We start from the raw sequence: 144,179 nt of genomic DNA, 5'->3' as shown, positions 1-144,179 counted from the left end.
GCCCTTTAGCAATGCTACTAGCTTTACATAGACTGTAATGCAACCGTGCTAGATTTAGCTAGCTCAGCTTGTGCTAAGCTTTGTTTACACACAGTTGAATATGGCGCTGGCAGACTGCGCATGCGCACTTAAAGGTTACCCGGGAAAGGTTTCTTAGGGCTTCCGGGTTACAGCTGTCACTGTCGTGGTGACCGTGACGCACAACAAAGAATACCTTGTTCTATACTCTTTGCACACAGATAACGAACATACAAAATCACATTAATCATTGAACTGACGGCGCAGTTCTCAATGACAATGAACCATTCAGCTTCTCATGTTTCCGAGCTGAACAACCCCCACACGTTAGAGTGAGGCACATTAATCCACAGATTTTTCTGCAATTAATAATAGTAACATTACTGAGATCTCGGCGATCTGAATCGTTCGTGTCAGTTTCTGGACACGCAACAACATGCAGGATTTACTGCAACAATACTTGATCAAGAATTTTCAAAATAATCCCATTCAAATCAAACTCAGACACGTATAGTGTTTAGAGTATTAATATCTCATCTCACGAATGAGCGGATATAGGCGGCACATTAGGTAGCTACTCTCTAATGTGACCATGCAGGGATTTTAGCTTAGTTGAAATAACATTGGAACACGCAATATTATCCACTATAGCTAAGGCCTTAAAGGAACCAAAAGCAAGGAACACGCTTACTCTGTCCTGGTGCGCTCTCAGGCGACTTTCCTTTTGTCTTGGCAGACAATCTTAGATTCATTTACTGCAGTTTTAACAACAACAACAACAACAAAACGTACAGACAAACAACTCGAGTTCAGATTTCATTCATCCACAGCGCCTTATGTGCAATCATTGTTATGACAATCAAAAAGCCTCGTTTCTGTTTCTAATCTATCTTCCGGATCAAGAAAAGATACAATCACACAAGTTACTTGTTTTGTGTACAAATTAGATTAAACTGCCCGAATTTTTCTCCACCATTATGTAAGGACTTAGCCTATTTATTAGCTCAATTTAATTGTTACAGGGAATAAGAATTGAATCAACTGTAAATGATTCACTGTAAATGATTCAGAATTAATATTTAACACTTCATCAATTATTCGTCCAGCGAAAATTGAGGTTAGAGTATTTTACCAATTCTGGATAAAATATTATTCTGCGGCCAACAGTAACAATATTTTATTATGATTATTGTTATTATTGTAATTATTATATTATAAGCAAGAGGTAACTTGATCTTTGAGTTTAAGACAGTAATTTGATACACAGCACAAGAAACTCGTATATGTGAAAATCAAAACAAGATTTATTGACTACTTCTAATGATTACAGGAAACTAAGGCTAAACACACACACACACACACACACACACATACATGCACACACATTTGCGGAGTTGATGAGTTATGAAAAGTCCCAAGTTCAGTGCTAACTTAACTCATAACCTGAGGAAAATCACAAAAGCAGAGCTTTGGCTTGATTCTTTAGGTTTAAAGGAGTTTCACCAGTTTCCAGCAAGAGAGAGAGAAGTTTGCTTGTACCTGCGTTTGCTGTGACAGCTGAGGTAATCGGGTTGTTCCGTGACTCGTGTACAGCGGAATCCCGTTCTGGATTGGCTGTCTTTCAGGTGACGTCTTCTCGGGAAAGCCCTGTGGGTTGCGCGGAAGCTTTGAAGGATGCTGCTGGCTGAGCGTCTGGCTTGAGCGGCTCTCTTCTTGGGAGACTTTGGTCAGATATTTCACGAAGTGTTGTGGAGTCTGGATGTGACGGCTGTCGAATGATCAGCGGCGCAGCTCGTGGTTGAATTCGGGTGTTCGATGGAAAATCAGCCCCGGTCAATCAGTTATCAATGACCCATGCGACTTTTCCGCCGTGGTCAAAGTAGCGGTGTTTCGGCTACCGGCTTCTGACCGATTTCGAGCGATTTCTGACCGACTTCTGGCTTTTTCTGACTTCCAGCTTCTGACATTAGCTTGTTCGGACAGCATAGTTTTAAGGGAGCGATCCTCCAATGAGACGTTGCTACGGAGATTAGACACGCCTCGTCTATTGTCTATTGATCACATCGCGTGATATCTGCAGAACATTCTCCTGTTTTATTAACAACTTTATAAAGTTTCTTAATATTTTCCTGATACTGAATTTCAATGTTTCATTCACACAGAATTACACAGAATTATAAATTCTGCATTTAGAACTCAAACATGACACACTTCTTACACACATATTACTAGACTGACCTAATTAAAACAATGATTACAATAATGCATTTGAAGAAAACCCACATATTGAATACATTGAATAGACATGTTAGTAATTACATCATGGCATGTATTATTCTGTATATAGTTAATACTTTAAGTAATCGACAATTATCCCTTTTGAGATTCAAGATTGAGTCCTTAAGCATAGTTTAAACTTTGACCGGAGTCACGAGTGACCGGGTCACGATGGACGGTCAACACAAGGGAGGTATTGATAGGACAGATTCGTCTTTAAATCCGTTGATGGGTATTTTCCTGTTCCGTCCGATAATACAAGAGGGTTTTGTGAGAGAATCAATAGATTTAATGTGATCAAATCCACGTGATGGGTTCTGATTAGTTTATTGCTGATGAGCTAAGAAGTCCTTTAGACAGAGTCCTTTGTTAAAAGAAGTCACGTCCTCACTTTTGTTAAGGCTAGGCGTTTCCTGTCAGGAAATGGATCTTTTGGACCAAATGAAGCTTTGTTCAATCATGTTGTTCATTGATAAAGTCATTGGTAAGTTCTGTCGAGCAATGCCCTACAGGTGGCAGGACACCGTTATACTGTATATGTACCTGCAACTCGACCTGTCACATATACGTCTACCTAGAAATATTTTATTGTTAAATTCATCATCCTAATGACATCCTGTCATAGTTGTGCCTGTCTGACAATCCATCTCTGTTATATTCACCTTTAATACGCCTGGCACAGCGAAACGCAACTATCACTATGCAGTGGCCTCACAACGTCATGCTTATGTGTGCCTAGCTTGTCTATATATGTTATATTGCTGTTAGATTTTTTTTTTTTTTTTTGTATATACATATGCTTGCTTGTTTCCTCTTCAATTAATGTATTTTGCACAAGAGAATATTAGTAAGCCTACCAATATATTTGCTTGTGAATTACAGTTAAAGTAAGATATGCCATTGCAATTGTTTAGATCATTGTATATTGCTAAATATTGTATATTGTATATTAAATTGTATTACATTGTATATTAAATGTAAACTATCTGCATATTTTGTCATGTATTGTTTTCCTATAAAAAGATTTGTAGCTTTTGTCTTCCATGTAGAGTATGTCATTGACAAGGGTGTTGGTTTTATGAATTGTATCGCATTTTAGCACTGAGATTTAAAATGATAAAGTTAAGCAATAGCCTATCACACAAACAAGAGTGTTTTCCCCAATATTAGAGCGATTGCAAATGTTTATTGAGCTGTTGTATAAATCGATAAAACAATAGCCTAAGTTAATTCTGAGTGTGTTTTTGCACTATTTTGACAAAAAGATTATTAAGCAAAGCCACGGCAGAATCGCATCGCTCGTCTCTGAGCAACACAGTGTTTCATTATTGAATTCCCAATTTGAACGAGACGTTTGAATGAATGACTCTAGAATGACTAAAGACAGTAACTTGCCGCCACCTACTGGCCTTTAACTTCTTATTTATATAACTTGGATGTCGATCCTGGAGTGCAGAGTTTAGCTTCAACCCTAACCAAACACACCTGAACCAGATAATCAGTGTCTTCAGGATTATTAATACTACAAACAGGTGATTTTTTTTTTCTTTTTTTTTTTTCAGGGTTGGAGCTAAACTCGGTAGGACAGCAGCACTCCAGGACTGATTTTGCCTATCTTTGATCTATAATTTCGTTTTTAAATAAGTTTCATGTTGCTGTATTTAAAATTGAAGCTATATTTAAAACATGAATCTTATAGTATTATGCAATTATGTAGCTATGTAAATAAACACAATATGTAAATAAATCAATATATCAAATCCACCTGGTTTCTGTAACTATCTCCTCTGTAGCTATCATTTTCATTAATCTGTTGTGAAATCTGGTGTAGTCAATGCAGAAATGTTACATTCAGTCTTAGAATTAATTTATCAGGTTACCTATGATGTTTTAATGACAACAATTCAGAAGCACATTAGCTACAGTAGCCTTAGCATGTTAGCATCATGAGCCAAGTAATATTTTAACACCAAACATACTCTATGAACATAAAGATTAACAATCACAACAAGAGTGCACATTAAAAAGAGTATCTCATGTATCTCAAAAAGAGGAATTTAATTATTTGTATATGTCCATAGTTCAGATAACTTTACAGCTTGAAAGTCCTTGTAAAGTTTCAAATTAAACTGTTATCTTCTGTTATGAGTCACATTGAAGTGATGTCATCTCCCTTTCTTCGATTGATTGGCAAGCGGAGGAGCTGTCAATCTAGAACTAGTGGACCAATGGTGACGCTTAAGCCCGCCCTAATTTACATGAAACTCGAACTGCAACATTTGGAAAAGCAAGCGCAAAACGTGGAAAGAAGAGCAAAGAGAAAAGCAGCACGAGTAGAAAAGAGTCAAATATGAGCAGAAAATGTGAGAGAGCGCAAAGTAAAGTGTAATAAAAGCAAGGAAAACAAAATTTAAGAACACAAACAAGTTTAAGATTTGTGCAATATAATTTTTTATGTATTTAAAGTTTTGATTCATGCTTTTTAAATGTGTTTTTAATTTTTCGAATCACGCTTATTATATTTTGATATGTGACCACAGGTAATCAGTATACTGGACTATCTGTCAAAATTTGATGGATGACCTTTGACATGTGACATTTGACCTTTATGACATATGATATTAACCCTCATTAATCCCCCATGGTTGACCTTTGACATTGGTTATGAATATGTCCATTGATTCCCGGCATTTTTAAAATACCTATGGTGTTGACCTGTGGGTCATTTGTGGGATGGAACAAATGGATAATTTTTGAACTTTGACCATGCAAATTGTAAGTCCAACCCGGGTTCTTTAGGTGGTAAAAAATAAAATAATAAAAAAAGGAGACCTTTCCCCATACGCAGTATTCGTTCCGTATCTCAGGGAACCGAGGTTACGTTCGTAACCGAGTACGTTAAATCTCTATGGTTGTAAATAGTGAGGTTGAGCACACAGCTGAATGTCTACAGTGAGGGGAGCATAATCAGAAATAACAATAGCATAATATTTAACTGATGTAACATTCGGGATAAAACTACTATCGATAAAAAATAATCAATACGAGAGTATGTCTGATGAATGGGGGGAAAAAATGAAAAGACTTTGGCCTGAGCATTATGAAACCTCCATTGATCTATACAACCATTACATGCCATAAATTCTGAAACTGCTTTAGACATGGAAGATGGAGTCAACACACGAGGATTTGATCGATCCAATGCAGGATCAATTACACAATTAAGATCAGTGGTGAAAATTAACTTATAAGTGTTCAAAGAGGCAAGAATTTCAAACAACCTATTTATAAAGTTGGGGTCATCAAAGTTGGGTGCGTAAACGTTAACTAGGAGAACCGGATTCTGATATAGCATGCCAATTATAATTAAATATCTGCCATTGTTATCTGCTATGACCTTAGTAAGAGAAAAAATAACTCTTTTATTAAATAACACTGCAACCCCTTTGGATTTAGTATTGAAATTTGAATGAAAATATTCACCGACCCATGAACACCTAAGTTTAATGTGGTCTTCATTTCTCAAATGAGCTTCTTGCAAAAAAACAACGTCACTATTAAGGAATTTCAGGTGAGAAAATATCTTAGATCTCTTGACTGGATTTGTCATGGAAACACCAGGCTCCACCGTCACCCAATCACAACGCACCATCACCAGAGTTCTAATCACGCACACCTGCATGCCATCAGCACTCGTATCACCAGCAGTATAAAGGACTCTCTCACACACACACTCATTGTCTGGTCTCGTTAGCTTCTTACCTGCATGCTTACTTCAAAGACTCCATTGGATTACTTATCTGTCTCCAGTCTGTCTCCTGTTCTTCTCCTGTGTGCTCCTTTGTCGTGTGTGAAGTCCAACGTCTCCGTTACGCCTGGAAACCTGCATTCTGCCATCCTCCGTCACCTTCAATACAAAGGACAGTATTACCATTCTATTCAATACCATTAATCTGAAGATTTGCCATTCTCTCATCTGTTTAAGTGTTGTTCATCTGGTTGTGAAAATAAACACCTTAGTTATCTACATTCAGTGTCTCTGCCCTTCTGTGATTTGTAGTAGGATTACAGATACCCTTAGCATTACAATACACAAAAAAGAAACAAACTCCAAACCACCCAGTTTACCCAGACATTAGAAAAACAAGCAATAAAAATTGCTGGAGAAGAAAAGAGAATTATAATATGAAAAAGTGTTCATATATCATTATAAATAATAATAATAATAATAATAATAAAATTATATATATAATGAATAAAAGAAACAACAAAGAATGTCTGGTAAACAATAAACCAGCCTCATGACATTTTATAACTAACTATCACTAATGAAAAAGCATATGTAAATAAATAAACGTACAGGAAATATCTAAAAGGAAAAACATAAAATAAGAATATGACTAGTATATGTAGGCTACAATATATACTGAAGCAAGTTCGTAAACCCCAAAGCCAACAGGCCTGCCTAACTCACCTAATGAGTGTCCATATGAAAGAGACCGTTAACTAAATCTATAGGCCGTCGTCTATTTCAAGAGTCTGGTCCTTCAACCCGCGACAGTAGGGACTTGACATATGCTTCTGCTTCATCTGGACGAATGAACTGCTTCTCCAAGCCATTGTATGTGACGCGCAGGCGGGCTGGATGCAGAAATCCAAACTTGATTCCGGAGATTCCCCGTAGCTGCCGACGCACATCCCCAAATGCTGCTCGAGTGCGAGCTACCTTAGAAGTGAGGTCAGGGAAGAAAGATATTGACATGTCCCCAATTTTGAAATGCCTCGACTCCCTAGCTTGACGCAGAATGTCAACACACTCCGAGTGATAATGAAGCTTGGGGATGATGGCGCCAAAAAAATAAATAAAATAAAAATAAATAATAATAATCTCTCAATCTCTCAACAGAAATTACATAGCATCATCTAAAAATTATTTCATCATTCTCAGATTTGAAATACATAGTGAGACTTGTGTCTTTATCTACAATGAGTTTCTAGACTCTAAAGTTTCCTTCTGACAAATGTGCCAAAATGTGTGCACTTCAGCAAGTTCTGTTGTTAAGCAAAATTAGAGCTAAACCGATTGTTGGTGAGTGTGTTGGCATTGGCTTTATGGCGTGTTTGAAACATAGATCAATCAGTGTGATCTATATGTGTCAACTTCACGTTCAACCAATGGTAGGACATTTGGGCAGGCCAGTGGGGGTCAAGGTTTAGCCTCAGCAATTACAGTGTTTTTATGTCATATCAGAGAGGGTGTATTTATGAGATAAACTCATAATTATGAGTTTTGGTAACTATGAATTTTCTTAGGAGTTTCTGAGTTAGTTGCATGACAGAAGAAATTGATGTAGAATCTGCCCTAGTGAAAAAAAAACTACCAAAAATGTATATAAAATAGGCCTACATTCATTTCATACTAACTACAAACCCAATAATATATATATATATATATATATATATATATATATATATATATATATATATATATATATATATATATATATATATATATATATATACTGACATAAATATTAAATTGTGTTAAATATCACTATTAGTAAGGATTATATGATCACTGTATAATTTGAATGCAAGATATTTAAAGTGTACCCAAAGTATACTTGCAGTAGTTCCACTTTAGCACAATAAAAAAAGTATATCTTTAGTTGGACCTCAACACAAAAATACTTGTTCCAATTTAGCAGACATTAAGTATAACAATTTAGTATACTAAAAGTACAATTGCAGGGTATTTATATTAAGTACATAAATATGTAAATGCATTTGTAGTATACTTAGCATAAAGTAAATATATTTTGAATACATTTTAGCATATTTATTTTGCACTAGGGTAAGGCAGACTGAAAGTCTTTTACATTTATGCTTTTGGCAGATGCCATAACTTGCCATAACACGCCAGGCTCCACAGTCACCCAAATCACGACACACTCCCTCACCAGAATACTAATCACCCACACCTGACATTCATCAGCACCATCATCACAGGCACTCCTTAAGACACAGCAGCACACTCGGTCACTGTCTGGTCTTGTTAACGCATACCTACCTGCTATGCTTACCTCAAGGACTCCTCTGACGATTACTTACCTGTCTCCAGCGTTCTCCTCGTCTTCCGTGAGTGTCTCTGTGCCTGGTCTGCTCCCCATCTGCCTGCCATCCACGATCCCTGGGAAAAACAAGACAAGTATCAGTTCTACGATCACACCTGCCACGAATTATACCTGCCATCACTCACCTGCACTCTGCCCGCTGTTTCTGGTTGTTCAATAAACTCTGTTTATATTCTAACTGTGTCTCCGTCCCCTTCTGTTTGTAACAATAACTTATTTCCAAACATTATAAAAGTATGTGTTTCCCTCATCATTGAACCCATGACCATTGTCATTTGGGAGCTTGACAGCCCCAGTCCCCATTGACTTTCATTATATAGATAGAAGTGATCTGGATATTATTCATGTTACGTAACTGCTCCGAGTCGCGAATAGTTGAGCATTCAAATGCAATTATTGACAAGGGTAATCCACAATCGTAGTTAAAAGGCCAGGCAGGCAGTCCAAACAAACAAACAAACCAGGCAAGGAACAAGACAAACAGGTAATGCAAAGACAGGCAGAGAGTCCAGAAACCAAGATAAAAGAAACCAGGGAAACACTCAGAAATGCTGTGTTACACAAGCAGTTCAGGAATGAACTGTTGAATGTGGTCATGTAGAGACAAACAGAAAGTTCAGGAACGACCTCTATGGTCGCATCAAGGCAGACAGGAAGTTTGTGGGCTGGAAACTACACAGGACTGGACTCTAGGGCAGAAACAGGCTTTGGAGTGGACTCACGGGCTGGTGCGCAGTATGCGCCCCAAACAAACACAATGGCTGATGCCATTACAGAGTGTACAGAGGACAGGGGAACAACCTCTGGTACAAACAGTGCAGATTCTGGTGGGCTAGAGAGTGCTGAGTCCAATGGGTTAGATGACACTGGTCTAGGGATGCCGTCTGCTCACACTGAAATCAGCTGTGTGTTTTTCAAACTGCAAGCCAATCTCCAAAGCCTAGGAATCACCTTGGTAGCTTCAAATGCAACGTTCATGATGGACAGCAACACTGATGTGGTCTCCATGACTGCTGAAGACTCTGGTGTGGTGTCCCCAAAGGCTGAAGACTCTGGCATGGCGTTGCGCACAAAAAGTATTCTCGTCGCTCCATAATATTAAGGTTGAACCACTGCAGTCACATTGATGGATTTAAAGCTGCTGTCCACAAGTTTTCCTCTTTGTCGCCATCTCTGTTTGAAAGATGCGATTGCAGTCATATGCGGAACAGTTATCTGTACGTGCGTTGTGCATCGGCACGGATGAATCTAATGTTTGCTGTCAGTCACCGCACCGGTGTGGATACTGAACTTCAGAATCACAGATTCTACGTCTTGAAAGTATGACCAATATAAGATTTTCACTGGAAAAAATCATCTGAACAAGTAAGTAACATGTTTGCCACTTTTGTTCTGACCAACTGAGAAAAAAGGCATTAGGCCTACAATAAATCGTGCTGCAATGATGATTAAATCTAACGATCGTTTAGCTCGGATCATGCCAAACCGTGCAAATTATTATTACTGTTATATTGTTCTCAAATTGTTATTGTTAACAACATCAGCACTGCGTGACTATGTGTATTTAGTGTGTATTAGTGTTACCTGTAGATTTCAATGTCTGTAGTCACTCCACAGTCCAAGTCTTTTGCTTTTTGACTACAGCTGAATCTCCAGCTGTCACTGATGATTGTCATTTGGATCTTTCTGGATTACAATCCGCCATCAAAATGATAAGTTTAATTATTTCAGCTGCTGTGAGAACAGGCTATAAATGTGCCGCTACCGGCAGCGTCCTCACATGATAAACGATTAGCCTGAACTCCTTCCTTTGTTTACGGACGTGATGTAATGACGCACAGAGGAACTGCTGCATGCTCAAATTTCCCGTGGAAATCCGCCATGTCGCTCTTATTATAAAACATTATTACAAGCTTACTGTTGTGAATCGAGACAAGATAATTAGATAGTTTTGAACACTGGCTGGTTATGTACTTGCTCAAAAGTTGATTTTGGATAATTTTTAACCAAAAAAAGTTGCGGACTGCAGCTTTAACGATGTATTTAGTACCTTTCTGGACCTCAAAGGGTGTTGTTGCTGCATACGTATGGATCAGATACCCTCGGATTTCGTCAAAAATATCTTAAATTGTGTTCCAAAGACAAACGAAGGTCTAACAGGTTTTGGACGACATGAGGAGTACTTAATGACATAACCCTTTAATGAAGTCAACTGTCTCCAATTTTTGACTGGTAGTGACTTCCTGATTTCTTAGGGCATCATATTGTCATTGTATGTTTTTTTTTTTTTTTTTTTTTTGTTTATTTGTTTATATTTTTGCAAACTACTGACTCAGCTGCAGGATTGTGGGATTTCATAGGCAACAAAGGATTTATTAATGCTGCCTTCAAAACAGAATGTTGCATAAATACTGGATTCAGACATGCCTTAATGTCCTCCTACTTCAGCATTTTACAGGTTTTGGACAGAGCCAAGGACAGAACTTCAAAATAAAAGCTAACAAAGGACAATCTAACAAACCCAACATTGTTCAAGCAGACTCAACAGCATGGAGCAAGATAGCCCAGGATTGTTTACACAGGATTTCTGTGCTCTCTAATCTGTTATCAATTTTGCAGGCCATACAGAATAACATAACTAGATAAAAGGCATGTTAGAGCAAAAAAAAAAAAAAAAAAATCAAAAATATTCTATACATTCTATACTTCCTACTCTAAAGTGGTTGCTGCAAATTTGGTCAGAGAAGAAGTTTTTCTGAACAAGTGCTAAAATTAATGTATCCAGTTTGACTTAAGTGTTGGGTTTCTTTTTGACTTAGAGCCAGATAAGTGAACCTCTGTAATGTGAGTGAGAGCACAATTTCCCCTCTATCCTGTGAAAACAGATGTCTCCCAGAGAGCTGTGTGTTTCTGGATGCTTTCCACTTTCAGAGATTAGTTACACGATGATCCATGACATGTTCTTTGCATCTATAAAGCAAAGGGGCAAAGAAAAGAACCCCTAAAGGCATTATGACATTACTCAAACATAGTAAAAACTATCTTCATACAGTCATATTAATAAGCAGAAAGTTCATGAACGCAACCACTGAATGCTAAAACATTCCATCAAGGCTCATCAGCCTTATGTCCTGCATTGCCCCAGCATGCCAAGACAGCACACATGTCTGTCTGAACGTTCAGGAGGTTCAGAAGTATCGGAAAAAAGTAGAATTTGTCCCTCAGTCACCTGTGATTGTGTCTCCACAGCACTGATCATGATCTCCACTGTCACATTTTAGAATTGAAAACATCTGCACAAATAATATTGAAGTATGTTCGCTCAAAAAGGCAAGAAAAAAATTTGTGGAAGAGGTCCAAAGATTCTGCCTGGGCCTGCTGTTGAGTAAAAGCATTTATTAGATCACTTTATTACACAAGAGGGATGTAAGACTGAGCTTTGGTTACTAGCCCAGTACATTTCCTGGAGAGTTTACTTTTGCCTTTTGCAAATTAAAAATCATATTATAAACGCAGTAGCATTGCACATATAATGAAACATAAGGAGGTGTTGGATGTTTGAGATAATCTATTGACAAGTGAAAGGATGGGAGGATAGATATTCCAAGGAAAGCAAAGACAGATTATTTACAAAAGGTTTGCTTTTTGGAACCCTCATTAAAGCCAAAGAGGGATAGTCTGATCTTGTTTAGTACAAAAAGATAGGGTGAGGGGTGAACAAAATGTTCCATAGTTACAGGGTGGGCAAGCAACTACTTGTCAGCTTAGAGAAAATTCTCTTTTTCATAGTCAGGAGTGTAGGAGTCAGAAGGAGTATAGACCGAGACTGCTCAAGAACTCTGTCTCCTCTCGGCACACATATACCAACTTATGAACAACAAAAAGATGTTAGTCATTATGGCATTTTTAATTGTTCTCCTGTTATCAGGAAACACCAAAGGTAAGACACAGTCTTAGATTTTCTTTCAATAATACATTTCAGACATTTAGTTCTTTATAAATTAATTTACGACTTCCCTTGCAAAATGTATTATTGTTCACGAATTTACTTTAAAGAAGTGCACTTATTTTGATGTGTTGATCACATGTAATGTACTTGATTATAATTTTAACTGCAGTGTGTTGTTTAATATTACATTTCAAATTGCAACTACATCATTACAAACATTTAATTACAAATATATTTCAATACACAACTTACAAGTTTCAATAGAAAGTGCATTAAAGTATGTTTTAGTTTATCATAAATGCATGTCAGTACATTAAGCAGTACACTTAAACCATATTTCAAAGACAATAGAAAAAATGATGAAATCACATTTAAAGATGTACTTAAGTCCCACATAAAAGGGTCAAAAAAGCACTCTAAAGTTCAACTAATTGTATTAAATATAAATTTAAACTGTAATACATTTTCACTTAATTACAATTAATATTCAATTAAGTGTTCATTCAGTTTGCACTTAAGTATTTTTATGGTGCAGGCAAGGGAAGAGGAGCAACTGATCTTATAGGGGGTGTTTACACACTGTTTTCAACTGAAAACTGGAAACTTTTTATGTTTTGGCCGTTCATTTACGTGACAACAGTGTTTTGGTGGCCTAAAAACACAAACTTGAAAACAAGTGCATGTTTTTGAAAATGATAGCATTAGAGCTTGACATTAACTTGTTTGCTCACTAGCCACTTGTCACACCCTCACACCGCATGAACGTTCAGTTTGTTCGTTTTCATCTGTCACATGTGCTCCTTTGTTCTAGTTTCCCACCACAATCTGTCACCATGGACACTTAAATCATTTCTCACAGCTGTTAGTCATTTTAGTTAATCGTCTGTCTGTATATAAGTTTGGTTCTGTTGGTATAAATGACCGTGATTTAACAGTAAAAGACTGTAAAAATGCTGCTGTGAAAAACTGTTAATTGGTTTACAGAAAGTTCCCGTATTATATACGGTGAATAACTGTAATAGATCTAACGGTACATTTAATGTAATTTTACGGTAAAATACCCTTAAATTCACAGTTTTTGGAAGTGAAAATAACAATTCATTGTAAAATTTACAGTGAAAAACCGTAAATTGACATTCCCACAATTCCCTGCGTGACACTTCACATTTGATATATTTTCTTCTTGGTTTTTCTCATTTTTTTCTAATCAGTTATATACATTAGGGTTTTATGTTATACCTAAATTAATGTTTATTGCATTTTTAAAATGTCATGTGTGTTACCATGATGGTGTTTAGTGTGTGTGTGAATGACACTGTGTGCACCTTCTATATATTAGTGTTGTCCTTCTCAACTTGTGGAAAAGCTGCTTGTGATGAACTTTGTTTAATCATGTGACTCTCATGACCACTGTATTTGGTGATTGTCAGTGTATTATAAAGGTGCAAAACAGATATTAGTACTTCATTAGGTTGGTAAATTAACATTAATATCAGTTAATGAAATATGTTATTTTACCGTAAATGTAACAGATTTTTTTTTACGTTGCTACCGTATTTTTTACGGTAAAATTCTGGCAACCACAGCTGCCGTTTTTTTACCGTAAATTTTACTGGGATTTTTTTTTACAGTGTGTCTTTGTCGGGTCTCGTATGTTCTAGTGTTGTGTTGTGTTCCCGCCTGGATTCTGTATTCTCCCATTGGATTATCAAGTAAAGACTTATTTGAGTATTATCTTCTTCGTTGTGTGTTTATATGCAACCAGCACGTTACACCACTGTGGCTTGTGGTTTTCCAAAGTTATAGCCACCCAGCATTTTCACTGGCCACAATTTTGACATCAATACCATAAAGGAAAACAGCCATATAGATAATTTTAAAATGATCTAATAATTTGGCAGCAGGTTTATTAGCCTGCTGTCACTTTAAGACCTGACGCATGGATCCATTATACTGTTACACGTGTGTTTTATTTCTAAAAACTGTTTACATTCACTTGAAACATAACTGACGGTATTTACTCGCTAAGAGTGGCATTTTGACATTATTTTGTGTGTAATTGACCATTTAAGTGCAATGAGCAGCAAAAACATAATTTAGTACTTTGCACTTTGGGTGTGAGTACAAAATTAAAGTACAATTATGCACAATATGCACAATCCCATGCCAAAATTCAAGCCCTGTAACACCAACAATATTCATCCGGAGAAACGAGTGAGTGAGGGGAGGCGGGTTTGTGTGTCAACTCACTGTCAGAGAGATGAGAGAGTGAGAAAGCGCAGCTGGTATCGTGTATCTATTCTGCAGAAAATGAGTATTGGAAGCATTTCAGATATTTCAGTAACGATATGTATGGACAAATCAATATTTTTGACAACACTGCACTTAGTTTAGTATTCAGGTACCTTTTTACAAGACTACAATTTTAAAAAAAGCGTATGTAAAATTGTCAGTATGCATTAAAATGTTTGAGCAAATGCTAACATTGCTTTATGATACATGCAGGTGAAAAGGTGCTGCATGCTTTGCAAAACCAGATAATGAATTGCAATGAGAAGACTGTCTTACAGTGCAACATCAGCTCATCAATGCAGTTGAACATTGTTGACATATACTGGACAAAACATGAAGAAAAAGGTTTTAAATGTGATCCAAGATCGAGCGACAACACTCCAGGATTTGAGTGCAACTACACAAGGGAAGCATTAACATTAACTATTTTACATCCTACACCAGTAAACATGGGCACGTATTTTTGTAGTATAAGGATGGACTCTGGACATGGAAAAGATCAAATCAACATGTCTTTAGGTCAGTTCATTGACCCATTTTACTTTATTTTGAAAAATAAAAACATGTTCTTCATAGAAGAGGGCTTATTCAAGTCAAAAACTGGGCATCACATCATTAACCATGGTACCTTGTGTTTGTAAATGTATTCACGCAGGAGAGTGCAGAGGCGAATTCTCCCAACAGATGGCTGGGCCCAAACAAAAGGAATGTAGCTTCAATAGTGTGTATCCAGATGGAATAATAAACTGGTTTCATTATGACAAGAACTTGACTTCCAACTCTACAGTAACAAGCCTGAAGAACTCTGATGGAACGTTCAACATCTCAAGTATCCTAAACATCCAAGACAATAATGAGAGATATAACTGCTCTCTGTGGTCACTCAAAAATGGACAATACTTTAAATATCAAGAGTTTGAAGTGGAAGTGGAGGTTGATGCTGGTTCCAGTCGAATTAGCAGCACAGGCAACACAAGCACACAGCATTGTTTATCATGCACTCATCTCCTTCTTGCCCTGATGTTTTCATTGAGAAAATATTTGTCATTATAATGTTTCTAAGTCAACTCAACGCTTACCCAAGACAGATAAACACAAGACCAGATAAAATAACCAAATGTCTGGTGGGTTTTAATAAATGAATTTTGCAAGATAGATTGATCATCTAATCAATATTTGCAGTGGAAGAATTGTCTGCTATGCAAATTATCTGGGTCTGAGGAAATTTAAGGCTAGGGAATGGTAACACTTTATTTTGATAGTCTGCTTTAGACATTCTACTAACTATAACTTTGCAACTACATGTCAACTATGTCTCATTATTAGTAGACTGCATGGGCGTAGATTTGGTCTCAGCGTTGGTGGGGACACCCCCCCGGAATTCTTTTGTTGTAAGATACCAGTGATTTAATGGTGATTTCCTTTTTTATTTCAGACTGTTGGCAATACAGAATATCACAATACAGAAGTGAATCTACTTCATCTCATTATATTGTATCCTGAGTCAGGATTCCTGACCCCGATATACCATCCTGTATACTGTCCCTAAAGAGCTAGTATAACTGTATAATCTCAAAAATGCACTCTCAAAAAATAAAAATAAAAACCTGAGACTGTGTAATGCTGCACAACCAAACGTTTTATTAACAGAAATTATTACGTACATTAGTATTTACACTAACAAAAAATACTCTGCCACAAGGAACTATTGTTGAACTATTAACTCTTGTTGAACTATATAACATTGATTAGTATAACAAAAATAAAAAATAATGCATTAGATTAAACTGGGAAGGGTCATAACACTTGCATATTGTTGTCCTAGATTTACTGCTTCTATTGTTTTCAATTCTAAGTCGCTTTGAATAAAAGTGTCTGCTAAATGAATAAATGTAATTGTAAATCTGTTGTGGTTTGATGCTGTCTTTCCTGCATACAAAATGGTTAATTCATTTTGTAGTCTATCCTATGGTTAGCAAGTTTAACCCTCCTACCAGATAGTGTTATTGGATATTATCAATTAAATAATGATTCATTATTTGAATAACCAACAGGGTTAACTTTTGCCTTTTTAACATTGCCAACACGTTTTTCCAGCACGTCTAGCAATGTCAGTTCTTCATTAAACTGTGGGTGGTTTCCCTTTTATTTCTCTGCATGTAGGGTAGGCTACACTCACAAATACATTACATCAGGGGTTCTCAACCTTTTGCAAGCTGGGCCCCCCCAAAGCTGGTTCATTGCATTTGGGGCCCCAGTGCGTGCGAGCATTTCACAAAAACTAAAGGAAAGCTTTAACTGTAGTCTATATTCTGACTAGTTTATTCGTTTATATATATATACAGGGTGCGATTTGTGAAAAAAACCAGAGGGGAGGATGTTTTGAATTTTTTTTTTTTTTTAATTTGTTAAAAACCACAGTGCTATATACTATTTTTTGGCAGCTGTTACAGAAACATTTTTTTTTAAATCTTCTGATTTAACCTTGAGATTTGAAGTATTACATATTTGCACCACTAAAATGACATTAATAATTCTTAATTTCTGATAGAAATGCAAAATCAATCGGTAATTATTAATAGAATAACGAGACACAAACCTTTACATTCAATCGCGTTTGGCCCCATTTATTTTTGCATACATGTTTACCTCAGATTTTATTATATAGAATTGAAGCTGGGCCGTACGCAGGGTTTCATAATTCCCAAGGTCAGAAAATGTAGTTTGCTAGGGGGGTTCGGGGGCATGCTCCCCCGAGAAAATTTAGATTTCCCTGGTGTACATATGTGCATTTTAAGACGTTTCAAGGCCAACAAATTGGATAACAATAGCTTTAAAACCATGTCAACATATATCGATGCATGCACAGTTTTGAGGCAGCTTTAATCGCATGTTTGGCAATTTCATGACTTCACTTACAACAGAACAACGACAATCATTGCTCGTAGTTTCTTCTGCGCTTTATTTAAGCTATAATAAAGTCATTATGCAGCGCGCGCCGGCGCATTTGCGCATGCAATTCTTGAGTGCGCTCCACGACCACAGTATAACGGCTGATTGGACAGTCGTGTTCATTTTTCTGAGTTTTACAGACATAGCATGACAAAATCTCATCTAACCACAATTCACTGTTGTTCAACTGAAGCTCCCTCCCTCGATTGACTTGAGCCTGGCAATGAGAAAAAGTCGGAATGCGCGTCTGAAAAGTGTCCAGTTTGTTGTGGTGGTAAAGAGACAGTTCTATATAAACGCAGCGTTTTACTTGGCGATGTTTGAAAAAAAGATTTTTATTTTTGGTATTTTATATGCTCTGTTGGTGGTTTGTGGTGTAAAATGACCGCAAATAGGCAATTACTGCAGATGAACACTTCTTTTATTAACCACCAGCAACGCATCCTCCAGCCAACCCCATGACCCCGAACATTCTCTCCCAAGACACACCCCCAGGTGCTCCCCTTCACCCAGATTTAAAGCAACAGTGTTGAATCAATACACCATCACATCACATGACATCTCCCCCCTTTTCAAAAAATAAAGTCTGCTATTCTCCTCTCCCCCCTTTGTTTTTATGACTGAACAAACTTTGACAGTAAACCTTATCATGCAAAACAAAACAGCATGTAATCAATGTATAAACATCCTGAATTTGAGCAATGTAACTCTACTGTTGTAATGAACAGAACAAACGGTTAGAATTTTCAGAAAACTGCACCCAATTACCCCCAACCCCCCCCCCCCCCACCCCCCCCCCCCCCCAGCACAACTGAGCATAAAGCTTCCTGAATCTTTACAGGTCAAGCTTGACAACAGGTTTACTGACTCTTCCGGACCTAGTAAGTATCAGTCCTGGCTTAGGAGTAGGAAATGTGTCCCTGCATGTTTGGGTTGGTACAGTCTCTGATGTATCAGTATGTATAGGCTGAATGTCAACAGTCCCTTTTGTTTGTGGTGAATGTGTGTGTACAGTCTGTTTTGTTGTCTGTGTTGGTGTTGGTACTGCTTGCAGATGACGTCTGTTACGTCTCAGTACCGCTCCTTGTTCCGTCTCAATGACATAGGAACGAGGTGTTACACTTTCTCGCCTGATCACTGCCGGTGACGCCCAGACCTTCTCATGGTCCAGCTTGGTAAGAACAGTGTCACCTGGTCTCAGCATTGACAGATTTTTAGCTCCATTACGACGATTGTAGTAGAAAGCTTGTCTGTCTTTCTCCATTTTGTCTTTCAGCATGACAGACTTCCTGTTTGGCCACCTCGGTTGAAGATTCTTCTCTAGGGTTGGAAGTGTCGTTCTGATTTTCCGTCCCATAAGAAGCTCTGCTGGACTAACTCCTGTAGTGGCACAGGGGGTCGATCGGTAGCACATGAGAGCTAGCAGAGGATCTGTCTGCTTCAGGATTCTTTTTGCAATCTGCACAGCCCTTTCAATGTGACCATTACCCTGAGGATGGTGAGGACTTGATGTAATGTGTTTAAAATCCAGTCGCTTGGCTAGTTCCTGAAACTCAGCACTGGAGAACTGAGGACCGTTGTCACTCACCACCTCGTTCGGAATCCCGAATCTGGCAAAGACAGCCTTCAACTTTTGCGTGACATGAGATGTTGTTGTGGAAGGTAAGTGCAATATCTCCAGAAATCTGGAATAGTAATCAGACACGATTAGATAATTCTGTCCATGATGTTCACAAAGATCAGCTGCAATCCTTTTCCAGGGTCGTTCTGGGAGTGGTGTGGAGATCAGGGGCTCTTTCTGCTGTGTATTTCTCAACTCACGGCATATCTGACATGACAGCACTGTGTTCTTTATGTCCGCTGAAATCCCTGGCCACCACACTGACTCCTGTGCTCTCTCCCTAGACTTTGTAAGGCCCTGGTGACCTTCGTGAATCTTTTCCAGAATCTCCTGTCTCATCGCCCTTGGCACAACGATTCTCCTTCCCTTGATCACTAAACCCTCATGCTCTGAGAGCTCCGCTTTTGCAACCGCGTACTCTCTGGCTGATACCGGAACTTGGTTCCTGTGTTGTGGCCATCCAGCTCTGATTAGCTTGATTACGGCTTGCAACTCACCATCCGTTGTAGTAGCATTTCTGATACAGTCAATTTTATGGGGCGTTGCAGGTATACCTTGTATTACTGCATTCACATAGCATTCTACATCAGTATGTGTTTCTATGTCTTTAGTAATAGCAGTTTGTGGGCTCCTGAACAGTGTATCTGCAACGACAAGCGTCTTGCCTGGCGCATACTCTGCTCTGGGCTTAAACCGCATTAAACGCATCAGAAGTCTCTGGCATCGTACTGGAACGTTGTCAAGACTCCTGTTGTTGATAAGAGGAACAAGAGGCTTATGATCTGTCACCAGCTTAAACTCGTCCAAGCCGCACAGATATTTTTCAAACCTCTCACACGCCCACACGCCAGCCAGACATTCCTTCTCAATCTGTGCATATCGGGTTTCTGCATCAGTGAGACATCTGGAGCAGTATGCTACCGGCTTCCATCCTTCTTTGTGTAGCTGCAAAAGCACCCCCCCAAGTCCATAACTGCTCGCATCGGCCGAGACGGCAGTGGAGAGGTTGAGAGGTTGGGAATGAACCTCCCCAAATAATTCACCATGCCAAGCACCCTTTGTCTGTACGTACATTTATCAGGATTCAGTTTTAACCCCGTAGACTCCACTCTCTGCAGCACTTGTTCCAAACGAGAGTCGTGTTGTTCCAGGGAGGACCCATAGACCAGTATGTCGTCCATGAAGACCTCTACCCCCTCCAGCCCTTGAAGCGTCTCCTGCATTTTCCTCTGGAAGATCTCTGGAGCGCTCGAGATCCCGAAGGGAAGCCTCCTGAAACAATATCTCCCAAATGGTGTGATAAAGGTGGTAAGTCTGCAGCTATCAGGATGGAGAGGAATCTGCCAGAATCCGCTGGCTGCGTCTAAGGAGGAGAACACTTTAGCACTGCTCAGTTTAGCAATAATCTCATCTGCAGTAGGTAGCACGAAATGTTCTCGTTTTACTGCTTCATTTAGTCTTTTGAGATCCACGCAAATGCGTGCTTTGCCGTTTTTCTTCAGAACGGGAACCATCGGCGAACACCATTCAGTAGGTTGTGTCACCCGCTCTATGACGCCATTCTTCTCCATCCTCTGCAACTCCTCTTTCACCTTTTGCAGCATTGGTATTGGAACACGTCTCGCAGTGTGTACAGCACATGGCAGCGCTGAGTCTTTTAACTGAATTTTGACAGGGTCGGTTTTGAGTGTGCCGTGCTCACCAAATGCATCATAGTGCTCAGAGGCCACTCTGTTTGCCTCCTCCACTCTCCTTACAAGGTTCATGTCAGCTGATAGCGTCCGACTCAGCAGGTTATTAACATTGTGTCCACTGACCACATAAGCAGAAAATGGGTATGACTGCCCTTTGTACACTGCAGTGGCTCGGAACTGACCCAGGCAGGCTAGCTTTCCCCCAGGGCTATCCAGTGTAACATTGGCTGGCTCTAGCGCCTTTGCAGGAACTAGTTTGCTGAAAGTCTCTTCTGCCACAATGTTTACATCAGCCCCTGTATCTATTTTGAATTTTACAGGGGTCGCCCCAATCAGGAGCTGTACCATCCACTGCTCTTCTAGTTCATTTACATTGTAAACTGATCCCAGAAAGTATGAAGGTTGGTCAAAACATTCAGTGACTTCTCTCACTGACTTGCTACTGTGGCATACTCTGGCCCAATGTCCGATTTTGTGGCATTTGTGGCATTTACCTTTCTTTGCAGGGCAGCGCTCATCACTTGCATGCACAGCATTTCCACAATGTCCACATTTTCCATGACTGTCAGGTCGGATTTTGTCTTTAGGTCTGCGCTGTCCCCTCACAGGTTGCTTACTTGTGCTGACAACTGCTCTGACCATGCTCACCGTCTCGCCTTGCATGCTGACTTGTGTGGCCACCTCCTCCGATTGACGAACAGTCTGGATTGTTTGTGCCAGTGTGAGATCGGTGATCAACTGCAGCCTCCGAGAGAGATCTTTATCCAAGATGCCGACCACGATGCGGTCGCGTATTGTTTTGTCTCTCATGGCGCCGAACTCACAGTGCTCTGACAGCTCGTACAGCGCTCTGATGAACGCTTCTGCTCTTTCGCCGGGTTGTTGCACGCGCTGGTGAAAGCATGCGCGTTCGTGAATGACGTTTCTCCTCGGGAAAAAGTACTCGTTAAACTTTCCCAGGACAATTTCAAAGTCATTTCTCTGTGCTTCTTCTGCAAACACGAACGATTTATAAATGTTCTCTGCTTCACTCCCCATGGCGTAAATGAGACAACTCACTTGCACTTCTCCGTCCTCTTTGTCTAACTTTGTAGCCGTTCGGAAACGCTGAAATCTTTGTTTCCAATCCATCCACTCCGTCGGCTTATCGAAGGAAAAACTTGAGGGCGGATTAAACTTTGCCATTGTCGTCACTTCTGACACCATGTAAAATGACCGCAAATAGGCAATTACTGCAGATGAACACTTCTTTTATTAACCACCAGCAACGCATCCTCCAGCCAACCCCATGACCCCGAACATTCTCTCCCAAGACACACCCCCAGGTGCTCCCCTTCACCCAGATTTAAAGCAACAGTGTTGAATCAATACACCATCACATCACATGACAGTGGAGTAGCATTTCACCAATATTTCAATATTTCACCAGAGGGAGGGATACATAGACCAGAAGGGGGGAAATTCCCCCCATCCCCTCCTACAAATCGCACCCTGTATATATATATATATATATATATATATATATATATATATATATATATATATATATATATATATATATACACATACATATATATATATATATATATATATATATATATATATACTAAATACGACCTCACGTTTTATACGTTTGCAGCCTATACGTTTTATACGTTTGGTCCGATTTTCGGCATTTTTCGCATCCGTAGCAAATATTTTGAGGGGTTTTTGACAATTGATCCACAAAATGACGAATATGAAAAAACGAATACGACAGTTTCGGACTCAGTCAGGTGCAAGGACCTTTTGAGGCTTGCGCAGGAGAAATCAAACAAATGAGCGCCGTTTTCCAAGATCTGGATCCGCAGCACACACAAATAAACTAAACTGACATACTGCAGTTAAATTTCAAAATGTGGTGTTTTTATATTTATAACATTTGAATACAGTTCAGCAACATACATCACACGACCTGACGATCAAGAGAGCTGACAAATGACCATCACTTAATTTACCATCACCTCACGATTGAAAATGTGACACTGATATGACAGTTCAACAAACAAGTTAATATATTAAGTCACTTACATTTTAGACGAAATAATGACTGTTTTGGTCTATTTTAGCAGCGAAAATAGATCCGATGAATGAACGACTCAATGACTCGCTTAATAAAACCGCATATCACCTGCATTTGCGCTCACTATCGACAAACCAATCAAATTTGTTCAAAACTTTTTTTTTTTTAATCAGTCCAAACACATTTTAATTTTTATTCAGGAGTTATGTATATACAAAACTATAACTTTTTATGACAGTAGTTAAGTGATAAAAAAAATTTGCAAATTTTTTTTTCAGGTTTTTTTCCTCCCATCCAGTAGCCACTCGCGCCCCCCCCAGGAGAGTGTCCCCACCGGTTGAGAACCACTGCATTACATAAACAGAATGTAGGAAACGAAAAATGTCTCAGATCCACCGTTTATGTTGACTGCAAGATTTTAAGTTAAGGTACAGGCTAATTGACATTCAGTTACTTGCTAACGTAGCATTCTATCATCCTGGGTAACACATACTATCACCAGTTAATAATATTTTCCACAGTAGAATCTGCATTTGAAAGCCTGGTCAGTCACTACTGCTAGTTTATTTGTGTGGCTAGCTAGTTATTTTGCCTACTTACACTCTGACTCTGCTTTATGAAAAAGCTTCTTATGTCCCCTTTCTTCTTCTTGGGTGGCATCTACAAAGTACAAAAAGGGGCAAAAAAAACGGAATATTAAAATGTTTTTACTCTGGCCTTTGTATGTGGCAGAGAGACAGCCCTGGTAATTTACGTCGACGTCGTCAACATGCGCGCGCACACACACGCTGCTAGTGCAAGCACAAAAGTAGTCCCGGCCCGCGCGTGTAGCCTGTCAGATACCCCGCCGCCAATCAAATTACGGCGTTTCTTGTACTGTCGTCGTCCTGGGCTGCGTTTCCCAAAAGCATCGTAAGCCTAAGTTGATCGTAAAAACGATCGTACGAGTGATCTTAATATTAAAGTCTGTTTCCCAAAAGCATCGTAACTTAAGTAGCACTTGAAAATGATCGTAGATCTACGAGTGCTCTGGAGTAATCGTAAATCTCTAAGTGCATCGTAAGAAGATGGAGTTATGAGGTCACCTACAGGACAACCGGCAGATTACACCTTTATTAAAGTGGAATGTGTATAACATAGCTAAGGTTTTGACTGTATTCCTCTTAAATACTCTTTGTTGTTTAATATGAAAATAAAAGGGAAGAAAATACAAAAATAAAAATACACATGATGTCATAAATAGTGCTGATAAAACATGTCTGTCATAAAAATTTGTCTGTACAGCTGTAGAAATTGGCTAGATGAAGTAGATAATATGTGCTACTGTCACCCTTAATATATACCCTTTATATAGCCCTATTGATATCTAAACTTGCATGTTTATGTTTTAAAATTTAGTTTATGGTTGAAAAAAGTCAGTCACTTCAGAAACACTTTGAAGAACCCTTAAAAATTCCTGTAGTATTTCATAGGGCCTTAGGCCTTGGGTGGTTCAGCAAACACATGGACATCAAAAACACTGAATCACAGTTTGCTTGATTTCACACACACACACACACACACACACACACACACACACACACACACACACACACATATATATATGCAGGACACTATAGTCATTTATGTAAGTGAGAATGACAAAGTAAAGTAAACTGTGACATATTATACCCAAAAATTCTTCATACAGAGTAAAATTGATACACATTTGGAACCAAAAATTATTCAGACACTTTGACCTGACCATGTTTTGCTAAAGTGTTATTTGAGATCTTGTCATATCTTATTAGCCTACCATTAAAAAAAGACTATAGTGAATAATCTGTAATAATGAATGAAATGTTCAAGGTGTCTGAATAAATTGTGGTTTGACTGTGTGTGTAGATATATATATATATATATATATATATATATATATATATATATATATATATATATATATATATTTTTTTTTTTTTTTTTTTTTTTTTTTTTTTTTTGTTACAGCCAGCTCGTAACCGCAACAAAGATGGGATAGCCACACCACTGAATTAATAATAATAATTAATATTTATTACAAAATCTAGGGGTTTAGACAATACAAAATGCAGACAACGATCGATCCTGAAGCGAGGCAAACCGAGGCCAGCCGGAGATGATGTCAACTCTCCCTGCCCGTTCATTGCATGAAACCACGGCATATATCTCCACCTCCTAATGGGAATCAGGTGTCCTGCATCTCTGCGGCCTCCTACAACACAAGAAAGATAAACACACCCATACCCATAACAATATATATATATATATATATATATATATATAGCTTAAAGAAATCGTCAGAAAATCTTTGTTTAGCTCTACCTCCTCCTGAAAAACATTAATTTAATCTTTTTGAAAGGTATCTTTATTTATTTATTTATTTATTTATTTATTTATTCTAAACCACATCAGGTGACGATTATTAGGTTAAAAGTTAAAGGACATGATTCTATAAGGTAATATTCAGCACTTCAGAAATGGACAGCGACTCTTAAGTAGCACGTAGAGCGCGTTCTCGCGCGTTCATGTTAAGGGCATTTTTGGGAAACGCACGTGGAATTGCAGCGAGCGTTCGTAACCTTGCACGTAGAAAGCGCTCTTAAGAGCTAAGATACATCGTTATTGGGAAACCCAGCCCTGGCCTTTAGAATCGATCCAAAATAGCAGTGCAAAGATCCAAATAGCAGTTCAAAGGAGCTTGCTAAATATTGGTGGGGACAAATTTGTCATCTCAAAATATTGATAGGGACTAGTACCTAGCGTCCCCCCCTAAACCTACGCCCATGGTAGACTGTATGCTTAATATCTGCTAACATTTTATTTTGATGTTTCCCCAAACAGACATTTTGACTATAAGTGTCAAATTATTCTACTAACCCAAATCTACTAAGTCTACTAATATTCTAATGATAGCTGACATGCAGTTGCAAAGTTACTTATACAAAAATTAAAAAAGATAAGTTGATCTTACTTTTTTTTATGTCAACAGGTTCCACGTAACTGTTATGTTAATTACATATGGTTAATCCAATGCAATTTAGTTGAATCAGGTTCACATTCTTAATTTTGTCAAAAAACTATTAAGTTAAGTACGTTTATCCTAAAATTAATATCAAATAAAAATTTAAAACAACTAATCCAGTTTCATTGATAAGTTTATTCAGTGAATGCATTTAAAGGGTTAGTTCACCCAAAAATGAAAATCCTGTCATTTATTAGGCTACTTACCCTCATGCCATTCCATACCCATAAGACCTTCATTCATCTTCAGAACACAAATTAAGATATTTTTGTTGAAATCCGATGGCTCAGTGAGGCCTTCATAGGGAGCAATGACATTTCCTCTCTCAAGATCCATTAATGTACTAAAAACATATTTAAATCAGTTCATGTGAGTACAGTGGTTCAATATTAATATTATAAAGCGACAAGAATATTTTTGGTGTGCCAAAAAAAAAACAAAATAACGACTTATTTAGTGATGGCCGATTTCAAAACACTGATTCATGAAGCATCGGAGCGTTATGAATCAGTGTATCGAATCATGATTCAGATCGCGTGTCAAACTGTCAACGGCTGAAATCACATGACTTTGGCACTCCGAACAGCAGATTCGATACACTGATTCATAACGCTCCGAAGCTTCATGAAGCATTGTTTTGAAATAGGCCATCACTAAATAAGGCGCTATTTTGATTTGTTTTTTAGTGCACCAAAAAAATTCTTGTTGCTTTATAATATTAATATTGAACCACTGTACTCACATGAACTGATTTAAATATGTTTTTAGTACCTTTATGGATCTTGAGAGAGGAAGTGTCCATTGCTCCCTATGAAGGCCTCACAGAGCCATCGGATTTCAACTAAAATATCTTAATTCGTGTTCCGAAGATTAACGAAGGTCTTACGGGTGTGGAACGACATGAGGGTAAGTAATAAATGACAGAATTTTCATTTTTGGGTGAACTAACCCTTTAAGAACAACTTTTACAAATGTATCTAACAAGAACAACTTGTACAAAATATTTGATCTGTAAAGACTGCCTTTACTTTCCAAAATCAAAAAGATATTTCTACATATTGCAAGAAAAAAAGTAAAATATAAAGAATAAATAAAAATAAAAAAGTGAAAGAATGTATAAATTACTCACATGCACAAGTGTTCTGTAAGCTGTTCTGTTCTGTAAGCGCAACTTAAAATAAATAAAATAAACAGCTAACAATGTGTCAGTTATTCAAAAGCAGACCAATATTGAAAGGAAACTAACATGGTCATTACTAAAAAACAAATGTACTTTAATCATCATAGAGCTCACATTTGCCCCGTTGTCCATGTTTTTTTTGTTTTTTTTTCAAGTAACTGGGATGTCTTCAAAGGTGATGTAAGGGTCTGTTAATTCCTAGGGTGGCCTTGCAAATCGATGTAAGGGTATACAAAAAGAAACAATTAACAACAGATCAGGGGTGAAAGGGCAATTGGCTTTAGAGAAACATACAATAGATTTTTTTTTTTTTTTTTTTTTTTTTTTAACTAACCTTGTATCCTATACGAAGTTTGAGGAACCTTCTTTCAGGTAAATGGCAAGTGCTTTCAGGATGCATTTATGTGTTTCTTCAATGGTGGAAATCTGAACAATGTGACAAATAAGAAGTGTTAAGCAGACTTAACACAAGTTAGAATTTTGCTTTTTAAACTTACTCTTGTACCTCTAACACTTTAAAGGTGCCATCGAACGTTTTTTAACAAGATGTAATATAAGTCTAAGGTGTCCCCTGAATGTGTCTGTGAAGTTTCAGCTCAAAATACCCCATAGATTTTTTTTAATTCATTTTTTTAACTGCCTATTTTGGGGCATAATTAGAAATGCGGTGATTCATGTTGCGGCCCCTTTAAATCCTTGCGCTTCCCGCCCACGGAGCTCGCGCTTGCCTTAAACAGCATAAAGAAAGTTCACAAAACTAATATAACCCTCAAAATGGATCTTTATGAAGTGTTCGTCATGCATACTGCATGCATGCGTCGGGTTATGTGAGTATGGTATTTATTTGTGTAGCGAAAATTAACTCAAAGGGGAAATATTAATAATTATTCATAACTCATTATGATTATTAATTATGATTAATTATGAATATGCAAATCCGTTAATCAGATTAACTGGACGTAGCTACATTAAAATTAACATTACAATCAGTTAACCTGTTCGTCCAGTGAACGCTCAGTGTTGATTGTTTATTAATTCTAAGAAATGTCAATTTCCAAGTTATGGAAAAATAATATTTCTTATTGTACTGTACTACTCAGAGCACGTAGTCCGGATCTATCACTTAAGAGGCAATTCATTAGCAGACGGAGTCAGAACCAAACGTGTATTGTGCACAATCTTTATTAACTAACTCACAAACACATAACTAAACTAACAAACACATAACATAACATACATAAAGGGTCACACACACACACACACACACGCAAGTCAGAATGAGTAATGATAGAGTTGAACCGGAAGAGATGCTGTTACTAGAGCTACATGAAATGTCAAAGGCAATCTGGAAAGGAATCATCAGTTTCTTCAGCAATAGCAAGGTAAGTCTTACAAATTAATACTAACTCGCTGTTTAGTGTTAAAATGTACGATACTTGCAAGATGCCCTTAGGCTGAGGAGCATTGGCTCTGCCATCTGAGGAGAGATCTTGGGTGATTCAGTCCGAAGTTATTGCCAGTCTTTTCCATGTGGGATGAGGAGCACATGGCTCGTTTGTAGGCCGAGGCCTACAGGCCTTGCAGGCCTGGCCTAGGCCGGCCGCAAGGAGATCGATTCGGTCGTTCAGAAGCAAGGAGAAAAAGAGAAGAGAGGGAGTGTCACTGTTCGCTGGGTTTTAACCTCTGGTCAAAGTCACACCTCTCAGTTGTTGACCGGACCAATGAAGATGTTGTAATTCAGGGTGGCAACACCCCTCCTGTCAGGGCTTTTACAACCCAGAAAGATTAACAAGCTGAGTTCTTGAATCAGATCTATTAAAGATTCTTGTAATACTGATGTGTTGCACAGGTATGGACATACCGCATACACAAGCATTTAAATCTTCCTGCTACGAATGTATAGACACTAAACATGGCATGATTGAAGTTACCGTGCAGGTCATAACATTTAACAATCATCAAACATGTAAATACAATGAGTACAATACAACATCAGTAATAATGGATACCATTTCCTGAGAAGGATTCATATACATTAATGCCATAGAGTCTGTGTTCTGTGTGGAAAATGCAGGGAAGATGCAGATTTTCTGTGTCTCTACTCTGTTCTCCATGCGGCAACCACATTCCTCAGCGCAATAAACTTGTAACTGAAAACTTCCCGGGGGATGGGGACAGACTCCAGAGAGAGCTTAAAACTATTGGTTAACTAACCAATAATTGTGTCTGATTTGCCTCAGTCATTACATAATTCCCCCCCTTTCGCTCGTTGTTGTCTCTCTTATGACAACAGTGAGCGACGTTGAAGGTGCAGGAAGATCAGACACATCACTGGCACACAAGGCTGGAAGGCTGTGATGGGCCCTGGTTGTGTGTGTCTCCTGGAGTGGTGGTCGTTTCATGGCGGTTGATGCAGACAGTCTGCAAACTCAGGTCTCTGAGCTGGTGCTGCAGGAATCAAAGCATCCAGTGCCTTGACAGTGTGTCACCTGTCAGTTAGTGTTGGTACCGTTAATGCGGGCAAGATGTCTGCTGGTGGCAAGGTTCAGGTCTCTGAGCTTGCTCAGCAGGTGTTGAAGTAGCAGGTGCCTTGACAGTGTCACCTGTCGTCTGGACGCCTGTGAAGCAGGTGGTTGTAGGAGGAGGTTACAGGAGTTGTAGTGTGAAGAGGGTTTCAGACTCACCTAGGTCTGATGGCAGAGGAGCAACCGGTGATTGTAGCCTCTGCTCTCAGCCAGAAGCAGCCTGAAGTTTGCAGTGTCACTCTGCTCTTGTGGCGTGGCTGGCTTGAGCAAGTCTGAGTGGTCTTTTGTGAGTGGTCAGAAGCTTGTGCTTCTGAGTACTTCTCAAGTAAGTACTGTTCAAGGGGCTCCTTACTAGCATTAGAAGCTCCTGCAGGTTCGATGCAGGCATGTTCAGTCGCCCTTGTGCTACCTGACGTTGGAGATCATGCGGTGTCTGCAGGAAGAGGATGTTTCCATCCATGGCTTCTCCCTGTAGTAGGTCTGGTGCCTGGGTCTGTCTGAATTAATCCTTCTCCTCCTGTAGCTTTAGAGGATTTCAGGCAATTAGCTGATAAGGTGTCAAGCAGAAGGCTTTGGCTCCCCCCTCTGTACCTCTGTGCTTGGCTGGGGGAGGTTCTTCTGCTGCAGGCAAGAGAGTCTTAGTTCTCTTTGGGCCATGTCAAGTTCATCTTTGGTGTTGTCCAGCTGCTGGGTCAGAGCTTCAGTCCCAGATCTGGACACATCCAGAGGACGTTCACAGGTCCTGATTGTGTCATCTTTGACCTAGAGTTCAGAATTTGCTATTTTTAACAGTGACTATTTGTGAAAGAGTTCTTTTACCACGTCTTCTCTGGCTGCCTTTTCCAGCTGCTCTCGTTGCGGAGCAGCTGTCAGAGCCGTTTGCAGTTTGTGGCTTTTCTTCTGTGTCTCTATTCTGTCAGGGTCCTTGTGTCTGTCCCGAGCCTCCATCTCTAGCTGGTCTATGTGGCTTTTAGCATGCATCAGCTCCTTGTGAGTCTCTGTGATCTGGAGTTTGAGGTTGTTCACCTCCTGTTTCAAAACAGTTGAGGATGTGGGCCAGGAAGAAGTTGACTTCAGTCAGATCATTGTGACCATACCTCTGGTTTGAGTCATCTGCCTTTACTTCTCTTCCATCTTTGTCCAGTTGCTTTTGGCTCTGGTGCTATAATTGATCAGCAGCACTGGTTAGGAGGGTGTTCCTCACGACACCTAACCAGTCCTTTTGGTCTGCCATCTAAGCAGTTAGGCTAAGCATCTGCAACATTTAGGCACGCTTGTGGTGAGAGTAAGGGCAAGAGACTACTGCTAGATCAAACAGAATTTAGGGCTAAAGGCACAGTGAGCAGCCAGGTGTATAAAATACAGCTAGGTTTAACAAATGACTTAAGATGGTTCTTGTGGTCAAATTATTTCTTAGTATTTCTTACTGATGGCTCACGACAGGCTTGACCTCTGAACAAATAGGAAAGTAAAAGGGAGAGGACGAGGAGAGCTTTCCTATTAGATTCTGCTTATTAGTGGTGCTCAAAATTATGCCCTAGTAATTGTTCAGATTACTTTGTAGCCGGCTCATAAAATTGAAGCAACTGTTGAAAATAAACAAAATCAAGAAGGAGAGTATGTCTAGTTGCTTGTGGTTATATTGGGAAATTAAACCACACAAGAAAAAAGGAAGATGTAAGTAAATCACAAAGATGAAAGAAATAATACTAGTAAAAATTAATAGCTGACTGCTATTATAATTAAAATCAATAAAAAGATTTAAAGAAGTGACTAAAACAGCAGAATGGGTTTAGATCAGTTCACACTGCATACACACAAGCTGTAGTTAAAGGCTTCACATAAATGATGCTAACCGCTAACTGTAGAAGCTATTAGTTAGCTTAGCCTGAGCGGAAGGGTTGCTGGGTGGGGTTAGCTTAGCCACTTTCAGATTTTCAAAAACTTGATATTACATTCAGTAAAATGCAAATATGTTTTGGCATTTGCAAATTTTACTCATGTAAACTCTTCTCTCTACTTTAAACAACGTCTTGTACTTGTTTAAAGGGTAATTACACAGTTTGCTGTAAGTCAAAGCTTGTTTAAGCATATATAGTTAAGTCCGTCTTGTGCAGGTATACTGATATTCCTTTCAGCGAGTGGTAGCTATGCTTGTAGATGCAGCCAAAGTTTAGATGAATGACATCAATCTTAACTATAAAAGGGGAGCATTACCCAAATCTACATTTATATAACACTGTACTGAGATTCATTCATCAGAAACAGGTTAAGCAATACTGCAATTGGTATTTCTCCAACCAAAGCAGAATAATCAATTCTGGTACAGTTTACATGCCGCTGAGCTGAGATTCCTTCGTCAACACAGGCTTACGCTCTAATACTGAGATTAGGATTTCTTCGCTAAAATCAGATTAACTTTACACTGATACCATTTGAACATATGCTAAAATGTCTTAAGACTCTTTCTGTTACGGCAGAGGTGTCACTTCAAGCTATAGTTTTATCTGCATCTAACAAGCCAGCACCATCGATCTACATGCAAATCAAACGTTGTCAAACGTCATGTCAGAATTATCAATTATTAAACACACTTTTAGTTGGACGATGGTTTAAGCGAGTGGCGTTAGGCCATGCTGGCTTAACCGGCTCAATCTAGTGTCATATTTCAAAATAGCTCGTCGTGGATAGTCATGAGCATTTGAGATTTACACATTCACACAAGGTTTCCTTCCACTCCTACTGCAGACTCCTGCATTTCTGCGAACACACATTTTCATCTACTTTAAAAGCTTTATGCCCTATGCTGCCTAGGAACCTTTGTAGAAGCTATGGGTAAAGCACTGCGTTTGCAGTTCAAAGTCATTGGGGTCTTGAGAACCCCCTGCTGAGGGGCCTTGTGTGTTACAGGCCCTCTGTGTCAGGTCACATGAGTGGCACTGTGTGAGGGCAGGTTGTGCTGTCCAAAGGGGTGACTAGCTGTTGTAGGAGGCAAAGGTCCTGTTGGTGTCCTCCATTCATTCCAGGTTTGTCTGAGTTGGTGGCAGTAACCTTGGGACTTTCAGATCTGCCCTGCTTGGTGTCGGGGGCAGCACTCAATCTGCATTCAGGCTTCTGGGTCTGAGAAATCCTTTATGCAGACTGGCTTCAGCTGCTGATAGCCTAATTGGAGTTTTTCTGGCTGTTAAGTCAAAACTCATAGTGAATCTGGTGGGGTGTGATCCAGAACAGAGAGCCTGTCTTGGTGGATCACACCAGTCAGGGACTTTGGAACAAAAGGGAATGTCTATTATGTTGGCATTGGTGCTGTGGTCTCCTAAGCTGCAGGCTCTGGCCCCTCCCCCCTTTGTGAAGGGTTGGGGGAGCTCTCGCTGCTGCTGCGAAGTCCATCAGGTTGCAAGTTCCTTGTGTGGTCCATTTGTAGTTGTTCGGGCTGTTTCAGTTCTTTTCGGACCACAATGTGTTTGTCTCTCACGCTGCTGAATTGTGGAGTCAGTGTTTGATTTTCAGTTCTGCATGCGGGTGGCCTTCAAGGGCCTTAGCTTTAGTGTCTCTTTAAATTCAAACCTTACGTTCTTTAACTGGCAAAGTTCAACAGCTGTCAGAGCCTCCTGAAGACTGGTGACCTCCCTCAGTTGCTCTGCTCTGTCATGGTTCTTGCATCTGTCCTGTGCCTTCTCATGCTGAGTGGGTTGGTTCTCTGTGGAACTCAGTGACTTGCAGCGTTCGTTCAATTACCTCCTGTTGGAAGCCCGTATGAGCATGGGCTAAGGAGAAATTGAAGCTCCTTTTGGCTCAGGTCAGGTGTCAAGTGTCTGCTGGTGCTGCCGATCTCGCTGTCCCTTACTCTGCTGTTGCAGGTTGTTGACTGCTTTAGCTGAAGGGCAACCATCACATTGTTCCGCTGGGTCTCCAGGGGGTCCTGGATGGCAGGGCTGGATGTACTGGGCAGACAGGCACACTTATGGGGACATGAGAGAAAGAGATAGCACAGGCAAATGCAAGTTCGTACAGCTATGTGGGCCATATAGGAAGTGGCTAGCTGAAGTGGGGGATGCCAGCATGAGACTAAGGTGTTTAACTATCTTGGATGACAGCTGTAAGCTGTGTTGACTGATGACGGGGCTGGTACACGTCATTAAACTATTACTCAGAGTACAGATGATTCCTTTCCAGAAATTATCACCATAAGGTAAATGAATAGAACAAACTGGTAGAGAGAGAGAGAAAAAAAATGAAATAAGAAAAGGGAAAGGAAGGAAAGAGGTTTTTTACCCATTTAGTCTTGCTAGGAGATATGGTTAAGCAGGTGTCACTGGTTCAAGTGATGACCTAATCTCTAGACTAACAGAGAAAGACCAGATGCCTTGAGGTCGAAAGGAGAAGAAACAACGGGAAGAGTTTCTAGTCCTTTCCGGAGCCCCAAGTGCACTGGACGGTGGCCGTACTTCATGTACTCAGCACTAAGGAGTGAGGAGGGGGAGCTGAGAGATAGGTGTTAGCGTAGTAATAACCTATAACTCATTATGCCTCATTAAGGAAACAACAGTTTCTAGAACTACTGTAATCCTATAGAAAAAGGGAAGAGGGTGATAGTAGAATAACACAAAAAAAAAAAAATAATAAATTAAATAAAAACAGAAGGTCCCTTTAGACCTAGGGAATGTGAATACCCAGGTTGATTTAATTAAATGCTAAGTTTAATTAAATCCAACTTGGCCGAACAGAGATATAGAAAGAAAGTGAAGGAAATAAAATGACACGTAGAGGAGGAATGAAGTTGAACAAAATAAAATTAGAATTTCCTAGTAGATTTAGAAATCTAAAAGGAAAGTTAAACAGACAAAATTTATTTAATTAAATTTTCAAATTTAACCAAATTCAACTTGGCTGCATAGGGATAGTCAGGTGAACAAAGTATTAGCATGAAGTAGAGATAGGCAACTAAACAAATTGATTTAATTAAATTTTAAATTTAATTTAAATTCAACTTGACTGAATAGAGGTACTCAGACTTGACAACGTGAGTGATGCCACATACGAACACACACGCACACACATACAAACGGTTTAAACCAGAGATGGGTGCCTTTTGAGGCGTGCCTTGTGAAGCTTTGGAACTCAAATGAATCGTTTGTGTTGCATCAGTGATTCGGAGCGTGTGTCAAACTGCCACAGTCACGTGATTTCAGTAAACAAGGCTTTGTGATGCATCCTAGCAGTTTCAAAGTGTTTCAATAAGCGCTACAGTTTACTGAAATATCATGTCTTGACAGAAACCTCAGGTTTAAGGAGATTAGATGATTCATTGATCACATTTAATTGATAACATTTGTGAATGGTTTATTAAAGATGTCTCATATTCGCTATTCGTATTCATGTGTCTCTAGTATTCACTACGCTTACTGTTCTGACTCGCAAAGGGGCGCTTTGAGCGGTTCGAACAGTGAATCGTTTGTGACGCAATTGATTCATTTGATTCGGAGCTTCACAACGCATTGTGTTCCCATCAGCGGTTCAAATAAAAATCCCTCCTAAAGGGAATCCCAAAGTCTATAAAGTCTTTGGCTTGAATGCTTCACGCTTGCACATGTCTAGGTGCTAGCAGGGTGCTAGCAGCTTTTAGTCGAGGTAAAGGGTTTTAACTCGTAGGGTATACGCGTAGGGTTTCTATAGAGCTAGATTCGGCTACGCGTGATTCGTTGTTTGCACAACAGTCTGTGATGTGGGTGTGCTGCTATCAGACTTTCAGAGGTGTCTGCTCTACACGCTCTGTTGTCATGCGTTGCCAGGAGACCAATGCCAGCCCGCAACACAATCAGAATGGAGCAGAATTCTAACCGCGTTGCAAGCCCGCATTAAGAACTCCAGTGTGGTCACGCATAACTCACAAATCCCAACAGCACATCACTTCACAGATGGTGGTGGATTGCTAGTTAGCTACGCTAGAATTTACACCACAGGTTCGTTGTGTGTGTTTCATATGTGCGGTCCCGCGCATGAATATGAATACAGTGACGGAACGAACAGTAAAAAGGCCTTTAATCGGTGACTGGGGAGTCTCGCCCAGAACACCATTACAAACGCTGTAGTGAGATTTCTTCGTCACACAGGTACATTTTTGCTGCTTAATCTGGAATTCCGTCATCAGAAAAAGGCTTATGCATTTACAGCTGAAAGTGGGGATTTCTTCGCCCAGATTCAGGTTCGTTTATTTGTTCGTGCTGCTAATCTGAGATTCCATCGTCAGAAAGACTTATGCATTTAAAGCTGAAAGTGGGGGTTTCTACGCCCAAGTTCAGGTTAATTACTTTTGATACCCTTTTGTACGCGCTACTAATCTGCGATTCCGTCGTCAGAAAAGTTTTACGCTAATTTAGCAACTGAAATTATGATTTCTTCGATAATTTCAGGTTAGCTTCTTCATACAATTTAAACATGCATTATAGCATCGAGGAACGTTCTGCCGTTCAAGGGAATGCGCATTCAAAGCCCCAGTTTTGCTGATTTTATCAGAATTTTGTATGTGCATGTATAAGATGTCAATAAAGATTATCAAACACATAATTGATTACTGGTCCATCTGCAAACAATTGCTTAAAATGATGCCTCTCATTCTCCACCAAATATGTAGCGAAAATTAACTCAAAGGGGAAATATTAATAATTATTCATAACTCATTATGATTATTAATTATGATTAATTATGAATATGCAAATCCGTTAATCAGATTAACTGGACGTAGCTACATTAAAATTAACATTACAATCAGTTAACCTGTTCGTCCAGTGAACGCTCAGTGTTGATTGTTTATTAATTCTAAGAAATGTCAATTTCCAAGTTATGGAAAAATAATATTTCTTATTGTACTGTACTACTCAGAGCACGTAGTCCGGATCTATCACTTAAGAGGCAATTCATTAGCAGACGGAGTCAGAACCAAACGTGTATTGTGCACAATCTTTATTAACTAACTCACAAACACATAACTAAACTAACAAACACATAACATAACATACATAAAGGGTCACACACACACACACACACACGCAAGTCAGAATGAGTAATGATAGAGTTGAACCGGAAGAGATGCTGTTACTAGAGCTACATGAAATGTCAAAGGCAATCTGGAAAGGAATCATCAGTTTCTTCAGCAATAGCAAGGTAAGTCTTACAAATTAATACTAACTCGCTGTTTAGTGTTAAAATGTACGATACTTGCAAGATGCCCTTAGGCTGAGGAGCATTGGCTCTGCCATCTGAGGAGAGATCTTGGGTGATTCAGTCCGAAGTTATTGCCAGTCTTTTCCATGTGGGATGAGGAGCACATGGCTTGTTTGTAGGCCGAGGCCTACAGGCCTTGCAGGCCTGGCCTAGGCCGGCCGCAAGGAGATCGATTCGGTCGTTCAGAAGCAAGGAGAAAAAGAGAAGAGAGGGAGTGTCACTGTTCGCTGGGTTTTAACCTCTGGTCAAAGTCACACCTCTCAGTTGTTGACCGGACCAATGAAGATGTTGTAATTCCGGGTGGCAACACCCCTCCTGTCAGGGCTTTTACAACCCAGAAAGATTAACAAGCTGAGTTCTTGAATCAGATCTATTAAAGATTCTTGTAATACTGATGTGTTGCACAGGTATGGACATACCGCATACACAAGCATTTAAATCTTCCCGCTACGAACGTATAGACACTAAACATGGCATGATTGAAGTTACCGTGCAGGTCATAACATTTAACAATCATCAAACATGTAAATACAATGAGTACAATACAACATCAGTAATAATGGATACCATTTCCTGAGAAGGATTCATTTATAGCACAGTCTGTCTATACATTAATGCCATAGAGTCTGTGTTCTGTGTGGAAAATGCAGGGAAGATGCAGATTTTCTGTGTCTCTACTCTGTTCTCCATGCGGCAACCACATTCCTCAGCGCAATAAACTTGTAACTGAAAACTTCCCAGGGGATGGGGACAGACTCCAGAGTGAGCTTAAAACTATTGGTTAATTAACCAATAATTGTGTCTGATTTGCCTCAGTCATTACATTTGGATGTTTACATTTGATTCTGAATGAGTTTGATAGTGCTCCATGGCTAAAGCTAACATTACACACTGTTGGAGAGATTTATAAAGAATGAAGTTGTGTTTATGAATTATACAGACTGCAAGTGTTTAATAATGAAAATAACGACAGCTTTTGTCTCCGTGAATACAGTAAGAAACAATGGTAACTTTAACCACATTTAACAGTACATTAGCAACATGCTAACGAAACTTTTAGAAAGACAGTTTACAAATATCACTAAAAATATCATGTTATCATGGATCATGTCAGTTATTATCTTCTTGCTTGCTTACCTAGTCTGATGATTCAGCTGTGCACATCCAGACGTCCTGCCCTTGTCTAATGCTTTGAACATGAGCTGGCATATGCAAATATTGAGGGCGTACACCCCGACTGTTCTGTAACAGTTGGTGTTATGTTGAGATTCGCCTGTTCTTTGGAGGTCTTTTAAATAAACGAGATTTATATAAGAAGGAGGAAACACTGGAGTTTGAGACTCACTGTATATCATTTCCATGTACTGAACTCTTGTTATTTAACTATGCCAAGATAAATTAAATTTTTAATTCTAGGGCACCTTTAAGCTGCATTATACAGACACTGTGTTCTTGCTACAACCTCTTGTGGATGCATAAATCACAAATCTGATGGTGCTGAGAAATAAAGTAAAGCTACGAATAAGCCCTGACAATAAAACAGTTAGAATCATGTACTAACGCTTCAAATATATATATATAATTATTAAATCACAGTTAGAAAAAAATAATGACTTTATATTTTACATATATTTAAGGCTAAAATCATTTTCCAAAATTAATTTTGTACAAATTGACCTTCTTTTTTTTTTAGGATTTCGTCATTTATAACTGACAATGTCCGGTTAGGGTAAATAATTTTTGGCAAATTTGGCAATACTGCACACACATTCAAATGCATTTTCACTATCTGAAAAGTAGTGAAAAGGTCTCAGTGTTTCAAAAAACCTTAAAAAGGTTTATTAACATTCAATTTTAGCTTTTGCTACTATATTTCATTTGGAACACATGTGAAAATGTAAAAAACGTAAAACAAATTCCGATGCAACTTTACTGCCTGGAAAATGTCTTAGTGTTTCAATAACATATTTAAAAATAACTGTTAAATCTTTCAACAACTGCAATATTTAACATTGTTTTTTTCTTGGAATTCCAAGTCAATAATTGAAGCTTGAGTGAAAATCAACAAGACTTTTCTTTTTAAGTATAGCACTTTCCGCACTTAACTCGATCTTGACCTATTTAGTCATCATTTTTGGAGCATTTGCTTGTCAGTGAAGTGAGGCCAACAGACAGTGGCATCTTTTCTGACCTCTATTTCTAATATGGATTACATCTTGCATAAGATAATGTATCCAAATACCTGACTAACAACAATCTATGACTTATATTCTTCATCTCTGCCATCACTACCATTGCTTCCAGGGCCATCCCAAGCATAGGGTGGGGCCCAATGCCAGGGCCCCCCTGCAGTCCGTCCGCGATCAAGCATGGAACCCGGTGCAATCATACCAGTTTCACCACCATAAGAACGACCCTGACTGCTTCTATTCTCCTTGATCTTCAACTTTTTCCTTTCTTACTACGACCTTATTTTCTGAAGCACTGCCATCACTATCATCAGTTCTTTCTGGATAAATACTTTTCCTCTCTGTCTTCTATAAAACTTACTAACATAAACCTAAAAGATAGGCAAAAAGGCTATTATACTGCCTGCTAGTAATACAGTAAAACAGTAAAACAATAGTGCAGCTATACAGAAAAAAAAAAATCTATCCCCTAAAAGGACTTTGTCATTTATGCATAACACACATATTATTCTGGTATTTGAGTCATTGAATTTACAAAATGTGCATTAAAATGGCCAAAAACTTAAAAAAAAAAAAAAAAAAAAAACACATTTGCATTTACAATGAATTTTTATGTATTTCCTAGTCTAAAATGAACTCACAATGAAGCCTTGACAGCATGTGACTGAACATGTGCTCATGTCTCATTCAGGTCCTTGTTGCCAAAAATGTCAAGCAAATTTTGCCAGTTAGTCCTGTTCATCTCTGTCGATACAATGACAGTCAGTGGTGACTTCATCTCCTGAATCAATTCCATGTGACTTTTGAAGCTTCAGAACAGGAACTCACCATTGACTTTTATTGTATGTATAGAAACAAACCGGCCAAAACTCAACTTTTGCGTTCAAACAAACATAAGAGGTTCGAATGACATGATGCTGACTGAATTTTCTTATTCTGAATTTAATCTATAAATTATTGTCAGATTCAAAATGTTGATGAATTTAGCAGAACATACCAAGATCATAACTGGCAGGATGCTTGGGATCTTCTATGCTACTGTTTCTCTTTTATTTTTGAAAATTACAAAGAGCTGGGTTGAGAAAAGATCAAGCAGACCCATAAATTTGGATGCCAAAGGGACAGTTGTAACTCTGCAGATATCTAATAGGTTTGAAAAGAACAAACCAAGTTGGTTGCTGATAAATTTGTGACAGTCCTTACAATATTATCATACACCAACACTTACATTACCAGCACGTACAGATGACATACACAATTATTAAAAATGAACATAAACCTGAAGTACATCACAAAGACTTCATTTCATAATTTGGAATTACACAACAGCTATCCAAATAATTAATAACAGCTGACATTAAATCACAAAGACTCACATTTTGCTCAGTAAAGAGTAAAGGTTTGTCATACAACTCATCCTCATCAATCCTGTGCATTTGCAAGGTCTCTACAATAATTCTGTAAGCAAAAGAAACATAACTCAGTACATAATGCAGGTTCAAAAACAACTCATCGACAGTTGGGCCTAAGACATGGTAGTAGATTCTCCAGTTTTAATAGCAAGGAAGCAAATTGTTTATAGGTTTCCACTCACTTGTGTTCTGCATAAGTGGGACTGTAGTGCATTTTAGGTTTTAAAAGTTCTTAGGCAATAATAATTCTGAACATACATGTATATGCGTGTCTGCAGCCATTATGTACCAACCTGAAATGTCTTAAAAGCTTTGATATGAGAAGAGCCACAATCTCTGCAGCAACATGCGGGCTCCAAAACTCTGTGAGGGAGGAGACAACAGATGTGGGTCACCAAAGAATAACAATAATAATATATATAAAAAAATCAGAACTTTAATAAAATTATGTAGGATGGCCTAACCAACAAGCTTAGATCTTATTCAAGTTTCAAGTGTGTTAGGGTTGAGAGTTTTACATTTGACATTAAATGTAAATGTTCAACACCATTATTTAAGGCAGTTATTAAAACTGATGCTAAAACTTGATAAAACTGCTTTATTAAATGGATTAATGGATAAACTCTTCTTAACTTGCAATTTAATTTAACTAAAATTAAATATATTAAAATATTATCAAAGTTAAGCATCACATACTTTAAAAGCAAAATCACTTATGTCCCCTCCCAATAATCCCTCCCTTTCTTTCTTTCTTTCTTTCTTTCTTTCTTTCTTTCTTTCTTTCTTTCTTTCTTTCTTTCTTTCTTCCTCCCTCCCTACACAAACACACACACACAGAGAAAATTTGTGTGTGTGGTGTTTTTTTGTTTGTTTTGTTTTGTTTTTTTTACATTATAGTGTCTCCAGTGGCTTTGTCATGTTAATCATGTTGCCAGATGAGAAAAATATGCATCCTGTGTATCTCAACATCAGATATAGGCTAAAGACACATTGAAAAACTCATAAGGGATCCCCATAATTGATCTTGATAGAGCAACTCAGTCTCTGGGCGGTCTGAATATACTTTACAATGCATTGAGTTTAACGAAATCAGCAGCCGATTTAATTTGCCAATATCTGATACATCAATATAGAAGCTTGTTTCCACCACTGAATTAAAAGGTGAAAAAAAAAGGTAATTTTGACTTTTTATATCACAATTCTGATTTTTTCTTGAAATTCTAACGTTTTATCACAGAATTTTGAGTTGTAAAGTCAGAATTGTGTGATATAAAGTCGCAATTGCGTTATAAAGTCAGCAAGATTTAAATTTGCAATTCTGACTTTATAACATGCAATTGCTAGTTATAATGTCAGAATTGTGAGATATAAACTTGAAGTTGCAAGAAAAAAGTCAGAATGCACACCTTTATTCTCATTCTCTCTTGGTTTATCAATATGTCATGAATATACATAGATAGGAAATTATGTTTAATTATGTTTATTTTTGATAATTTTCTCACCCCCATGTCATCCAAGATGTCCATGTCTTTCTTTCTTCAGGTGAAAAGAAATTATGGTTTTTGAGGAAAACATTCCATGATTTTCTCTATATAGTGGACTTCAATGGGGTACAAAGGGTTGAAGGTCCAAAATTCAGATTCAGTGCAGCTTCAAAGAGATCTACACGATCCCAGCCGAGGAATAAGGGTCATGTTGGAAACTTAAAGGTAGGCGTGAGTTTCCATGGTTTAACCATATGGTTAGTTGCTCTAGTTCCTCAAAAGAGTATTGCCAGTCATAATAACTTACTATTTTAGGTTTTGCATTTGAATATATATTTAGACATTATCAAACACTAGATTTTTATAATATTATTATTTTAAAATGTTAAATTTAAAATGGTTAATTACTCACATCCTAATGTTATTTTATGATAGTCACATAAGCATAAACAAGAAGTGAAAATTACTGAATGCACTGCAGGCAGATACAGAATTTAACCCAAGAAAGAAAATTAAAACAAAAAAAAAAAAGCTGAACAATTGCATTCAATGAAATCCAGCGAGGGATAAGTTATTCCTTAAAACCTAACTGCAATTAGAGTCTAACTATCTGTTAAATAATGATTTATATTAACTGTAACGTGTTCAAAAATACCACTATGGCTAGATTCCTGAGGGGTCAACTAACGCATTAAAATGTCAAAACATGCAGAAAGCACTTGAGAAACACTGAAATGAATGGGGTTCAATGCTGGAACTGTTCATAGACATCAACAATCAGCATGTGAAACTCAACAATGGTGACATGCTGCAGTATATAATGGGTGCTATGAATACAAAACTCATTCATGGCTCCCAGCATGCATTGCGGCATGAATAAATTATGCCGTAGTGCATGGTAAATTACAACATAAAAGATGTTGTAAATAATAAAAGTCATAAAAATATACACTGTAAAATATGGCCGTGATTTTACCGGTAAAAGACTGTAAAAATGCTATGGTGAAAAACAGTTAATTGGTTACAGAAAGTTTCCGCACTATATAGTATGGTGAATACCTGCAATAGATCTAACGGTACATTTAATATAATTTTACAGTAAAATACCGTTAAATTTACAGTTTTTGGAAGGAAAAAATATCAAGTCATTGTATAATTTACAGTGAAAAAAAATTGACATTCTCACAATTCCCTGCATGACACATTTCACATCTGATTTATTTTCATTGAATAACTGTGTTTATTCTTAGTTTTCTTTGTTTCTTCTAATCAGTTATGTACATTAGGGTTTTATGTTACATCTAATGTTGCTTAAAATGTCATGTGTGTCACCATGATGGTGTTTAGTGTTTGTGTGAATGCACCGTCTATATATTAGTAATGTTCTTCTCAGCTGGTGGAAAAGTTACTTGAGATGAACTTTGATTCATCATGTGACTCTCATCACCACTGTGTTTGGTGGTTGTCAGTGTATTACAACATATATTAGTAATTCAATAGGTTGGTAAATTAGCATTATATCAGTTAATGAAATAAATTTTTTCAGTAAATTTAACAGATTTTTTTACAGTGTGTAAAATAAACAGTTATGAACCGTAATTATTACAATATAAACCTTTAAATTATATACGGTTTTGAACTGTAAAATAGACAGTAAACTAAGTGCTGTCCTGTAAAACCTACAATGTTGCTACCATATTTTTTAGGGTAAAGTTCTGGCAACCACAGCTCATGTTTTTTCACTGTAAATTGTTTTTTTGTTTGTTTGTTTGTTTGTTTGTTTTAAAGTGTAACGCATACTGTACATATAACCACTAAATGACTTTGCATGACTTGCACATACGGTTTAATGATGCCTTATTTCTGCTCTTTACAAGCCACCACAAATATTTCCATGTGAAATCAGATAAGTACACAAACACCCGGTTTAGGTGAAGCCCTGGCAAGCTCAAACCTAGACAAAGGGTGTGTGAAATCCTGTTATGACTAACAGCAACCAATGAAACAAAACAAACTGAAAAAAAAAAAAAGAAAAAAAAAGACTTAAACAATCTTTATATATGTGTACTAATTTAACCTGGCTCTTATAAGCTTAGTGTGATTTTTACTAATCCAGCTGTGCAAATATAAAACATTCTTACTCCTAGAAGTTTTGTGCAGTTTTACAAAACCCCACTAGGAGGCAGACTCACATTACACTAAATGTATCACTGGTGTTGTGGTTCTCAACTGGTTTTGCATGAGGATGCAGATTTTACATTGAAAATCAAGTGATATTCAAATGATTATGAACCACTCTCCACAGCAGGGAAAGTCAAGTTATGTCCATATATCAATAATAGTGCAAATGGGGCACTTTATGATGTGAGTGCTGATGAAAAGCTTACATCCCTGGTTGTGGCATTGTGTGAAACAGCACTGGGCTGAGCAATGGCTTGAGACTATAAAGTCTTGTTTGCTAAAAGAAGAAAAAAGGCTGGATTCTAGTATGGATGTGCGTTTAGCTAATCTAGGGTATGTTTACAAGAGATAGGAACCAGCCTAACTCAGAATATGTGTAATTTAGTTCAATAAACATCAATATCAAGTTAATATTGAGTAACTTACACTAATATATTGCCAGTTGTTCCGCCAACGAAAGTAGTTTGCCTCCAACCAACACAGTGGTGTGTCTTTTCTGAGTGACTCAATTTTGAAGGAATCATGAGGGTTGTCAAAACTGTACTTGAAAGTCAGATATTCAGAGTTCCCAATAGGAACTTTGAACTGGAATGCTCCCTCAAGTCAGAGTTCTGACTCAGCAAACTCAGAATTCAATATAGATGCTCAGCGCATCAACAGTAATGAAACGGTAGTAAAATATTGTTTATTAGCACTTCTGTTTGTCTGTCTCAATAAACTCAGTCATGCACAAAGTATTGTCCAACCTCTATCTGAGGACAGGATACATCAGTATTATCTGGGCAAAATACCACTTTTTTATATGTATTCCAAAAGAACAAGCACAACAAAGGTTTGCCTGGAGACATCCATCTTGGTTTTCCAACATGTGTAATGTAATGGGGTCATCTCAGGTCATTCCCTGCTCCGTCATCCAAGGTAAACAGAATACAATATCAGTATCTGTAATCTATGAAAGCTTGTTTTCGCCATGGAATAAAAGAATAAAAAAAGGTAATTGTGACTTTTTATCTCACATTTGTGACTTTTTTTTTTCCACAATTCTGAGTTTATAACTAGCCAATCTGACTTTATTTCTCACAACTGCGAGTTTAAATCAATTAGCAATTGTGAGATATAAATAGTTATTTTTCTATCCCCTCCTGGTACTACCAGAGAAATCCATGTGAACTCTTCTGAACAACTGAATTATACTATATTGACTTGTCTGGTTTTGTATGCTGATGATCCATGAACTTGATGAACTTGTGATGAACCTTTAAACACACAATGTAGTTCAACAGAGCAGAGAGAAACAGCAGCCATGGGATTCCACGTGAACCGTCTTCACTGTAGGAGGAAGGGACCATTTCATCTGGCCTGGAGCTCATGTCATGGATAGAATATTTATAAAAAAGAAGAGGACAGTCAGAGTAAGTCAGTACCTAGAGCTATACTTTAAATAGATATTTAAGGTTACACTCTACATACAGGAAGTATCAACTCATGCAAACATCACTTATTTTTGTGTATGGGAGACTCCAACACAACACATTATTACATTCATAAAATACATTGTGTAAAACTGTCCTTTTTCAACTTTTTATTGGCACTTTTGTTAACTGAATAATTATAGAGGGAGGTATCTGTGGAGTCTGTATCATTAATATGTATATTTTGACTATACATTTGCCGTTTTTTTTTTTAACTAAATTTGATTTGGTACTTACCTATTTTGCTATTTTATTCAGATGGCCAAGTCTGTTGTAATTGGTGATTGGTCTACACTAACCCTCTACCGCATAGTGTTGCCATATGGCAACATACACTTTGTGTTAATTTCCTTGCCACCGTCTCTTTAACAGAACATTCTCGTTTTTTTTGTTGGTAAGAGAAGACCTTAGTTTAGCCAATGATGTGCTTTGGTTAAGTCACATGACATGCAATTTTTTTCTGTGGCATGATTTTCTGACAGACTGCCGTCTCTTGAATGTAGTTGCTGAAAGCAAATTAAAACGTCAGTAACAAACAAAGACCCGTCCATGTCACATTCACAAAAAAAAATGTTAACATCATCTCAGGTAAGGTATGATGACATATTCACCACTCAAATAAAAAATATGAAATTAGTTTTTGGTAAATCGATAAAATGTCTGTGTTGCCATATGCCATATAGCTAGCAAAGGCCAGCTGCAGTCTGTTAAGCTATAACAATAACAACATTAATGCTAGTGATATAATGTTGATTAGTCGTATGTTAAGTACTGCCATGGCATTTGTATTATGGATTAAATCAACATCAGAGACCTGCCATCACAGCCAGTATACTGGCCCAGACCTACCACTGGCCTACCATTGTGTCTCAAAAAGGCAGGTGCAAGTGGATGTAAGTGTATTGTTAGGGTGAAGAGCACCAAATGTGATGTCTACATGTGTCTCACCTCTGAAAAAAAATGCTTTTTGAAGTTTCATACAGAAAAAAGGTGGTTTCAAGGATTTTGGGGGGTTCATGTTCATAATCTTCCTCTCATAAGATTGCGTAATGTTGAATTTTCATGAACTACAATATTTTTGGTTTTATGTCATTGTTTTATGATACATGATGAACAGTATTAGATTTGTTTTTAACTGTCTACATTTGCAATTTAAATAATATTCACGAAAAACGTAATGAAATTCAAAGAATATAAAGCATTATTCAGCAAAAGAGAATGGAATAAATAAAAGCACAAGATGTTGGAAAATAAGTATAAGGTGTTGTTTATATTACTGCTAAAGCTTATAATAGCACCAATTGATTCAATACAAACAACATTTCTGAGGAAAAATATCAACTATATACACTTACACTTATTTTAAGTTATTTCCACTATTGCGCATTGTTGCCATATGGCAACATATCATAAAGTACCTTAAAATAATTTTTTTTTTTTTTAAAAAACTTTTTTTTTTTTTACAGCACTTAAAGGTTAAGCCATTCTAAGAAAAGAAAAAGAGTCAAATATTTTTTTTTTATATATTTATCATAATGCGTGCGGTAGAGGGCTAATTGTCAAGCGCTCTTGAAACTGATTCAGGTGTGTTTTATCAGGGTTGGAGCTAAACTTTGCTGGTAAGTAGACCTCCAGGAACAGGGTTGGGCACCCCTAATCTACAGTGTGTTCTAAACGGGATAAATCACCTCCGAAGGGCACTTCAGAGAGAAAACAATCATGGCCGCCATATTGAAGGGTCGTTCCTAACTGAAGTGCTCAAAACTGGCCACTTTAAAGGGCCCTTCGGAATTAAGGATTTCGAAAGGAACAACTGATGGACACTTCAGGCCCCCATGATCCTTTGCACAGGGAAGTTGTTTGAGCTCGCAGAATAGCTACAGGAGGTTAGAGGTTCGATTTTACCTATAAATGTATGTATAGTATTTTTCTATACTACTGCAATATTTATACAAGTTAGATTTGGTACATTATTATGGTTAAAATTACATTGTGCTTCAACAAAAATACTATACAGCTCCCTTTATCACTCCATTCAAATGTTTCAAATACATAGACATAATATATTTAACGTATAAAGACCGGCAGTGGGTTACAATGTTATTACAGTAAATTAATGCATATTATCACAAAGATTACAGCGGGGGGGCGCCTCCTTGATTGTCTCATTAAGATGAAAATTGTTTTTGTTTGACCCCTACACCATTCATCCCTTCGAAGCTCTCACTCCGGAGGGTAAACCCTTTGAAGGGATTAGGGCATAGGGATGATACGCAGGGCTAGTCTGTTGTGACTGGATGACCACTTACAGCATGTGTTGAAAACCAAACGACCATTACTATATTTGGATTTCAGTTACGGATCTTCCTCAGCACAGTGATATGAACAGTAATGATAGCATCAGCTTTTCCTTATTAATTCAAGCTTTAGGTGTGCATGCAAAGTGGATTTGGTTTTGCAGTGCAGAAAACAGCGTCTTCTCCAGTCTCAGCTACAAAGATGCTTTTCGTGTGCAGCCAATGAAAACCATAGGCTGGCATTATGCAAATTTGTTGCAAATCAATGTAGGCTCAATGCAAGACTTTGCTTCTCATGTAAATGCATCTTCCTTTTGGAATGTTTTGATATTTTTTTCTGGACTTATTGATCTTAAGGCTATAACGGATTAAGCGAGATGGGTCAAATATATTCGTATTCATAAAACTAGTAAAAATGTCAATAATTTGTGAAAATAGGTATATAAAATCGACTATTGCCTCGTTTGTCAGTAGATTAGAGGTTTAGCCCCGCTGCAGTGAGATTCATTGATTGTGGCTCTCAAAGCTCAGTAACACACAGTCACACACCTGAGCTTCTGCCGCCAGAGCCAGTGTTGCCATGGTGAACGCAGGTTTACAATGCTTCTCACTCACAAGGAAACATTTCTGAATGCCTGCTACACCACAGCTGATTAGCTCCAGTTATTTTATTCTCTCCAAATGCACTCTAATTAGCCAAAGATGGTTTTGAAAAACAGCACAGAAATCTGCCATGCCTTGTCCACTGTGAAATATTATTTAACAAGAATAACCAATACAATTTCCTGACTATTTGTAAATATCTTACAATTGTGTATGTTTAGGGGTGGACCTTCATGGTGAAAGTTTATCTACAAATACAGATCATATGAATTCATATGAAATAGTCAATTATGTCTCTTCAGAATATTTTGTGTATTTTTTTTTTCCTGTCAGCAGAAGAAACCTGAAATTTAGCTGATAAGCTGCTCACTCCTATTCTTTAATAGCCTTCATTCCATCCAGATGACACATACAACTCGCACATATTTTTATATTAGTCCAGATGCGAAGCCTTCTAATAGCAGTCCACTTGTGTCATACACATGAGACAAGTTCCATCAACATAAACTGGATGATATTCTGTCAACATTGCATATAACGCAATGCATATAAGTGCCTTGGCAGGTAAAAGCAGAGAAAAATTAATTGCACCCAGTCTGCCGGAAGGCTCTTCATCTGTCATTCAATTCCAAGAAGCACAGAGTCTCTCTGCAATGCAGATAGTGTTTGATTAGTTGAAACGCTCAGAGCTTCATCCATAATGTCTTAGCAAAGATTTTTCTCATCACTTCTATTAACTATGCTAGGTACCGTTTATATTTGTTTATTCAAGCAAATCAGATTAATTTCAGTATAAGAAAATATGGCCATTAAAGCTTGTGAGCTACCATGATATCATTCCCCCATCCACTAAACCCATAAGCAGAACTACTCAAGGTAAAAGAAAAAAAAGACAACTCATACTATATTTAAATCAGCTTTACCTACAATGTGTTTGGTGAAATATTGGCTGCTGAGAGCAGGGAGGCCATCAAAATTCAAGAAAGATTCAAAATCTGAAATGATCAATGTTGTACTATTTAAGCTGCTTATATATTTATATATATATATATATATATATAAATACATTAAAACAGAAATATTGTAAAATATTATCACATTTCAAAATAACTGTTTTCTATTGTAATATATTTTAAAATGTAATTTACTCCTGTGATGAAGCTGAATTTTCAGCATCATTACTCCAGTCTTCAGTGTCACATGATCCTTCAGAAATCATTCTAATATGATGATTTGCTACTCAAGAAACATTTATGAGTATTATCAATGTTGAAAACAGTTGTCCTGCATGTGTTTGTGGAAACTGTTTTCAGGATTCTTTCAAAGGAACAGCTTTTATTTGAAATATATATATATATATATATATATATATATATATATATATATATATATATATATATATATATATATATATATATATATATATATATATATATATATATTTATAACACTATAAATGCCTATACTGTCAAGTTTAATCAATTTGATGATAGTATTACTTTATTAAAAAAAAAAAAAAAAACCGTACTGTCTCTTATTTGTCTGGATTATATTTAACCCACTATGGAGTTTTAAGGGTTAAATTCCCTATATTTACATTGAAATCCAAAGTGTGTAAATAGAAATCTGCACTGATGGCTATTATACTCTGTTTACCCAATTGCATAAGGTGGTAAAAGTCAACACGACTGCCATGTAAATACTCATTAAAGGGATAGAGTTCACCCAAAAATGAAAATAATGTAATTTATTACTCATCCTCTTGTCGTTCTACACCTATAACTTCTTCATTAATCATTTGGAATAAAAATTAAGATATTTTTGTTGAAATCCGATGGCTCAGCGAGGCCTGCATCGCCAGCAATGGTACTTCCTCTCTCAAGATCCATAAAGGTACTAAAAACATATTTAAATCAGTTCATGTGAGTTCAGTGGTTCAATATTAATATTATAAAGTGATGAGAATATTTTTGGAACAAAATTAGGGTGAGTAATTAATGACATTATTTTCATATTTGGCTGAACTAACCCTTTAACCCATATACGTAGGTATATATGATTATCTTTATTCAGACGAACACAATCGGAGATATATTTAAAAATATCCTTAGTTCTCCAAGGTTTGTAATGGTTGTGAATGGGGGGCACATTTAAAAAAAAAAAAAAAATGCATCCATCAATAATCAAAATAATCCATTCGGCTCCAGAGGGTTAATAAAGGCCTTTTGAAGTGAAGGGATGAGTTTTTGTTACATCCATATTTAAAACTTTATAAATTCAAATAACTAGCTTCCGGCGGACGGCCGTACGCATACTGCGCAAGTCGGCTTGTGCCAAATGAGTAACCCGTGACGAGATGTATGACGCAGGATGTAGGCGTATTGTAAGCTTAGATGCCTCCAGCGATTCAAACAAACAGGGCTGGCCAACAAACTCAAGCTCCTCTTCTCTTATATCGAAATCCTCCGACATTTCTCTTTAATTAAATTTGCTTTAAAATTGCTTTAAATTTCTCGTTTTAGACTTCTAATTTGTGACCGGTGTTTTGTTTTGCTCTCTCCTCTGCACCTCCGTGTTCCTTCATCATCAAAGGCCTTTATGAACCTTCTAGAGTCATATGGATTACTTTGATTATGGATGGATGCTTTTAAAAAAAAAAAAAAAAAAAAAAAAAAAAAATGTGGCCCCCAATTCACAACCATTATAAACCTTTTAGGAGCAAGGATATTTTTAAATATAACCGATTATGTTCGTCTGAAGAACATAGTCAAATATACCTAGAATGGCTTGACGGTGAGCAGTTCATGTGAATCATTTTTGGGTGAACTATCCTTTTAAAGGTCCCGTTTTTCGTGGTTTTTTGAAGCTTTGATTGTGTTTATAGTGTGCAATATAACATGTGTTCATGTTTTGCGTGTAAAAAAACACAGTATTTTTCACATAATTTACTTATCTGTATACCACTGTTTCCACTGTCATAAAAACGGGTTGATGACTTCCTTGTTCTATGAAGTCCCTCCTTCAGAAATACGTAATGAGTTCTGATTGTGCCAGCGGTTCCTGTGTTGTGATTCGACAGCAGCTTAGCGAACCTTGCCCGGAAAGGTCACGCCTCTTACAATAACGTGGAGATGCAGGCGCTCAGTGTTATTGTAAACATGTCTTTAATTTTACCCTATCAATTTGAGTCGGAATCAGACCCGGTGATTGGACTGCGGGATGAAAATAACAGCGTTTCGACGACATGGCGACAAACACACTCTACAAACGCAACTCTTGTGTATTCCTGTGGGTGGAGGTTAGTCAAAAAACTGTTTTAGTGACGTCATTAAAGAAGGAAGTAGAGGGATGTAGTCCAAACTGGCCGTTCGATGTAGGCGACTTCTGTTAAATAAAATATCTCGCTTGGCATTGAACTTTGAGCTTTAAAATTTTACAGATTTTATTTATACTCTAACAACAACATTACGCACTAACTAAAGTTTGAAACATGGGATCACGAAGAATGGGACCTTTAAGGATGGCAGTGAATATCCTTCTTTGACTGTCTGTCCTCTCGGTTTTAGGGGTTTAAATCATTACAACCACGGGTTGCATCGCTGATAATTCCCGAGGAAATAGCCCATCCGTCCTCTCTGTGAGAGCCCAGATGAATAGCGTCGTGAGAAGTTCAGTGGCCTGTATAATTCACAACACATTTAGTGGGAACAATGCAAGATGCACTGATTGAACATGCGTGAGACTGCGTGTTTGGGCTGGAGAAATTAAACAAAAGCCTGTCTATTATTCAATGGAGATGACAAGAATGGGTGTGTTCTCAGCATCTAATGGGCTTTTCTTGGTTTATATTTTAGCAATATTGCTCACATGAGCAGAGAAAGCTATTACATAAACATAAGCACTCAGTACAGAGAGCATTGCATTATTCTTTGATATAAGGATCTCTGTCCTAATCTAGGCAATGATCTTTCATGAAGAACACGAATCTTGCTTGAACCACTGGAATATAAAGCCCTGTAGAAAATCTTGCATCTATACTCCTAATAATTGTCAGCACACACATAAGAGGCTGATTTTCCCCTGTTCTTCTAAATTGCATTACTTAGTCACGATCCTGTAAAATTACACTCAGCAACTGAAGTCACGTTATAGCAGAACCTATAACAAAGCTCTTAGACCATAAAGCAGAGTTGGTGATTTTATCTTTTGGCGATTTTTGATTTAACCCTATGGGGTTGACGAATGCAATATTTAAAAATAAAATATTTACAAGACAAGATAATTAACAAGAGTTAATTAATACAGTATTACAGTATTAATAGTGTGATTAAGTTCTGTTCAAATGCCACAGTAACATGGAAGACAGTAAAAAACCAAGACCAGAAAAATGTGCCATAAATTTGAGAGTTCTACTAGTATAAATATTTGCAGGATGAGTTTTCCATCCAAGCTTCTACAGCAGCAAAAAAAAAAAAGATAAATTGTATCTGTGCTTTATGTACCAAACCCGTGGCCTGTGGAGGACATGCTGACCTGTAAATCAGTCACAATAATGTGCTTCTAAAAAAAATGCCTGTCTCTGCAGTCCTTTTTGATCCAGTTTTGTCCACTTTTCTTCCATTTATAGAAGTGTCAGCCATCACTACAAAACCTCCCAAATGCAATGCAGCAATTACCCTTGCGATGGATTGTGGGGGCTTAGGTAACCCTTTGTGATGGATATCACTGTATCATTCTGTTCAGGGAACATGGACACTCCATACAAATGATTTTAAACCTTTCAGCTGTGCCTGGTTTATTTGCACATTTATAGACATTCACATCCATGTTCTCCAGCATGATTTGAAAATGATGCAGATAGCATCTTGTGCTTCAACTGAAGGAAATCTTAATATAAAATCTTAATATTTAAATATCTTAACTGTTTCTCCATGATTTAGTTTTTCATTGTATTTTTAAAATCCTAAAATATATATTTATTTAGGTGAAAATGTTACACATGTTCGATGTGGTCTTTTGGTATCTATCTCGCACCCGGGCTCACCGCCACCCGGTGGCCTTAGGAAAACTTTAATCAGTGTGCGATATTTATTCAAGCGGATAAATCGAAGAGAATAATGGCAAAGTCATTTTAATGCACTAGACTTCCTGCTGCCAGCAGGTGGCGAAGTTTGGGGCAGAGCAGACATTGTATGCCCGAGTTACAACTTCCTGTTTCATGGTGAAACATCAAACTTTGTCAGGCCGCCACGGACACGCCCTTCAGTGGAAACTGTAGATATTCGCAATTTAATGTCGCAAAGGCCTTTAGATTAAACTGACCAAATATGATGTTAATCTGATTAAAGCTCTAGGAGGAGTTCGTTAAATAATGTCTGGAAAGGGCAAAAACTTCAAAATTTTGCACAGAACATTCAAAATATATTTTGTTTTTGGTTTTCAGATTTTGCACCCAGGGACTTTTTTGTAGGTATTGGGCTGTTACATATGTCTACTGAATTTCATACTTGTATGTGAAACATATCATGAAGGGCGCTTATTTGAAATTTTGTAGGTGCCGCTATTGAGTCATTTTGCCACACCTAATTCTGAAACCCATATCAGACATAAATGTTCACCAATTCTGATGCGTGTGCAAAGTTTAATGAGTTTTCTAGCATGTTTAGCCCCTCAAAAATGTGATTCATTTCGGAGAAGAAGAAGAATTGACCGAGCAATTACAATAGGGTCCTCACACCATCAGTGCTCTGGCCCTAATTATATATAATAAACCATTTCAACATACATTTTAAATATAAATTTTACTTTAGTTTGTCAGTTTTTTACACTAGATGACAAAAAGTTTCAGCATTTCCATTCACATTTAGCTACCTATGCATTTGAGCATAAATAATTACAAAGAAATGGCAAGTAACACATTGAATTATATGAGACATTTTGAAACAGAAAGACTGAAACTGAAAACGTTCTCCAATACAACATTTTATTTACAACTTTTTTTTTTTCTTTTTTTACAGTGATGATAATCTTAATATGCAGTCTAAGAGAAGGTAAAGTAGATCTACTTGTCCTAGAATGTCATTCTTTTATTTCAGAGTACTTCCCTATTTTACTGTTTGATCAAACGTTCGATGAGAACAAATGATTCTGGCCGCCTGAAATAGACCCGAGATCTAGATCTTGGCACTCTGTTATTAAATATTAATTCTTCTAGAACAAAGCTTTGTCATTGTTTGCTTCGCATATTTCCTCTTCATTCTATCAAGACGAGGCAGCAAATATTGCCTGTCTGGTGAACAGGTTTACTTTTCCCTCATTTATTGAACGGCACACATCTGATACACTTCAAGGCCACTCGCCACCTTACTACGTTCATTTAGTGCTTTCATGCGGATCTTAAACTTAGCCGTGTGACCCTCTCTCGGTTTAGTGGTTAACGTCATCGCTCGCATTGTAGGCCATTAATACGCCACATTAAACCAGCAAACACATCATGACCACATGGCCGCTCAAACCCAAACACAGAGTCAGTATGGTTGACTACGCTGTGTTGACAGTGGTGCAAATCTTAGACAGTCAGTCCTTCATGGGAAGGGTTTGTTATGATGCCATTAAATCACACTGTATGTTTGGTAGTGAGGGCATGTTATATGGAGGTTTATGGAGAGTAATGAAATCTTACTGACCTACAGTATTATGTATTTTTCAACAAGGACACTTACTATAAACTTTGACAGCAGTGAGTGAAGTCACTTAGCCGAGAGCCATAAGAACTGTTCTTTTGAAATATGCATTAAAAATCAAAATGTTATGTGCATTCATGCCCTAAATACTCCCTGGCCTCCCCTCCCAGCATTAAAATAAAATGGCAAGATGATAAGTCAGTGTTTTCATTCAAGCCAACATGAAACATTGTTTGAACCTCATTTTAGTTCTGTAATGTGAAAACAGGATATTTAATGACAAAAATAAATTTTCAGCTAGACTGTATCCATTGGAAATATCGATGGCATCACTTTCAGAACAATTTTTTTTTTTTCCAGCTGATGAACGATAAAAACAATTTAAGCCAGTCAGAATCCATCCTGCTTTAAGGAGCCTGAGCATTTAAAGCGGCAAACAACAAAACTAAATAAACAGAATATTATAATATACACTGAACAAAATTATAAATGCAACACTTTTGTTTTTGCCCCCATTTTTCATGAGCTGAACTCAAAGATCTAAGACTTTTTCTATATACACAAAAGGCCTATTTCTCTCAGATATTGTTCACAAATCTGTCTAAATCTGTGTTAGTGAGCACTTCTCCATCTACCTCACAGGTGTGGCATATCAAGATGCTGATTAGACAGCATGATTATTGCACAGGTGTGCCTTAGGCTTGGATTTGTGAACAATATTTGAGAGGCCTTTTGCGTACATAGAAAAAGTCTTAGATCTTTGAGTTCAGCTCATGAAAAATGGGGGCAAAAGTGTTGCGTTTATAATTTTGTTCAGTGTATATCATTATAGTTATTGTTATTGGTGTGGACATGCCTTAAAGCTAATGAATCTTGTCAGCTGAAAGCATGAAGCACTCAATTCTATTTTGTCGCCATGGGAACGGCAATCCACAAATCTGTTATCAAAAACAACATCTTGAAAACAACACCGATAAAAGAAGTTATATAGACAGAACTCAAAACGCAACAGAACATGGTGATATTTTTGATACATTTGGCTCATTAATGTGCATTGTATAACACAGATGAATAAAATATTAATTTGCATGTTCCCATCTACCAGTTGAATGGGTTATATAGAATAAGAAATGGTGGTCCTCTAGTGTATATGGCAGTTACAGCCCTGTGCTTTCGGTCTGAGGAGGAGAAATGTTTTCTTGAACAACCTGTGGTATTTTTTTCAAGTGAAATTATATAAAACATCACAATAATAATGAAAAATGTGCTGACTTTTTTTTTTTTCATAATGACTCTTGAATTCTATTCTGTTTTGTTGTTACTTATGTTTGCCTTAAGCTGTGATATATATATCCCACAGGGTCACAGAGAGGGAACTACACAAAGTCATTAAGACAGATAGAGGCCAAATGTGGCAATTCACTGGAACTGGATCATTGCACTCACCTCTAACCCAAATCAAAGAAAGCACAGAGCATAATTGGTAGGCCTGAGTTAGATAATACTATTCCTGTCAAAACAGTGTTTGCTTTTTGTGAAGAGTGAGAGGTAAACTAAGCCACAGTAAGTGTGCAATAGAGAAAGGAGACCTTTTTTAAAATCCATTATGGTTACAGTCAACATTAAAATCAAAATCCGCCCTGCTTTTTTCAATGCCCGTTGCTGATGTTATTGTGATTTATCAGTGCATGTTACACCAAATAAGTTTGTAATATTTTATTAAACTCTAATAACTTGCTCAACTTCTGAAACAAATTCCCTTTTTAGACATCTCCAGGTCCTCTTCTGGTAGCTGGTTTCTGCCACAGAATAAGAAATAAAAAAAGGTACTTGTGGCTTTTTATCTCAGAATTCCAAGTTTAAATCTCACAATTCAAAAAAAAAAAATAGTTAGAATTGTGAGATATAAATTCAAAATTGCAAGATATAAACTCAGAATTATGAGATATAAACTCATAATTAAGAGGGGGAAAAAAATCAGAATTCTGAGAAAAAAGTTGCACAATATAAATTCAGGGCTGTCAGGATTATGTTGAATGTTATTGTTTTCTTTCAAGTGTCTATTGCTGCACCCCATTTTGCCTATTTATACTTCGCCCTAAAAGTATGTACTCTTTTTGTGAAGAAAAAGTACATACTTTTGAGTATAGCAACAAAGTAGACCAGCTTTGGGACATACTATCAGTCTCTGTCTCATCCTGTCATCATAAACTGCTTTTTTTCATTAAAATCCTCCACATTTCATTTCATTTCCTACCGTATCGGAGAGAAATGCCGTAGCACGTTGATCTACAGCCGTGGGTCTTTCATGTGGAGAACTCTCCTCATATTAATGAATAATGATGCATTTAAAAGTTCATGGCCAAACAGATCTTTATAAAAGTCCACATTGTTATTGCAAATTAAATATACCACTGATAACATTAAACAATATTTTTATCAGGTAAAACTTTGATTATTAGTCACTCAAACCTTTATCAAAACCTCTCACCCTTGGCCGCACATGCATATTCGCCATGTTTTGTCATTTTTTTTTAACAATTTTTACTCGTGTTTGTAGTTTTGAACCAAATCCTCGTCCAATGCGCAATGGATTGTGGGCAATATTAGGCTTTATAGTGTTCATGGATCCACACTTCGAAAATCTACCGGAAGTAGTAGACCATACGGGGACTTCTGGCATACTCTATTCAACATACTATGCTTTGGGACACACTTGTAATCTCACATACTATTTAGGATAGATAGTATAGACATTGGGACGCAGGGTAAGTTTCCTGTGTTTCCTTTCAGTTTAGTTCCTGTCTCTTTAGTTACGGCTTCTTCTTGTTAGTTGCCTTGGTTACTGATTAGTTCCACCTGTGTCTTGTTTAGTTCACTCCCTGTTTTAGGTTCTCTGCTGATTATTTAAATGTATGAATTGTGCTCTTATGAAAATTCTGAATAGCAAGATGTAAACTCAGAATTGTGAGATAAAAACTAGGAATCACAAGAATTAGAGTCCAAATTGCAAGAAATAAACTTTTTTTTATTTTTATTTTGTTTATTCCGTGGCAGAATACATACTTTTGAGATCCTTCTCTCTAACTACTTAGCATCATTCTGGGAAGAAGAAAAAAAAAAGCTCCACCCTACATTTATTCTCACAGAATAACTGTTTTACTGAGAAATATGTCAGAATATAGCAGAAGGATGCAAATAGTGTTTCATGTAGACATTTGTTTGTATTATGGACATCTGAATGAATATACGCATAGTTAGCAGTAGATAATATACTGTAAATATAATTTTTTATTAACTGGAAAGTACTTTTTGTAATTTACTGTTTCAGAACAAGTATTTACTTATATAATCATATGCTTTATAGCCTGAAAATGACACATTTTTAGTCTTTGAAAAGTGATACTGTATGTACAGCTGATTCAACCAACCATGAAACACAATCTTCTAAAGTTGCATTACTTTTTTCATGATATTCTTCTACATAATCTTTACTAGATTATTCAGTACATTTGAGAAGGCATCTATTACTGTTTGACCTCCAGAGGCAAAGGTTGCTCTGAAAGATCCAGCATAAACAACATGGAGAAAGCTGCCTGTGAGGGGCAGGCTGTAAACTTCAAGATACAAAACCAACATTGCAGCCGGTATCTCTGTTGCCAAGGGGAGTGTGATAGCATCTCATGGATATTCATGTGGAGAAGAAGGAGATAACACTGGCAGATTTACAGTGCAGTCAGTGTTGAACACTCATTTGCGTTGAGAGCAAAATCCATCCACGGGGTTGGTTGCTATTCCTGTAGCATTCAGCTGTGTTAATCCATACATCTATAGGCTATGTACTCAAACCTTGCCATATCTGCAGTGCTAATAGCAGTCCTGCTGTCACTAAGCCTTTCATGATTACAGACAAGCTGACGAGTCCAGGTTTCTGATGATCCACAAAGGCTGATTCAAGCCCCACAACAAAATCACTATCTGCCATTTCAGAGTCAAACTCATGTTTGATTCATGAGCCAGACTCTCCCAGAATATCAAGTGACTGTGGCTACATCTTCACAAATCTGGAAAACAAATCTTTTACTCTAAGTTTTGGTCTTTAGTCCACACTGAGATGGCGTTTTTATCCAGGGCTTTTTAAAGAAGCTCTCCCAAATAGATAAATCTGAAAACAGCGTTTTGTCATTGTTTTGTGGACTGTGAAAACGTACGCATTTGAAAATGATGACGCATGTTTAGATGGTATTTTTGTCCTGCAAAAAAACTCTTTTTAAAAGACACTTTCCCAAGTGGATACATTGGTGGAAAAAAAAAAGAGTATATGTCTAGTGTCTTCAAATTATAATATTAAACATTGACAGCTTTATTTACATCCAGAATTTTTAGTATGATCTCAGACTTTTGAAGCCTGGTGTGTGTGTGTTGATCAAAGCGTTGCACATTGTGACTTACATGAAATCCGAAACGGATCAATAACAGGTTCAGTTCATAGAGTGTAAAGGGCCCTTAGGAGCTTGCTGTGCAGCACAATGTCATTCGACAATCTCAATGCTCTATGGTACACGTCTTCACATATCATCTGAAGGACGAATGGGCAGAAATGCAATAAGATTGCACAGACACATCTAATCATAGAGACGAAATCCAAGGCAGAATCTTATATTACTCTCAATATGGTGCTCAATATGTTGGAACTGAATATGAATCACACCCAAGTTCTCCCAAGAAAGTTTTACATTACAAATATCAGTTTCTAAAACTACATTGCACATTCAGCTATACAAATTATACACTGATGAACCAAAAACATGGCCATTCACAGGTGAAGCAAATATCATTGATCATATCCTAACAAGGCTACATATTAAGGTCTGGGTAGATTAGATGTTAAAGGGTTAGTTCACCCAAAAATGAAAATTCAGTCATTAATTACTCACCCTCATGTCATTCCACAACCGTAAGACCTTCGTTCATCTTCAGAGCACAAATTAAGATATTTTTTGATGAAAACTGATGGCTCAGTGAGGCCTGCATTGCCTCATAGCAACGAGAAGACTTTGTGCACCAAAAAATTGTTAAAAAAGTAACGACTTTATTCCACAATATCTAGTGATGGGCGATCTCAAAACACTGCTTTATGAAGCTTGGAAGCTTTACAAATCTTTTGTTTTGAATCAGTGGTTTGGAGCGTGTATCAAACTGACAAAGTCAAACCCCCCAGTGGTGAACCACCGACATTTCGAAACACTTAAGATGTAACAAAGTTTCGTTTACTGAAATCAAGTCACTTTGGCAGTTTGATACACGCTCCTAACCACTGATTCAAAACAAAAGATTTGTAAAGCTTCCAAGCTTCATGAAGTGCAGTGTTTTGAAACTGTCCATCACTAGACATTGTTGAATAAAGTAGTTATTTTTGTTTTTTTGGCACACAAAAAGTATTCTCATCGCTACATAACATTAAGGTTGAACCACTGTAGTCACATGAACTGTTTTAATGTCTTTAGTAGCTTTCTAGGCAACTGAAAGTGTTAATTATCTTTCTGTCATTGCAGGCCTCACTGAACCATCGGATTTTATCAAAAATATCTTAATTTGTGTTCTGAAGATGAACAAAGGACGACATGAGGTTGAGTAATTAATGACAGAATTTTCATTTTTGGGTGAACTAACCCTTTAAGCAGACAATCAGTTCTCGTAACCAACATGTTGTTTGCAGGAGAAATGGGCCAAGGCAAGGCAACTGGGTCAGAGTATCTCTGAAACGGCAAGGCTTGTGTGTCGCTCCCGGTCAGCAATGGTGAGAATTTACCAACAGTGTCAGAGGAGGAACAAACCACAAACCATCGATAAGGATGTTGGGCACAAGGTCTAGTGTGGCACAAGTCAGTCAAAATTTTAATGATGGTTATAGGAGGAATGTGTCACAACACACTGTGCATTGCACTCTGCTGCAAATAGGGCTACATAGTCGCAGAACAATCAGAGAGCCTATGATGACCCCTGTCCACCGTCAAAAGTGCCTACAATGGACACATAAGCATCGGAACTAGACCTTGGAGCAGTGAAAGAAGGTCACCTAGTCCTGGTGGTGTTCTCTGGTCGAAGTGACCTCTTTCAGCAGGATCATGCACCCTGCCACACTGCACACACTGTTCAGGAATAATTTGAGGAACATAATGAAGAGTTCAAGGTGTTGCCCTGGCCTCTAAATTCCCCAGATCTCAATCCAATCAAGCATCTGTGTACTGTGCTGAACGAACAAGTTCAATCCATGGCGGTTCCACCTCACAGCTTACAGTACTTGAAGGATCTGCTGCTAACATCTCCAGAAACCACAGGACACCTTCAGGGCTCTTGTAAAGTCCATGCCTCCAAGGCTCTGTTTTGTCAGCACGCGGAGGACTAACAGAATATTATGCAGGTGGTCATAATGTTTTGGCTGATCAGTATATAGTCACTACAGGGTCTTATGAAACATGGATGGCAGTAAAACATGTAGGTGAATCTTTTTTTTTTTTTTTTTTCTTATAAATTGCTCTTGAATGGCAAAACCTGTAATTATTTGATGAAAAAAAAGAAATACATTTGTTCACATTTTAATGACATCATCTGCTTGAGGCATAAATTAGTCCAGGCCTACAATAATATTGTCCAGGCCTACATATTTTTAAATTTAACAATTAGGCTACTTCTGTTTTGTCATTAAAACTCTTGGAGTGTTTGGAAATGGATATGACAATGTTGATATGTTTAGTCTTGACAGAAGAGATCTATACAGGTGTAGCGAGGGAAGGTCTCCACCTTCCCCATCTCCAGCTGTATAGATCTGCTACGGTTTCTGAAAGCGCGCTGCAACTGCTACAGCAAATGCTGACCAAGTATATGAAGGTTGAGCAGCGAGCTCACTGGCTACTGATACAGCAGGAACCAATCATCTGTGTCCTATATAGAATGAAATGATTGCAAGCAGACTGGGTTAAGGACCTATTATGTATATATCCAACTTAACTTTACAAACAGTTGTCATCTTATTTTTTGTCATTTCAAGTCATCTTGGGTCCTCCTAGCTGAATCACTGAAATAGAAGGATCTTCTTTAAAAATCCATGGAAAGGACATGATTTATTGAAATGAACTTAGCAACTCAAAAGCCATCTTTGATTCAGAAGATCAGCCACTATTAAAGGGTAAAACATAAAAAATGTAAAACTTTATTTTGCATTATATATATATATATATATATATATATATATATATATATAGTACAGTCCAAAAGTTTGGAACCACTAAGATTTTTAATGTTTTTAAAATAAGTTTCATCTGCTCACCAAGGCTACATTTATTTAATTAAAAATACAGTAAAAAACAGTAATATTGTAAAATATTATTACAATTTAAAATAACTGTGTACTATTTAAATATATTTGACAAAGTAATTTATTCCTGTGATGCAAAGCTGAATTTTCAGCATCATTACTCCAGTTTTCAGTGTCACATGATCCTTCAGAAATCATTCTAATATGCTGATTTGCTGCTCAAGAAACATTTATGATTATTTTCAATGTTGAAAACAGTTGTGTACTTTTTTTTTCAGGATTCCTTGATGAATAGAAAGTTCAAAAGAACAGCATTTATCTGAAATACAAAGCTTCTGTAGCATTATACACTACCGTTCAAAAGTTTGGGGTCAGTAAGAATTTTTATTTTTTTGAAAAGAAATTAAAGAAATGAATACTTTTATTCAGCAAGGATGCATTAAATCAATCAAAAGTGGCAGTAAAGACATTTATAATGTTACAAAAGATTAGATTTCAGATAAACACTGTTCTTTTGAACTTTCTATTCATCAAATAATCCTGAAAAAAAATATTGTACACAAATATTTTGTACAATTGTACACATTAAATGTTTCTTGAGCAGCAGATCAGCATATTAGAATGATTTCTGAAGGATCATGTGACACTGAAGACTGGAGTAATGATGCTGAAAATTCAGCTTTGCCATCACAGGAATAAATTACTTTGTGAAATATATTCAAATAGAAAACAGTTATTTTAAATTGTAATAATATTTCACAATATTACTGTTTTTTACTGTATTTTTAATTAAATAAATGTAGCCTTGGTGAGCAGATGAAACTTCTTTTAAAAACATTAAAAATCTTAGTGGTTCCAAACTTTTGGACTGTACTGTATAATATATATATATATATATATATATATATATATATATATAAAGTTTGAAAAGGTCAATTACAGTCATCTAATTGTTAAGCACAGATGACACTGTTTACTGAGAATGACCCAGATATGGAAACATTTTCAAAGAAAAACAGTTTAAAAGATATGAATTTCACAATGAATTTTAGATTTCCCAAGGAAAATAACAAAAAGAGCCCAGAGTCTGACTACAGTCAGCAAAGTCTATCTTCCCTCCACACTTCTATTTCAGGCTCAGAAACGTCAATAGAAGGTCTTTCAAGTTAGCATAACACTCCAGCCTTCTTATCATTTGTGGTTTCAGACCAAAAGCTCCTGAATGATACAAATCCAATTAGGCCACATGCCTTCAGAGCTTCTGAAACTAGGTCATTGGTAAAGAAGGTTTTGTGTGCAAATAAAAGAGTACTCACGTTAACTTTTCTGGATGAGTCATTTGAGTTAGTGTCCGGCGGGCTTAGCTCAAAAAGAGCCCCTCGTCTTCTTTGAGAGTTTCTGCCCACGAGGCAGATGATGAATGTGCGGCCGCAGTGGACTGCTTCAGCAAAGTGAGAACGATGATGTGCACAGTGCTCTCATTACGACAAATAATCGTCAGCTTGATCTGCTTCTCTGCTACCCCAGTTGTAGGTCATCTTAAAATGCATTTTATGAAGAAATACATGGTTTGCTCATTGGTGCAGTAATTCAATTCAATTCACATTTATTTGTATAGCGCTTTTCACGATACATATTTCAAAGCAGCTTTACAGAGAATGCATGTCAACATCACAATTTAAAGAATGCAGTTAGCTAATAATGTAATAATTTAGGCAATTAATTTACAATCACTGTTAGCAGTTTAATTGAAGCTAAAAGTTTATTTCTAATTGAAATAATCAATTACATATTAACAATAATTAGGATATAATTGGGCAATGTGCATGTTGATCCAGATGATTGCGTCTTCTGAAGTCCTTGCAGGAGTCGGCGCCGTCTCTTCATAGGTGTTGGTCATCTGAGGTCTTCTTAAGAGGCTGGATCCAAACTGAAGCTGAAGTCCTCTCTAGTCACCTCGGGACGGGTGTCAGAAAAGCAAATGGAGAATAATTAGCGTAGCTGCTGTTCATAACATTAAGCAAAGATAGTCATGTGCAATTGATCTGATCTGAGATGCATTATGTGAATGCTTGGCTAAAGAGATGCGTCTTTAATCTAGATTTAAACTGGGTGAGCGAGTCTGAGCCCCGAACATTATCAGGAAGGCTATTCCAGAGTTTCGGAGCCAAATGTGCAAACGCTCTCCCTCCTTCAGTGGACTTAGATATCCTAGGTACAACCAGAAGTCCAGAGTTTTGTGATCTTAAAGAGCGTGAAGGATTGTAGGGCAATAGAAGATCGGTTAAGTACACGGGAGCTAAACCATTTAGAGCCTTAAAGGTCATTAGCAATACTTTATAATCAGTAAGGCAATAAAATCAATATCACGATATAATTCAGTTTTGAAATCGCAGAGGCTGAGATTTAAGTAAATATATAGGCTACACTACCACCTTCAGAGTAAAGAATGTTGTTTTTGTAGTTCATGATACACTGTAAAAAGAATTGTTGGTTGAACTTAAAAAAGTAAGTTACCTGGCTGCCTTAAAATTTTGAGTTCATTGAAATGAAAAATTTGAGTTAATACAATGAATACAATTGGTTTAATCAATAGAAACTCAAAATATTATGTTATCTGAACCACATTAATTATCTAAGTTGATTTGACAAAAGAAAAAAAAATGTTGTGATGACAAATCATAAAAATATATATATTTTTTTTACAGTGTACAGTGTTTCTGAGTGTCAGAACAGCCAAACGATACTAAGATTGGCAAGGAACGGTTCCAGTTACATTTTCACTCAAGCCTGATATGGCACGGCACAATTACAAACTGTGTTCATTATGCAATTTAGGCTGGGTTATTGAACTTTTTTTGAAAGGCCCTTTGGAAAAAAGATGAAAGGGAAAATATACATCTGTTACAAAAGTAGGCAGCTACTGTGCTCTTGACCCAGTATATGAATGGACATTCAGAATAAGTGTGCTTTTGAACTGAATTGGCCTCTGCTGCAGCGGAAACACTGCACAACTGTTCTATCGTCATCTTATCCTGCGTAACAAAATGCAGATCCAAGTGGCTGACACATCACAGTGATCCGCCTGGGTCAGATGTGTCATTTCAGCTGAAGCTGGTCTTTCAGCTAACATCCACAGTCAGCACTGGAGATGGTAAATATAAAAAGTTGAACAGGAATAGGATCTTTTGAAGAATTTTACCCGGTCAACACATGCCTTGTCTATCAAGCTTTGAAACATGAAACTACGTTTATTTGACTTGACAAGTGAGGAACTGCACAGATAGAAACACTGTATCTTTTATCTTCTCTTTTGTCACAGTCTCTTTGTGCTATTATGTATGAAAACTATTAAAGTGTCACATGAAAAATATAACCTGACACTTGGTAAACCAATGAAGAACCAAGAAGTCAGGCACATTTGGACTGAATATGGGGTTGGGCAATATATTGAATGTTCATGATATGTTTATGATGAGATTCCTGGTGATATGAAATTAAGCAAAAATTAAGAATTCTGAATTATAATGATTTTAATTGTCTTTTTTTTTTTTTTTTAAGTTTCCTTAAAGGGTTAGTTCACCTAAAAATTAAAATAATGTCATTTATTACTCACCCTCATGTCGTTCCACACCTGTAAGACCTTTGTTAATCTTCGGAACACAAATTAAGATTTTTTTGTTGAAATCTGATGGCTCAGTGAGGCCTCCATAGCCAGCAATTTCCTCTCTTTCCTCACTTCCTCTGATCGTTTTATATCTTAGGACATCAATGTGTCGTCACGAGCTGCAGGGTTTAATTTGGATTTGTCTATGCAAGTTTTTTTCGACTCTTATTGATAGAGTTCCCATTCACTTACACTATTTGACTGACAGACGGCAACGGTTGGAGTTAAAAATCATCATTTGTGTTCTACTGAAGAAACAAAGTCACCTACATCTTGGATGCGCTGGGGGCAAGCAGATAAACATCAAATTTTCATTTTTGGGTGAACTATCCCTTTAAAAAAAAAAAAGTGAAGAAAAAAAACTCAGTATCATGGTGGTTTCTATACTAAAACATAGAGAACATCCAAAATTGAACTCTGTAAGTGACAGATTTGAACTGTGCACCACATAAATAACACTCAGTAATTGAAGCACACGAGGGACTCGCAATTTTTGAACTGGGATTGCCTTCTCCTTGAAGGATGCATGCAATACAACAAAACAAGGTATCTTGGAAGCCAACGTGTTAAGAATAACTCCCAAAGCTATCTGAGTTTTGAAAGAGAGCTAGTGTGCAGTATAGATAAGCATGCTGCCATTTAGGTTACTTCTGGCTTTCAAACCTGCTGCAATAATGAATTCACACACAATCTTAATCAACCAGTATTTACCACGCAATATTTTTACAGGAGTCAGATAATATACTCTTAAAAACAAAGGTTCTTTATTGGCTTCTATGGTTCTATGAAGAACCTTTAACATCCATTAAACCTTTCCATTCCACCAAATGTTCTTTATAGTGGTTTTTATAGTGGTTCTCTAGATTATTATAAATGTTTCTTTTAAGAACCATCCACTGAAAGATTCTTTAAGGACCAAATATGATTCTTCTATTTCATTGCTGCAAAACCCCCCTTTTGGTTCCTTAAGATGGACTATATACTGCAGGGAGATACACATACATGCAAATATACAAACTGCCAAAATGCTCTAGGCAAATTAAATTCACACTTTTAAAACCTTGACAACCGCTGTATCCAAGGCGCAAAACACATCTGACAGCTCTCCTCTACATCACCTCTCCTTCAACAGCGAGAGCTTGTATCTCATCTGCATAGTGTTTTGTCATTGGCCAGTGATTTAACAGCAGCAGATGCTGCTGCAAGCTGATTGGCTGAGCTCTGTAGAGGGCTTGGAATCCCTGTCATTGAGAAAGGCCATAAATAGGGCACGAGAACACACAAAACACAGATGCAGCAGCAACCATTCAAGATTTCACATGCTGTAACACTGCCACAATCCAAAGATCCACAAGTTTGAACTCTTCGTACTCTTTGAACTCTTCGCTTGCGTACTGGGAATCATGTCTCTGGAAGTCAAGGAAAAGACAGAGGTGCGATTGGTGTTCATGGGAGCGGCAGGTGTTGGAAAAACAGCCCTGATTAAACGTTTCCTACAAGACAGCTTTGAGCCCAAACATCGGCGCACAGTGGAGGAGCTCCACAGCAAGGAGTATGAGGTGGCTGGAGTCAAAGTGACCATTCACATCATGGACACGAGCGGAAGCTACTCCTTCCCAGCCATGCGGAAGCTCTCCATCCAGACTGGAGACGCCTTCGCCCTGGTCTACTCCGTGGATGACCCCGAATCGCTAGAAGCCGTCAAGAGCCTGCGCGAGGAAATCCTGGAGGTCAAGGAGGACAAGTTCACACCCATTGTAGTGGTGGGCAACAAGACAGACAGACTGCATGATCGAAGGGTGTCCACGGACGACGTGCTGGCGAAGGTGGAGCTGGACTGGAACAACTGCTTCCTGGAGGCCTCGGCAAAAGAAAACGAAAACGTGATGGAGGTGTTTAAGGAGCTGCTCCAGCAAGCCAACCTCCCCAGCCGCCTCAGCCCGGCTTTGCGTCGTCGCAGAGAGACCTTTCCAAAGGACACAGGTCTACGGCCGCCTATGAATAAGACCAACAGCTGTTCAGTCTCCTAAAGCCGGCAAGAAAGAGACAATTGAGAACGGCAAGGGTTGAGATACTTCTCATTGCAAAGCAATGATGTGGAAGGCTCTTTTAAAGCACACAAAGATGCTTCTGTTACATAGTGAAACTTCCCATAATCCTGCTCCAAAATCAGCATCCTCCGCAGTGATGAAAGGAAAAGAGACAACGATTTCAGACAAAGGGGAGAATGATCAAAAGACAATGAACTGTTGCATTTGTGCAAAGAATCTTGAATGTTTTGACAGTGATATTGAGTTCCTGAAGTTGAGTTGTGTATTCTGTGTACATCAACATTTAATCATGTATATGTTACAATATTCTTACTTTAATGCTTCAGCATTGCAATATTGCAATGTCGTAAATGTTTACTGACATAATTTGACTGTATGGCATTCATTGGTTTACAAATCATGACACCAACTATTAAAGTCATTGTCTATTGTTCAGTTGCATACCGTCAGAATCTGTGCTTGACACTTTGAACATGCACTTTTACTCTGTCGGAAACTCATACAATGCACTGATTTCTTTCTTTTTTTGTCTTTTTTTGTGTAACTTGATTTTTCTCTCTGTCTTCTTTTTTATGTAACTTGTAAATGAAAAATAAATTACTAATTACACCTCAAAGGGTTCTGGCAGCAATTATGTTGAGAGAATTTAAAAATGTGTCAAAGCACAATGCAAAAAAAAAAAAAAAAAAAGATCTTTTTTCTATCTATATATAAGAATTAGTGTTACATCTGTTGAAAATACCTATTCATTCTTTAGCACTACACTTCACAAAAATGATTTTCTTACGCAGTATTTTTGCCATGTTTTCCAATATAAATATTTAAACATTCTTAAACCAAGATACTTTTAACTGAGAAGCAAAATGAGATCGGATGTAAAGTCTTGTTTTGTGAAAAAGTATCAAAATTAAGTTAGTTTTTACTTAAAACAAGAACAAATATCTGCCAATGGGGTCAGGAAAAAAATAATCTTGCTTTACTTTTAATTTAAGTTTATTTTTCTGACCCTACTGGCAGATATTTTTCTTGTTTTGAGCAAAAAACAAAACAAAAATCCCCTCAAAAATCTTAAAATAAATAAATATATAAATAAATAAAAGCAAGTGAGAATCATGTACAGTGTTTTTAAGAATAATGTAATAATAAAAGACTAAAAATAAAAATTATAAGATGTGAGTTTACATGTGCTGGTTTTTTATATATATATATATATATATATATATATATATATATATATATTTAAAAAAAAATATTAACAAAATATTTTTGTAAAAGCATCAATATATTGTATATTTACCCTCAAACTAATTTCAAGTATTTAAGAAGAAAGTTTTAAGATCATAAGAAATAAATTTAGCTAAGTGTACCCAAACTGGGTCCAGACTGCTAGTAATATTATCAAATTTTTCATGCAAACTATATTTTAATCAGTCCTAAAATCCAGAAGGCAACCATAAAGCCTATAAAACTAACCATTAAAAAGGTATGACTAGCGCATCCTACAGGAATTGCCAAATGTTGCCACCTTGTGGTGCATAGACTGACTTTGAGCTTCTCACATCACTTGCTTTGGGTATAATATGCAATGAATACAGTGAACAATAAAAGCAAGGAGGAAATGTGTGCTGCATATAACAAAGGCTTATTATCGCTCATACACCTAACAGGATGTAAGGTAGTTCCTAAAACATTTAGTGAATGACCTATTGAAATAAAATCTAATGCCTGTTTTATGCATGTTATCTGCAGCACTAACTGCATCAGAACATTTCACACTGACAGACTTCTGTATAACAACACTGCTGTGCTATACACAAAAATAAAATGGGTTACAACATTCAGCAATCTCTTTAATATTTAAAATAAAAAAATGGTTATCCACAGCGGATTGTAAGTATGAAATCCAAATCCAAGTTTTTTTTTATTTTTTATATTATGTTTATTTCTTTTAAAAACTTGCTTTCCAGTAGAAAATATGGTCAAACTTTATTTTAGAGTACAATTCTCACTAACTATTACCTTTGACTTTTCCCTCAATAAACCCCTACTGCTTATTAATAGTTAGTAAGGTAGCTGGTAGATTAAAAATGTAGAATAAGGTCATGCAGAATAAGGCATTAATGTGCTTTATAAGTACTAATAAACAGCTAATATCCTAGAAATATACATGCTAATAAGCAACTAGTTAATAGTGAGAATTAGACCCTAAACTAAAGTGTAATCTAGAATTTATATAACAATCCAAAAAAGATATATTTACTTGAGAAACAACATTAAGTCTTGCTTTCATTGATTTTATCTTGAAAACTCACACACACATGAAATATGCTAATGAAGTAAGTGAAAATGTTGAAACGGTTTAATTTTAGTATGTTCCTCATGCACAGACTTGTAATAAAATGCACAAGTCATATAAGCTACTTTCATGGTGATTTTTTTTTTTTTCTTCATTTTGAAAATCATGCATTTCGGTTGTATTAAAACAAGCAGATCATCTCTTTTTGCATTCAACAGAAGAAATTCATGTTTGGAACGACTATTCAAGGTAAGGTTTCCCAAAATGTCTATGCACTAAAACAGTTAGTTGCCCACTTATACACACAAACTGTGAGTATTTCCTCTTTCATACAAACAGTAGATACAAGGTGTATTGTTTCCTGAGGCCGAAAGCGGGAAGTGACCTCTAAATGCTGCATGTCTAGTTCCTCTTTAAGTCAGGTTTAAACACACAGATGTCTGCTCATCAGCCATCCACAAACAGATAAGTGCCGCTCTCTCACCAGATCTGTGTTTCATAGATAACAGAGGTTAAACCTGCTACAACTGGAGAACAATTGGAGGTATGTTTCCTATATGTTAATACAACTATCATTATTCTTTTGAGATGTAAAGATCCTTAAGTTGTGTCAATATGTGACCATTTTAAACTGTTCTTAAGTTATTAAGTATGCATTTTTGGGTAAATCTCTTGAAAGCATTTAAAGGTTTAGTAAATTCTGTCATTATGTACTTACCCACATGTCATGACTTTCTCCTGCAGAACTTTGTTTTTAAATTGGTAAACATTTTACCAAAATTATTAACATTTAAAATATATATACATATTTTATGATCCACAGAAGGAAGGAAGGTTTGGAACGACATCAGGGTGAATAGATGAAAGAATTGTAATTTTTGGGTGTCCATGTCTGGGTCCCGTTTCACTCAAAAATTTGAAACGGATATAAGAAATGACACTTTCCTTCAAGAAAATGTAGATTTTACACTCAAAAAATGTTTATGATTTACGCAATTTAATTAATTGTAAAAATCCATCAAATTTAATTGAATAACCCTTGCATAATTTAACTGAATAAATGGTAAATGATTGTTCAATTAATCAATTAAACTGCATAAATCTTGTTTTTGAGTGTGGAACCAATAAGATGTTTTGCATTAGGCACAGGGCAAAATTAAATAAAATAAATAAATTATATTTATTTATTCACCATAGTAATTTAATGTTTACTTACTATGCTGTTTTTAATTTATGCAGATAAAAAAAAAATCTTTATAATATTTGATAAATCATCATTGACAGAAGAAAATCAACAGTAAAAGGTGTGAATGAAAAATGCAATGTCACATTACAAAAACAAATTCGTATCTGTCCTTAAAATAGCCATCATTTTCTTTACGCATTTTGTTATGTTGATTTTGAGACAAAATGTGACCCAGAAACGTCTGTTGTTTGGGTCCCCTGACTTGGTCTAAGCTCCTCAGTGTCGTGTGAAAACCTGAGGAGTTTAGAGCAAGTAAAGGGTCCTTCACGAACTCGTCCTGTAATACCGAAGACCATTGATGACATCACATCCCGACAGAAGCTTGATGGACATCTTTAAATACATCACGGCCCCTCGTAAAGTGCATGTGCTTTTTTATGTTTCCATTCAATAAAGATTCAACAGAGCAGCATGAAGCAAATCTGTGTTTATTTACAAAAATAAGATTGCAAAGCAACAGCAGAAACAGTACATTGTAGCAAAAAATGTATGTTCTCTGTATGGTTCTCTGGACCATATTTGCACAACAGCAAAAATATAGCTAGAACAGCTTTGAATAAGGTTGCCATAGCAACCACTGTCACTCTCACAGAGTGAGGCACTGGGAAACAGCTAGTTGACATATAATGAGGAACACCGAGAAGTGGAAGACAAGGTTAAAAGAAAGAAGTGTTGCTGTGCTTCAAACGAACACCGACCGACAGCTCAACGGCAGAGACAAACACACACAGAGGAAGTATGGGGACGTGCGGGGCAGTGCTGGTGCATGTGTTCTCCAACCGTCAGAAATCCCGCTCATCTAAGGTTTAATCAGGAAGCAAAAGCTAAATGGTATTATCCGTTTGTGTGGTTTTAAATGCTAACTAGCCAAGTGTTCACAGTATACTGCATTGGTCAAGTATTGCTAATATGGATTCAAATGCCTTCAAGATAAAACCCAAAGTCGTATTTTCTACACCAGATCTTGACATTAGCACACAAATGTAATACACTGAAACTGAGGAACAGATTAGACAGAGACGAGTTTTACATGCTATTTTTGCTCCCTTAGTTTTGTTGTGTAGGAGTATATAGAGAAGTATTCACAGTACTTGCTTCACTTAGAGCTCATTTGTTTTGCCGGTAACATTTTACAATAGAGTTTCTTTTGTAAAAAGGTTAGTTCAGTCAAAAATGAAAATTCTGTCATTAATTACTCTCCCTACTACTTTAGTTCATCTTCGCAACACAAATTAAGATATTTTTGATAAAATCTGATGGCTCGGTGAGGCCTCCATTGACAGCAAGACAAGTCATCTTCATTTATATAGCGCTTTTCACAATACATATCGTTTCAAAGCAGCTTCACAGTGACAATAGGAAAATTATTATCGAGCTAAAGATGTTTTTTGATTGAATTACTTCTGTTGTAAAAATTGTTAATTATTACTTTAGGGGCCAATTAAATGACACCCTTCCCACTGAAAAACCAAATACCTTCAATGCATTCTTGCCGTTCATTTACATGTTTAGCCTATAGGTTTGCGTGTTTGAGTGTGTATGTGCGCAGAGGCTTGGTCTTCTGCGCAAAAAAAAAAAAAAAAAAAAAGTGTGCAAGATAATGAAAACTTTCAGATGCCCAGAAAACTACTAAAGACATATTTAAAACAGTTCATGTGACTACAGTTGTTCAACCTTAATGTTACGAAGCGACGAGAATACTTTTTGTACACCAAAAAATAAATAAATAAAAAGACTTTATTCAACAATATCTAGTGATGAGCGATTTCAAAACACTGCTTCATGAAGCTTTAAAGCTTTACGAATCTTTTGTTTCGAATCAGTGGTTCAGAACGTGTATCAAACTGACAAAGTCACATGAACTATTGAAATTTCGAAACACTTATGACGTAACAAAGCCTCGTTTACTGAAATCACGTGACTTTGTCAGTTTGATACACGCTCCGAACCACTGATTCGAAACAAAAGATTTGTAAAGCTTCAAAGCTTCATAAAGCAGTGTTTTGAAATCACCAATCACTAGATATTGTTGAATAAATGCATTATTTTGTTTGTTTTTTTGGCGCAAAAATATCTTAATTTGTGTTCCGAGGATGAACGAAGGTCTTACAGGTGTGGAACGACATGAGGGTGAGTAATTAATGACAGAATTTTAATTTTTAGGTGAACTAACCCTTTAATAATAGTTAACCACATTAGTTAATAATTACATTATTACACATTAATTAATGCACTGTGAAGAAACCTGAACAAACAATGTACAACTGTATTTTTAAACTAACATTAACAAAGGTTAATACATGCTGTAAAAATATATATTTCTCACAGTAAGTTCATGTTAACTAATGCATTAACTAATGTTAACAATTGAGACCTTATTGTGAAGTGTTACCGTTTTGTCCCATTGAGTATACATTCATGACACAGATCAACCAACCAAAACCAGTCAGAAACCAGTATTTTCCCAAACAAATATTGTGTTTCTTTAAGCCCAAAGTATACTTTCACTGTCCGCATTCCGTTACGGTCCACATACTGTCTGAGTGACATAATTTTCGTCATCCAGAGGGTCGGCGGAGCGTGCAGCCTAATTTTTCTGTCCGCACACAACTGTGCATGTGAAAGGTGAATGTTGAGACAGAAGAGGTCACTAGGTGGCAATACGTAGCTGTGATGTACTGTACAGCAGTCGAAGAAGCGATATAAAACATGCTGTTCCAAGGACAGTAAACTAAGAAGCATATTTTTCTCCATTGTTATTGTTCTGGTTCTTGTTCTAAACTTTGCATGCAATGGCGGATACGCTACATTTCTTCTTCTATCACTTCGAGCGAATATCCTGTAAATGACATGACTCAGTGCTGCCCTCTGACATCTGGTAGATTGTAGAAAAGCAAATGTAAATGTGTCAAACTCGTCCATCTGCGGTTAAGAATACTTTAAAGACTGTGCGCGAGACGGAGCAGAACGCAGAAAATGAAGTATACCTGGGCCTTTAATGTGCACCATACACATCAAGAGTTAAAGGAATAGTTCACCCAAAAAAGAAATTCAACATTTACTCACCATCACATCTTACTAACCTGTATAAATAACTCTCTTCCTTGGAACACCAAAAATTGTAAGAATATACTGGATGCTCATGTCTAAATAATATAATAGAGAGTTTTATTTCCTTGTGTGTTCCACAGAAGAAAGAAAATCATGTGGGTTTAGAACAAAATTAAATGAGTAAACATGAAAGTATTTTCATTTCTGGGTGAACTTTCCCTTTCATTTTGAAGCAACTTAATTTGGCAGAATTAAAATCACCACAAAAATCACCAGTTTTCTATCAGGAAAGTAGATTTAAAACTGAAGATTTTACTGCAGTGTATCACTTAAAGGTAAAAACAGATGTACAGGTCAGCGAACACTTGCATAATTCATGTTCTTCACATTGGAATATAACTTCATATCTGTGTTTAGAAAAATTAGGCTGTGTGCGTAAATTTACAGGTTTGAGTATTTGTTAATTTATTATATTTGGCAATGAGTTTGTTTAGACGGTTTTGCAGAATATAAGGGGTTAATTTGAGAAATGAAGGTGATTGTAGTGTTTGGTTCTGCTGGGAATGGGGAACTGCATTGGCACACCTCTCAACTGAGCAAGAGGGAAAATACTTCCCTAAACTCTACACCTCACCTTTTCCTCTAACCCAAATGTGTCTGTTGGCTAGTCGTCTACTGTGATATTGCGGAACAGGTAGGCCATGGACTCCCCGTTGTGAATGCGTCGGATTGCCTCGGCCAGGATCATACTGACATCCACCGTCTTGATCTTAGGACACTGCAGCTTTTGCACCTCATGAGGGACAGTGTTGGTCACCACCACCTGAAAGATATCCCAAACATTTGGTCATGCAACATCATTTTAATATCTGTTAAAATCAATATTTGATGATAAACATAGCATCCATGATAGACATCTAGCCCCTTCTCAAGAAATAGTGCCACTTGTGAACTTCATGAATTTCTTTTTATTCCATTTGAAAGTGTTCTGCTGAACTTTTTTGAAGAATCACCTACTTTTCCCAATTCACGCCCCAAAGTATCAGGGCCATAAATGCCATAGACATTAAATGGCAGTTTCTTAAAGGGTTAGTTGACTCAAAAATGAAAATTTTCCCATAATTTACTCACCCTCGAGCCATCCTAAGTGTATATGATTTTCTTCTTTCAGCCAAACACAAACAGAGTTATATAAAAAAAAATCCTGGCTCTTTCAAGCTTTATAATGGGAGTGAATGGTACCCTAGATTTTGAAGCCCCAAAAAAGCACATCCATCCATCATAAAAGTAATCCATACAACTCCAGGCATTAATAAAGGCCTTTCGAAGTGTTGTGAAAAATATCCATATTTATAACTTTATAAACTGTAATCACTAGCTTCCAGTAACGGCCGTCGACGTGTTCACGAGGGTTGAGTTACGGCGGAGGGGTGACCTCTGACCCGTCGTATGACGTAGTTCCTCTTCTCTTATAATGAAATCCTCTAAAGTTTTTCTTTAAAACTTCTCATTTTAGACTTCTAATTTGTTACCGGTATTTTGTTTTGCTCCATCCTCTGTGCTTCTGCTTTCGTCAATTCTCACCCGAGCTTATGCTACACCTCCGTCATACATGGGGTCAGATGTCACGTTTCCGCCGGAACTCGACTATCTTGTGAATGCGCGGACGGCCATTTATAAAGTTATAAATATGGATATTTTTCTGACAAAAACACACCGCTTTGTTTCGGGCCTTTATTAAACCCTGGAACCTATAGATTACATTTATGATGGATGGATATGCTTTTTTGGGCTTCAAAATCTATGGTACCATTCACTCCCATTATAAAGCTTGGAAGAGCCAGGATATATTTTAAATATAACTCTGACTGTGTTTGGCTGAAAGACAAAAAAGTCATATACACCTAAGATGGCTTGAGGGTGTGCAAATTATGGGGTAATTTTCATTTTTGGGGGAACTAACCCTTTAAGGTTCCCCCAATCCTAAATGCATGGTTTAGGTTGGTTAGTCACAGTAAATCTAGAATTTTAATGCTTCAAGTGTGAAAAGCATCGCTTATTTTAATGTTTTTTTTGGAGAACCAGAATGAACCATCTACTTCCCAATGGATGTTCAAGTAAATGAGCCAAAATACTCACTTCGTCTATAGCGGACTCTTCGATGAGGCGTGGAGCGTCCGCAGACAAGAGCCCGTGAGTAGCCATGATGTAGATCTTATAAGCTCCTCTCTCTTTCAGAATCTCAGCTGCTGCCACAAAGTCCTCCACATCATCTATGATATCATCCTACAGGATGGAAACCACACGCATTGCTCATTATGTCAATCAAAAAAAAGTACTGTCATACTGCTAACTAGTCCAAATATCTGCATTTCTTACGACAATGATGGCGATACGGCCTCCAACATCTCCGACAACAGTGATGGGTGGTTTCTCCTTGGCCATCATTACTATAAAGACAAATATCAACTGGTGTTTCACATCATTTCAGGAAATCGTTTTTACACAGATTCCAATCAATCACATTCCATCATTAAAGTAGATTGGGTAAGATGGGGTAAGAAGTGTATGAATTGGCCTAGAACTTTATGTAATGACCCAACCAACCCATATATCCAAATGGTAAAACTAGAATTTAAAGAGTCCTGCAAGGACCCCATAGCATAGCATAGCACAACACTAGCCTATTTGTTGGAGAACGTTTCCCATTTTACCCCACCTACAATTCAATCCAAATAGCAATGAAAAAACTCATGCCATGCAGAAATCAAAATGATCATCTCTTGGTCCCCAATATACCCAATCATAGAAGTAAATGTCTAGAGGTTTACACTAAGATTCAGTGCAGGAAACTACACATCAAACAATCAATCAATCTGTCCTTGAGTCAGCATGACAGACTCCAGGACAATGCTGTAATTTAGGAGAGGTCAAGAAGGGCTAATGTCATTCATCCAGAGGAAAGACACTGGAACACAGCCAAAACACACACTCCGACCCAAGTAAACATGAGAGAGGAAGACTGGTGGGTCGATTTAAGAATACATGGGGGTTAAAGGAGTTATGCATGCCTTCAACACATGCCTTTCATCAACAGCACAACCTACAAAGCTTTTTGATATTTATACTGTAAGATTAACAAGGTTTACAGACCTTACAGGCTTATAGACCACTACTGCAAGGAGCCGCTGTGCTATAAAAATCTAAAATGGCACGTTTGAAAGGTGCTGTTCACAGAGGACGAGATCTTGACTTAAAGAGAGCTACAGCTGATGGAGTGCAATGAAGGCACCTGCACAGAGATGCAACAAACATCTTTCTTCAATGATGATTAAAACCAACATGCACATGGATTTTTTTTTTTTTTTTTTTTTTTTTTTTATATACAGACTGCGATAATGCATTTCCACAGTTGAGAGAGTGACAGGAAATTTTACATCTTTCGGTCTTCAGACCAACATAACTTGTGCCATGGATTTTGTTTTCTTTTGCTATTGGAGCAAATGGGAAAGCAAAAGTTATATCTGTCATAGTTTCCGTTCACCCTTATAGAATTTTACAGACTTCCGCTACTGAGAACACCGGAAATGTAAAAAGAAGCCATTTAAAAAGCTTGAGCAATATTTAAAAAAAACAAAAAAAAACCACAAATATTTAATTGTAGATGTTTTCCTTGTCTGCAATCTGTTTAAGACATGAAGGGCCCTATTTTAACGATCTGAAACGCAAGTGTCAAAGCGCGAAGCGCAAGTAACTTTGTGGGCGGGTCTCGGCGCTGTTGCTATTTTCCCGGCGGGATAAATGGCTCTTGCGCCCGGCGCAAATCTAAAATGGGTTGGTCTGAAGTAGCTTCATTATTCATAGGTGTGGTTTGGGCGTAACGTGAAATAAACCAATCAGAGTGTCATCTCCCATTCCCTTTAAGAGCGAGATGCGCTCGCGCCATGGCGGATTGCTATTTACATGGCGTACACGCGATGAGTCAGTTAATATATATGTGTGTGTGTGTATTGGCACGATTGTTCAATTAATTAGCCAATTTCGTTCATCATTATAAGTAGTAATAGGCTGAATTGAAAATAGGTAGCCTAATTCTAATACACGCAATGACTATTCATCATTACATTTTTATATTTATGTACACAATAATATTCTTTTACACTGTAATCCTTTTGTTTTTAATATTTGGCATGTTTGTGTGATGCGCATCCCTGTGTGTAATAAGCAAAGTCAACGCGCACTGTGGACGCGCCCAGAGGCGCAGTTTCTACCAACGCGCTCTAACAAAAAAATATTGCGCCATTGACTTTAGACCAGGTTTGAGTTGGTCTATGGCGCAGTCTATTTTCAGCTCCTTAAAATAGCAATGCGCGGGCAATGCGCCTGAACACACCTCCTTTTTTGCGCTGAACCGCCCAGGGAGCGCAAGTTCATTCACTAGTTTAGCGACGTGCTTCTGTGGAGGGAAAAGCGCGCTTTGCGCGGGTGCAAAATAGGAATGACACATGCGTCGGTGTACAAAGTCAATTGCGCTGGGGTGCAAGATAGGGCCCGAAGTCTTAATTCTTGAAGTGTCATCAGCCAATCAGTGTTGTAATGATGCAATATTCCACAGTGATTCATCACATGGCAGAGATTATCTTTGTGCAAATGATCAGAGACATGATGCAGACTACCAATGCAATCAGTGTTTTTCCGCCTGACATGTTTGGAAACTGAAGTCGAGTACTCTACTAGTAACCATCAGCACACAGACTCCAGTAGTATTCCAGTTTTAATGGCTTTCAGTGTGAACAGGGCTTTACTTGACACAAAGTCTTGAAAACAGTGATGCACTGAATGTCTGGCAACTGAAAATATTTGGCCAAAACAGCAAGAATTTTTCTTATTGTGACACCATCTAGTGGTGTCCTTGGAGGCTAGCTTTACTTCACCTAGTGGTTTTTCTGATGTTAATTATCTTCATTTGACAGGCGTCCAATTTGGCTGTTCAGCCCTTTTCTAAGGCATCGAGGCAGAACTTTGTGTCTACTGGTTTAATTTACTTTAAAATTTAAAAATTAAAATTTCTAAATTTCAGTGTTTTAGAAAAAGCTGTTGCGGTGTAGTGTTAATTTTGTCTGCTATTTTTTAAATATAGTCTTAGTCCTCTGTCAAATGTGCTTTTGAGTTTTTATCATATTTGAAATGTTTTTTGTTTAGTCAAGGTTTAGTAGACTAAATATGAAAACTTTTGTCATGCTGCATAATGGTTAAATTGATAATCATTGCCTTGGGGTCCATCAACTGTTTGGTTTCTGACATTCTTCAAAATGTCTTTTGTGTTCAGTAGAGTAAAGAAATTTATACAGGTTTGAAACAACTTGAGGGTGAGAAAATGATTTACAAGAATTTACAGAATTTAAATTTTTGGGTGAACTATCCGTTTAAAGGTGCCCTAGAACTTTTTTTAAAAAGATGTAATATAAGTCTAAGGTGTCCCCTGAATGTGTCTGTGAAGTTTCAGCTCAAAATACCCCACAGATTTTTTTTAATTCATTTTTTTAACTGCCTATTTTGGGGCATCATTAAATATGAGCCGATTCAGGGCTACTGGCCCTTTAATTCTCGTGCTCCACGCCCACGGAGCTCGCACTTGCCTTGAACAGTGCATAAACAAAGTTTACACAGCTAATATAACCCTCAAATGGATCTTTACAAAGTGTTCATCCTGCATGCGGCATGCATGTGTCAGATTATGTGAGTATTATATACTGTTATATTGTTTACCTTTGATTCTGAATGAATTTGATAGTGCTCCGTGGCTAACGGCTAATGCTACACTGTTGGAGATTTATAAAGAATGAAGTTGTGTTTATGCATTATACAGACTGCAAGTGTTTAATAATGAAAAAAGCAACGGCTCTTGTCTCCGTGAATACAGTAAGAAACGATGGTAACTTTAACCACATTTAACAGTACATTAGCAACATGCTAACGAAACATTTACAAATATCGAAACAACAAATTTACAAATATCACTAAAAATATCATGATATCATGAATCATGTCAGTTATTATTGCTCCATCTGCCATTTTTCACTATTGTTCTTGCTCACCTAGTCTGATGATTCAGCTGTGCAGATCCAGACATTACTGGCTGCCCTTTTCTAATGCCTTTCATAATGTTGGGAAAATGGGCTGGCATATGCATATATTGGGGCGTACACCCCGACTGTTATGTAACAGTCGGTGTTATGTTGAGATTCGCCTGTTCTTCGGAGGTCTTTTAAACAAATGAGATTTATATAAGAAGGAGGAAACAATGGAGTTTGAGACTCACTGTATGTCATTTCCATGTACTGAACTCTTGTTATTTGACTATGCCAACATAAATTCAATTTTTCATTCGAGAGCACCTTTAAGAACTTCCTATTAAAACAACAGCATAAAGGACATTGTATTGCAACGTAAGTGCATTTACTCAGCAACCACAATCGCAAACAATATAGTCAAGATCCACGTTTGGATTTACTACAGTTCATCACTGAGAAGGGCATGTTTAGTCGCAATAAACAGCACAAGCGGCTTGTGAAGGAACACAGACTGGCTGAATGAAACTTTTCTTTAAGCAAAATCTCTCAATAGAGATCACTAAACTCCAGCTTACTTGTTTGTCTGTATTTTCAGATCATCCACGGCGCTTCTTTTTCGTCAACAATACTGCATAATAATATAGTCATAGCCATAGTTTATTGTGACCTTGGTGTCATCTCCTCATAGTCTTGTCTTAGTCACAAAAAAAGTTAATTGACGAATATTAGTTTTTGTTAAAGTGCATCACCACTAAAATATGGTGCTCATTAAATATACAAATAGCCGACCAACTATAATAAAAAATAATGCAGATGGAATGCAAGATGACGTCCTGTGTGAACGACCCCAATAGTGCTGATAGACAACAGCAATTTTGAAGTCTGGTATTAGATATTGAAGTTTACTATTTCATAAGTAATATAAATCAATGGTGCTGTTAAACTGTTTCTCACTGTGTACGTCTACAAGCTTATGTGAACATAAAGCATATGCTGACTTCACATATGCTAGCTTGTTTTTAATTTGGCCCAGTATCAAAAATTCTGTCCCTTCATAAGAACTTTCAACGAACACCTTCCTCTATTTATCAAGGTCATGTGTTTCCAAGACGATGCAAGGGCCTTGGTTACAAGCAGCTAAAAGACTACCATTTAAAAACTCCAGTCTAGGGGTTTTCATAAGCAGGCATGGTGTGTTGATTGGCAAGATGAGCCTGGATCACAAATAAAGGCATATCTCTCGGACAGACATTCAATGGTTCCATTTCGATGGAACAAACAATGATAATTACATGGAATTTGAAAATAAGCACTTAATTTGAGGCTTCTTAGTTCTGTATGAGTGAAGCACTCTGAAGCTTAAACATTCATTTTTAGTATTATTTAGTAAAAAAAAAAAATATTAAGGCTGGGTGGTATGACGGTATATATGGTGGCTATTTTGTGCAGTTGTGTACAATGGCTTTTAATGATCAACTATTTCAAATAAAAATATAACTTAAGATGAAGTACATTATTTGTAAAATAGTTAACTGGATTATGCAAAAATAGTAAGTACGACATGCTTATTAAAAGTAAACTTTTATAATTGAATTTACATTGAAAATAACTAAATTGTGATACTTATTGTTTGCATACTTGTATTATGATATTTTAGACATACCACCCACCCCTACTCTTAATAGCTTACATTACTATTTTTACAATAATAATCAATTTTAACTGCTCTTATGCTCATAATAATGAGGAAAAATTAAAATTCTGTCATCAATTACTTACCCTCATGTCGTTCCGAACCAATAAGACTTTCGTTCATCTTCTAAACACAACTTTGCTACTTCAAAACGTTCATAGAGATTATAAAACTAATCAGAATTATCTGAACAGTTTAGTCTGAATTTTCTGAAGAGACACAATCACTTTATATTATGAACAGATTTAATTTAGGTTTTTATTCACATATAAACATTCATCAATGCATACGTCAGTTGTGATAAATGGAAGCTCAAGCATGTTTTCTTGATGTGCATTCTCATGCGTTACGCAGCACATTTAAGCTTTCACAAGAACCAATGAGGTTCATTCTCGTGTGTTACGCAGCACATCTGAGCTTTCACAAGAACCAATGAGGTTCATTCTTGTGTGTTACGAAGCACATTTAAGCTTTCACAAGAACCAATGAGGTTCATTCTCGTGTGTTACGCAGCACATCTGAGCTTTCACAAGAACCAATGAGGTTCATTCTCGTGTGTTACGCAGCACATTTAAGCTTTCACAAGAACCAATGAGGTTCATTCTTGTGTGTTACGCAGCACATTTAAGCTTTCACAAGAACCAATGAGGTTCATTCTCGTGTGTTACGCAGCACATCTGAGCTTTCACAAGAACCAATGAGGTTCATTCTCGTGTGTTACGAAGCACATTTAAGCTTTCACAAGAACCAATGAGGTTCATTCTCATGTGTTACGCAGCACATCTGAGCTTTCACAAGAACCAATGAGGTTCATTCTCATGTGTTACGAAGCACATTTAAGCTTTCACAAGAACCAATGAGGTTCATTCTCATGTGTTACGCAGCACATCTGAGCTTTCACAAGAACCAATGAGGTTCATTCTTGTGTGTTACGAAGCACATTTAAGCTTTCACAAGAACCAATGAGGTTCATTCTCATGTGTTATGCAGCACATTTAAGCTTTCACAAGAACCAATGAGGTTCATTCTCGTGTGTTACGCAGCACATCTGAGCTTTCACAAGAACCAATGAGGTTCATTCTCATGTGTTACGCAGCACATCTGAGCTTTCACAAGAACCAATGAGGTTCATTCTCATGTGTTACGCAGCACATTTAAGCTTTCACAAGAACCAATGAGGTTCATTCTCATGTGTTACGCAGCACAGCTTCCACAAGAACCAATGAGGTTCATTCTCATGTTACGCAGCACATTTAAGCTTTCACAAGAACCAATGAGGTTCATTCTCGTGTGTTACGCAGCACATCTGAGCTTTCACAAGAACCAATGAGGTTCATTCTCATGTGTTACGCAGAACATTTAAGCTTTCACAAGAACCAATGAGGTTCATTCTCATATGTTATGCAGCACATTTGAGCTTTCACAAGAACCAATGAGGTTCATTCTCATATGTTATGCAGCACATTTGAGCTTTCACAAGAACCAATGAGGTTCATTCTCATGTGTTACGCAGCACATTTGAGCTTTCACAAGAACCAATGAGGTTCATTCTCGTGTGTTACGCAGCACATTTAAGCTTTCACAAGAACCAATGAGGTTAATTCTCACGTGTTACGCAGCACATTTAAGCTTTCACAAGAACCAATGAGGTTCATTCTCGTGTGTTACGCAGCACATTTAAGCTTTCACAAGAACCAATGAGGTTAATTCTCATGTGTTACGCAGCACATTTAAGCTTTCACAAGAACCAATGAGGTTCATTCTCATGTGTTACGCAGAACATTTAAGCTTTCACAAGAACCAATGAGGTTCATTCTCATATGTTATGCAGCACATTTGAGCTTTCACAAGAACCAATGAGGTTCATTCTCATGTGTTACGCAGCACAGCTTCCACAAGAACCAATGAGGTTCATTCTCATATGTTGTGCAGCACATTTAAGCTTTCACAAGAACGAGGTTCATTCTCATGTGTTACGCAGCACATTTAAGCTTTCACAAGAACCAATGAGGTTCATTCTCGTGTGTTACGCAGCACAGCTTCCAAAAGAACCAATGAGGTTCATTCTCGTGTGTTACGCAGCACAGCTTCCACAAGAACCAATGAGGTTCATTCTCATGTGTTACGCAGCACAGCTTCCGCAAGAACCAATGAGGTTCATTCTCGTGTTACAAAGCACATCTGAGCTTTCACAAGAACCAATGAGATTCATTCTCGTGTTACGCAGCACATTTAAGCTTTCACAAGAACCAATGAGGTTCATTCTCATGTGTTACGCAGCACATCTGAGCTTTCACAAGAACCAATGAGGATCATTCTCATGTGTTACGCAGCACATTTAAGCTTTCACAAGAACCAATGAGGTTCATTCTCATGTTACGCAGCACATCTGAGCTTTCACAAGAACCAATAAGGTTCATTCTCGTGTGTTACGCAGCACAGCTTCCACAAGAACCAATGAGGTTCATTCTCATGTGTTACGCAGCACATTTAAGCTTACACAAGAACCAATGAGGTTCATTCTCGTGTGTTACGCAGCACATTTAAGCTTTCACAAGAACCAATGAGGTTCATTCTCGTGTGTTACGCAGCACAGCTTCCACAAGAACCAATGAGGTTCATTCTCATGTGTTACGCAGCACATTTAAGCTTACACAAGAACCAATGAGATTCATTCTCGTGTGTTACGCAGCACATTTAAGCTTTCACAAGAACCAATGAGGTTCATTCTCGTGTTACGCAGCACATTTAAGCTTTCACAAGAACGAATGAGGTTCATTCTCGTGTTACGCAGCACATTTAAGCTTTCACAAGAACCAATGAGGTTCATTCTCGTGTGTTACGCAGCACAGCTTCCAAAAGAACCAATGAGGTTCATTCTCGTGTGTTACGCAGCACAGCTTCCACAAGAACCAATGAGGTTCATTCTCATGTGTTACGCAGCACAGCTTCCACAAGAACCAATGAGGTTCATTCTCGTGTTACAAAGCACATCTGAGCTTTCACAAGAACCAATGAGGTTCATTCTCGTGTTACGCAGCACATTTAAGCTTTCACAAGAACCAATGAGGTTCATTCTCATGTGTTACGCAGCACATCTGAGCTTTCACAAGAACCAATGAGGATCATTCTCATGTGTTACGCAGCACATTTAAGCTTTCACAAGAACCAATGAGGTTCATTCTCATGTTACGCAGCACATCTGAGCTTTCACAAGAACCAATAAGGTTCATTCTCGTGTGTTACGCAGCACATTTAAGCTTTCACAAGAACCAATGAGGTTCATTCTCGTGTGTTACGCAGCACAGCTTCCACAAGAACCAATGAGGTTCATTCTCATGTGTTACGCAGCACATTTAAGCTTACACAAGAACCAATGAGGTTCTTTCTCGTGTGTTACGCAGCACATTTAAGCTTTCACAAGAACCAATGAGGTTCATTCTCGTGTGTTACGCAGCACAGCTTCCACAAGAACCAATGAGGTTCATTCTCATGTGTTACGCAGCACATTTAAGCTTTCACAAGAACCAATGAGGTTCATTCTCGTGTGTTACGCAGCACATTTAAGCTTTCACAAGAACCAATGAGGTTCATTCTCGTGTTACGCAGCACATTTAAGCTTTCACAAGAACCAATGAGGTTCATTCTCGTGTGTTACGCAGCACATTTAAGCTTTCACAAGAACCAATGAGGTTCATTCTCGTGTTACGCAGCACATTTAAGCTTTCACAAGAACCAATGAGGTTCATTCTCATGTGTTACGCAGCACATTTAAGCTTTCACAAGAACCAATGAGGTTCATTCTCGTGTGTTACGCAGCACAGCTTCCACAAGAACCAATGAGGTTCATTCTCATGTGTTATGCAGCACATTTAAGCTTTCACAAGAACCAATGAGGTTCATTCTCGTGTGTTACGCAGCACAGCTTCCACAAGAACCAATGAGGTTCATTCTCATGTGTTACGCAGCACATTTAAGCTTTCACAAGAACCAATGAGGTTCATTCTCGTGTGTTACGCAGCACATTTAAGCTTTCACAAGAACCAATGAGGTTCATTCTCGTGTGTTACGCAGCACATTTAAGCTTTCACAAGAACCAATGAGGTTCATTCTCGTGTTACGCAGCACATTTAAGCTTTCACAAGAACCAATGAGGTTCATTCTCATGTGTTACGCAGCACATTTAAGCTTTCACAAGAACCAATGAGGTTCATTCTCGTGTGTTACGCAGCACATTTGAGCTTCCACAAGAACCAATGAGGTTCATTCTCATATGTTATGCAGCACATTTAAGCTTCCACAAGAACCAATGAGGTTCATTCTCATGTGTTACGCAGCACATTTAAGCTTTCACAAGAACCAATGAGGTTCATTCTCATGTTTTACACAGCACATTTCAGCTTCAGCAAGAACCAATGAGGTTCATTCTCATGTGTTACGCAGCACATTTAAGCTTTCACAAGAACCAATGAGGTTCATTCTCATGCGTTACGCAGCACATTTAAGCTTTCACAAGAACCAATGAGGTTCATTCTCGTGTGTTACGCAGCACATCTGAGCTTTCACAAGAACCAATGAGGTTCATTCTCGTGTGTTACGCAGCACATCTGAGCTTTCACAAGAACCAATGAGGTTCATTCTCGTGTGTTACGCAGCACATCGGAGCTTTCACAAGAACCAATGAGGTTCATTCTCATGTGTTACGCAGCACATTTAAGCTTTCACAAGAACCAATGAGGTTCATTCTCGTGTGTTACGCAGCACATTTAAGCTTTCACAAGAACAAATGAGGTTCATTCTCGTGTTAAGCAGCACATTTAAGCTTTCACAAGAACCAATGAGGTTCATTCTCATGTTTTACACAGCACATTTCAGCTTCAGCAAGAACCAATGAGGTTCATTCTCATGTGTTACGCAGCACATTTAAGCTTTCACAAGAACCAATGAGGTTCATTCTCATGCGTTACGCAGCACATTTAAGCTTTCACAAGAACCAATGAGGTTCATTCTCGTGTGTTACGCAGCACATCTGAGCTTTCACAAGAACCAATGAGGTTCATTCTCGTGTGTTACGCAGCACATCTGAGCTTTCACAAGAACCAATGAGGTTCATTCTCGTGTGTTACGCAGCACATTTAAGCTTTCACAAGAACAAATGAGGTTCATTCTCGTGTTAAGCAGCACATTTAAGCTTTCACAAGAACCAATGAGGTTCATTCTCGTGTGTTACGCAGCACATCGGAGCTTTCACAAGAACCAATGAGGTTCATTCTCATGTGTTACGCAGCACATTTAAGCTTTCACAAGAACCAATGAGGTTCATTCTCGTGTGTTACGCAGCACATTTAAGCTTTCACAAGAACAAATGAGGTTCATTCTCGTGTTAAGCAGCACATTTAAGCTTTCACAAGAACCAATGAGGTTCATTCTCATGTGTTACGCAGCACATTTAAGCTTTCACAAGAACCAATGAGGTTCATTCTCGTGTGTTACGCAGCACAGCTTCCACAAGAACCAATGAGGTTCATTCTCATGTGTTACGCAGCACATTTAAGCTTTCACAAGAACCAATGAGGTTCATTCTCATATGTTATGCAGCACATTTAAGCTTCCACAAGAACCAATGAGGTTCATTCTCATGTGTTACGCAGCACATTTAAGCTTTCACAAGAACCAATGAGGTTCATTCTCATGTTTTACACAGCACATTTCAGCTTCAGCAAGAACCAATGAGGTTCATTCTCATGTGTTATGCAGCACATTTCAGCTTCCGCAAGAACCAATGAGGTTAATTTTTGTGTTACGCAGCATTTTAGAGCTTCCACAAGAACCAGTGAGGTTTCAAGAACCAATGAGGTTAATTTTTGTGTGTTATGCAGCAATGTTTGAGCTTCCTCAAGAACCAGTGCAGTGAGGTTTGTTCTTGCGCATCAAGCAAATATGATTGAGCTTCTATGTTCATTGATCAATGCTTATATGTGAACAAAAGCCTAAATTAAATCTGTAATATACAGAGATTGTGTCGCTTCAGAAATTTTGGACTAGTTTACAATCTCTTTATGAACCTTTTAAAGTGTCAAAGTGGTAGTTGCGTGGACTATCAATGGAGGGACAGAAATCACTCAATTTCATTTAAAATATAATTTTTTTCTATCTATGATGAACAAAAGTCTTACAGGTTGGGAACAACACAAGTCACAAGTAAATGATGACTTTTTTTTCATTTTTGGGTGAATTAAAAAAACTTTTTGAACAGAGTAAGTACTTCAGAGTGCTGGGATCACAGACACTGAGAGACCTCAGCCACTGCACGCATGCAATAGGAACCATTTCAGCGTGTTCACTGCTGTGATCGGAAGCAAATAGAGTTAACCATCATACTTGGGAGCTCTATGCCTGGGAACGGAGCTTGTTGTTTGCCTATTACCAATAAATAAACATCACGTTAAACAAAAATCCACACACAAATGATAGAACATACAGACAAGAAACCAGGACTTCAACAATCCTTATTAAACCTTAACAAAATATTTTTACAAAGCTTTTTTTTTTTCACTTTTAAAGTTGAATTAAGTGCTTTGAAATTGAGAACAAAGACAAGAGAGGGTCTTTTGAGGATTGTTAAAGTCCATATAAAAACCATAAATGTACATAAAGCTACTTGGAGTGAACTCCTCTCAGGCAATGTGAATATATAAAGGCCAAGACACATACCACACAAGACCTGCTCATATATTAATATGCTAAATATAACAGTGTGTTTATGAATTTCTTAATTAAGAAATTGTGTGCTCAAGGTAAGATGTAAGCATCTTAAAATCTAGAACAAATAGCACATGGAATAGTGAAAATAATGTCTCTCCTTCAAAATCTAAATGACTGACTTTCCTTTATTTGTAAGTGTCTACCTAAACAGCATGCATAAACCTTTTGTCATGAAAAAAAAAATATCAACAGTAACTAACATGAGACAAACATATTCTATGAGTTTGAGCAGTTCTTTAAATGTTGGTCTATGGAGATCTATTTTCCAAGGTTTGTTTTAAAATCTCAGGACCATACAGTATTGGGCACTGTTGATTACTGGAAAGAAAGTCACAGAGTACAGCAAGTTGCTGACCCCCTCTAACTAACTGGATTGTCCCACCCAAAATTGTAAACGAAATTTCCCATTTTGGAACCCCCCGAACATTTGTTCTTGTTCCAGAAGCCATACATCACAATAGGGTATAAAAGACTATCGCAACTTCCATTTCATGCCAACTTTAATCAACTTCTGAATACTTGAGGAAATCCCCACTCAACAGCTACGAATATTGCATAAAATGTTTATCTACTTTGGTGGCTCGCAAGGTTTTGGAACAGAACAGAGCATACTCAATGCTGTGTAGGTAGCTCACTTACTGACTAGGTTTTAAGACAAAGCCTTTGTAAACATCTAAAGACAGTGCTAAATGAAAGGGGGAAGGTTAATCTCTTGACCTATCTTGAACTAATCAACAGATATCCAGAATCAGCTATTCTGCAGGCTGAATGCTACAATCGACCCCTTCATTAACAGGATCATGGTATAAATCTCACAAAAACATGTTTAGGTCACATTTCACCCCAAAATCAAAAGTTTTTTTTTTTTGCAAATTTAAATTACATAAGTAAAATGAAACAATTAGTTTACTCACCTTTTTTTTACACTGACAATTAAGCAAATTTTCAGATTGTGAACTGTACATTCATTTTTTTTTTTTTTTTTTTTTTTTTTGTTTAATACTGAAAGCAGAAAATTTAAAAATTCATTTTTTCAGTTTTTCAACAATTCGGCTTGATCGAAAAAGGTGCCATTGTATCATTTCCTGCTTTCAATTTTAAACCAAAAATGAATGAATGCAACATACATGACCCATTACCTTTCTAATTCTCAAAACCATATTGCTTCTTTATATTACTTTTGAGATTTTCTTTGCAATTTAAACACATCTTTGTTATTTGTTGATGAGAATGAGATTTTTTTGCCAGGAAATAATGACAATGTAAAAATAGTAACATTCATTTTGTTAAAAAAAATAACCTTTTCTTTCTTTTGGATTTTTAGGGTCAAATATAAGTAGGACATGTTTTTGACAGGTTTTGTGAGAGTTTTTAGAAGCCCAATTAGCTGCCTTGCTGCTCAAGTTTGTGTTTCTAACCTGATTAAAACTCTTAAAAATGTTTAGTCATAAGGTTCAAGCTGCTGGGTTGTGCAGATTTACAGTGTGGTGGCTCTTACATGGCAACTCCAAGCCGGAGTGTCCAAAGGTGTTGCGGACACATGGAGGAGAATGACGCCCATCTGCCATGTCTGACTCCGAACACTGAGCTTCTCCGTGCATGACGGCCAGGCCGAGACGCAAACGCTCCGCATACGACTGAGCCCTGAAGAGACAATATCAAGAGAGGGGAGAGATACAGAGATGTTCCTTATGAGTCTCTTGCCTAGATGTTCATGAGTGTCAAGTTGTGATTCAGTAATTCTATGGGTTTTAGTATTCCTGAAGACTTTTCCATAGCAAGTGACAGTTCATAGTGGCAGTGTTTGTCAAGCTCTTAAACTGAAAAAGCACATAAAATCCATTCAACTAGCGTGCTATATTCAAAGTCTTACATTATTTTGTGTGGGGACTAGACTGATGCTTTTTTTGTTAGAAGTATTCAGTTTATGGAATTGTTAAACCAAAATTGTTAAGTGGAATCAGTACCAGAACAGTGTAAATCTGTATGACATCCATTCTTTACCATTAAAGTGCCCCATTATGCTATTTTAAAGCCTCCGAATTTTGTTTTGGAGTCTTCTACCATAGGTTTACAAGCATCCAAGGTCAAAAAACACATTAATTTTCTCACAATACACATTAAATAATCACATCTTTTCTCACAGTGCCTGAAATTGTTTGATAAAGGATTCATTCTCACTAAACCTCTTCTTTCTGAGAGCCTGCTCTGATTGGTCAGATGACCCAGTCTGTTGTGATTACAGCATGTGTCAGAAACCAAACGCCCATTCCATTTCAGCTCCAGATCTTCCTTAACGCTCAATACACAATGATACAGACAGTAATGATGGCGTCAGTTTTACAAAATCAATTTGTAACATGAAGTACGGCTGGAATTATTGACGACTCGTTTCAGGCTTCAAAACTTTAAGACCTTTAACATTCGAAAACAGCTAGATTACACACTACATAAAAGGTAATATCCAAAAAAAAGCATAGTGGGGTACTATAAGCAACCTGAAAGTTTGGTTTCCGAAATACTGTACCGAAAATACTACACTAAGCAGACCCACATGCAATTTGCACATACAAATCTCTGCAAATGGACAGTAATCCAGCTTTATCTGCCCTTTGCATGTTAATTTGATAACATTTATGTTTTAAATCCACTCCCTCAAATTCAGAAAATGGAAAAAAGTAAGAAAATTTCATCTAGGCCTGCTTTCACCAACAAAACAAATACAACACAAATCCAGGAGCTGTTACCTTTTTGCAGCAGATGGGGACTTGGCTACAATGATAGCATTTCTATAATCAGGAACCTATGCAAAAGAGAAATAAGATAAACAATATGATCAGTGTTAGTTATTTCAGTATATTTGTTTTTCTTTGAAATTAAAAAGGTGAAGTTTTTGACAGTAAATGCTGCCAACCTCCTCCTGAATGTATTGAAGCAGGAATGGAGAAGCCCGCAGGTTATCCACAGGGAAAGTAAAGAAGCCCTGGATCTCTTTCTGGTGTAGATCCATGGTGATTATATGAGTCAGACCTAGTTAACACGGCAGATGGTAAAATTATTTTAAAACGAATAATTTTCATTTGGTGCAGACACGGAAGGAAAAGCAGTCATCTAGTGTCCAGCATGCATATGTAATATTAAAGATTTTTTTAGTATTGTGTCCAAATTTTTTAACTGGCAGTGTGAAAGCAGAAGAAAGAACATCTTAGACATTATAAGGATTACCTGCTTTAGCTAACATTGAAGCGAGCAGTTTGCACACTATAGATCCCCTCTTCCTCATCTTACACTGTTTACTATAGGGGAAGTATGGGATCACGCCAATGATGTTCTTGGCACAGGAGGTCTTCAGTGCATAGGCCATAATCAGCAGCTCCATAATAGCCGTGTTGACATCTCTGACAGTGACAGAAAAATGGATTTTAGTTCTAACATGCTTCTGGGCCTAAAAGAAGACTGTATGCAGTTCAGCAAAAAAGGTAAGATACCATGTAAATAAATACTAAAAAGTGTGTTCCGTGGACAAAGAGGGTGAGTAAATGATTTCTATGTGAACTAACCCTTTAATTGGCAATTATTACAACTGTAAACACATTAAAATGATCACCTTATGTACAATGATGTGTTATTTTTGTGCATACAAAATGCACAGACACAAATAAGTTTAAACATCCTAAATGTGATTAATAAGCGTGCTGATTTCCTATTTTGAATTCGATCCAATACACTCTTACCTGGGAATGGTTTGGATGATGAAGATTGTTTGGCCTCTAACAGACTCTTTGATCTCAACTCTCGTTTCTGTAAGATAAAAGCAAACATCACAAAAGAAAAGTTAAATTTGATTATTTAGTTGCCACTAACAGATTTGGGTGAACCTCATGAAGAAAATATAATATTTTACCTCAAACAAAAAAAAAGAAACACATATACAATACATACACTCTACATCAGTTTTAATTATGTAATTCTTATATTAAACAAAAAAAATGTCAGTATTATAATGCCTCCATATTTCTTAAATTAAACATTAGAGCTGTGTCTGAAACCACATACTATTCAAGTAGGTACTATATGAAAAAACGATCTTCGTGACCATTAAAATAGTATGTTCTATGAAGTATGAATGAAACTGCCTACACTAAAATATAATCAAGAACAAATCACGATTCACCAATTTTTGTACTAAAATGTATTTATAAAAAATCCACTTTGGGTGGCCTTATAACCAAATTAAGAAGAAATTATTTAAAATGTCAATTCTTATTTTTATGGAATGTTGCAGTGTTTATTATAATTAATTTGCGTTCATCACTTTTTTTAATCCAAGTGCCCTCGTAATCTTTGATCAAAATAACTCCCCCTCCCTCTTCCAATGACCTCTCTTCTCTTCTCTGATGACAAGTTTATTGGCATGAGGTCAGGGCAAACTCACTCACATGAGATCCATCAACAGCAAACCACAACTATCCAATCAATTCCCCATTAACAAAATTAGTCCCACCTACATTTGTTCTTGTACCAGAAGCCATTATAGAGAAGAAAAGACTATCGCAACTTCCATTTCATGGCGACTTTAATTATATTTAATCAGTCAAATAGTACAAAGTAAGCCGTATTATGGCTCCATTTGCAAGGTTTCTCTCAATAACAATGCAGATATGCATGTGCACAGCCAGCTAATAAGAGATCAGTAATCTGGGTAAAAGGTGTTTATTGTGCTTGAAATGTTTTTTTTTGTTTGTTTTTTTTTGAAGATGGCACACATCTTTACATGTGCTCTCAGATACGTCTTTAGAGAACGTCACATGTCTGCTGAGCGTGACGAGAGGAATGGATGCACAGAAAGCCCTTATTTGGAGATAGTTTGGGCGTGTTTTATTCAAATGGCTATAACCTCAGGCACACGGTCGCTCATTTAGAATACTCCAAATTCATTAACATTAGACGAGATTAAGAAGAATCTCATGTGCGTGCGCACATGTTGTGAATTAGGTAGAATGGTTTTGTGAGAAGTTCTCCTGTGCGTACAGATATGCAATAATCCTTTGAGTTGTGTGTGATGCATGGAACATTATTGTAAAATGATGCAGAATTTGAGAAAGATACAGATGAAGCTTGAAATCGCAAAAATTCAGTGATCGATGGCCTTCTAAACCTCAAAAAGTGAGCTGAAAATAAACAAATCAGTGATGTAATGCAGTAAGGAGAATCATTTTTAGGTTACACTTTATTTTAAAGTGTCCTTGTTACAGTGTAATTGTATACTTAAGTAACAAGTAATGTTAATTAACAACTTGTACTTACTATAAACACCACCAGTCAAAAGTTTGGAAACATTACTATTTTTAATGTTTTTGAATGAAGTCTCTTATGCTCATTAAGGCTGCATTTATTTCATAATAAATACAGAAAAAACAGTAATATTGTGAAATATTATTTCAATTTAAAATGATGGTTTTCTATTTTAATATACTTTAAAATATAATTTATTTCTGTGAAGCAAAGCTGAGTTTTCAGCATCATTACTCCAGTCTTCAGTGTCACATGATCCTTCAGCAATCATTGTAATATGCTGATTTGATAGTTATTATCAATGTTGAAAACAGTTGTGTTGCTTAATATATTTTTTTTTGGAACCTGTGATACTTTTTTCAGGATTCATTGATGAATAAAAGGTTAAAAAGAACATTTAATCAAAATATAAATCTTTTCTAACAGTATAAATCTTTACTATCACTTTTTATCAATTTAACACATCCATGCTGAATAAAAGTATTAATTTCTTTCAAAAAAAAGAAAAAAAAATTACTGACTCCAACCCATTTTTGAATGGTAGTGTATATTGTTACAAAAGATTTCTATTTTAAATAAATATTTTTTAACTTTTTAAAAGAATCCTGAAAAAATATTAAGCAGCACAACTGTTTCCAACATTAAAGGTGATAAAGAGGATCTTTTCGTCGACTGAGAAACTAAAGACTGTTACTGAGTTTTTGAAATGAGCGCATGCGTAAGAACAACCCCCCCTCCTTCACAGCTCGTTTCGAGGGAACGCCTCCCAAAACTCGTGCACGAGTATTGCAACACGAGTGTTTGTTTACCACCGGCATTTGCTGTGTCGTGTTAGTGGATTCATTATGTCGGAGTCACCGCAGGTAACTCATAATCTGCAGTTGTTACTCCTGTCTCCTGACAAAAACATTGCATGCGGCGCCTGTGGAGTGTGGAAAGTTACTGGAGAGTGCAGCCACGCACGTCTCTCACAAGGACCGTCATGGCAGTGATTGACAAGCCAGAAGGCCAATCGTTTACGCGATTGGCTGATGTTTTTAAGGCCCTACCTCGTGCACAGATGATGTATATTAATATTATTACTTTCAGTGCACCTAATAAATAGTCTTTTATCAGTTAGTAAAGACAGTTTCAAGTAATATTGCAAAAATGTATAAAACAAAACATCCTCTTTAGTAATTAATAATTACTACTTTAATAATTAATAATACTACTTTTTAATTAATAATTATTCACCTTTAATAATAAATCATCATAAGAGACTTCGTTCAAAAACATTAAAAAAGTAATGTTTCCAAACTTTTGACTGGTAGTGTAATTAGAGTTATATGCTTGTAATTATACATAATTTACTGATATTACGAAAGTAAGTACATGTAAAGTGTAACAAGGACACTGTAAACCCATTCTTAAAGGGATAGTTCACCCAAAAATAAAAATTCTCTCATCATTTGCTCACCCTCATGTTGTTCCAAACCTGTATGAATGAATTTGTTCTGTTGAACACAAAGGAAGATATTTTGAAGAATGTTTGTAACCAAACAGTTGTGGGGCACCACTGACGTCCATAGTGTGAGGGGGAAAAATACTATGGAAGTCAATAGTTAACCTGAGGGTGAGTAAATGATTACAGAATTTTCATTTTTGGGTGCAGTATCACTTTAATAGATTAACATAACAGTTTGCACAATGAACAATTTTTTTTTAAATTAAATTACAGTAGTGAAAATGAGTTTAGTCCATGTTGAAACTGACAGGATGTCAAGGGTCACCCTGTCCGCAACAGAGTATTGAATAAACAAAGCACTATTGATCACCTCTGTTTGACTCCTGGTAAACAACTGATTTCCCCAGCTCGACTCCAAGACGCCTGCGCAAACACAAGCAGAAAATCAAGACAGGTTTGCAAAAGTTTCTTATCATGAAAGCTACTTTGAAGCAGAGTTGCATGACAATGTGATTAAACAGATTGTATTCCTTCAGTCACAGTTTGCAATGATTGCAGACTGTTTTCAAGAGCAGTCAGTCACATGCACAGCTTATGTGATGAATAGCCCACTGTTCCTGCTCTCTGCACGTGCACAAGATATTACATGTGGGAAATATTACATTTACTTTCCACAGTGTCTTAAAGTAAGTACACTTATTACATGTACAGTAACCTAATGTTCAAGAGCACAATGGTGATGCTTCATAGATCAGTTATCAATCCAAATCTTTAACAACTAACGTTAGCCTACATTACATCAAAGAGATAATGCTTAGAGACAGGCCAGGTTCAGCTGTCATGAGTTCAGCTGATCTACAGGCCAAAATCCCAATAACATCACATTCATACCACATCAAGATCAGCCTCTGTAATCACGAGCCGTGTTAAATATTGAGCAGTTGGTCACAGGATACTTACTCGGTAATCTTCTTAGAGAGTTCCGTGCAGGCGGGCGTTGAGTTAGCCGAGAAAACACGATAACCACTTTTAGCCACGTTCATGATCAACTACCTAATGACCAACAACAACAAAACTGAACCGTTTACAGGACTACTGCTACAGAGTCTCGTGGTTTTATCTCCGTCTTTACAACTGAAAACCCGTGAATGGTGTAACAGCTATTGAAGAACACCAACGTTTACTGCGGTTTCCAAACAACCATCCAATTTCTTCTGCGCGAGCTCCACCGCTGTCTATAAACGTAGGACGGCTCACTACAGCCACCTAGTGATGGGCGCGTGCGAAACACGCTTCGTGAAGCTTCGAAACCTTTGTGAATCATTTGGTTCAGAGCTGGTATCAAACTGCCAAAGTCACGTGATTTCAGTAAAACGATGCTTCGTTACTTCCTGATTACCTAAGCAGCCCCCATGAAACAAACCAAGCCCTACAATTTAATAAAATAAAAAATTGTATTCAGACACTTAAAGGATTAGTTCACTTTCAAATAAACTTTTCCTGATAATTTACTCACCCCCATGTCATCCAAGATGTTCATGTCTTTCTTTCTTCAGTCGAAAAGAAATGAAGGTTTTTGATGAAAACATTCCAGGATTATTCTCCTTATAATGGACTCCAATGGTTAAAGGTTGAGGGTTGACGGTTGACGGTTGAAGGTCAAAATTTCAGTTTCAGTGCAGCTTCAAAGGGCTTTAAATGATACCAGACGAGGAATAAGGGTCTTATCTAGTGAAATGATCAGTCATTTTCAAAAAAAAAAATGTATATGCTTTATATAAACAAATGTTCGCCTGCCAAGTGCTTCCGCCAAAACCGCACTTTCGTATTCTTCTAAAAGCTTACGCTGTATGTCCTACGCCTTCCCTATTCTACTTACGGAAAAAATGTAACTGGTGCCGCGTTCATTCCGTAAGTAGAATAGGGAAGGTGTAGGACATACAGCGTAAGCTTTTTGAAGAATACGAAAGTGCGGTTTTGGCGGAAGCACTTAGAAGGCGAACATTTGTTACATTTACATTTTTTTTTCGAAAATGACCAATCGTTTCGCTAGATAAGACCATAGGATAAGACCTTCAACCGTTTGGAGGCCATTGAAGTCCACTATATGGAAAAAAAATCCTGTTTTCATCAAAAACCTTAATTTCTTTTTCGACTGAAGAAAGAAAGACATGAACATCTTGGATGACATGGGGGTGAGTAGTAAATTATCAGGAAAATTTTATTTGAAAGTGGACTAATCCTTTAATATTTGTTCATTGCATTTAATAGATTACACTTTCGGTAAAACATTTGCAGTTGGTTTGTAAAGGGTGTTTTTTATGTATGTTTGGTCTGAATTGTTGTTGCATTTACAAGATTTTGACCAGCAGGGGTCAGCAGCGTGTGGCGTTTCGAGCACAGTCTATGGTTTCGAGCACTTCGAAAGAGTGAATCTTTTACAAATATGCATTACAGATTGTGAAGAAAATATACGTTTAAGAGATATCAAATAGCACCAAAAGGGAGAACAAGAACAGCTGCCAGAGGAAAAAGGAAGAAAAAAAACAAAACCAAACATAACCAAGTAAAAAAAAAAAAAAATAATAAATAAGTAGTAAATTAGTTAAGCGATTGGGGCATGTTAAGAAAAGAAGACAGGACTAGAATGAAGGGGTATTTTAAAATGAACACAGCAAAAGATGTTTTCTTTGCTTTGACATTCTCGATACAGAAAGTGTTTTAAGGTTTTTCGTTGAGACAAACTTTGAATATGGCTTATTAGAGAATTTACATTTATAAATATGAAATTTTGCTAGAAGTAAAATATTTATAAGGTAAAATTCTTTTTCAATGTTTTTCTCAGTATTTACAAAACCAAACAAAACATCTTTCCAAAATAAAGAAAAATTAGAGTAGGCTACACAAGATCAATGCATTACCTAAAAAGCTATAGTTACAGTTCAAAAACAAATGCACAGTAGTTTCATATTATGCATTACAGAAATCACATTTTATGGCAATGTCAGGCTTAAACATTTTTAGATAACCATTCGCTGGATAAAATCTGTGAATTAATTTAAAAGAGACTTCTCTTTATCACAATAAGGTATTTATGTGGCAATAACCACATAAGGTTTGGTAACAATATCTCTTTGAAAGAGAGCACGAACAAACCTATTGCTAGAGGATGGAACCAGACACTTGTCCACAAATGTTTGGATGGGATCAGACAGAGGTGGTATAACAAAAAGAGTCCCTTCAAAATCTTTAAACAGTGTAATAACACCTGTGGGTATAGCATCGAAAACAATGGAAAATTCTCTAGGCGTGACAGGAAAAATACATTTTTTTAAAAATTCACCATAGGTATATAAAAGACCATCTTCATTCAAAAGATCACGGACTTGTTGATATCATACCAGTTTGGGAAAAATAAGGACCTGTTTTTATAAAGAATACTTTTATTATTTCATATGAAAGAATGTGGAGAAAAATTGTGCTTATAATAAGAGACCAAGCAAGAAGCATTTATTTATGAAATGCAGACAGCTTTACAGGTAATTTTTCAATATTATAGGCCTAATTGCATTCCTCCAAACAAAATTAAATAGAAGATTATCTATCATTTTACAAGTTTTATTGTCCAAATATAGAGCTAATGCTAACAATGGTGATGGCTTTCAGGTGCAGGTGATTGGTGACTGAGTGCAGGTGAGGGACAGAGGGATGCTGGGAAATGGAGTCCGGGGAAAGTGCGACAGACAGTGACTGTGACAGCTAATGCATAATCTAGATAAACGTTGCACATATGGTGTGGAAAATGTAAATTTAAATACACAAATGCATTTCCATTTTACATAATGCATTGACATTTTGCATATTACATTTCAAACTGAATATTGCTACCATAAGCTTCCATAAGGACCAGCCGATTATGGCGGGAAATATCTGTGTGCAGTTATGCACAATGGGATATGGTATACAATACCTTGCAGCACATATTATGTTAGTGTCTGCTATGACAGTGAGTGGTTCCATTAAAATTTAAACGACAATGAACAAAACTGGAAACAACCAACCTCTCTAATATACCCTTGCAGAATCTGTGAAAATAAATAATTTTAATAAAATAAGAGAGACCATACAAAATGCATGTTACTTTTTATTTAGTACTGTCCTGAATAAGATATTTTACATAAAATATGTTTACAAATAGTCCACAAGAAGAAGAAAAAATAGCTGAATTTATAAAAAAAAAAAAAAAAAAAATGCAAAAGTTGCAGGGATCTTACAACATGTATGTTGTAAGATACCTCTTATTTTGTTACATTTTTTCACATTTTCATAGATTCTGCAAGGGGTTCATAAATGTTCAAGGTGCATGTGTGCAGTGTGTGTCTAAATCAGCAGTTCCTCTTTCACTGAAGGGGTTTTTGTACGGCTCTGTATCACTGTGTTAATGGCCATTGAGCATACTGCTGACAGTAATAATCTCCTGCATCTTCAGGCTGGACATTTCTAATACTGAGCATGTAGTTTGTTCCTGATCTCCCATCACTGAATCTCTCAGAAACTCCAGACACTTTGCTACCAACACTAGAGAACAGGAGTTTGGGTGTTTGTCCAGGTTTCTGGTGATACCAGGCTAAATGGGATGATACATCAGCACTGGACCTGCAGTTGAGAGTGACGCTGCTTCCCACGGACACTTGATTCACGGATGGACTCTGAGTCAGAATGATCTCAGCAAAACAACCTGCTGTCACAACACCATCAGTCAGTGTTACAGTCAAACACACGATACATGAGAAGAGTGTTACAACATTTATAAGGCACTTCTAAAACTCTGAATATTCAACAGTAATCTCACCAGCAAGAGAAAGCAGCAGAGAGCAGATGATCAGAGCGTTTGCAGTCATCTTTGATAAGAATGAGTGAGAACAGACGAGACCTGCTGTTTATAGTCCTGGCCGGAGGACAGTCCGTCTGAAACAGAGGGGTGGTGCACTTATTCAAAGCTGCTTCCTTTCAGGAGAAAATCTGTCATACTGATTAAAAAAAAAAACAACTTAAATTCTGTTTAAAAAGATATTAAATGAAATTTCTCCACTTATTAAGACTTTGTATCAGTATCAGATTATATTTCTCAATAGTTTTCTATATGCTGCTGATTTCTAATGAACATTCAGTAGTTGATCATCAGTGAATCAACTGAAGTTATATTAATCATAACATTGTTCCTTAAAAAAAAAAAAAAAAAAATGAAATGAAATGTGTATTTTTTTTAATTGAACTGTAATTGAGCACAATATCAAATCAAATGTAAGATGTTGTTTTGGAGATGCAGTGAACAGTGCAGCTACTGAAGCGTTCAGGAGGTTTTTGTACATCTGCTCTATTAGTTTGTATCACTGTGATATACTTTTGGCAGCGGCAGCAGACTGGATGTTGGCAGTAAGTAAATAATCAAATCATTTTAATGTAGTACAGTCTTGTCATATTTAGTCAAGTAACTGTAATTTATGACATTAAAAATGTAATGTATTACTTTGTATTGAGGGGGAATTTTCTATTTGATATTCTTACAGTAAATATAGAGTAGGATTATATTTGTGAGTCATACTTATTTAGTCATACATATTAGTTAAACTTAAGTGATTTTTGACCCACTTAAGCAGGAATTAAGTACTTCATATGTAATTTCATAATTATTTCTATTGTCTTTGAAATATGGTTAAAGTGAACTGAAGCATTTTTGTGTATGAAAACTAATTTCAATTGAAACGTGTCCGTCATGTATTTAAATATATTTGTGATTACACATTTGAAAAGATGAAGCTACAATTTAGTTCATTTAAAATATATTAACTTGTAATGTAATGTAAAATCGAATAACATGACAAAATATTATTAAAACATAATGATTTAAATATTTAATGTAAATGTTTTAATTTGACATTATTACAAGGTCCACTTTTTAAAAGTGTACTTAAGTGTGTTATGAAAAACAGTCATGAAAGTGTGCTCTCTTTAAGTGCACTTTAAGTGGCCTTTTATTATATTAGTTTGTCTATTTAAAGTGATGATAAGAATGTTGTCTGTCACATTAATCTGTAATAAAATGTGTTAAGATGTTTGTTAAGAGAGTTGTTTGTCGTCCCGCTGCTCTTCTTCTTTCAGGCAACACTCCTCCTAAAGTGATCATCCTGCCCCCGTCCAGTGCAGAGATCTCCTCTGTGAACACAGCGACACTGCTGTGTGTGGCCAGCGAGGGCTTCCCGTCAGACTGGAGCCTGAGCTGGAAGGTGGACGGGAGCAGCAGGTCTCAGGAGAGCAGCGCTGGGCTCCTGGAGAAGGACGCTCTGTACAGCTGGAGCAGCAGCCTGACTCTCTCTGAGCAGGAGTGGATGAAGAGCGTGTCAGTGAGCTGTGAGGCCACACGGAGCGGCCAGCCTGCGGTCACTGCACAACTGAAGAGAGATCAGTGTTCAGAGTAGATCCACTCAGTCTCTCCTCTGCCTTCTGCTTCATCCTTCTGACTGATCATGTCTCACTTCTGCTTCTCTGATCTCATTCACACAAGAGTATGCTGTGATTTTCTGTTAGAATTGAAATAAAATAAATAATACTGTGCCTGTCTTTGATTTATTTAGTTTGATTTGAGGAAAAAATAAACTTTTTACTCATTTATTATTTACATAGTCCTGCTGTTAAAAATCAATGTTTTGAAAAGTACAAACATTCCATTAAATTTCCTTGCAAAATTATGTAGCCTCTCAAATCTTATGGGGTGGTCTGCATCAAAGAAAAAAATAAATAAATAAAATTAGATGGAGTCACATTGCAAGAAATGTTGACTTCCCTATAAAGTAGTTCATGTCAAATACACAAATAAATTTCACTCAGTGAAGCATGACAACACCTGCAGAGTAAATTATGAAACAAGAAACTCATCTTGAAACAGCATTTGCAAGTGTTGCTATTGTTAGCATAAACTAAAACTTATCAGTAATTGAAATCTAAAATAAAATAAAAATGTATTTAAAAAGAAAGGTTCCTCAAAGAACCTTTAAGTGAACAGTTCTGAAAAGAACTATGTTTTTTTTCTTAGTGAAGAACATTTTGAAAATCTAAAGAATCTTTTTTTTTCCACCATAAAGAACCTTTTGTGGACTGGAAAGGTGATGAATGATTGAGAATGATATCAAAACCAAAACACACAAGAGATTCTTCAGGAACAGCAAACTCACACAAGGTGGGACTAATGGGCAAACAAGGTAACAAACAAGGAGGAATTAGTGACTAAGGAGACGGGAACTAAACTGAAAGGAAACACATGGAAACATATACACATGAAAAAAAACATTGATACATAACGTGAACCTAACATTACTCCCCTCTCCCAGGCACGTCCTTGTAAACAACAGTCCCAGAGTAGAGAGAGGAAGGGAAACTTTTAGGTGGATGAGGAGCTGGTGTAGGGGGCAGAGAACTGAAAGAACTTGCTGAGGGGAACACCAAAGTGGAGGAGAAGGAGGGCAGAGTCAAGATTGAGCCCTGAGAATATTCCTGGACAAAGACTGAGGGCTGACCGACTGATGAAGTGGAAACCCCACTGAAACCGGCAGGATGACAACCAAGCGTGACATCAAAGGCCAGGCAGTCCAAGGTGACACTACAGACTTGAGTGATTGAGGTGGAGACGGAGGCCTGTCAGAACAGGGCGGCACCAGAGGGAGGAACAAGACAGAGCTGGAAGGAAGAAGAAACCTGGTGGGGATGAAGGAGTGGAGGGTTGAGGTGCAGCTGGTGGTCTGGAAGTCCATGGCGAAACCAGGATAATGAGAGACCAAGGCGTGGACGGAGGAACGAGGGAGCCTGAGTGATGGCGGACCATGGTGGAGCTGAGGGAGGGCTGACAGGCCAAGGTGGAGAAATGGACCTGGAGGCTAGAGGTATATAATGTTGAAAAAACAGCATATGCTGGTTTGGTATGTTTTGAAGCATGGCAGCTGGTTTGAGCTGGTTTATGTTGGTCCTTAGTTGGTCATGAGAAAAAACATTGAGGAAAACATCTATCTGAGGACCAGCTTATGGCTTAAGCTGGTCCTCAGATAGAGCTATTTGCTTGGACCAGTTTAGGACCAGTACTTGACCATCTTAAACCAGGTCATGACCAGCTGCTAACCAGCATATGCTGTTTTTTCAACAGGGTAGCCAGAGTCAGCGTGCAGTCGGATCTCAGCAGATCAGGCTGGCTCACGGATGGACTGTCCGGATTTTCTGACTGTATGGCAGATCTTGCTGAAAACACTTTTTGAGCAGCCTGCAGATTGCTCTAATTATCATAATATCTATTTTTGCAGGAACTCGATCAGAGTTTAGTAATGAGTGCTGCATTTTAATGTGACTTGTCAAGTTACAAATGGTTATTTTTAATGTAGCTTATTAAAAGATGCAGATGTCTCAAGAGTCAAAAAAAGATAAGAACATTCTTAAGTATTTTTTTGGAAATACTAAATATTCAAAGAAAATTCTTAATTTAAAAATTATAAGAAGAAAATAGCAGTTAAGATGAATTTTATTCTTAAGAATATTGCTTGAATCAGGGCCCAGATTTCTTCGGTGTTCAGAGTTTTATAAATTGGCTCCAATCATAATATAAAATGTGTGCAGTGTATGTCTAAATCAGGAGTTCCTCTTTCACTGAAGGGGTTTTTGTACGGCTCTGTATCACTGTGTTAATGGAAATTCATAATACTGCTGACAGTAATAATCTCCTGCATCTTCAGGCTGAACATTTCTAATATTGAGCATGAAGTTTGTTCCTGATCTCCCATCAGTGAATCTCTCAGAAACTCCAGACACTTTGCTACCAACACTAGAGAACAGGAGTTTGGGTGTTTGTCCAGGTTTCTGGTGATACCAGGCTAAGCTGGATGTAAAACTAGAACTGCTGGACCTGCAGTTGAGAGTGACGCTGTTTCCCACAGACACTTGATTCACGGATGGACTCTGAGTCAGAATGATCTCAGCAAAACAACCTGCCGTCACAACACCATCAGTCAGTGTTACAGTCAAACACACGATACATGAGAAGAATGTTACAACATTTATAAGGCACTTCTAAAACTCTGAATATTAAACAGTAATCTCACCAGCAAGAGAAAGCAGCAGAGAGCAGATGATCAGAGCGTTTGCAGTCATCTTTGATAAGAATGAGTGAGAACAGACGAGACCTGCTGTTTATAGTCCTGACCGGAGGACAGTCCGTCTGAAACAGAGGGGTGGTGCACTTATTCAAAGCTGCTTCCTTTCAGAAGAAAATCTGTCACACTGATTTAAAAAAACAAAAAAAACAAACTTAAATTCTGTTTAAATAGATATTAAATGTTATTTCTCCACTTATTAAGACTTTGTATCAGTTTCAGCTGATGTTTCTCAGTAGTTTCCTATGCTGGTGATTTCTAATAAACATTCAGTAGTTGATCATCAGTGAATCAACTGAAGTTATATTAATCATAACATTGTTCCTTTTTTTAAATTAAATGTGTATTTTTTTAATTGAACTGTAATTGAGCACAATATCAAATCAAATAAGATGTTGTTTTGGAGATGCAGTGAACAGTGCAGCTACTGAAGCGTTCAGGAGGTTTTTGTACATCTGCTCTATTAGTTTGTATCACTGTGGTTGACTTTCGGCAGCGGCAGCAGACTGGATGTTGGCAGTAAGTAAATAATCAAATCATTTTAATGCAGTACAGTCTTGTCATATTTAATCTGTAATTTATGACATTAAAATGTAATGTATTACTTTGTATTGAGGGGAAATTTTCTATTTGATATTCTTACAGTAAATATAGAGTAGGATTATATTTGTAAATACTTATTTAGTCATACATACTAGTTAAACTTAAGTGATTTTTGACCCACTTAAGCAGGAATTAAGTACTTCATATGTAATTTCATAATTATTTCTATTGTCTTTGAAATATGGTTAAAGTGAACTGAAGCATGAAAACTTGCGAATGAAAACTTGTAATTTCCATTGAAACGTGCCCGTCATGTATTTAAATATATTTGTGATTACACAATTGAAAAGATGAAGCAACAATTTAGTTCATTTAAAATATATTAACCTGTAATGTAATGTAAAATCGAATAACATGACAAAATATTATTAAAACATAATGATTTAAATATTTAATGTAAATCTTTTAATTTGACATTATTACAAAGTGCACTTTTTAAAAGTGTATACTTAAGTGTGTTATGAAACAGTCATGAAAGTGTGCTCTCTTTAAGTGCACTTAAGTGGCCTTTTATTATATTACTTTGTCTGTTTAAAGTGATGAATGTTGTCTGTCATATTCATCTGTAATAAAATGTGTTAAGATGTTTGTTAAGAGAGTTGTTTGTCGTCCCGCTGCTCTTCTTCTCTCAGGCAACACTCCTCCTAAAGTGATCATCCTGGCCCCGTCCAGTGCAGAGATCTCCTCTGTGAACACAGCGACACTGCTGTGTGTGGCCAGCGAGGGCTTCCCGTCAGACTGGAGCCTGAGCTGGAAGGTGGACGGGAGCAGCAGGTCTCAGGAGAGCAGCGCTGGGCTCCTGGAGAAGGACGCTCTGTACAGCTGGAGCAGCAGCCTGACTCTCTCTGAGCAGGAGTGGATGAAGAGCGTGTCAGTGAGCTGTGAGGCCACACGGAGCGGCCAGCCTGCGGTCACTGCACAACTGAAGAGAGATCAGTGTTCAGAGTAGATCCACTCAGTCTCTCCTCTGCCTTCTGCTTCATCCTTCTGACTGATCATGTCTCACTTCTGCTTCTCTGATCTCATTCACACAAGAGCATGCTATGATTTTCTGTTATAACTGAAATAAAATAATTATAAATAATACTGTGCCTGTCTTTGATTTATTTTGTTTGATTTGAGGAAAAAATAAACTTTTTAATCATTTATTATTTACATAAATCCTGCTGTTACAAATCAATGTTTTAAAAAGTAAAAATATTCCATTAAATTTCCTTGCAAAATTATGTAGCCTCTCAAATCTTATGGGACGGTCTGCATCAAAGAAAAAAATAAATAAATAAAATTAGATGGAGTCACATTGCAAGAAATGTTGACTTCCCTATAAAGTATTTCATGTCAAATACACAAATAAATTTCACTCAGTGAAGCATGACAACACCTGCAGAGTAAATTATGAAACAAGAAACTCATCTTGAAACTGCATTTGCAAGTGTTGCTATTGTTAGCATAAACTAAAACTTATCAGTAATTGAAATCTAAAATAAAATAAAATGTATTTAAAAAAATATATTAAAAATATCCAAACCATTTTTTGGTTCCCCAAAGAACCTTTAAGTGAACAGTTCTGAAAAGAGCAATGTTTTTTTTTCTTAGTATGAACATTTTGAAAATCTAAAGAATCTTTTTTTTTTTTCCACCATAAAGAACATTTTGTGGACTGGAAATGTGTCACATGCGTTGTGCAGAAATCCAGACATGAATGATTCAGAATGACAATATCAAAACCAAAACACACAAGAGATTCTTCAGGAACAGCAAACTCACACAAGGTGGGACTAATGGGCAACCAAGGTAACAAACAAGGAGGAATTAGTGACTAAGGAGACGGGAACTCAACTGAAAGGAAACACATGGAAACATATACACATGAAAAAAAACACTGATACATAACGTGAACCTAACATTACTCCCCTCTCCCACTAGGCACGTCCTTGTAAACAACAGTCCCAGAGTAGAGAGAGGAAGGGAAACTTTTAGGTGGATGAGGAGCTGGTGTAGGGGGCAGAGAACTGAAAGAACTTGCTGAGGGGAACACCAAAGTGGAGGAGAAGGAGGGCAGAGTCAAGATTGAGCCCTGAGAATATTCCTGGACAAAGACTGAGGGCTGACCGACTGATGAAGTGGAAACCCCACTGAAACCGGCAGGATGACAACCAAGCGTGACATCAAAGGCCAGGCAGTCCAAGGTGACACTACAGACTTGAGTGATTGAGGTGGAGACGGAGGCCTGTCAGAACAGGGCGGCACCAGAGGGAGGAACAAGACAGAGCTGGAAGGAAGAAGAAACCTGGTGGGGATGAAGGAGTGGAGGGTTGAGGTGCAGCTGGTGGTCTGGAAGTCCATGGCGAAACCAGGATAATGAGAGACCAAGGCGTGGACGGAGGAACGAGGGAGCCTGAGTGATGGCGGACCATGGTGGAGCTGAGGGAGGGCTGACAGGCCAAGGTGGAGAAATGGACCTGGAGGCTAGAGGTATATAATGTTGAAAAAACAGCATATGCTGGTTTGGTATGTTTTGAAGCATGGCAGCTGGTTTGAGCTGGTTTATGTTGGTCCTTAGTTGGTCATGAGAAAAAACATTGAGGAAAACATCTATCTGAGGACCAGCTTATGGCTTAAGCTGGTCCTCAGATAGAGCTATTTGCTTGGACCAGTTTAGGACCAGTACTTGACCATCTTAAACCAGGTCATGACCAGCTGCTAACCAGCATATGCTGTTTTTTCAACAGGGTAGCCAGAGTCAGCGTGCAGTCGGATCTCAGCAGATCAGGCTGGCTCACGGATGGACTGTCCGGATTTTCTGACTGTATGGCAGATCTTGCTGAAAACACTTTTTGAGCAGCCTGCAGATTGCTCTAATTATCATAATATCTATTTTTGCAGGAACTCGATCAGAGTTTAGTAATGAGTGCTGCATTTTAATGTGACTTGTCAAGTTACAAATGGTTATTTTTAATGTAGCTTATTAAAAGATGCAGATGTCTCAAGAGTCAAAAAAAGATAAGAACATTCTTAAGTATTTTTTTGGAAATACTAAATATTCAAAGAAAATTCTTAATTTAAAAATTATAAGAAGAAAATAGCAGTTAAGATGAATTTTATTCTTAAGAATATTGCTTGAATCAGGGCCCAGATTTCTTCGGTGTTCAGAGTTTTATAAATTGGCTCCAATCATAATATAAAATGTGTGCAGTGTATGTCTAAATCAGGAGTTCCTCTTTCACTGAAGGGGTTTTTGTACGGCTCTGTATCACTGTGTTAATGGAAATTCATAATACTGCTGACAGTAATAATCTCCTGCATCTTCAGGCTGAACATTTCTAATATTGAGCATGAAGTTTGTTCCTGATCTCCCATCAGTGAATCTCTCAGAAACTCCAGACACTTTGCTACCAACACTAGAGAACAGGAGTTTGGGTGTTTGTCCAGGTTTCTGGTGATACCAGGCTAAGCTGGATGTAAAACTAGAACTGCTGGACCTGCAGTTGAGAGTGACGCTGTTTCCCACAGACACTTGATTCACGGATGGACTCTGAGTCAGAATGATCTCAGCAAAACAACCTGCCGTCACAACACCATCAGTCAGTGTTACAGTCAAACACACGATACATGAGAAGAATGTTACAACATTTATAAGGCACTTCTAAAACTCTGAATATTAAACAGTAATCTCACCAGCAAGAGAAAGCAGCAGAGAGCAGATGATCAGAGCGTTTGCAGTCATCTTTGATAAGAATGAGTGAGAACAGACGAGACCTGCTGTTTATAGTCCTGACCGGAGGACAGTCCGTCTGAAACAGAGGGGTGGTGCACTTATTCAAAGCTGCTTCCTTTCAGGAGAAAATCTGTCACACTGATTTAAAAAAACAAAAAAAAACAAACTTAAATTCTGTTTAAATAGATATTAAATGTAATTTCTCCACTTATTAAGACTTTGTATCAGTTTCAGCTGATGTTTCTCAGTAGTTTCCTATGCTGGTGATTTCTAATAAACATTCAGTAGTTGATCATCAGTGAATCAACTGAAGTTATATTAATCATAACATTGTTCCTTTTTTTAAATTAAATGTGTATTTTTTTAATTGAACTGTAATTGAGCACAATATCAAATCAAATAAGATGTTGTTTTGGAGATGCAGTGAACAGTGCAGCTACTGAAGCGTTCAGGAGGTTTTTGTACATCTGCTCTATTAGTTTGTATCACTGTGGTTGACTTTCGGCAGCGGCAGCAGACTGGATGTTGGCAGTAAGTAAATAATCAAATCATTTTAATGCAGTACAGTCTTGTCATATTTAATCTGTAATTTATGACATTAAAATGTAATGTATTACTTTGTATTGAGGGGAAATTTTCTATTTGATATTCTTACAGTAAATATAGAGTAGGATTATATTTGTAAATACTTATTTAGTCATACATACTAGTTAAACTTAAGTGATTTTTGACCCACTTAAGCAGGAATTAAGTACTTCATATGTAATTTCATAATTATTTCTATTGTCTTTGAAATATGGTTAAAGTGAACTGAAGCATGAAAACTTGCGAATGAAAACTTGTAATTTCCATTGAAACGTGCCCGTCATGTATTTAAATATATTTGTGATTACACAATTGAAAAGATGAAGCAACAATTTAGTTCATTTAAAATATATTAACCTGTAATGTAATGTAAAATCGAATAACATGACAAAATATTATTAAAACATAATGATTTAAATATTTAATGTAAATCTTTTAATTTGACATTATTACAAAGTGCACTTTTTAAAAGTGTATACTTAAGTGTGTTATGAAACAGTCATGAAAGTGTGCTCTCTTTAAGTGCACTTAAGTGGCCTTTTATTATATTACTTTGTCTGTTTAAAGTGATGAATGTTGTCTGTCATATTCATCTGTAATAAAATGTGTTAAGATGTTTGTTAAGAGAGTTGTTTGTCGTCCCGCTGCTCTTCTTCTCTCAGGCAACACTCCTCCTAAAGTGATCATCCTGGCCCCGTCCAGTGCAGAGATCTCCTCTGTGAACACAGCGACACTGCTGTGTGTGGCCAGCGAGGGCTTCCCGTCAGACTGGAGCCTGAGCTGGAAGGTGGACGGGAGCAGCAGGTCTCAGGAGAGCAGCGCTGGGCTCCTGGAGAAGGACGCTCTGTACAGCTGGAGCAGCAGCCTGACTCTCTCTGAGCAGGAGTGGATGAAGAGCGTGTCAGTGAGCTGTGAGGCCACACGGAGCGGCCAGCCTGCGGTCACTGCACAACTGAAGAGAGATCAGTGTTCAGAGTAGATCCACTCAGTCTCTCCTCTGCCTTCTGCTTCATCCTTCTGACTGATCATGTCTCACTTCTGCTTCTCTGATCTCATTCACACAAGAGCATGCTATGATTTTCTGTTATAACTGAAATAAAATAATTATAAATAATACTGTGCCTGTCTTTGATTTATTTTGTTTGATTTGAGGAAAAAATAAACTTTTTAATCATTTATTATTTACATAAATCCTGCTGTTACAAATCAATGTTTTAAAAAGTAAAAATATTCCATTAAATTTCCTTGCAAAATTATGTAGCCTCTCAAATCTTATGGGACGGTCTGCATCAAAGAAAAAAATAAATAAATAAAATTAGATGGAGTCACATTGCAAGAAATGTTGACTTCCCTATAAAGTATTTCATGTCAAATACACAAATAAATTTCACTCAGTGAAGCATGACAACACCTGCAGAGTAAATTATGAAACAAGAAACTCATCTTGAAACTGCATTTGCAAGTGTTGCTATTGTTAGCATAAACTAAAACTTATCAGTAATTGAAATCTAAAATAAAATAAAAATGTATTTAAAAAAATATATTAAAAATATCCAAACCATTTTTTGGTTCCCCAAAGAACCTTTAAGTGAACAGTTCTGAAAAGAGCAATGTTTTTTTTTCTTAGTATGAACATTTTGAAAATCTAAAGAATCTTTTTTTTTTTTTTCCACCATAAAGAACATTTTGTGGACTGGAAATGTGTCACATGCGTTGTGCAGAAATCCAGACATGAATGATTCAGAATGACAATATCAAAACCAAAACACACAAGAGATTCTTCAGGAACAGCAAACTCACACAAGGTGGGACTAATGGGCAACCAAGGTAACAAACAAGGAGGAATTAGTGACTAAGGAGACGGGAACTCAACTGAAAGGAAACACATGGAAACATATACACATGAAAAAAAACACTGATACATAACGTGAACCTAACATTACTCCCCTCTCCCACTAGGCACGTCTTGTAAACAACAGTCCCAGAGTAGAGAGAGGAGGGGAGACTTTTAGGTGGATGAGGAGCTGGTGTAGGGGGCAGAGAACTGAAAAAACTTGCTGAGGGGAACACCAAGGTGGAGGAGAAGGAGGGCAGAGTCAAGATTGAGCCCTGAGAATATTCCTGGACAAAGACTGAGGGCTGACCAACTGAAGATGAAGCGGAAACCCCACTGAAACCGGCAGGATGACAACCAAGGGTGACATCAAAGGCCAGGCAGTCCAAGGTGACGCTACAGACTTGAGTGATCGAGGTGGAGATGGAGGCCTGGAAGAACAGGGTGACACCAGAGGGAGGAACAAGACAGAGCTGGAAGGAAGAAGAAACCTGGTGGGGCCGAAGGAGTAGAGGGTTGAGGTGCAGCTGGTGGTCTGGAAGTCCATGGCGAAACCAGGATGATGAGACAACAAGGCATGGACGGAGGAACGAGGGAGCCTGAGTGATGGCAGACCATGGTGGAGCTGAGGGAGGGCTGACAGGCCAAGGTGGAGAAATGGACCTGGAGGCTAGAGGTATATCCTGTTGAAAAAAACAGCATATGCTGGTTAGGTATGTTTTGAAGCATGGCAGCTGGTTTGATCTGGTTTATGTTGGTCCTTAGTTGGTCATGACCTAGCTTAAGCTGGTCCTCAGCTAGAGCTAGTTGCTTGGACCAGTTTAGGACCAGCACTTGACCATCTTAAACCAGGTCATGACCAGCTGCCATGCTTCAAAACATGGCTAACCAGCATATGCTGTTTTTTTCAACAGGATAGCCAGATAATCTGCTTCACAGAGCTGAGCTGGTGGTGAAGGGTCCCAAAGCGAAGCTGAAGAGCTGGAGAGAGTCAGCGGTGCAGTCGGATCTCAGCAGATCAGGCTGGCTCACGGATGGACTGTCCTGATTTTCTGACTGTATGGCAGATCTTGCTGAAAACACCTCGGCTCATGTTTTGAGCAGCCTGCAGATTGCTCTAATTATCATGATAACTATTTTTGCAGGAACTGGATCAGAGTTTAGTAATGAGTGTTGCATTTTAATGTGACTTGTCAAGTTACAAGTGGTTATTTTTTTTGTAGCTTATCAAAAGATGCAGATGTCTCAAGAGTCATAAAAAAGATAAGAACATTCTTAAGTATTTTTTTTTTAAATACTAAATATTCAAAGAAAATTCTTAATTTAAAAATTATAAGAAGAAAATAGCAGTTAAGATGAATTTTATTCTTAAGAATATTGCTTGAATCAGGGCCCAGATTTCTTTTATGTTCAGAGTTTTAAAAACTGGCTCCAATCATAGTAAAATATGTGTGCAGTGTGTGTCTAAATCAGCAGTTCCTCTTTCACTGAAGGGGTTTTTGTACGGCTCTGTATCACTGTGTTAATGGATATTCATAATACTGCTGACAGTAATAATCCCCTGCATCTTCAGGCTGAACATTTCTAATATTGAGCATGAAGTTTGTTCCTGATCTCCCATCAGTGAATCTCTCAGAAACTCCAGACACTTTGCTACCAACACTAGAGAACAGGAGTTTGGGTGTTTGTCCAGGTTTCTGGTGATACCAGGCTAAGCTGGATGTAAAACTAGAACTGCTGGACCTGCAGTTGAGAGTGACGCTGCTTCCCACGGACACTTGATTCACGGATGGACTCTGAGTCAGAATGATCTCAGCAAAACAACCTGCTGTCACAACACCATCAGTCAGTGTTACAGTCAAACACACGATACATGAGAAGAATGTTACAACATTTATGAAGCACTTCTAAAAAGCTCTGAATATTCAACAGTAATCTCACCAGCAAGAGAAAGCAGCAGAGAGCAGATGATCAGAGCGTTTGCAGTCATCGTTGATAAGAATGAGTGAGAACAGACGAGACCTGCTGTTTATAGTCCTGACCGGAGGACAGTCCGTCTGAAACAGAGGGGTGGTGCACTTATTCAAAGCTGCTTCCTTTCAGGAGAAAATCTGTCATACTGATTAAAAAAAAACTTAAATTCTGTATACAGAGATTATTAAATTAAATGTAATTTCTCCACTTATTAAGACTTTGTATCAGTTTCAGCTGATGTTTCTCAGTAGTTTCCTATGCTGGTGATTTCTAATGAACATTCAGTAGTTGACCATCAGTGAATAAACTGAAGTTATATTAATCTTAACATTGTTCCTTTTTTTTTTTCAATGAAATGTGTATTTTTTTTTTAATTGAACTGTAATTGAGCACAATATCAAATCAAATGAAAGATGTTGTTTTGGAGATGCAGTGAACAGTGCAGCTACTGAAGCGTTCAGGAGGTTTTTGTACATCTGCTCTATTAGTTTGTATCACTGTGATATACTTTTGGCAGCGGCAGCAGACTGGATGTTGGCAGTAAGTAAATAATCAAATCATTTTAATGCAGTACAGTCTTATCATATTTAATCTGTAATTTATGACATAAAATGTAATGTATTACTTTGTATTGAGGGGGGATTTTCTATTTGATATTCTTACAGTAAATATAGAGTAGGATTATATTTGTGAGTCATACTTATTTAGTCATACATATTAGTTAAACTTAAGTGATTTTTGACACACTTAAGCAGGAATTAAGTAGCTACTTATGTAATTTCATAATTATTTCTATTGTCTTTGAAATATGGTTAAAGTGAACTGAAGCATTTTTGTGAATGAAAACTTGCAATTTCAATTGAAACGTGCCTGTCATGTATTTAAATATATTTGTGATTACACATTTGAAAAGATGAAGTTACAATTTAGTTCATTTAAAACATATTAACTTGTAATGTAATGTAAAATCGAACAACACGCTAGAGATAAAATTATAATGAAGTACTTTACATGTGCTTTAGTATGTTAGTCAAAACATTAAAATAAGTGTACTTCTTTAAAGCATGACAAAATATTATTAAAATATAATGATTTAAATATTTTATGTAAATCTTTTAATTTGACATTATTACAACGTGCGTTTTTTAAAAGCGTATACTTAAGTGTGTTAAGAAACACAGTCATGAAAGTGTGCTCTCTTTAAGTGGCCTTTTATTATATTACTTTGTCTATTTAAAGTGATGATAAGAATGTTGTCTGTCACATTCATCTCTAATAAAATGTGTTAAGATGTTTGTTAAGAGAGTTGTTTGTCGTCCCTCTGCTCTTCTTCTCTCAGGCAACACTCCTCCTAAAGTGATCATCCTGCCCCCGTCCAGTGCAGAGATCTCCTCTGTGAACACAGCGACACTGCTGTGTGTGGCCAGCGAGGGCTTCCCGTCAGACTGGAGCCTGAGCTGGAAGGTGGACGGGAGCAGCAGGTCTCAGGAGAGCAGCGCTGGGCTCCTGGAGAAGGACGCTCTGTACAGCTGGAGCAGCAGCCTGACTCTCTCTGAGCAGGAGTGGATGAAGAGCGTGTCAGTGAGCTGTGAGGCCACACGGAGCGGCCAGCCTGCGGTCACTGCACAACTGAAGAGAGATCAGTGTTCAGAGTAGATCCACTCAGTCTCTCCTCTGCCTTCTGCTTCATCCTTCTGACTGATCATGTCTCACTTCTGCTTCTCTGATCTCATTCACACAAGAGCATGCTATGATTTTCTATTATAACTGAAATAAAGTAATTATAAATAATATTGTGCCTGTCTTTGATTTATTTTGTTTGATTCGAGGAAAAAAACTTTTTACTCATTTATTATTTATATAGTCCTGCTCAGTGTTGGGGGTAACGAGTTACAAAGTAACGGATTACAGTAACGATATTACTTTTTTGGGTAACGAAGTAAAGTAACACATTACACTAATAATATTGGTAACTACACTACTTTACTAGACTATAGGAACGCGCTTTCCTTCGTTACCCAAGCCGTGTTTGCCTGTGTGTAAAGTTCTGTCTGTTTGGTGCGTGCATGCGTGTGCCTGTATGTGTGCCGTTGCCATATAGAGATCGATTTGACGTAGCTGCTGGTGCGGGAAATGGATATGGAGACAGGGGGTTTCGGCAGGCCCGGCGCCACGAGGGGGCAAAAAAGGGGGCATATTGCCCCCTCAGATCTGATTTGTGCCCCCTCAGTTTCAATTTTTCCCCTTTCACCCGATCGATTTTAACTTTTTTAACTTGTACGATAACACCAGTGTGATGAGAACGTTCAATACGCTAAATTCAAACCTGCTTTCCCGCTGCTGGCGCTGAGCCAGAGATTGACGCTCTCTTTTCATATTTTACAACTAAGTTTTCAACCACATGTTTATTTGAGGTTTCAAATGTTTGAATGAGGACTAGGCTATATATAAAAAAAAGACATTTATAGTTTGTTAAATGCAGATTCCATACACTCATATGGAATCTGCGATAATCTTTTAAATTTTAATTTGACGAAATTGTTTATTCATATCAGATACAATGCGTATGAAACAAAGTTTACTCTCTTATCCCAGTTCACCAGCCACTTACGTTTATTTCGGGAAAAATTGATGAATTTATGTAATGTAAATCCGACACATCCTCTGTTTTATCAACTAACATGATCATTAAAGGTGTTTAAACAAAACACATTCACTTTCACATATATGACAATAAAAAATATCATATAATTCATGATATAGCCTAGTTAAAAAGTTTGTGAATATTTTAAATAAAAAAGGAAAAACAAAATAAACGCGATACCTGTAGCTTTGCTGCATGACGTGTCGCCAAGGAATGAATGTAAATAATGTTCTAAAAAAACAGGGTTTCCCAAACCGGGGTTCGCAAGGGAAATGCAAGTTGATGACAAGCAATTAATTAAATTATAATTAAATCATTACAAATCAAACAAATAGACTAAATAATATTAAAATAAAAAAAAAATCTAAATTTGGCAACAAAACGTAATATTTTATTTATTTATTTTGCATGTGACCATTCAGTTACATAACTGAACGCGTCTGCTCAATTCAAAGTGGGCTGAACGAGAGTCGCACCTAACTTTGCCCATTTCGCCTCACCTTTGACTAAGCGCATTTAAGCGAGTTTGTCATTGATTGTATTGTTTTGTTGTTGTTGTTTTTTTTATTAAGAATAATAATAAACTCATCATTAATGAACCCATCATTAAAATGCATTCACGGTCGTTCATAACGTGCGTGTCCTGGCGCGGTGCTGTTATGAATGCCCGTGCGGCCGTGAGCATTATACTTTCACTTTTGAATTAGCGATTCAAAGCCTGTGTTTTGAAACTTGTGTGTTGACACCATTTTAAAATGACCCCACCATAGCCTTCTTTATTTCTGTTGTTTACGGTGAGGGATATTTCTTTGTGCAGACGGGTTATTGTTCTTTCATATGGTTCAATTTATACAATAAACTCTATGCAGAAAGGTTAAGTGATGATAGGGCTATGATGTTTGTCCATGTATCTACACGGTAAATTAAGAAAAAGTAAAGTAATAAGTAGTGAAGTTACTTTTCAAATGCAGTAACTAGTAAAGTAATCTCATTACAATTTACAGAAGTAACTAGTAACTAGTAACTAATTACATTTTTTAAGTAACTACCCCAACACTGGTCCTGCTGTTAAAAATCAATGTTTTGAAAAGTACAAATATTCCATTAAATTTCCTCTCAAATCTTATGGGACGGTCTGCATCAAAGAAAAAAATAAATAAATAAAATTAGATGGAATCACATTGCAAGAAATGTTGACTTCCCTATAAAGTAGTTCATGTCAAATACACAAATAAATTTCACTCAGTGAAGCATGACAACACCTGCACAGTAAATTATGAAACAAGAAACTCATCTTGAAACAACATTTGCAAGTGTTGCTATTGTTAGCATAAACTAAAACTTATCAGTAATTGAAATCTAAAATAAAATAAAAATGTATTTAAAAAGAAAGGTTCCTCAAAGAACCTTTAAGTGAACAGTTCTGAAAAGAACCATGTTTTTTTTCTTAGTGTGAAGAACATTTTGAAAATCTAAAGAATCTTTTTTTTTTTTTCACCATAAAGAACCTTTTGTGGACTGGAAAGGTGTCACATGTGCAGAAATCCAGACATGAATGATTCAGAATGACAATATCAAAACCAAAACACACAAGAGATTCTTCAGGAACAGCAAACTCACACAGGGTGGGACTAATGAATGACCAAGGTAACAAACAAGGAGGAATTAGTGACTAAGGAGACGGGAACTAAACTGAAAGGAAACACATGGAAACATATACACAAGACAGAAAACATTGATACATAACGTGAACCTAACATTACTCCCCTCTCCCACTAGGCACGTCCTTGTAAACAACAGTCCCAGAGTAGAGGGAGGGAGGGGAGACTTTTAGGTGGATGAGGAGCTGGTGTAGGGGGCAGAGAACTGAAAAAACTTGCTGAGGTGAACACCAAGGTGGAGGAGAAGGAGGGCAGAGTCAAGATTGAGCCCTGAGAGTATTCCTGGACAAAGCCTGAGGGCTGACCGACTGAAGATGAAGTGGAAACCCCACTGAAACCGGCAGGATGACAACCAAGGGTGACATCAAAGGCCAGGCAGTCCAAGGTGACGCTACAGACTTGAGTGATCGAGGTGGAGACGGAGGCCTGGAAGAACAGGGTGACACCAGAGGGAGGAACAAGACAGAGCTGGAAGGCAGAAGAAACCTGGTGGGGCCGAAGGAGTAGAGGGTTGAGGTGCAGCTGGTGGTCTGGAAGTCCATGGCAAAACCAGGATGATGAGAGACCAAGGCATGGACGGAGGAACGAGGGAGCCTGAGTGATGGCAGACCATGGTGGAGCTGAGGGAGGGCTGACAGGCCAAGGTGGAGAAATGGACCTGGAGGCTAGAGGTATATCCTGTTGAAAAAAACAGCATATGCTGGTTAGGTATGTTTTGAAGCATGGCAGCTGGTTTGATCTGGTTTATGTTGGTCCTTAGTTGGTCATGACCTAGCTTAAGCTGGTCCTCAGCTAGAGCTAGTTGCTTGGACCAGTTTAGGACCAGCACTTGACCATCTTAAACCAGGTCATGACCAGCTGCCATGCTTCAAAACATGGCTAACCAGCATATGCTGTTTTTTTCAACAGGATAGCCAGATAATCTGCTTCACAGAGCTGAGCTGGTGGTGAAGGGTCCCAAAGCGAAGCTGAAGAGCTGGAGAGAGTCAGCGGTGCAGTCGGATCTCAGCAGATCAGGCTGGCTCACGGATGGACTGTCCTGATTTTCTGACTGTATGGCAGATCTTGCTGAAAACACCTCGGCCCATGTTTTTGAGCAGCCTGCAGATTGCTCTAATTATCATGATAACTATTTTTGCAGGAAATGGATCAGAGTTTAGTAATGAGTGTTGCATTTTAATGTGACTTGTCAAGTTACAAGTGGTTATTTTTGATGTAGCTTATCAAAAGATGCAGATGTCTCAAGAGTCATAAAAAGATAAGAACATTCTTAAGTATTTATTTTTTTTTTTTTTCTTTTTAAATACTAAATATTAAAAAAAATTCTTAATTTAAAAATTATAACAAGAAAATAGCAGTTAAGATGAATTTTATTCTTAAGAATATTGCTTGAATCAGGGCCCAGATTTCTTTTATGTTCAGAGTTTTAAAAAACTGGCTCCAATCATAGTAAAATATGTGTGCAGTGTGTGTCTAAATCAGCAGTTCCTCTTTCACTCAAGGGGTTTTTGTACGGCTCTGTATCACTGTGTTAATGGAGTCTCATAACGCTGCTGACAGTAATAATCTCCTGCATCTTCAGGCTGGACATTTCTAATATTGAGCATGTAGTTTGTTCCTGATCTCCCATCAGTGAATCTGTCAGAAACTCCAGACGCTTTGCTACCAACACTAGAGAACAGGAGTTTGTGTGTTTGTCCAGGTCTCCGGTGATACCAGACTAAATAGGATGATACACTAGTACTGCTGGACCTGCAGTTGAGAGTGACGCTGCTTCCCATGGATACCAGATTCACGGATGGACTCTGAGTCAGAATGATCTCAGCAAAACCACCTGCCGTCACAACACCATCAGTCAGTGTTACAGTCAAACACACGATACATGAGAAGAGTGTTACAACATTTATAAGGCACTTCTAAAAAGCTCTGAATATTCAACAGTAATCTCACCAGCAAGAGAAAGCAGCAGAGAGCAGATGATCAGAGCGTTTGCAGTCATCTTTGATAAGAATGAGTGAGAACAGACGAGACCTGCTGTTTATAGTCCTGACCGGAGGACAGTCCGTCTGAAACAGAGGGGTGGTGCACTTATTCAAAGCTGCTTCCTTTCAGAAGAAAATCTGTCACACTGACTAAAAGAAAAACAAAACTTAAATTCTGTATACAGAGATTATTAAATTAAATGTAATTTCTCCACTTATTAAGACTTTGTATCAGTTTCAGATGATATTTCTCAATAGTTTTCTATATGCTGCTGATTTCTAATGAACATTCAGTAGTTGACCATCAGTGAATCAAGTGAAGTTATATTAATCTTAACATTGTTCCTTTTTTTGAATGAAATGTGTATTTTTTTTTTTTAATTAAACTGTAACTGAGCACAATATCAAATCAAATGAAAGATGTTGTTTTGGAGATGCAGTGAACAGTGCAGCTACTGAAGCGTTCAGGAGGTTTTTGTACATCTGCTCTATTAGTTTGTATCACTGTGGTTGACTTTCGGCAGCGGCAGCAGACTGGATGTTGGCAGTAAGTAAATAATCAAATCATTTTAATGTAGTACAGTCTTGTCATATGTAGTCATATATTTTTAACATTATAAATGTAATGTTGTAGTTTGTCTTGTGGAACAAAAAAATATATATTTGCTATTCTTAAAATGAATATAGTGTATGTTTATATCTGAGAGTCATACAGATACATACTACAAAAGTCTTAACTACAAAAGTTTTGAACATTTTCATCTGTATTGGCCATGAAAAGAGATACATTTTTAAAATGTGAAATACTAGTAAAAATACATACATAAATATGTAAATACACACATACCGTACATAAATATGAATAACATACCTGTATTGAAAATGTACATTTTTACAATTATAAAACTCATTCATGAGTAACATATTCATATATCAAACTGTTGTTTTGAAAATCAGGTCTTGTAATACATTGTATATAATTTCCCATTTAAACTTGCCTTTATTTAAAATGTATGAAATATATTTTACACCTCCTTTGTGAAAAAGAAAAAAAGGCAGGATATTTTAGAAGTTCTTATTACAAAAATAATATACTTTAACAGAATATACTTGAGTGTGAACTAAATGTAATGTTTTCGGACACTTAATTGCATGTTATTTAAAAAGTATATAACTTTTATACATCTTCATAATTCCATAATTACTTCTATTGTCTTTGATATACATTTATGGTTGAAGTTTCTGCTGAATTTACTGACAAGCATTCTTTTTTTTTTTTAAGCAAAAAGATACGTTAATGTAATTTCTATTGAAATGTGCCCATCATGTATTTAAATATCCTTTTGTAAAGATTAATTTTGTAAAGATGTATTTTTTGTACATTTAAAATATATTAACTTGTAATGTAATATCGAATAACACACTACAGTTATTCTATTCTATAAGTACTTTACATCAAAATATTATTAAAACATAATGATTTAAATCTTTTAATTTGACATTATTACAAAGTGCACTTTTTAAAAGCGTATACTTAAGTGTGTTAAGAAACACAGTCATGAAAGTGTGCTCTCTTTAAGTGCACTTAAGTGGCCTTTTATTATATTACTTTGTCTATTTAAAGTGATGATAAGAATGTTGTCTGTCACATTCATCTCTAATAAAATGTGTTAAGATGTTTGTTAAGAGAGTTGTTTGTCGTCCCGCTGCTCTTCTTCTTTCAGGCAACACTCCTCCTAAAGTGATCATCCTGGCCCCGTCCAGTGCAGAGATCTCCTCTCTGAACACAGCGACGCTGCTGTGTGTGGCCAGCGAGGGCTTCCCGTCAGACTGGAGCCTGAGCTGGAAGGTGGACGGGAGCAGCAGGTCTCAGGAGAGCAGCGCTGGGCTCCTGGAGAAGGACGCTCTGTACAGCTGGAGCAGCAGCCTGACTCTCTCTGAGCAGGAGTGGATGAAGAGCGTGTCAGTGAGCTGTGAGGCCACACGGAGCGGCCAGCCTGCGGTCACTGCACAACTGAAGAGAGATCAGTGTTCAGAGTAGATCCACTCAGTCTCTCCTCTGCCTTCTGCTTCATCCTTCTGACTGATCATGTCTCACTTCTGCTTCTCTGATCTCATTCACACAAGAGCATGCTATGATTTTCTGTTATAACTGAAATAAAATAATTATAAATAATACTGTGCCTGTCTTTGATTTATTTTGTTTGATTTGAGGAAAAAATAAACTTTTTAAGCATTTATTATTTACATAAATCCTGCTGTTACAAATCAATGTTTTAAAATGTAAAAATATTCCATTAAATTTCCTTGCAAAATTATGTAGCCTCTCAAATCTTATGGGACGGTCTGCATCAAAGAAAAAAATAAATAAATAAAATTGGATAGTCACATTGCAAGAAATGTTGACTTCCCTATAAAGTATTTCATGTCAAATACACAAATAAATTTCACTCAGTGAAGCATGACAACACCTGCAGAGTAAATTATGAAATAAGAAACTCATCTTGAAACTGCATTTGCAAGTGTTGCTATTGTTAGCATAAACTAAAACTTATCAGTAATTGAAATCTAAAATAAAATAAAAATGTATTTAAAAAAATATATTAAAAATATCCAAACCATTTTTTGGTTCCCCAAAGAACCTTTAAGTAAACAGTTCTGAAAAGAACCTTTTTTTTTTTTTTTTTTTCTTAGTGTGAAGAACATTTTGAAAATCTAAAGAATCTTTTTTTTTCCACCATAAAGAACCTTTTGTGGACTGGAAAGGTGATGAATGATTGAGAATGACAATATCAAAACCAAAACACACAAGAGATTCTTCAGGAACAGCAAACTCACACAAGGTGGGACTAATGGGCAACCAAGGTAACAAACAAGGAGGAATTAGTGACTAAGGAGACGGGAACTAAACTGAAAGGAAACACATGGAAACATATACACAAGACAGAAAACATTGATACATAACGTGAACCTAACATTACTCCCCTCTCCCACTAGGCACGTCCTTGTAAACAACAGTCCCAGAGTAGAGGGAGGGAGGGGAGACTTTTAGGTGGATGAGGAGCTGGTGTAGGGGGCAGAGAACTGAAAAAACTTGCTGAGGGGAACACCAAGGTGGAGGAGAAGGAGGGCAGAGTCAAGATTGAGCCCTGAGAATATTCCTGGACAAAGACTGAGGGCTGACCAACTGAAGATGAAGCGGAAACCCCACTGAAACCGGCAGGATGACAACCAAGGTGACATCAAAGGCCAGGCAGTCCAAGGTGACGCTACAGACTTGAGTGATCGAGGTGGAGATGGAGGCCTGGAAGAACAGGGTGACACCAGAGGGAGGAACAAGACAGAGCTGGAAGGAAGAAGAAACCTGGTGGGGCCGAAGGAGTAGAGGGTTGAGGTGCAGCTGGTGGTCTGGAAGTCCATGGCGAAACCAGGATGATGAGACAACAAGGCATGGACGGAGGAACGAGGAGCCTGAGTGATGGCAGAACATGGTGGAGCTGAGGGAGGGCTGACAGGCCAAGGTGGAGAAATGGACCTGGAGGCTAGAGGTATATCCTGTTGAAAAAAACAGCATATACTGGTTAGGTATGTTTTGAAGCATGGCAGCTGGTTTGATCTGGTTTATGTTGGTCCTTAGTTGGTCATGACCTAGCTTAAGCTGGTCCTCAGCTAGAGCTAGTTGCTTGGACCAGTTTAGGACCAGCACTTGACCATCTTAAACCAGGTCATGACCAGCTGCCATGCTTCAAAACATGGCTAACCAGCATATGCTGTTTTTTTCAACAGGATAGCCAGATAATCTGCTTCACAGAGCTGAGCTGGTGGTGAAGGGTCCCAAAGCGAAGCTGAAGAGCTGGAGAGAGTCAGCGGTGCAGTCGGTTCTCAGCAGATCAGGCTGGCTCACGGATGGACTGTCCTGATTTTCTGACTGTATGGCAGATCTTGCTGAAAACACCTCGGCTCATGTTTTGAGCAGCCTGCAGATTGCTCTAATTATCATGATAACTATTTTTGCAGGAACTGGATCAGAGTTTAGTAATGAGTGTTGCATTTTAATGTGACTTGTCAAGTTACAAGTGGTTATTTTTTTTGTAGCTTATCAAAAGATGCAGATGTCTCAAGAGTCATAAAAAAGATAAGAACATTCTTAAGTATTTATTTATTTTTTATTTTTTTAAATACTAAATATTTAAAAAAATTCTTAATTTAAAAATTATAACAAGAAAATAGCAGTTAAGATGAATTTTATTCTTAAGAATATTGCTTGAATCAGGGCCCAGATTTCTTTTATGTTCAGAGTTTTAAAAACTGGCTCCAATCATAGTAAAATATGTGTGCAGTGTGTGTCTAAATCAGCAGTTCCTCTTTCACTCAAGGGGTTTTTGTACGGCTCTGAATCACTGTGTTAATGGATATTCATTATGCTGCTGACAGTAATAATCTCCTGCATCTTCAGGCTGGACATTTCTAATATTGAGCATGAAGTTTGTTCCTGATCTCCCATCAGTGAATCTCTCAGAAACTCCAGACGCTTTGCTACCAACACTAGAGAACAGGAGTTTGGGTGTTTGTCCAGGTTTCCGGTGATACCAGGCTAAACTGGATGTAAAACTAGAACTGCTGGACATGCAGTTGAGAGTGACGCTGTTTCCCACGGACACTTGATTCACGGATGGACTCTGAGTCAGAATGATCTCAGCAAAACCACCTGCTGTCACAACACCATCAGACAGTGTTACAGTCAAACACACGATACATGAGAAGAGTGTTACAACATTTATAAAGCACTTCTAAAAAGCTCTGAATATTCAACAGTAATCTCACCAGCAAGAGAAAGCAGCAGAGAGCAGATGATCAGAGCGTTTGCAGTCATCTTTGATAAGAATGAGTGAGAACAGACGAGACCTGCTGTTTATAGTCCTGACCGGAGGACAGTCCGTCTGAAACAGAGGGGTGGTGCACTTATTCAAAGCTGCTTCCTTTCAGAAGAAAATCTGTCACACTGATTAAAACAAAAAAAAAAACCCAACTTAAATTCTGTTTAAAAAGATATTAAATGAAATTTCTCCACTTATTAAGGCTTTGTATCAGTATCAGATATTTCTCAATAGTTTTCTATATGCTGCTGATTTCTAATGAACATTCAGTAGTTGATCATCAGTGAATCAACTGAAGTTCCTTTCTTTTAAATGAAATGTGTATTTTTTTTTATTTTTTTTTAATTGAACTGTAATTGAGCACAATATCAAATCAAATGTAAGATGTTGTTTTGGAGATGCAGTGAACAGTGCAGCTACTGAAGCGTTCAGGAGGTTTTTGTACATCTGCTCTATTAGTTTGTATCACCGTGAAGAACTTTTGGCAGCGGCAGCAGACTGGATGTTGGCAGTAAGTAAATAATCAAATCATTTTAATGTAGTACAGTCTTGTCATATGTAGTCATATATTTTTAACATTATAAATGTAATGTTGTAGTTTGTCTTGTGGAACAAAAAAACATATATTTGCTATCTTAAAATGATATGTATGTTATCTGAGAGTCATACAGATACATACTACAAAAGTCTTAACTACAAAGTTTTGAATTTTCATCTTATGGCCTGAAAAGAGAACATTTTTAAAATGTGAATACTAGAAAAATCATAATAAATTGTTTACACCATACGACATACGAAAACTGTTGTTACTTAATTAGGCTCTTTGATAATAATTATGTTTCATTAACGTAGTTCAGGAGGAACAAGTCAAATAACCTACCCAATCATTACGTCATCTTAATGATTACGTCATCTCAACCAGCTGTCAACAATCTGTAATCAACGTATCTACCCAATCAGCATGAGTTCAGGCCTGTATATAATCACAGTCAAAACTCACCCAAAGATCCTCGACAGTTTCCAGAATAGGTTCGCCTAAAATGTCGGAAATCGAACTCTTCCCGTCCGATGATGAGTCTCTATATTCACAGACTCTTTCGCCGAACCGCGCCATCCCAAGGAGCAGCCATGCGCCGCCAGGTGCCGTCGCTGAGTCTCCGACTCCATTGCGCGGCCGTCAGCCTATCCGCTCCACTATCCGTAGTCCAAGGCGGCTAGACCAGCCCTCTCCTCCACCGGTGAGACACACACCTTCTTCCTCATCGTCATCATCATCATCATCATCATCCTCCTACTCTATGGCTCAACCAACCATTCCTGCAATCGAGAAATGGACAGTGCTGGGATTAAGGCAAGCTCTGATCAGCGCGGATGTCCATTTCTCGAGACGGATGAATAAACCCGAGTTATATAAATTATATTCAAGCCTGCAGTCAACTTGCGCTCCCTTTAAACCCCTTTCTCCCTCTAAGAAAACGACTTCAAGCAGCAAAGGTAAAAAACCACGTACCTCTCAAACTCAGTCTTCCTCTACAGCAAGACCAGTTCAACGCCGATCGTCTGGTAAGGGCAGCGGGCCTTCAGCGAGCCTGGGCCGAGCCCCAGATTCCGCCGCTGCTACGCCGCACCCTCCTCCTTCTACTCAGCCTCTTTCCGCGGGTTTCTCCAGCACCGCCCCCCGTACGGAATTACCCGCCTCTACCAGTGGTTGTCTTCCCCCTAGCGTGAGGCTGCCTCCGCTAGCGGGGCAGGCTCAACCTGTACTGCTCACTGTCTCGAATTCTCCTCAACGTTCGTGGCCTGCGGCTCCTGACGTGAGGTTGCCTCCGCAAGAATCGCAAGCCCGAACAACTTTTCCTTCTCCTTCCCCTCTCGCTAACACTTTTCCCCAGCTGTGGCCTACAGCAGCCCCTAGCGTGAGGATGCCTCCGTTAGCGGCACAGGCCCAGCCGCTTTATTCTTTACCTCAACCTTCTCTCTCCTTCCCCGTCGCTTCCCAAGGTCCAGGTGCCATCTCAAGCGCGAGGCTGCCTCCGTTTTCAGTGTCGGCCCCGGATTTTCTCCCTCAAAACATTCTCCCTCAAGCAAAATCACAATTTTCTTTGTTCACAGCTACACCGATGCCCATTCCTCCAAACGCCATCGCTTTGGAACCGCCCCCTGTCGCCGGCAATATCAGAGCGCAGATTCTATCAGGTGCAGACATCGATCTATCATCACTCCTTTCCCTGCTTCCCCCACCTGATTCTAATCGCCAGATTAATTGTGGTGACTTTTCAGTCACTTTAAAAAATCCAAATAATTCCTCATCCCGAATCCTTTCATTTTCTGAATTTTGCATCGCATTCAGTAGATTCACCGAAATCATTTGTGCTGTTTTCCCCCATAGGAGACGCGAGCTGAATGACTATCTCGCGATAGTGGCAGAGCTCGCGTTATCCTATGGGGGATCTCATTTTTACACTTACCACAAGCTGTTTTCAGCAAAATGCGCCGTTCGTATCGCTCAGTGGAATCAGTGCCCCTACTGGGGCGCGCTGGACACTGATCTCCACAATAAAATCTTCCTGGGCGTTCGAAATATTTCCTGCGCAGTCTGTAGGTCGCTCGCCCATTCCACCATGACTTGTCCCCAAGTAAATCCGTCAATTCCTCCTATTCCAGTCCCCAACCAAGAGAAATCAACGAGTTACGTTCCACGGCCAGCTACAAACTCCGACTCATTCGGAAGAGGCGCAGCTTTTTCCTCCAGACGTCAGGTCTGCAACCACTTCAATACAGGCGGCTGCCTAAGAAATCGCTGTCGTTTTTTGCATATTTGCAATTACTGCGGCGGCGCCCACGCCCGCACTGTATGCCCTGTACAAAAATCTACCAATAAAAATTCCAAAAATTACTTGTCGACTCCTGTGAATATTTTACGTCTGTCATCTGAATTGTCTCAGCACCCCGATCCCGAATTTACCAAATATTTGCTGTCTGGTCTCGAACATGGTTTTGAACCAGGTCTAGAAAGCATTCCCTCACAAAATATGATTTGTGATAATCTTCAATCTGCTCTTACAGAACCCGACACAGTGGACGAATTGATCAATAAGGAAGTTAATTCTGGCTTCATGATCGGACCTTTTGATATTCCTCCTTTCGAACACTTTCGCATCAGCCCTATTGGAGTGGCTACAAGGAAATTCTCCGGTAAAAAACGTTTAATAATCGACCTCTCAGCCCCGCACAATTCTCCGTCTCCAAGCATAAACAGCCTCATTCCACTCGAAGAATTTTCTCTTCAGTACCATGATATTGACCAAGCAATACTGTTAATCAAAAACGCCGGTCGTGGTTCTTGGCTCGCCAAAGTCGACATTACTTCAGCATTTAAAGTGATGCCCATCCACCCAGACTCCTGGCATTTATTTGGCGTCCGTTGGCATGAAAAATATTACTTCGCCGTCCGCCTAACCTTCGGCTGCAAAAGCAGCCCCAAGATTTTTGACATGCTGTCAGAAGCAATTTGCTGGATTCTTTCCAACAACTACGCAATTCCTTACCTTATTCACCTGCTCGACGACTTCTTAATAATTTCGCCTCCTGATGCCATCCCAGCAGCGCATCTCACTACAGTCCAAAAGGTTTTTTCCGAGCTGGGAGTTCCGATCGCCCAGGACAAAACCAGTGGCCCAGCCACGTCCATCGAATTCCTGGGCATCAGTCTGGACACCGTCAAATTCCAGGCCTCTCTACCGAAAGAGAAAATCGACAGAATAATTCTGGTCTCTTCCACGTTGCTAGACAGCCCAAGTTGCTCAAAGCGCGAACTTCTGTCTCTGCTCGGCCACCTAAACTTCGCTATGCGTATAATCCCGCAAGGCCGCCCTTTCATCTCGCATCTTCTCTCTCTCGCATCCTCCGTCGCTGCGTTAGAAGACCAAATCTCCCTAACTAATCCATGCCGTGACGAACTAAAATTATGGATAACCTTCCTTAAACAGTGGAACGGATTATCTTTTTTCTATAATACGTTGGTGTCCCTTCCAATCGATATTCAGCTCTACACCGACGCAGCTCCCTCCATTGGCTTTGGGGGATTTTATCAAGGCCGTTGGTTCGCATCTACTTGGCCACCTCAGCTCTTAGATGCGACGCATTTCCCAGCCTCTTCAGCGTTGTTTGAACTTTATCCTCTCGTCGTCGCAGCTTTTCTATGGGGGAAAGAATGGTCCACAAACAACATAATCGTCTACTGCGACAATGAAGCAACGGTGCATTGCATTAATAAAACCCGCTCGCATGCACCAGCTATGATGCCACTCCTAAGACGCCTTATTTGGATAGCAGCTTGCGATCAATTTATCATAACAGCTAAGCACGTACCCGGGTCAAAAAATGAAATTGCTGACTCTCTCTCACGCTTTGCTTTCCAGAAATTCAGACAGCTGGCTCCAGAAGCGGACCCCAACCCGACGCCAGTACCTCACTATTCAGAATTAATCTTCCCATAAACCACTCTATGAGACCACTGCTTGACGCTTCTCTCAATTCGATCTTTGAAGCTTTTTCCCCACGAACCCTCCAATCATATTTAACAGCTTGGAGATGTTTTAAAACTTTTCATCTAATTTTTAACTTGCCGTTCCCAGATTTCTCTCTGCTCACCATTACGTCTTTCATCTCTTACCTCAACACAGCCAAGAGCCTCCAGGTTGGTTCCATTAAAGGCTATTTAAGTGGAATCCAGTTTTTTCACAAATTAATTTTCGGCTCACCCTCCTGTGAAATAACAAACTCGCAGACATCACTGCTTATTAAAGGCATCCAAAAAACCCATCCTACCCGCCCAGATGTTAGACAACCTCTAACATTAGACTTACTCACCAGATGTATCCGTACTCTCCGTCTAGGATACCATTCTATTAACACCGCTCGCACTTTGGATGCCATGTTCATTTTGGCTTTTTTCGGTTTCCTCAGATGCTCTGAACTCGCCATTACCTCCAATTTTAATCCTAAAATCCACCCCACCATTTCAGATCTATGCTTGTTAGACAATGAAACCTTCTCCTACTTTATCAAACAGAGTAAAACTGACCAGACCAAAAAAGGCCATTTCATTTACATCTTCAACCTCCAATCACCTATACAACCATACCAAACTCTCCAGTCCTACCTCCATTTCAAGAATTCACAAACCAAATCCCCTTCAGATCCACTCTTTACAGATGATTCAAACCACCCAGTCACACGTTTTTGGTTTCAAAAACATCTCAAATTGATCTTGATCCAATCTGGCATCCCAGCGGAACACTTTTCAAGCCACTCTTTTCGCATAGGAGCGGCGACCACAGCTGCCCAAAAAGGTCTCTCCCAGCAACAGATCCAAGCTCTCGGTCGTTGGTCATCCGAAGCCTTCAAAAGCTACATCAGATCTAACCGCTTCCACATCAAAAAAGCACACCAAACCCTCATCAGTTAAACCAACTCGCTAAAACCTTCTCGTGGGGCTTACCCATCCGATCGCAGTGAGTATTGAACTCCCGTCGGATGCCGCAAGAGCCCCAATCTAAAATTTCTAAACGTCCACCCACCATCAGCAGGGGTTAACCGTCCGATCGCAGTGAGTATTGAACTCCCGTCGGATGCTGCAAGAGCCCCAATCTAAAAATTTCTAAACGTCCACCCACCATCAGCAGGGGTTAACCGTCCGATCGCAGTGAGTATTGAACTCCCGTCGGATGCCGCAAGAGCCCCAATCTAAAATTTCTAAACGTCCACCCACCATCAGCAGGGGTTAACCGTCCGATCGCAGTGAGTATTGAACTCCCGTCGGATGCCGCAAGAGCCCCAATCTAAAATTTCTAAACGTCCACCCACCATCAGCAGGGGTTAACCGTCCGATCGCAGTGAGTATTGAACTCCCGTCGGATGCCGCAAGAGCCCCAATCTAAAATTTCTAAACGTCCACCCACCGTCAGCAGGGGTTAACCGTCCGATCGCAGTGAGTATTGAACTCCCGTCGGATGCTGCAAGAGCCCCAATCCAAAATTTCTAAACGTCCACCCACCATCAGCAGGGGTTAACCGTCCGATCGCAGTGAGTATTGAACTCCCGTCGGATGCCGCAAGAGCCCCAATCTAAAATTTCTAAACGTCCACCCACCATCAGCAGGGGTTAACCGTCCGATCGCAGTGAGTATTGAACTCCCGTCAGATAGAACCTTCTCGATCACGCAGACAGCTTTCTCCTTGCAAACATCAGCCTTATTTCTATTTTTTTTTTTGGGGGGGGGTCACAGTTTCAGTTTTCGGCTGCTGTCCGTAGTTAACTCTCGCTTTTTGGGGGGTACTCTGTGTTCGGGCCGATTACCGAGCTCGGAGCCCTCTCCCCGGACAGCACGCCAAATACGTTTACCAATTTATTTACCTGACTTATTTGTAAGTGTGAACTCGTGAAATTATGTTTCATTAACGTAGTTCAGGAGGAACAAGTCAAATAACCTACCCAATCATTACGTCATCTTAATGATTACGTCATCTCAACCAGCTGTCAACAATCTGTAATCAACGTATCTACCCAATCAGCATGAGTTCAGGCCTGTATATAATCACAGTCAAAACTCACCCAAAGATCCTCGACAGTTTCCAGAATCCCTCCACCACCCCGTCTCCTCACACTCTCTGGGTTACTTCATATAATCTAAAAGGGGGGGGGGGTACTCTGTGTTCGGGCCGATTACCGAGCTCGGAGCCCTCTCCCCGGACAGCACGCCAAATACGTTTACCAATTTATTTACCTGACTTATTTGTAAGTGTGAACTCGTGAATTCATTAGTTGTTTTGAAAATCAGGTCTTGTAATACATTGTATATAATTTATTTAAACTTTTTATTTAAAATGTATGAAATATTTTATCCTTTGAAAAAAAAAAGGCAGGATATTTTAGAAGTTCTTATTACAAAAATAATATACTTTAACAGAATATACTTGTGATGTAACTAAATGTAATGTTTTCAGACACTTAATTGCATGTTATTTAAAAAGTATATAACTTTTATACATCTTCATAATTCCATAATTACTTCTATTGTCTTTGATATACATTTATGGTTGAAGTTTCTGCTGAATTTACTGACAAGCATTCTTTTTTTTTTTTTAAGCAAAAAGATACTTTAATGTAATTTCTATTGAAATGTGCCCATCATGTTATTTAAATATCCTTTTGTAAAGATTAATTTTGTAAAGATGTATTTTTTGTACATTTAAAATATATTAACTTGTAATGTAATATCGAATAACACACTACAGTTATTCTATTCTATAAGTACTTTACATCAAAATATTATTAAAACATAATGATAAAATCTTTTAATTTGACATTATTACAAAGTGCACTTTTTAAAAGCGTATACTTAAGTGTGTTAAGAAACACAGTCATGAAAGTGTGCTCTCTTTAACATTATAAAAGTGCACAGCCAGTTAAGTGGCCACACAGCTTTTATAAGCAAGAACAACAGCGAAAAATGGCATAGCAATAATACTTTGTAGCTATTTAAATTTGTGAATTGTCTTTCTAAAAGTTTCGTTAGCAGTTGCTAATGTACTGTTAAATGAGGTTAAAGTTACCATCGTTTCTTACTGTATTCACGGAGACAAGAGCCGTCGCTATTTTCATTTTTTAAACACTTGCAGTCTGTAAATGCATAAACACAACTTCATTCTTTATAAATCTCTCCAACAGTGTAGCATTAGCCGTTAGCCACGGAGGACAGCCTCAAATTCACTCAGAATAAAACTTTTAACATCCAAATAAATACTTTACTCACATAATTTGAAGCATGCATGACGAACATCTTGTAAAGATCCATTTGAGGGTTATATTAGCTGTGTGAACTTTGTAAATGCGCTGTAATATAGTCGACAGCTCGTGTGGCAGGAAGCTCGCGTCTTAAAGGGCGGCGCCGAGTGAAAATCAGTGCATAGTTAATGATGCCCCAAAATAGGCAGTTAAAAAAATTAATTTAAAAAAATCTATGGGGTATTTTGAGCTGAAACTTCACAGACACATTCAGGAGACACCTTAGACTTATATTACATCTTGTGAAAAACGTTCTTGGGCACCTTTAAGTGTGTTAAGAAACACATTCATGAAAGTGTGCTCCCTTTAAGTGCACTTAAGTTGCCTTTTATTATATTACTTTAAAGTCTATTTAAAGTGATGATAAGAATGTTGTCTGTCACATTCATCTCTAATAAAATGTGTTAAGATGTTTGTTAAGAGAGTTGTTTGTCGTCCCACTGCTCTTCTTCTCTCAGGCAACACTCCTCCTAAAGTGATCATCCTGCCCCCGTCCAGTGCAGAGATCTCCTCTGTGAACACAGCGACGCTGCTGTGTGTGGCCAGCGAGGGCTTCCCGTCAGACTGGAGCCTGAGCTGGAAGGTGGACGGGAGCAGCAGGTCTCAGGAGAGCAGCGCTGGGCTCCTGGAGAAGGACGCTCTGTACAGCTGGAGCAGCAGCCTGACTCTCTCTGAGCAGGAGTGGATGAAGAGCGTGTCAGTGAGCTGTGAGGCCACACGGAGCGGCCAGCCTGCGGTCACTGCACAACTGAAGAGAGATCAGTGTTCAGAGTAGATCCGCTCAGTCTCTCCTCTGCCTTCTGCTTCATCCTTCTGACTGATCATGTCTCACTTCTGCTTCTCTGATCTCATTCACACAAGAGCATGCTATGATTTTCTGTTATAACTGAAATAAAATAAATAATACTGTGCCTGTCTTTGTTTCCTTTTGTATGATTTGTGGGAAAAAGAGAGTGATAGTTAAAGACACTTAATTATATAAAATGGGTCCAAAAAAAGGTTCATAACTGAAATAAAGATCAAATAAAAAATAAATATTAGTTGCTTACATGAAAATTAGGCATGTTGCCTTAATTGACAACTATAACTTAAATAAGCAGTTGAATTATTAAAATTAATAAAACTGAAATAAAAATAAAGTTGCATAGAAATATTTTAAAATATTTTTTTAAAAAATGTACATAATATAAATTACTAAACTTTAAACTAAAATTAAAAATGTATATAATTTATAATAAAAATTAAAATGTGAAAATAAAAGCTAATTTAAAATATTAAATACTATAAATAATACCAACGTATCCCTGGTTTGTAACCCATTTACATGTGCAAGATTAACTGGTTAAGAGTGCTTTTTTGACCCACTTAAGTCAGAGCTAAGTACATCTTTATGTGTAATTTCATAATTACTTCCTGTTGCATTTGAAGTTGTCTGAATGGTTCCTTTTTTCAGGTAGGTGAATGTGTCTAGTTTTGTGGCATGTGTGTGATGTACAGGATGAGCAGCTGCAGTGTTTCTCAGCTGTATCAGTGCAGTGTGACGGAGGTTTTTGTACGGCTCTTTATCACTGTGTGATTATTGCACCAGTGTGGTCGCTCTGACAGAAGTAATGTCCTGCGTCTTCAGGCTGGACTCCACTGATGGTCAGAGTGAAGTCTGCTCCATGTCCACTTCCTGTGAATCTAGATGGAGCTCCAGTGAAACGATTTGTGGCACTGGTAAATGACTTAGCTTATAGGAGCTTCTCCAAATCCCCTGAAGTACCAAGCGATGTGGTCATTAAGATGAACCGGCCTGTTGGCTTTGCAGTTTATTCTTACTTCTTGTCCTGGTTGGGCTGCTGTTATTGACGGTGTCTGAGTGATGGTGACCTGTCCTTTGCACTCTAAAAGAGTCAAGATATACCATGAGATACCAAATTATGACATGTTAGCTTATGCAATAAAGATCTAGTCTGATTATACAAACCCTGATAAAATACTTGCAAGCATCGAGATAAAAATAATGATGAAAGTCATTGTTGTTTTGTGATGAAGATATTGATCTGTGTTAAACTCTTTCAAAGCACTCTTTAAAAACACTGAAGCATGTGCTGCCAATGTAAAGTGATGTTAAATATGTAAATGTTCATGGTGATTAGAGCAGCAAAGTCAAATTTCAAAGCAATAATTCACTTAAGTACAATTCAGCAGTGTTGGGAACATACAAAGACATACAAAACACAGAACATTAATTGCAAATGATTATACTGAATGTTCTCTTTATGGGCAACAATCACACTCACACATATTGCCTTAATAAAATCTCTCAATATCACTTTAGTGATTATTTGAGTTGGACTTACCAAAATAAATGGCTAGAAATATAACAGCTACTTTTGTCTAAAATTTACATGTACTATTAATATTATCTCATATTTCATTTAGTATTTGAATATTTCTTTAAGATATACTTAATATTTTTGTTGAATTTAAATCCAAATATTTGAGAACTGAGTAATTATACTGGCCACTTTTAAGAACTACGATTATTACTCATTCCATAACAATATTCTTCATCTTTAACAACAACTTAAAGGAAATTCTTCTTCTTCTCTATTAGAATTCCAGCAGTGTAGACACTGCTAAGTGTATTACTGCCCTCCTTCAGGTCAAAGTTTGAACTAAATTGTCATATACAATATGCTAGTGCAAGTATATAACAATTAGTTCAAACTTTGACCTGTGGAGGGCAGTAATACACTTAGCAGTGTCTGTAGAGATGAAGAAAAGAGCTAGTTCAAGATGAGCATTTATGCTAAAAATGTATACAATTTTTTTTTTTTTTTTAGAAAATGAAGTGATGGTTTCTCTAGATAAGACCCTTATTCCTTCATCTGGGATCGTGTAGAATGCTTTGAAGCTGTACTAAAACTGTAATTTTGACCTTCAACCATTTGGAGGCCATTGAAGTCCACTATGGAGAAAAATCCTGGAATGTTTTTATCAAAAACCTTAATTTCTTTTCGACTGAAGAAAGAAAGACACAATTAACAGGTGCATGTAAAAAGAGATAAATCTGCTTTTCTAATACTATAGACAAAACCAACACAAAGAGTTCTGCTATGTAGAGGATGACAATATTGCACTCATTTGTGCTTGCTGTAACACTTGAATAAAGCTGAAGTCAAAAACATAAATCAAAAGCCTTAATCTGTAAAATTGTTGTTAAAGTTTTGAACAGTTACAGTGGTTTCAGTTGTAAATCTTTATTTCTTGTACACAAACCTCTTGGGGTTTGATCATGGTCACTGGAGACTCTATTCTGAGACTCTCCTACCAACACAAATGCAAATGTGAGTTTCAGGCCACACTTCTAGTTTTACCAGGGCTTATTTGATTCAGTGCTTGTAAATAATTCAGCTTTGTGCAGGGTAGGGTACTCACGTTTCTTGAATGAAACATTTCAAATAAAACCTTTTGAGCAAGTTATGAACTGAAGTGTTTTAATGATTTTGGGGTCACATCCTTCCACGAACTTTGGACAAATAAAAATCGAAGACTTGATTATGATTGTGCTGCAAGTGTGATTATTTCACTATTGTGTGGTCGCATGTCACTGAAGTTTATCAGATGGTGCTGAAGTTTCTGAGTTTGCAATGAGCCGTGAAGATTTTCTTCCACACACACAGGATACAGCTGCTGCTTCTTCACACTATACAAGTTTATCTATGCAAATGATGAGCTTTTTTGTGCTCTCTCTTATATAATACATATAAATTCTGTATTATATTAAATATATGGCTAAATTGAGGGGATATTCTGAAACTGATAATTCTCGCAAAAGATTTTCATCCTGAAATCAAAGTGAAAAATAAGAAATTATATTGTTTTTTTTTGGGTTTTTTTGCTAGTAATATTGTGAAATATTATTGCAATTTTAAATAACTCTTTTCTATTGTAATATATTTTAAAATGTAATATATTCCTGTGATCAAAGCTGAATTTTCAGCATCATCTTCAATGTCACATGATCCTTTAGAAATCATTCCAATTTCCGGGACATTCTAAAACGCTTAACGTGAAAAAGCTTAACATGGCTTAATTTACTAAGACAGTGTTATTAACAAACCAAACTTACTAAACACCATATGAGCATACTATGTACAGAAAAGTAGATAAGCCCATATGTAAGAAAACACTTAATGTGGCTTAATGACAGTGACATTAAAAGACCAAACTTAGTAAACACTATACTAATAAAGCATAGTATACAGAAATGGTTTGTGCAGAATTTGATCTTTTAATATCACTATAGGCTACATATAACAGTTTTCTATGGGAGGAAAACACAATGTGTAATTAAACGAATTGTGTTCATATTCTGGGCTTATCGGCATTGCTGTACATAGTATGCTTTATTAGTATGATGTTTACTGACTTTGGTCTGTTAATATCACTGTCTTAGTACATTAAGCCATGTTAAGCATTTTTAGAATGTCCCTAATTTCATGATTTGATGCTCGAAAGACATTTCTGATTATTATCCATGTTGAAAACATTTGTGTTTCTTCATATTTTTGTGGAAACAATGATATATTTTCCAGGATTCTTTGATGAAAGTTCAAAAGAAAAGCATTTATTTGAAGTAGAAATCTTTTGTAACATTATAAATGGCCCGATCTAGTGGTTAAAAAACAAAACTACATGCATTTTGAGGAAGAATGTTGTTATGGTTGTGCTTCAGCTCTGGGTTACTGTGCGGATGAATATGACCCCTCACAATAGATATTGCTTTTAAATTAACTTAGAGAGCTGCATATGGCACTTTATCTGTTCAATAAAATACCTTACTCACCTGGTGGATAATAAAAATGTCATCTCTGACATTGTCTACAACATTTCAAATTTCTTAGTTCTTGCCATCTCTGAAAAGACAAGCCGATGTTGATTCAGCGATGAGATGTTTTTGCTAACAGACTCTCCTCTGTTTGGTGTTTTATTTTAAAACGGGTGATTCCCCGGAAGATCAAGATTTAGCTGCTCCATCCAACCTTTCTCACCCGTAACAACTAATGACACTCCCACACCATAAACTTACCTTACATAAACTTTTTAACTGTCATGTATAGCCTACTATAGCTATCAAAATAAATAAATAAATTCACTATATAGATATATGTGCGAGTTTTCCAGGCTAGGATATTTATTTTTTCTATGCATTCCTTTGTCTTTTTTACTTTTAAAATGTGGGTCTCTGGCTGCAGGTCTCGGTAAGTCATGCCAAAAGGTCTTTACAATTGGTTGCTAAAGTTTAAACACCATTGGCCTACTGATTAAAAGAAAGTGATACATCCAGCATAGACATCAGGTGTGTAACTACCTTATAGTCATAATCCTAATATTCCAATTCCCTTCTGTAACAGTAAAAATAACAATGATGATATTAAAAATATAAAATTGTAAAGTTTCTTAGGATCTGCATTCTGCATGAGCTCGGGCTGCTGACGTCATCACCACCGCGAGTTTGTTTTGCTCTTATAGTGTATCAATAATCAAAATAATGAAATAATCAACAAATTACAATTATTACTCTTCTTCTCCCCAGGGAAAAACAAATCATCTCCTCATGGTTCAAAATGACCTGAAGCCTAAAAATGACATTTATAAAATTATTATCAGTCTATTATGATAAAATATTATCTTTACATTTTTAAATATTTTTTGGTGATTTTTATTTACCTCTAAATTCTTAAATTTTATTATTTACATTTCAAAATAAGCATATTTTTGTACATTGTTTCACAAAAAAAGACCTCATTCCAGTCCAATTCTAGTCAAAGCCTCTTTAAAAAATAATGCATTCAGTCATTGAGTGACACTGCTGACCTCTTGTGGAAAAAACTACATTAATCTGCATTTTATGATAACTGCCACCAGAGGGGCCTGTAGTTTTTCTAGGCCTACATAAAATAAACTGGAATAGGGGAACAAAAGTCCAAACTGAAACTTGAATTTGCTTTTATGCGTTCAGATATATATCTAGAAAAAAAAAACAAAAAAAACAAAAACAAAAAAACAATATTTTGTAAAAAATGAAAAAATGTAATTCATTTTATTATGTATTTCTATGTGTGAGTGGTGTGTGTGTGTGTGTGTGTGTGTGTGTTCTGGATTGTGTCTCAATATTAAAAATAAAACAATTTTGTGTCAAAATGACTCAAAGAGAGGAGTAGGTTTAGAGTCGCACTAGCTGTTCATAAGTTTGAATTTATTTTTTTAGTGTCTGCTTATGATTGCACATGATATTAAATTGAACATGACAAAAAAAATTGTTAGAAGCAGTAATTTACTGTTTTACTTGTAATACAACTATGATTTACAACAATTATGTTTTTCTGTACTTTCACTAAAACTGAAGCGGAAGCTAGACATTTTACTTGTTAAATAAGGATATTTTTTTACACAAATGCAACGATTCACTTCAGAAGGCCTTTATTAACCCCCTGGAGCCCCGTGGAATACGTTTATGATAGATGGAAGTGGATGGAGACACTTTCTTCAGCTCATACTCATACTTGCAGAGTGTTCATTGTCAAACCTCAAAATTATTTCAATTTGAATTTATAAAAAAATTGCTATTATTTATATGAAAAAAATTATTATTGTCTTTTATTGACAAAATATTTTAGTTTGTCTTGTATATTTTTTTATTAAATCAGATAAAATTTTTAGTTGTCATATGGTCATGTTACAACGTGCCCCAAAACATGTTACAATGTACCCCACCTATGGGGCACATTGTCACATTTCACTTCCCTTTTTTCGGGGTAAAAAAGGGGTATTAATTGGGGTATTAATGAAACAAAGCCACATATTTGTACCAGACATGTGTGAAATTAATGTGGAACAAAAGAAAATAATCTGAACCCTAAGCAGATTTACACAAACTGAGAGTTAAAAAGCGTTAGGTTGTGCCCCGCTCTTCCTCAACACCTAGGATGGCTTGAGGGTGAGTAAAGCTTGGGGTAATTTTCATTTTAGGTTTCAGAAGGGTGCTAATGAGCACCCCCTTTGCAGTCAATATGCACCCTCGACATACACTGAAGCAAGCTCCACAGCAGACTTCTCCTTAACAGTCAAAGTGCCGTTACGTCACGAAAGTGCAGATAGGAAGACCACAAGTGTTTAGGGTGCCGTTTGGGACAGGAATGGGTCATTGAATCATTGACTCACCTGAATCATTAAAAAACACGAATTCATTCACTAATGAAATACTGCTCTGTGTTGCTTGCCTCTGCTGTGGCTTTGGTAGAACTATTTTTGTTGCCGAAATTGAGCAAAGACAATATTGACGATATTGTGTCTAAAATGTAAAACTTATTTCTTGTAAAAATTCACTTCTTGTGTATTGAACTGTTGGTGTATAAAATCAATATCACATTTGTAATTGTGCAGATTCTTGGGAAAACACAGCATGTGAAATGTCCCAGCCAGAGCCCAGAACTGAATATATAATAATATATAATCAAAGGGTGCTTCAACTAAGTATTAGTTCAGAGGTGTGCACACTTGTTCAATTAGTTATTCCAAGACACCATGTTTCTTATTCAAACTTTCCCATTAGCATCGTCTTTATTGCAATCAATAAAACTGGTTCATTGGCAAAGCAGCAAGTGTGATAACTACATAAAACTGTGATAACTGCATTAAAACTCAACCATTGATGGTTTTGTGTCAATGTACAGCAAGTACAGAATGACAGCTAAGAGTTAACTGGAAATGCTGAAGCTGGATTAATGAAAACCCAGAAGTAACCATGCATATGGTCAATTATGTAGTGATTCAAGTCACCGCTGATGTTGTGATTTTTGGATCAAGCATTACTTAAGGTGTGGTTATGAGTACATCAGATGACCACTTCCTCCCTTCCTTATTTCGGGGCACCAATCAAGGGCTGCATACGAAAACTTAAACACTGCCTCCGGAGGACACATTCCAAGGCAGGAAGACATTAAGGCACATCCGAATCCAATGTTAGCTTCACTTCCTGTCCAATGAGATACCTTCATCTGATCGAGTTTTAAAGACAGCACAGATGTATTCTTTGCTGCCTTTGATATCCCACAATCCTGCGTGTTCCATTCGGTGAGCTAGAAAAAGAAATATGACATCTGAAAGTTGCGGTTGGTGGTCAGTTTGTGTGTAAACCTACGTTTTTGACCATCGTTTTCCACTTCTGATGATTTAAAGTTAATGTATAGTGAAGGGAGTTGGTCAGATTTATCTGAAAGATTGCTAACTTGTAGAGCCTCTTCTGTATTATCAGCACAAGGAAGACACAGGTGTAATAAAATATATTTTATTAACAAAAAAGATAAACAATAACAACTAACACAACTACTAAATGAATGCCTTGAATGATAGGGTGAAGAATTTATTATGCATCAAACAAATAACCGAAAGATTATTTATATTAACTAGCATCAGTTATATTAAATTCGAAAATCATTTACTCATAATATACAACAATGCCATGGTCTCTGGAAAGAGGTTTGGTTAAGTGATATTTACGTTCCACTTGGTTGAGTCCGATGACGGTGACGTCTTTCACTGGTTGTGCTGGGTGACGATGCAGTGGGGAGAGGAGCCAGAATCTGTTTCAACAGTCTTAAACACGAAGCTCTGTGGGATGCTGATCTCCTGGAGCACCAAAGGGTCCTAAAATCTGGAACACGCAGATGAGGCCCTGGTGTAGGTGCAGAAGGTCCTTAACAATCTGGAACACGCAGACGAAGGAATCTTGAAGTGAAGATTTGCTCTCCTGACCTTAAGCTTGTTGCAAAAGTTAAATGTGTCTTCTGCCTCTTTGGGCCAGACACTCAGAACTTGCTCAATGCGCTTTTATATCTCTGACATGGAGACTCGGGATGTGCTGTAGTCATTACTGTCTCGAACTCTGAACGTAGTGGTTGTTAATGTCTCTTTCCTCACAGACTGGAGGCTCAGACCGTGGTTGTATCTGTTGCTGCCTCTGTAGACTCAGATCATGGGATTGGTTGTTGTCTTTATGGACGAACCAGAGGTTCAGAACGGTACGGTGTATCTGCTATGATGGGAAACTAAGAACTTGTGTCTGTTGCTGCCTTTCCTGTAATGGGCTGCAGGCTCAGAACATGGTTGTATCTGTTACAGTCTCACCCTTGCGGGCTGGGTATCAGAACAGAGTGTCTGTTGAAAGGGTATCTTTATCCCTTTCCGATGAGGAGGAGATTGAAATTTGGCGCTTCTCCATTCGAGTGCTGTGATTGGCTGCCGGCATCAGTGGGGACGTGGCCCATCTTTCTTTCCCCTGTGGAAATCATTTGCATAAAGCACAAAGACGGAAGTGTTCAAAGTGTCTTTAAAGTTTACCAACGCATTTCTCACTTCCCAAATCACCACCAGAATACCTTTGGCAATATTCCAAACAAATAGAGACCAAACATGATGGAAAAAGATTGAACTATTCATTAATTTGTACATTAACAGCTGAATTTGTGTAAAATGTTACACTACAAAAAGCTGTCACTGAGAATACTTATTTCTGTGAATAATTATGAAATGGATGTGTGTAGTTTGCATCAATTTTAAGGTTTCCAAACATAGTTATTTGAATGGATTTAGATGGACCACTGTGATCTCTCTTTGTTTCACCCACTGCTGCTGCATCCAGAGTTTTTACTTTATTTTGAATGCAGCATTGGTGAGCAGAAAAACTTCTGTTAAAAACATTAAAAATCTTAAAACATTAAAAAACGCTAGTGTAAATTACAGTTATGGCCTATGTTCCTCCGCCTTACATTATACTCTGCCATACATTCCTTAGAGACTGTGTCTGTTCTCTGAATAATGAGGACAAATAATTACTAAGGGATCTAGAAAATATCAGATTGCCAAAATAACCAAAATAAGGTCACAAAACCCTGGACTATTGATAGTAGATATCAAAGTCCACTCTGGAATAGCCTTCCTAATATTCGAGGCTCATACTCATTTAAATCTAGATTAAATACTTTTTTTTAGCCAAACATTCAAATAACGCATTCCATAACATTTTACTCCAGTTATACGTGATGAAATAGTAAAAAGTGTGCATGATCTTTTGCCTGAAATCTTTTGCCTATGCTAATCTTTCTCCTATTGTTTGTTTCTATCTCAGGATGCCCAGCAGGGTGCCAGTTCGAGTTTGAATCCAGCCTCACTTGTAAAGATGACACCAACACTCATGGACGAAAAGGAAGGCCAAACAACTACAATCTGTGGAAAGAGGAGAGGATGAAAGGGGCCTTAGATGAATACAGGGAGGTGAAGAAAGGAATTACAGTGAGTGTACCCTCCCACCCGCCATCCAGACCTCAGTCGCCTGCCGATCCGCCAGCCAGACCTCAGTCCTCTGCTTCCCTGACACCCCTGCTACCTGTGGAACCACTGTACTTTTTCCCAGATGATGAGAAGGTGGTGTTTGAAGAGGTTGTGTTGGAGGAAGTACCAGAGGAAGATAATGACCTCTTCAATCAGTTCACACCACAGGAAGAATCCCACTCCCAGGATGAGGGACCTTCCACCTCCACAGTAAGTGATATTTTATACTACTTTCAAACTTAGGCTACATGACATGTTACACATGCATGCTTAAGCAAACATACACATGCACATTCATGCACGCACACACACACACACACACACACACACACACACACACACACACACATACACAGTTTAGACCCTAATCATATAAAATGTACACCAAATAATTATCATATTTCTTGCAATAACATAGGCTCTTTTTGTTATTTTCTTTCTGTTCAGTCTGTGAGATCGGTCACATTCACTGACTTGATCTCAGTGCCGCAAAGGGAGAGGGCCATCGGAAAGAGAGTGAAGTCACCATCATATAACCTCACAAGTGAGCAACACATTGAATGTATTAAAACAAAAAAGTCATCCAGCAAGCAACCAGCCAAACAAGCCAGCAAGTACCCGGGCAGCGAGCAACCAAAAGGGGGGAAAAAAAGCAGGACAAGAGAAGCAAATCACCTTGCAAAGTCT

The 144,179-nt window shown here is 37.7% G+C and overlaps 4 protein-coding genes, 1 long non-coding RNA gene and 11 gene segments (V, D, J or C); 10 read left to right on the top strand and 6 right to left on the bottom strand.

Moving 5' to 3' along the window:
• The first annotated feature begins 12,210 nt into the window (after positions 1 to 12,210).
• Positions 12,211 to 16,578, top strand: LOC125267808. The gene is made up of 3 exons (XM_048189783.1): positions 12,211 to 12,369; positions 14,884 to 15,189; positions 15,326 to 16,578. Exons 1-3 carry the CDS (start codon positions 12,300 to 12,302, stop codon positions 15,721 to 15,723), a joined length of 774 nt encoding a protein of 257 aa, XP_048045740.1. The 5' UTR covers positions 12,211 to 12,299; the 3' UTR covers positions 15,724 to 16,578.
• A 50,999-nt stretch (positions 16,579 to 67,577) lies between these two features.
• On the top strand, positions 67,578 to 69,050 carry rasd4 (rasd family member 4). Its single transcript, XM_048189797.1, has one exon. It carries the CDS (start codon positions 67,678 to 67,680, stop codon positions 68,302 to 68,304), a length of 627 nt encoding a protein of 208 aa, XP_048045754.1. The 5' UTR covers positions 67,578 to 67,677; the 3' UTR covers positions 68,305 to 69,050.
• A 3,229-nt stretch (positions 69,051 to 72,279) lies between these two features.
• Positions 72,280 to 97,455, bottom strand: prpsap1 (phosphoribosyl pyrophosphate synthetase-associated protein 1). Of its 2 annotated transcripts, XM_048189748.1 has the most exons (12): positions 97,153 to 97,455; positions 96,563 to 96,615; positions 93,185 to 93,251; positions 92,676 to 92,848; positions 92,365 to 92,480; positions 92,198 to 92,253; positions 90,949 to 91,094; positions 89,067 to 89,105; positions 77,298 to 77,368; positions 77,058 to 77,204; positions 75,553 to 75,741; positions 72,280 to 72,666 (listed from the first exon to the last, which is right to left on the bottom strand). In XM_048189748.1, exons 1-11 carry the CDS (start codon positions 97,233 to 97,235, stop codon positions 75,583 to 75,585), a joined length of 1,110 nt encoding a protein of 369 aa, XP_048045705.1. In that variant the 5' UTR covers positions 97,236 to 97,455; the 3' UTR covers positions 72,280 to 72,666; positions 75,553 to 75,582. The 2 variants fall into 2 exon arrangements, with proteins under 2 accessions (XP_048045705.1, XP_048045714.1); XM_048189757.1 differs by lacking the exon at positions 89,067 to 89,105 and having other exon boundaries at positions 97,153 to 97,452.
• Positions 97,456 to 99,696: 2,241 nt separating this feature from the next.
• Positions 99,697 to 101,406, bottom strand: LOC125267875. The segment is given in 2 exon segments: positions 99,697 to 100,930; positions 101,045 to 101,406. Coding segments are annotated over 2 exon segments (357 nt in total).
• Positions 101,407 to 101,597: 191 nt separating this feature from the next.
• LOC125267892 lies at positions 101,598 to 102,807 on the top strand (the record flags this gene model as incomplete). The annotated part of the segment is given in 2 exon segments: positions 101,598 to 101,628; positions 102,355 to 102,807. Coding segments are annotated over 2 exon segments (348 nt in total), but the record flags the coding sequence as incomplete, so codon positions are not given.
• Positions 102,808 to 103,440: 633 nt separating this feature from the next.
• On the top strand, positions 103,441 to 105,586 carry LOC125267909. Its single transcript, XR_007184740.1, has 2 exons — positions 103,441 to 104,129; positions 104,387 to 105,586. It is a non-coding gene; the product is annotated as an uncharacterized LOC125267909 (long non-coding RNA).
• A 42-nt stretch (positions 105,587 to 105,628) lies between these two features.
• LOC125265102 lies at positions 105,629 to 107,070 on the top strand. The segment is given in 3 exon segments: positions 105,629 to 105,634; positions 105,851 to 105,902; positions 106,619 to 107,070. Coding segments are annotated over 3 exon segments (375 nt in total).
• A 1,999-nt stretch (positions 107,071 to 109,069) lies between these two features.
• LOC125267867 lies at positions 109,070 to 109,871 on the bottom strand. The segment is given in 2 exon segments: positions 109,070 to 109,550; positions 109,665 to 109,871. Coding segments are annotated over 2 exon segments (360 nt in total).
• Positions 109,725 to 111,403, top strand: LOC125265041. The segment is given in 3 exon segments: positions 109,725 to 109,778; positions 110,184 to 110,235; positions 110,952 to 111,403. Coding segments are annotated over 3 exon segments (423 nt in total).
• Positions 111,404 to 113,467: 2,064 nt separating this feature from the next.
• On the bottom strand, positions 113,468 to 114,232 carry LOC125267847. The segment is given in 2 exon segments: positions 113,468 to 113,948; positions 114,065 to 114,232. Coding segments are annotated over 2 exon segments (360 nt in total).
• Positions 114,233 to 114,606: 374 nt separating this feature from the next.
• On the top strand, positions 114,607 to 115,869 carry LOC125267885 (the record flags this gene model as incomplete). The annotated part of the segment is given in 2 exon segments: positions 114,607 to 114,637; positions 115,437 to 115,869. Coding segments are annotated over 2 exon segments (348 nt in total), but the record flags the coding sequence as incomplete, so codon positions are not given.
• Positions 115,870 to 119,754: 3,885 nt separating this feature from the next.
• LOC125267860 lies at positions 119,755 to 120,574 on the bottom strand. The segment is given in 2 exon segments: positions 119,755 to 120,236; positions 120,353 to 120,574. Coding segments are annotated over 2 exon segments (360 nt in total).
• LOC125264992 lies at positions 120,413 to 122,560 on the top strand. The segment is given in 3 exon segments: positions 120,413 to 120,466; positions 120,880 to 120,931; positions 122,109 to 122,560. Coding segments are annotated over 3 exon segments (423 nt in total).
• A 2,051-nt stretch (positions 122,561 to 124,611) lies between these two features.
• LOC125267828 lies at positions 124,612 to 133,128 on the bottom strand. The segment is given in 3 exon segments: positions 124,612 to 125,092; positions 125,209 to 125,386; positions 133,078 to 133,128. Coding segments are annotated over 2 exon segments (360 nt in total).
• LOC125264930 lies at positions 126,302 to 129,960 on the top strand. The gene is made up of 4 exons (XM_048184766.1): positions 126,302 to 127,268; positions 127,374 to 127,457; positions 127,926 to 128,020; positions 128,207 to 129,960. The coding sequence occupies exons 1-4, from the start codon at positions 126,302 to 126,304 to the stop codon at positions 129,758 to 129,760; spliced, it is 2,700 nt and encodes an 899-aa protein (XP_048040723.1). The 3' UTR covers positions 129,761 to 129,960.
• LOC125267821 lies at positions 133,121 to 134,012 on the top strand. The segment is given in 1 exon segment: positions 133,121 to 134,012. A coding segment is annotated over 1 exon segment (366 nt).
• The last annotated feature ends 10,167 nt before the right edge of the window (positions 134,013 to 144,179 follow it).

The sequence above is a fragment of the Megalobrama amblycephala genome, linkage group LG1 (assembly GCF_018812025.1).
Source record: "Megalobrama amblycephala isolate DHTTF-2021 linkage group LG1, ASM1881202v1, whole genome shotgun sequence".
Taxonomy (NCBI): domain Eukaryota; kingdom Metazoa; phylum Chordata; class Actinopteri; order Cypriniformes; family Xenocyprididae; genus Megalobrama; species Megalobrama amblycephala.
The sequence above is the reverse complement of the archived record's forward strand: the minus strand, read 5'-3'. Positions and strand labels throughout refer to the sequence as shown.

Coding starts and splice junctions, on each gene's coding strand:
- prpsap1 (XM_048189748.1), bottom strand. CDS start 97,235: ATGAACGTGGCTAAAAGTGGTTATCGTGTTTTCTCGGCTAACTCAACG. Junction 77,369..89,066: donor CCCAGGCATAGAGCTCCCAA/GTATGATGGTTA, acceptor TTGTCTTTATAG/TAATGATGGCCAAGGAGAAA. Junction 75,742..77,057: donor AAGAGTCCGCTATAGACGAA/GTGAGTATTTTG, acceptor GATATCTTTCAG/GTGGTGGTGACCAACACTGT.
- LOC125267808 (XM_048189783.1), top strand. CDS start 12,300: ATGAACAACAAAAAGATGTTAGTCATTATGGCATTTTTAATTGTTCTC. Junction 12,370..14,883: donor GTTATCAGGAAACACCAAAG/GTAAGACACAGT, acceptor TGATACATGCAG/GTGAAAAGGTGCTGCATGCT. Junction 15,190..15,325: donor TCAAATCAACATGTCTTTAG/GTCAGTTCATTG, acceptor GTATTCACGCAG/GAGAGTGCAGAGGCGAATTC.
- rasd4 (XM_048189797.1), top strand. CDS start 67,678: ATGTCTCTGGAAGTCAAGGAAAAGACAGAGGTGCGATTGGTGTTCATG.
- LOC125264930 (XM_048184766.1), top strand. CDS start 126,302: ATGTCGGAAATCGAACTCTTCCCGTCCGATGATGAGTCTCTATATTCA. Junction 127,269..127,373: donor CGTCGCTTCCCAAGGTCCAG/GTGCCATCTCAA, acceptor CTTTGTTCACAG/CTACACCGATGCCCATTCCT. Junction 127,458..127,925: donor CAGAGCGCAGATTCTATCAG/GTGCAGACATCG, acceptor CTCCTATTCCAG/TCCCCAACCAAGAGAAATCA.